General features: G+C 34.4%; 3 protein-coding genes, 1 non-coding gene and 1 pseudogene across 8 annotated transcripts; 2 read left to right on the forward strand and 3 right to left on the reverse strand.

Moving 5' to 3' along the window:
• Positions 1-5,079: 5,079 nt before the first annotated feature.
• On the reverse strand, positions 5,080-40,136 carry LOC129951898 (zinc transporter ZIP11). 4 transcript variants are annotated; one of them, XM_056064257.1, is made up of 9 exons: positions 39,812-40,136; positions 16,495-16,547; positions 15,193-15,406; positions 14,988-15,136; positions 6,674-6,899; positions 6,532-6,603; positions 6,188-6,467; positions 5,871-6,128; positions 5,082-5,796 (listed from the first exon to the last, which is right to left on the reverse strand). In XM_056064257.1, the coding sequence occupies exons 4-9, from the start codon at positions 15,093-15,095 to the stop codon at positions 5,718-5,720; spliced, it is 1,023 nt and encodes a 340-aa protein (XP_055920232.1). In that variant the 5' UTR covers positions 15,096-15,136; positions 15,193-15,406; positions 16,495-16,547; positions 39,812-40,136; the 3' UTR covers positions 5,082-5,717. The 4 variants fall into 4 exon arrangements, with proteins under 4 accessions (XP_055920231.1, XP_055920232.1, XP_055920229.1 ...); XM_056064256.1 differs by lacking the exon at positions 16,495-16,547 and having other exon boundaries at positions 5,080-5,796; positions 14,988-15,128; XM_056064254.1 differs by lacking the exon at positions 16,495-16,547.
• Positions 40,137-54,885: 14,749 nt separating this feature from the next.
• On the forward strand, positions 54,886-75,704 carry LOC129951682 (synaptic vesicle 2-related protein). Of its 2 annotated transcripts, none has more exons than XM_056063967.1 (9): positions 54,886-55,010; positions 73,287-73,447; positions 73,514-73,770; positions 73,835-73,959; positions 74,020-74,083; positions 74,150-74,275; positions 74,336-74,407; positions 74,473-74,882; positions 74,938-75,704. In XM_056063967.1, exons 2-9 carry the CDS (start codon positions 73,303-73,305, stop codon positions 75,221-75,223), a joined length of 1,485 nt encoding a protein of 494 aa, XP_055919942.1. In that variant the 5' UTR covers positions 54,886-55,010; positions 73,287-73,302; the 3' UTR covers positions 75,224-75,704. The 2 variants fall into 2 exon arrangements, with proteins under 2 accessions (XP_055919942.1, XP_055919941.1); XM_056063966.1 differs by having other exon boundaries at positions 54,902-55,725.
• On the reverse strand, positions 66,884-66,995 carry LOC129952989 (small nucleolar RNA U3; annotated as a pseudogene).
• Positions 75,705-81,983: 6,279 nt separating the features above from the next.
• LOC129952409 (protein MTO1 homolog, mitochondrial) lies at positions 81,984-89,211 on the reverse strand. Its single transcript, XM_056064970.1, has 8 exons — positions 89,102-89,211; positions 88,909-89,048; positions 88,737-88,855; positions 87,551-88,687; positions 87,328-87,491; positions 87,043-87,264; positions 82,193-82,253; positions 81,984-82,124 (listed from the first exon to the last, which is right to left on the reverse strand). Exons 1-8 carry the CDS (start codon positions 89,152-89,154, stop codon positions 82,023-82,025), a joined length of 1,998 nt encoding a protein of 665 aa, XP_055920945.1. The 5' UTR covers positions 89,155-89,211; the 3' UTR covers positions 81,984-82,022.
• Trnas-cga (transfer RNA serine (anticodon CGA)) lies at positions 86,847-86,928 on the forward strand. The gene has a single exon. It is a non-coding gene; the product is annotated as a tRNA-Ser (tRNA).
• Positions 89,212-104,204: the final 14,993 nt, after the last annotated feature.

Genomic DNA, 104,204 nt, shown 5'->3' on the forward strand with positions numbered 1-104,204 from the left:
CCTGCTGCTTTGAATAGTTCGGCAGCGATGCCGTCAGCTCCAGCAGCTTTGTTTGACTTAAGTTTAGATATATCTATCTTTACTTCGTCAAGGTCGGGTAGGCGGAATTGTTGATCTGCGTCGCCGAGGTTGAGTGGTTCTATCTCCCTTACAGCGGATTTCGGTTCGTCATCGCCGTTATATAATTTGGGGGAGTGATCTTTCCATATTCTCAGCATCGACTGCGGTTCTACTACGATGTTCCCCTGATCGTCTTTACAGGCTTCGGTTCGTGGCTGGTACCCTTGGGAGGTTTATTTTACGAACCTCATTCCTGTTGTGACATCCCTCTATCTCCTCGATCGCGCGCTTCTTATGCTCTCTTTTTTTTCCATCTAAGAAGCCGGTGTTCCTCTCTCCTCTTCTGCTCGTAGAGCTCGTGAGCAGCTCTAGTCCTTTTGTGCAGCGCCGTTTTGTATGCCTCTTGTTTCGCAGCGTGCGCTTGCCGGCATTCGTCGTCAAACCAGGGGTTTCGCTGTGGTGGCCGTGTACAACCTAGCACTTCAGAGGTGGCATCTCTGATGCTGCAAGGCAATGTTTCCACTGGTTTTCAATGCTTAATGCAGGAAGCATAGGACTCCTTAATAGATTATTAGAGACTCGATCGGAAAAGGACATGGCAGGCTCTTGCGATTGTAGCCGTCTAACGTCGAATCTTCTCACATTACTTCCTTCCTTTGGATTGGATCGGGATATCCGTAGCCGTACCTTGGCTACAACGAGGTAGTGGTCCGAGTCAATGTTGGCCTCTCGGAATGTTCGGATATCCTGGATACTGGAGAAGTGTCGTGTGTCGATCGCAATGTGGTCAATCTGGTTGACGGTTGATTGATCAGGAGATTTCCATGTCCCCTTGTGGATATTAAGATGCGTGAACTGCGTACTAGCTACCAGAACGTCTCGCCCGCAGCGAAATCGACCAGCCTGAATCCGTTGTCGGAGGTAGTATCGTGTAGGCTGTATCTCCGATTATGCCACCAAAGATGTCTTCTCTTCCTAGCTTGGCATTAAAATCTCCTAAGACAATTTTAATGTCAAAGCCAGGGCACTGCTATGTCTTGTCCAAGAGCTCGAAGAATATCTCTTTGGTGCCTTCATCTTTCTCCTCTGTTGGGGCATGCGCGCATATTAGGCTTATGTTGGCGAATTTAGCCTTGATGCGGATTGTCGTGATGCGCTCGCTCATACTGTTGAAACTCAAGACTTTTTGCCTGAGCCTAGTTCCAACAACAAATCCACACCCAAATAGACGCTGTCTTTGTTCTCGGTAGCAGTCGCCGTAGTAGATATCGCAGTCTTTTAGTTTGCGTTTGCCCGGTCCATCCCATCGCACTTCTTGGATGGCGGTAATATCTGCCTTGCAGCAGTTTAGGGCTTCCGCTAATTGTTCGGCTGCACGTGGTCTGTTAAGGGACCTAACATTCTACGTACATATCCGAAGTTCGTTGTCCTTATTTCGTTTGCGTGGGTTGTCAACAGTGAATCCGTCCGTATCCGAGGCTTGTTGTTGCTTCGAAACTATGATGTTTTTACGTGGCCAGGAAGTCACCCCGACGGCACAACTCCCAACCTGGAGGGCCAGATCTTTAGTATAACTCCAAGAAAGGAGCCGGATGAAACGCTCCTTATAGCTCCGCATATGTCGAAGAAGCCCTATAAGGTGTTCACTAAGTAGTTCGACCTTACTGGAACTGTAGACGCCACCGTTGATTCTATCTCGAGAATTCGTCCGCTGCCGCCTGGATAAGGAGAGGTGCCTTAGTGGAAACTCCTCTCCCCCCCCCTCTCTCGTTTGCTGCCCCCAACAACTTTCCACTGGGGTTGGAACCCAATCTCCAGTTGAGGTACTAGGCACCCGATGTTCACCGCGGGGAGGTGAGAGTAGGAGTTGATAGACAGAGGTGGGTTTTGAGAAAAACCTGTGGACGCTTGTGTCCTCTTGAATGCACATGTCTACCATTTGAACATAAAAAAAAACAACATACTATTTTACTTTATAAAACAAAACGATCAATTTTAATTTCTAGTGTTCGATCAATTGTCACATTTTAAAATGGTTAAAAATAAGGGCTTGAAATTTTGCAAATATGTGTTTTCTGAAGATTTACTAATTTTGTACAAGTATTCAATAAATAACATTCTGTACGTAGAAACAGGACGATAAAATCTGTAGCTCTGTCCGAAATAAAAACTTTCAATTTTCTTCTTTTTATATAAGAGGACCCACATAATGAGAAATATTAAAATAATGTCATCGGCTTTTACATGATACTATATAAAAAGAATAAATATATTAGATAAATATTAGATGTAAAAGTTAACCATCCCTAATTTTTAAGCAGCTTTATAACAATATCCGTCGGAGACGCTTTGTACTATTTTTGCCAACAAGCCGATGATGAAAGCGAATAGTTTCGTAATGATGGGTTAAGACATAACTATCCACATAATTCTGGCCCCGAATAAAACAGCACCAATAAACACGACAAAAAAATCGCTCAATAAAGTTACCACCCTTATTACGAGACCTCAATCAAACGTTCGACTGAAAGCGACCCATTTGAATGTCGAAATTCACCCATCTTAATTGTGCTCTATATTGGATTTCTTAAACGTTCGCTTTAAGTCGAACGTTCGATTCCTAATAAGGGCTTATATTTGTTTGTCGATAGCTGACTGCCTTATAAGAATTGAAAATCAATTATCAACTCAGCCGATTCCATCCCTGGCTATAGTTATAATAAATACCCTGGTACAAAGGCAATTATCTCAGATGTTAATAGGCATTCTATTATACCTACGGCACATCGTTTATTTTTTAGTAAAAAAAAAACAAATTGTTATTGAAAACTGGAATTTTTAAAGATAATACAACACTAGATTCTACTACCATAAGTTCAGGTTAGTTTTATATGACCAAAAAATAAGAATTTACTTTTAATACTTCTCATGATAAAATTATTATGAAAAATAAATTAACACGCAAATATGATTTGCATATTTGTTCACCTAATAAGATTACATAAATAATTTAATTCCAGTGCATATTCAGGGTCCGGCAAAAAGATCTCCCATATTTTAAAAATGAAAGCAGTGAAGTGTGTGCTGTGGCTCCATCTTGTTGGAACCACGGGTGGAATCGGCTAACGCGATTGTTAACTGTCGCGTTGTTGAGTTTATAGTCGTTTTTGATTTTCAACTCTGATTTGCTTTGTATGCATCATAAATAATTATTGTTATTTTATAAGGTCGCATGCAACAAAAACACAAATTTCTATCCTCTTCATGCATATGGAAGCACATCCAGAGCTGGCGAGATCGTACAATGCCCTCTCAGCCACTAGGCGAACCTCCCAAAAGCAGCAATGGGAAAAATTGGCAAGATCCTTAAATTTGAATGGACCACCAACAAAATCCGTAGCGGAATGGAAAAGGGTAGATATAAAATAAATTAAGGAGAAACATCATTAGTTCTAAAATAATCATATCTTTATTAGATTTGGTCGCTCCGTAAATATGCTACGAAAAAAAATTGAAGGAGAATAAAAATTCCATCAAGAAAACGGGTGGTGGTCCATTTGAGTCAAAAGAAATAGACGCAACTGATGACTGGAACAGTAGGCAACTGTCTTTAGTTTGAGTTCGAAAAATTCTTATTCCATGGTGTAGTTTTCCTAAAAACGGCAGGTGAAATAACTAATTTTAACTATGTATATTTTCTTTATAAATACGGGGGGTAGTATATTTATTATTATACCTCCAGGAATTCTATATATTTCAAAAAAAAATTCCTTTGTTGACTCCATGGGCACAAACTTTATCATGAGCGGGCAAAGTACTGACTGCATTCTTTTAATAACCTTAGAAGTAATTTTGGCAATTGTACTTTGTCCCATCGGAGCAGCTCAATCGGAACCATCACCAAGAATGTTCAAAGTTGCAGCTAGTTGAAGCATAGGTGGAATATATGTCGACCTTAATCCAGACGGCAAGTCGAGTAACCTCAAAACAATCATGAAGGCTTCTTTTGATAGACGAACAGTTTTTAAGAATCTAAACAATGTAATTTATAATAATATTTACATAGATGAAAAATTATTGCTTTTATGTATGTACATACATTGGGTCAGGAAGTTCCAGAATATTTGCTTTATTTCGTAAAGAAGTTCTGAGCAATCGAACAGGCTCATAATTGTGTCCTTCATTTCTCCTATACGCGTTATTAAATATTCTCATTGAAGTAAACATTCCGATTCTCTTTTTTATGTACTTGCTTTTATTTAACAATATTTTACACACAATTTATTTGCTTTAAAAATGGAATCGAAACCAACGATTTTACTCACAAAAAAATAATGAAAACGATACCTAAATAGCTGTCACTTGAAATACAAGGACCAAAACGATTGTCGATTTGATAATCAACTTACATGGAGCAAAAGTATCGTTTTTGATTATCAACAATCAACTATCAAGTTAGCCGATTCTTTGTGGTTCCTAGTAAACTAATTTAAGTTTGCTTGGAGGAAGGTCTCAATCATGTGACAGTAGCGATCCGCATTAACTGGAACTTTTTGCCCATTTTCTTAGAAAAAATACGGATATATTCCTCTACGACAAATGAGCGATGCTCACCGTGCCACACCCATTATGATTACTAAAAACGGCACGTAGACCTCTATCTATCTATACCCGGAATACCATTTTATCTATAAATAGCTTTAAATATAAACGTCTAAAAATACGGGAGGTTTTTTTGCCCGAACCCTGTATGTGTAACTGAATCGATTAATAATAGCAAATAAAATATAAATATTCTCGGGTTAGTTTTATTAACCTTTTATTTCCATTTCTTCTAAAACCAATCAACAGCGGCAACAAGGAATAAAACATCGATAGATATTTTAGTTAAAATATTACAAATTTCAAAGAATTTGTTTTTTTTTTGTTTATCTTTTTATTTTTATTGTGTACATATTTGTTTTTTGTATAATTTTTTTTTTACAAATACATATTTACATTTTGGTTCAACTTAAAGCATTATGCATAAATAAAACAGTGAATAAAATATAATATAATCTTTTCTTTTTGTTTTGTTTAAACTGCAATAAAATTTGAACACAATAAAAAATACTCTGTTTTTTTTATTGAGTAATAATAATAATTATTTATGATTTTTGTACAAGCGGCTAATGTATAATTATTATTATGCACGAGGACATCTAGTTCATTGTTTTATTTATAATAATAATAATATTAGTTGTTATACAAACTATTTACTTATTTAATAAAAAAATATATATATATATTCATTTATATACTTATAAAATTAAGTAATTTTAAGAATCACATTTGATAGACAATGAACTTGAATTTATATATGTATGTAGGTATATCTTTTTTGTTTTTGTTTTTAGCAAAAATGGGGAGAATGGTTTTTCATTTGTTTTTTGTTTAGTTTTTGTAAGAAAAGGGTTAAAATGGAGATTTAGTTTCATTTTCTTTTAAGTATTGATTGTTATAATTTTACTATTGTAATAGTATTTCTTTTTTAAATCATTTAAATAAAACATCTAGAAAAGTAAATTAACTAATGGCGTAGGTATGAGTCTCTCAATTAGAATATAGTTTTCATAGTTTCTCATCCGGACTCGTTCAGATTGTTTGGAGGATGAAAATCAAGATAATGCAACATCAAGACACATCATTATAATGAAACCGACTATCGTACCCCAAGTTGCCAGCAACCCATTTCCACTAGAAAAATTATTTAAAAAGTTTAATAAAACTCCAAATCGATTCAAAGCCGGCGACTTTGATAAAATACAAACCTTGCATGTGCTTCTGGTAAAATATCATCAGCAACAATATAAATCATAGCTCCCGCCGCAAAGGAAAGTGCATATGGCAAAATTAAATTTGCAAATGTTACAGCCACAGCTCCTAGGACTCCAAAAATTGGTTCAACCATACCCGATAGTTGACCATACCAAAATGCCCTTGGCACACTGAAACCAGCAGCATGCAAGGGCAAACTAACTGCAAGACCTTCGGGGAAATTCTGAATTCCAATACCGATGGCAAGATTTCTACAAAACATTTATTGTCATGAAGCTCTTAGAATTGTGCTAACCTGGGAAATATTTACCTCGCACTTTCAAATGTCGCCGAATCTGTTGTTCCAATGGCACCAAAACTCACTCCAACAGCTAATCCCTCGGGAATGTTGTGAACGGTGATGGCCACAACTAATAACATGATCCTCTTCCATTGGGAAACTGCATTCTCATGGTCAATACGTGCTTGGTCTGAATAAGTATTTTGCTCCAAATCGGCATTGACTTTATTTTTCCTTCTACGTGATTCTCCGCTGTGTTGGACACTGAGGCAATCTGAAAAACTTTGCATATTTTTCGTCGAAGAACGATCTAAAATTAAAGATTTAATTTTTTTTTCAAAATTATTTAAACGTAATTGAAAAAAAACACTTACCAACACTCTGGAGGGAGTGCTGCACGTCATCCAGAGCAATTTCAGCTTTATCTTTATTCGAGTGCGTCAGAGCTGGTAGTAAAAATATCATGCATATAAATTATGGATTTCTTTAAAAGTGCACTTTATTAATTTCACTTACAGATCATCATATGTGAGCTATTTATTCCCAAATACGAAATAAGTTTATCGGTGCCATAGACAAATATCGATCCTAGCAAGAAACCACCGGCAACTGGTAAGAAAGCATATTGCGCATATAGCCCGGAACCCTCAGCCAGTTCAATAGCTGGAGACAGAAGTGACCAGAATGAGGCTGCAATCATCACACCAGCGGCAAATCCTAAAGCTACATCTAGTGATTTTCTCTGTAAAGAATATTTAGAGGTTGGAGTTTTTTTTTGTTGCAAAATATGTTGAGGCTATAATTTCTGGATCATGCTCATGTTTTATCATAAAATTGAATTGTGATCATTTTTGCTAATTTATCTTATCATCAAAAACTTTCTTAATCGATATATCATTTTATCGTGTTTCTGCTTATCATACAAAAAATACATGAATAACTACACAAACATCAAATATATGTACCTTACATATAGAAACAAATAATTTGATATCGATACAAACAAAATAACACCCCCGCAACTAAGCTAAGGATATTAATTTTACTTTTATATATGAGTACCTAAAAACATATGTAGGTATTTCGTAATGATTTCATTTTACACATTTTAGTCACGTTTTTCAAATAAAATCGAAATAAAAAGAATTCCAAGACAATGCAAAAGAAATCATTTGATAACCATACCTAATGTACATATGTACATATATATGTAGATAGGTAGTATACTATAAAGTTATACATATGTATGTATAATACAAAACAAATGTGATACAATTGTTTAAATAACATTTAATCTAAAGTAAAGTACGTTTTTGTTCACGTGATTTTTTAACCCATGCACAGTACAAATATTTTGATTAAAAAATTAAAATGAAGACCACGATTCAAGAATAATTCTTTAAAATTCGAATTAAATGAATTTAATTCCCAAATAACTCTTGGTTCATGAATGATGTGTGTCTTGCCTCCAATAAGATTAAATGTATTCTTCAAATGCTGCGCCATAAAATAGGTGCAATTTTAATTCCGGACATTGTCTTTTTTTAAATTAGCGTTGACATTTAAAAACAAATTTCAAAGTAAGAATTGTATAACCAAGTTAAATTTGAGCTTATCTTTGAAAAAAATATTAAAACAATGTTTAGTTTTGGGGTTTGTTATTTTTATAAGATTAATAGTTATAAAAAAGAATTTCCTTTATCGCTTTCTTCAGAACAACTTCATTAAAAAATACAAATTGTATGAGCTTAAATAAGCTTATCTATGTAGTATTTGCCTGAACAAGGAACTTGAATTAATTATGAATAAGAAAAGACTTTTTAGGTACAACAGAAATTTAAACAAATTTTAAGCTGAAAAACTCAAAATCCAAAGAAGATTTGATGGTTAAGTAGTAAAAATCACGAAAATTACTAAATTGATTTGGAGACTTGGAATTCTCTTTAATTTGATGTATTTAGAAACTTAAGGTCGATATTAATGTAAAATTTAAAAATTTGATGGTTGAAAATGAGACCTAAAATATGTACATTCAAACAGATTTGTGTGTTCTTTTAAGTGAGGTAAGAATTTGCTTACAAGTCAAATCCTTTTTTTGTTTGGATAAGAGACATTATAAAAGCGTTTATTGTTTTGAATCAAACTGTCTTTATTTAAGCTCTGAGTTGAGCCAAGAGGACGTTCGTTTACATAAAATGTCGATGCTAATATAATTAACGCGAGTATTGAACAAGGGTCAAATTAGTTAAAATAAAATGTTTCAAAATTAACGGCTAACTGAATGGCTGCGATCAACCTCAGTTAGAAAGGGGATTCGGATACCTTTTTCTTAATGTTCAACGTATAAGAAAACAGCTGATCTAAAACAGATGGGATGTTAAAAAAGGAACCCAATGCTATCAAAGGATTTTTGGTGTATGTGGGTATCTGACAGAACAACTGATTCTACTTATGGTTGAGTTTGGAAGAACTTACAAACTGAGAACTGCTCTTTTTCTTATTATTTTCAACTATTGTTAGGTATTGTCGTTTCTTAACGTTAGGAATGTTAGGATTTGTAACAATATGACTTCATTACATGTTTTTTAAACTCATTGTTGAAGTGATTTGTGACAATTAGCAACTGAGCTCGGGATCTGAGCTGAAAGTGTTTTACTATTAAAGTTAATGATTTGTTCAGCAAGTGGCTTGAGAGAAAATAATGAATTTAAAAGCAGTATCGAAGACATGAACATGGACGAATCTGAAGACTCCCAAGACGAAAGTGTTCGCGAGGAATATCATCACAAACGAATGGCATAGATGGGAGCATTCGCAGACAAGGCTCTTTTCGGTTCAGTGTGGGAAATTTTCGGACAAGATTACGTCAACGAAGTGACCAAAGCTGGAGAAGGTATCTGGGTTGTGTTGCATTTGTACACAAATGTTGTGCCGCTCTGTTCGCTCATACACCACCATATGCAACAGTTCCTGCGGTCGATAGCCAAAACCTGCATCCCAAATTTAACAGAGAAGCATCTGCCAACAGTGTTTATCTATTTTGACAACGAAATGAGAAAGTAATTCATTGGTGCCTTGGAGCTTCGTGGTTAAAAATTGACCACCGATGAATTGGAATTCATGTTCGGTCAGTGTGGTTCAATTCCAACGGAAATCAAGGAAGATTCTAAGCAACAAACTCGTGACAAAATGCTCAGCGACCTGAAATCCGTTGATTTCTATTGATTTCGTAATTAGGAAGAAATATTGTTACATTTTACATATTTATTTTTGTGTTCGAATGGATTTTTATATATTCAAATAATAATAACAAAGAAAATGGAACCGAAAAATTAAAAGCCGAATGCAAATTTTAATAGTGTTTTATTAACTCCGAGTCAGCCGAAAAAAAAAATTAATGAAAAATTAAACATTTTTAATAGGAAAAAAAAAACATTGTAACTCACTTGGACGTATTCTTTTCAGTTGTTTTGTTTTTAACTAAAAAGTGTGAATGCAAAGTTCTTACTCACACTTCAAGGATTCCAGGAAGGTATAAACTATTCCTGTAGGTACACTATTGTTCCAAGGACACGACCAAATGAATTCCAATGTTTGCATTTTTAAACATTTTCGATAGGAAAATACGAACATTGGAACTCATTTCGTCGTGTCCTGTCTGAGGTCTGTTCTTTTTTTTTATTATTTTCAACTATTTTTAACTACTGTCGATTCTAAACATAAAGATTACGTGCGTTTTGTTCGCATTTCATATATAGTAATTTTTGTATTTAAAAATTGGTACCACTGAAAGAAGATCTGTCAAAATAATTATAAAAAAATTCAAAAAGGGAGGGCGGACTACTACATTAATATGTGGTGTTGAAGCGAGCTTGAAGCTCAGTTAGTCCATTTTCACTGACAAAACTAAATAATATCAACAGTAATGGATTCGTTTTTTCCGCAATGGAAAACACACATGATTCCAAATGCAGAACTACTCAACGAACACAGCCATCAAGATACAAATGCAATATCAATCGTACCAACATTTGAAATCACATAAGATCCATTCGAGGCTCGTATAAGTGTCAAAAACCTATCCATAGTGAGATTCTACTCTAACTTTTATCGGTGTTATTCTCACTATAGATATTGTTTTTGTTATTCGTATAAAATCCTACTTTACTATGGAAAGATTTCTCAACAAAACACGGGTATATGACTTAATTCAAACTCATTGTTAAAGTGTCAAATAGTAACGATTTGTGACAATTAGCAACTGAGCTCGGGATCTGAGCTGAAAGTGTTTTAATATCAAAGTGAATGATTTGTTCAGCAAGTGGCTTGGGAGAAAATAATGAATTTAAAAGCAGTTCGTAAATGTTTTTTTTGACTGCTCTTTTTGAGTAAGCAGAAATATTTGATTCATGATTCATATGTTTTAAAAACATACAATGTTTTTGTTATTAATTTTTGTTACATTTTTCAAGCAATTTAAAAGCTGCTTCAATTTTTCTTTAGTTATTTAATTTCCGATTTAAGGTTGTAAAAACATTTTTTGTTTTTATTTTTTGATATGGTATGAAAATGGTAGTTTGTTAGATCAATAATGTCTAAAAATCGTCGTTCTTAAATGATTCTATCAAATTTCAACAATTAGAAACAATGACTCTTGAACAATTTTAGTTTTATATAACGACAATTAAGATCTGGCGTAATGTGAAGGGCTACTCCACATTCCTTTTGTTCTTATAATATGCTTAAGGACTTTTTTAGGTAACATCTCTTCCTCCATCGCAATCACTTTTACCATGTAATTGAAATGCATTTTTAATGAGTTCAAAAACATAGGAGCCGTTTCCGTTTCTAAATGTAGCATGTAGTTGGGGGTACTACTTGGTAATCTAAATATTCGCTAAAGAAACTGTTTCAAATGAACAGTATCCCCACACATGGGCTCCATATAAAAGAATTGAGGATACTTCGATTGGAATAGCTATTGCTTAGCACTGTGACGTACATGTCTATTACTTATGCATTCGCCCCAAACTGAACAGATCGCGCGTTCAGCTTCAGATAACTTGCTTTTAAGATGTGATAAGAACTCCAAGGTACTTGCATTCTCGAACAATTTCAATAGGTTTATCTTGCAAAGCCCAATTTTCATTTCGACTGTATCTTCCGCCACCATTTCTAAATATCATCATTTTGGATTTTGTTAGGTTTACAGAGAGATTCCAAGTGTTGCAGTACCCATCAAGCCGGTTTATTATAAGCTGCATACATTCTACAGTATCTGCGAGAAAAACGATGTCATATGCAAACATAAGCGTAGGAATACTTGTTCGGTCTATCTCAATCCCACCTCTTACGATCTTCGTTATGTCGTTTACAATACACAGCCTTGCTTGACACCCATTGCATTCTCAAAACCTTCGAACAAGAAGTTTCCATCTCAAGCTCGCAAAACGTTTATTACTTTTGTCGATATTCCATATTCATATAGCTTATAGAAAAGCGCCTCTCTAGAAACAGAGTCGAATGATGCTCGAAAATCTATAAAAAATGCGTAAAGCTTTTTGTGTTTCCTCTTGTAGATTTCAACGATGTTAGTTAGCGCAAATATTTGGTCGATTGTGAAATAGTTCTTCCTGAAGCCTGCTTGAAATTCATGAATGATTTTCTCCTTATCTACCCATTGAATAAGTCTGTTAAAAAGCACTGCACCAAAAAACTTGGTTGAAGTTCGTCTATAGTTTGTCGGGTCATTACAATGACCTTTCTTGTGCAGTGGAAATATTACTGATTTCAAAAAACTCCCTGGTATATCAGCATTTTCAAAAATGCTATTGAATTCAGATACAATCGCTGAAAGGGATTCACGCATACAGTTATTATAAAATTCAAATGAAATGCTTTCGTCTCCTGGGGCTTTGTTATTTTTAGAGTTAAAGATTACATTTTGAATCTCAAATAGAGTTATCGGTGAATCTAGGAATTCATCAACAATCCAGGGTGCTGCATATTGAAAAGGCTGGGAGATTTTTGTTGTGTTGAGCAAGTTTTAAGTTTTTTTTTCTTTGTATATAGAACTGAAAGTTGTTTTTTTTTTTTGCCAGCTATCTCAATTTAGGTATTCAAGTCGTTCAATAAATTATTTAAAAATGTACATATCCAGGATAGACTATCAAACACGAGATTGAAGCTTTTGACAACCACATCAGAGGAACCGCATACGGCGGATTAGTTCAATCCAATGAATTAAAGGTACAGACAAAGCATGGAAGACAGGTACTTTATGCGAGCTACTGTCACACTTTTAGAGCTAAGATCTGTAAGGCTTTCCTGAGTTATCTACATTGCTGGAAAGGAATTGGTTGCGGATGAACCCTTAATGATCTGATCTTCTTAAAAACGTTGCTGGCATATCGGAGTATAAGGCTGACTATTCAAGGGCTACGCAAGATTATCTGTAATATCACTTAACAATGTCCGGTCATCAAAAACACGATAAGCTGCAGATAATGACCGACCTATATTCCATAATACAAACCCTTAGCACACTAGTTTTCCAAAGTAGTCTTGATTGAAAAAGATGTATACTGAAGTTATATTATTAAAGGACAGGGAGGTAACGGCAAAAAAAAGTCAAGTCATTTTCAAAAAAGGTCTCGGGGTGTAGAACAAAGAAAATCTATTCTGGATTTAAAGTTTTGACGAAATAGACCCTAGTCTAGTCATTTGCTAGTCATTTGTTTTAAGACCCTTTACATGTCCAAAAGCAAAATAATAAAGCCGTAATCCTTGAAGAACCCCTTGACAGACGCTCTTAAAATTTTAACTCAATGTACCAACAAATGACTTAAACAGTATTAAGTTTTTTTTTTTTTAAATAATCGACTAAAAAGAATGAATTGTTTTTTATATGTGTTGAAGTGTTGATACTTAGTGCAACTCAACGGCCCAAATCAGTCAATTCTATGGCGTATTCAAAAAGTTGGCATAGCTCAGACTATAACATTTTTTTGGCAAATATGGATTAAACCCATATTAGATCAAGATTGGTAAATGTTTGAATGCAATAAGAATAAATTTATTGTTTTTGGACCAAAGAAACACAATTCAAAATAATTTTGTCTTGACACTGGGCAGGTTCAGACAACATTAGGGACTTCATTTGCAGTCAACTGCATTCTCTGAACGTAAATTTTGAGCAAGGCAACTAGTTAGTTTTTCAACTGTCATAATCTTCAAACATGGAACTTTACTTCACTAACCCCTACCTTCAGTGTATTGTTCAAAAACTATCAAAGACATTATCGTCTACAAAACACTCCTCAGGCAAGCACAAATCTATCCCGATTTGTATTTTGTGTTGTAGAGAAATATTACTTAATTATCTTTCAATTTGACAAGGGACCCTTAACACAAAAGATTAAATAGAATTGTGCAGAGAATAAACAATTCATGGAGTAATAAAGTTCAGCTTTCAGTTGAATTAAAAAACATCATCAATTGTCATTGTGACATAAGTTCAATTGACTTGATAGTTAGGGAGATTTTTCTTGACTAACTTTCCAATAAAGTTGTCTTAATTTAAAGGCAATTTTTTGGCAGCTGGCCAATTAGAGAAACTTGCCTTTATTTCAATTCCTTTATGTCGCCTGAACCTACCTAATATAAAGGACTTCGTTTGCAGCCAACTGCGCTTTTTGAACGTAAATTTTGACAAAGATAACTGGTTAGTTTTTTTAAGTGTCATAAATTCAAACTTAGAACTTTACTCCACTAACCTCTAGCATCAGTTCATCGTACAAAAACTACCAACTACAAACTTCAGGCAAGCTAAAAGACCATTACGATTTGTATTTTGTATTGTAAAGTAATTTTTCTTATTTATCTTTCAAATTGATTTTCATTTTTTACAAACATTAAATGGAATTGTGCAGTAAATAAATATTTCATAGAGTAATAAGGTTCAGCTTTTAGTTGAATGAAAAAACAACTGTCATTTTGACATAAGTAAACTTGGCTTGATAGTTAGGGATATTTTTCATGACTAGTGAACTTTCCAATATAGTTGTCTTTATTAGAAGGTAATGAGCTTCTGAAGAAATAAGTGAACTATACAGTTCATTAAAAAATATGACATATCTGTCAAACTGACAGATGAAAAATGTATTTTAAAACTGCAATCTTGATTTTAAATAAATTTGATTTGACATAATTCAAATAAAAAATAAGTTGATTTATTTGTTACCAATAAAAAATCTCATAGGCAAGCTAAGAGTCAACGGTATCACCAATCTATTTGCATATTAATATTTATTTCATTGTATCATGTTAATTAGAATTATAAATGACATAACTTAACTCATGTTACTTCTTAAATCCATCACCCACTTTATCTCTTTATAAAAATATAATTTATTTTAATTCTAGTCCACGCGCTTTAAAAGATAAATTTAAATATTCATTATCAAAACAAACTAAGAATATGAACCTAGATTAGAAATGCATAGATTAGAATTTTAGTACGAACTAAAAAGGTACTTGCATTTAATAAAGACAAAACTTCTTTGTGTACTAAAAACCTGTTGGATTTAAAGGCAAACCTCTTTGGGTCATACAATGTTTTAGATACTAAGATACTGTATTTAAGATGTGTATATTAGTAAACAAAACAAACTTCATTTTGCATAGTGCTTGATTTTAGCTTCTATAAATCATTCTTAAAATTGTGTATATTTAAATTTATTCTTAACTAGAAAAAATAGCCAAAACAAAAGCACATGAGACAGAAATATAAGATAAAAAAAGCAAAACAAGATGAATAATAAAAACTTACTTGATTTCCTCGGACGAAAATCACCATAGCCGAACCAACAGCTGTGAGGCCCCAAGTCAGAAGCGTTCCAAGCAGCGCTTGCGTTACTGGTCCATATCCAGGAATCATTTTTTGATTCTTTACTTTTTTATTTATTTACTTCTTTAATTCTTCAATTGATATAAAATTAATAATGAATCTTTTTTTGTCAAAAAACAATTGGTACCTCTTTCGTATCGGTTTTATATGAGGTAACCTTTCAACACAATACAAGAAATTCCAAACAAATCACTTGAAAGTAAAAACAATCCGTTGCATCATCAACTTTGTCATAAGTTTTGTGTTTTTTGTTGTTGTTGTTTTGTTTTATATATTAGAATGTAAGTTATGGAGTATGCCGAGTGTCGTCTTCGTCGTCAACTCGTTGTCTTCTTTAGTGTCTGAAAGATAGAAGAAGAAGTACAACATTATTAATTGAAAACAAAATAATGACGTATAAAACTTGTGGTTTGATTAAAAAAGAGTAGTTTAATTGAATTGTAATTAAAATTAATTAATGATGATTTTATTGTATAACCTTCTTTTTCTTTGATGAAGCCACCACTTAATAATATAAAATATTTAATTATTTAAACTTCAAACACTTATTTATCGTTTACACACTTTTCTTCTTTTTTTTTAAAGATATTTGGCCAAATTATTATTATTGATCATTAAGAAGGAAGAGGAACTTTTATTCTTGGTGCCGCCGACAGACAACAACGACAATTGCTTTCCGATGACTGGGAGATCTAATTGGTTCGGCGTTCACTTAAATTGAGATTCCGAACGTCGTCGTTGTCGTCGTCGTAGTCATAGTCAAAGCTGAGTGCCGGCCGAATTCGCCATGCCATGCCATGACAAAATGGGTTTCGTCACATCATCATTGGATACGGGTACGGGTACGGGTACCAACCAACAGACTTCTGATTGTTTGATAATTTATAAATCACTGGTCTGGCGCAGTAGAATTTTATATAGGAGTATGTGGAAGCACACATTTGAGTGGCGTTAAGACAAGACGTGCTCAGTTAGAAGTAAACTGATAAGACTTTTTATTTGTTTCTTTTCAAAAGGTGTGCTGTTGATGAGCACATATTATACACTTGTTCTTTTTGTTTCGAGGTACATACTTAATATAAGTGATTTTTAAATTACTCGTAGGTTCATAAACAGTATTCAGATATTATGGACTTTGTTGCTAGCTAAAGATGGGATATGGTAACTAAGTTCAAGACATTTTTCTACTCCAAGTCAATCTATTTTGTTTGACAACTGGGTTTTGAAGCATCTCATAAGCTTTTTGGTAGATTTAAAATAAAAAAATGTAAAGCACCTTTGCAAAATATTTTTAAGTGATCATCGAACAGTTCATGAACTGAAAGTATGTTGGACTTAACGAAATTTGAAAGTCAAGTATTTGCTTATAAGCATTTTTATCATGTATTTATCATTCACATTATATTCGACCTTCAGTTAATTTTCTTACAACTTATTTTCAATTACTCATGTGCACACTATCATCCCAATATTGACTTTGACCTAGAAGAAGAAAAAGATACACTATTTAAATAATATTTAAGCATTAATATCATATTAATGAAACACACATCAGGTGTCAGCAGTATTGTATTAAAGACTACAAAAACCAAAGATAAATATACGTGAGGAATTCCCGAAAGACAATATTATTTTATAGAGTTGCCGAAATATTAAACTACGATAACTTTGATAGATTCATATAAATGTAGAAAATAAATAATGTGATTTTTTGTGAAGTGATATTTATAAGCTTTGACCTCACTTGTCGGAACTTAAGTGCAATTTATCATATTATGATTTGTGAAGCTCTCAATTGATCAGCTGCAGCTATGTGACCTTTATCCGTAAAGGGTGGTTGAAATTTAATTTTCTTTTTAAAATTGCTTTAGATTTAATTAAATTAAATGAATTGTATTCATTTCTTATGGTTTTATTATTAAGGTAAAACATTTTTATTAATTACGAAACACAGCATCGTCCAAATGGCATTCTGTCACTGCAATTTTTTAACACTTTGTTTATGGTTTTGAGCTTTAGCTCACGAATTGCTTGGATGAAAGTGGCCTTAGTGTTTGCAAAACATTAACGTAGCAGAAGTTCGTGTGCCTTGAATTTTTGAGTCAATTGAATCTTATAAGCGAACTATCGGCAGTATAGTGAAATTTTGGGGGGAATATTAACGTTGTCTACCAGCATCTCGAACTTTTTTCACAAACTTACGTATCCAGCAAGCGCGAAGAGTACTTCATTTCGGCCAACATTTCTTTTCAAAAAACTACTGTTTGACTATACAGCACTCAGTATTTAATCGGAAAATGAGTCATTTCGTTGCGTGGTGGTATAATATTCAAAATTTCGAGCGGAAACAGCTGAAAGTGTAAACATAACCTATGATTTGAAAGATAGCTACTAGAAACCACTTTTTTTTAATTGAACAAGAAATAATCGAAATAAAAACAAAACAATTCTTTCAGTGACAGCTTGAGTCGTAAAAGCTTAAATGGGCAGCTTGAGACAAATCCCCACTTTACGCCAATTCCTTAATCGATACCAAAGTAGCCTATGACAGTATCAACAGGAACGAGCTATAACGTGGTATGTCGAGCTTTGGTACTCCTGACAAGATAATATGCCTTATCAGAAAGACGTTGGAGAAAGTTTGCTGCTCCATCAAAATTGGTAGGACCTCAACAGATACATTCAAAACCACTAGAAGATTACGACAAGGCGACGCACAGTGCTTCGAGTAGTGGAAAAAAATAAAAAAAATAATGTATTTCTATGTTTTAAGCTATAAATCTGTTTTTAAACATGTACTTAAATTTTTTTTTTTTTTTTTTCTCTTCTTCGTTAACTAGCGGGACTTTTGTTAGCAGTTGAGGTAATTTAAGCTACAGCGCAATTAAAAGTTGTGAGAATAAGTTTAGCTCGTGTGGTAAAATTATTTTTGCTTAAATTTTGTTTGCTTTTGTGAATTTTGGTGATTTTTTAAGAAAATCCTTTTTTTGGGGCTTACAAATTAAATAAACTTAAGCCTTAAAAAAAATGTTAGCAAATGGCAGCACAATTGTGTATACCGTTCTGATCTGTTGTTGTTGTGCTCTAAGAAAAGGTTAACTTTTCTTGCTACTTCTTGCTAACCGTCAAATTATTTGGCTTTTTGTAGGACAAGGTCAAACATTTAAAAATGAAAAAAAAATCGAAAAATGGATTTCATTCGATAACAATTCAATGATTGAAAGTGTTATGCAATTCATTTTAAATGAACTGTAAATCAAAAACTGTCCTTCTCCTACGAAGAGCGATTTGCGTGAAAAAGTGAGACTTTTTGACAAAAATTTGAAACGTAGGTGGAAAGATTGTTCACGAAACCGTGCTCTTTTTGCGAGACGCCACGAAGTTTGGTTGAAAACATCTTTCAATCTGCCAAAAAGCATTGTAATTTTTTTAGAAAATGCAGAGTATGTTGAAAAGCCGTGAACCAGCCGTAGAAAACCGCTCAAACATTTTCTTATCTATCCCAGAAAACCAAAAAACGTTGAGTTTCTGAGCTTCTAAAGTCTCAGTCTACTGAAGAGCTAGATTTCGCGGCAAAAATTTCGAAGCGGTTATCAGGTGGTGAAGCTAATGAAAAAGAAAATAAGCGAGTATTGACACCAGAAGAGGCATTGGCATTATATTTAGATCTTGATCTTTCCGAAAAAAAAATATAATGTCCTGCCTTCGGTTATCAATTTTTTATTCTTCTTTACATACAAATTGCATTCCAAGCTTATATAAATTGAGAAAAGTCAAAAATTCAATGGTTGAAATGAAAAGAGAGGTTACTGAAAATTCGGCCACAGTTGATCTTCCAGACCATCTAAACAATACAGGTGAAAGTATTGCAGAAATATCAGGCATTCTTCACGACACAAAGCAACGCTTTTTTGCAAATGGGGTTTTGGTGGAAGTTCTGGCCATAGGCAGTATATGAATTTCTCTTTTTAGTAGCTCTATCGCCTTTGAAGCTCGGTGATAATAATACTGGCATGGAGTCGTGGAAAAGCCCTCGATCTTCTTCAACCATGTTTTGTCAACCGATCAAATTTATATTTATAAAAGAAAGCCCAGAACTTGTGAGAAATGAGAAGGTTAAAATGAAATCTTTCATAGGTAAGCATTATAGGCGTTTGTCTTTTTTCTTTGTACCTAGTTAGCTAAAGGTTGGTGTCCAATATTGTTTTTAAATATCAATTCAATCAAATTTGATTAAATCTATTCAGATCTGTTTTGTTTTTTTTAGTTAAAACCGTGGTGTCTACTCTTTCAACATGTTGCTTTCCTTGTACGAAAATACCTTTTTTCATTATAGACCAGCTAACTTCGACGTCTTTCACCAAAAAAGGTTGTAATTTCCAAATTTCGTTTAATTTGATGTTTACTGTGGTTGATGATGAAGTATTTGTAATATTTTGTCAAAAACAAATTTGTTGTGTCTGACAGATGTCGTGCAGCGAAGAAAGAAGATTTTCTCCATGTGTCAGCCATGACACCCTTTTCCGCTGCTGCCATCTGTCACCTTTACTTTTCCGCCGCATCATTCGGTCACTTGCATCCTGGATATCATCGCGACCACCTGTGCTCGCCACCAATCTTCTTCATTAATTGATTTATTAATTTTCGTGTATATTAGTATATTTCATTGTATTCGTATTAAAGTAATAAACCTTGAATTATATGAAACCCCGCGTTAAATTCTTCAAAATTCATCATCTAGATGATATATCTGTGGTGCAACCCCGAAAGAAATGAATTTCCTTTAAATTCAAGATAAACCAACAAGAGAAGAAAATGGATAAGATGTTTTGAATGTCTATTACATGTTGCCTTCAGGCTGCTTTCAAATCATGGCGAGTTCTGAAAGGTACTGAAAACAAAACAATGTTTGAAGAAAATGTCACATTCAAAACTTATTTAAAAGTAGATTGGGTCTCATAGTTGACAAACTCAAGCCTGGAATTGGGTCAACAAATAATTGTAACACCGCAAGAAGTTTTTTTCAAAATTCAAAAATAACTGCCGAAATAACAGAACTTGATGAAAGCTCATACATACATTTTCAATTATTTTAAGAGACTTGGCGTCAGGATTTTCCGTTGATATAAATAAATTTTCTGAATTGCTTTCCAAAGTTAAAGAAAAATATCTGGAGCTAAGTGTACATAAGCTACTGATACAAGGTCCATACATAATTTTATCTTTTGAAATACCTATAGGACGGCTTTCTGAAGAGGCTTTAGAAGCAAGTCATAAGGAGATCCGGAGAAATCGCCTTTTTCATACGATAAAATCATCCCGGGGGAATACAAAAGCATATGTTTTGACCACGTTACTTTTTAAGTCTGATCCTTTCATATCAAATATGAGAAAAGCAGATACAAGGCTTTCGAAAGCGGACCAGAGTGATATCGGGCCTTATATCAAAGCGGATGAAAACAATTTAAATGTATCATCTTCATCAACTTCTCTTGAAAACTCCTAAAGTGATCTTTCGTCGGAATAGTTCTTAATTTTCTTTAATAATAGACATTTTTTTATTATAAAATTATTATTTATAAATAATCCTAGAATTTGATATTTTTGGTTTATAGCTCATATATGGGTGTGGCAGTGGGCGGATTTGGCATTATATTTATATGTAGCTTTTTAATTTGCCTCCGTCTTAATACTTGTAATCGATTTTGTACGGAAAGTTTTTATCTAATTAACTTTTGGTAAAAGTGGGCGTGGCAGGGGGCGTTTAAAATGTCTTAAGTGAAATACGCTATTTATTTAATTATCAAACAATTTTTTTGCTTATATACATTACTTTCAGCAGTGTTACAATATTGTTTTTGAGTGTGTGTTGGGCAACTTCATGGCTAATACGAATTTCACGATTTTTAAGAAATCCACACAATATCTTGGATATGCAGATGACTTCCACATTGTGAAAAGAACCAAACGAGCAGTTACGATTACTTGTTTTGGTTTTCAGTCTGAAGCGTTAAAAATGGGTTTTGTTATTTATGACGACAAAACGAAGTATATGCTGTCTTCAAAGAGCGTCGTTTTTTATCGCATATTTGGCCAGAAGGTGGTTAAGGAATTCATCCACCAGGGCACTGTGGTTTACTTTGGAAATGACATCAGTGCCGAAATCAAGAGTAAAGCTCTTGCTAATCGCCTTTTCTCCCAACTAAGTAAGCAATTGAGAAATAAGGAACTATCTCGAAGCACCACTGAGACGTTGTGTCAAACTCTCAGCCACAGGCAGATGAAGGCTTTCTTGGTGTTTTCGAGAAGAAGGTTGGACCAATTTTTGTCCATTGGCAAAATAACACCAGACGGAGACGATAGCAGCAGGAACTGTACGAATTGTACAGCGATTTGCAACTGTTAACAAAAAAACTACGTGTTCAATGGTTAAGTTGGCTAAAGCGTGTCCAGCAAATGATTAGGTCGTAAAATATTTAACAAGAAGCAGAGGCAGACTTCATCTCCGCCAATCGTATACTAAACACCTGCCATACCTTTTAATCCCTTATGTTACTTGAACGTAGTAAATATTTGTTTAGAATTCAAACTTTTCATTCATTTCGGTTGTTTTATTTTTCAAATTAATGCATTGGCAACTCTGTCTGTTTATAATGAAAATAAGTTTTTACACTTTGGTGGGCAGAAAAACCATAAAGCAAAACCATCATAGTTTAAAGATGGTATTTTGTTTGTGTTTTTGTTGTTGTTGTCGTCGTCTTCTTTTGTTTACTCAAATGGTTTAAATTTCCTGACATTTTACTAATCCCACGCTTTCGCCAAATGAATCTCGTACAGATAATTTAAATAAACAACTATACTATATGCATATCAATATAGTATAAACAATATATAAATAATAATTAATTGTATTTTTTATCTGCGATCTGATAAGGTTTGGTGTTAAAAATGGCTATAAAAGTCAAAGAAACACACTCACTCATTAACAGTTGCTGATTAAAGCTCTGTTCGACTGGTTTTTGATTTCTGCCTCCACATTCCAAACTTAAGTTCGCGAAGAGTATAGTTATTATATTTATTGTTTTTTTTTTTAATCTTTCATTCATAAAATAACTTCAGGTAAACAAGTTTTGTGTGGGATAAATAATGCTGGGCGACTATGTGCAGCAAGGCTTTTATTTAAATGATAAAATAAAAAGATGAAACAAAAAACTACTTGCACCTGGCACTTGCTTTACTTGGTAACAATAAATATAAGTTAGTTAGAGCTATTAACCATGGTAATGAACGCAACGCAACGGCGGCGCAGTGGCGATGACGGTATTTTATTTTGTATATCTTTGGATTAAGTCAGTGACGTAGTTTTTATTGATATTAGCAATTGTAATTCATTTCTTTTTAATTTAATTTTAATGAAATGCAAGAAAAATAACTTAGTTCTTGTCTTTTGTGGTTAAAATAAAAATGAGTCATTAGAAAAAAAAAGAAAATTTAGATAAGATAAGAGTCACTTAAATATACGAGGATTTTTAAAAATGGTTCACATTTATATACCCTACTGGTTAAGGGTTTTATTTTTGGGTTATTACCATATTTCTTTTCCAAACCTTGACGATTTATTCTTAAAGTTTTATTTTAAATTACTGCAGAAACAGTTTTTAATTCGAAGAAATTTGCTGAAAATTCAGTTTTGACTTATTTTTGTATTCATGATGTCCTTAACCCTGTTGAACTCTTTTTGACTAACTTGATAAAAAAAAATTGTTTTTGAAGAATTAATTTATTTTTTTTTAAAAGTCAAATAAATTCAAAATTAGACCGCTGCCAAGGTTTTGTTCCTCGAGCCCAAAGTATACGTTTCCGAAGGAAGGTTGTGATTAAGGAAGATTTTTCGAATCCACTTTAAAAATCCCTCCATTACGTCAAGTTTTTGTATATGTATAACCTTTTTAAGTGTCGAAACAAAAATTATTAAGAAATAGTTTTGTATTATTACTTAGTATATGTGCATTATCCCCAATATTCAGTTTTAATATTTTCAGTGTTTTATAAAATTTTCGAAAAATCTTCACTAGTAATTAATTGTCACCTTAAGGAACGTGTCCATTTGAGAGTATTATTATTATTATTATTATTATTATAATTTTATTGAAATATAAATAAATTACATTATCAATAATTAAAAAGATAGAGCGATAGCTACCAGGACTTTTCGCTAATTTTATAATGGAAAAAGAGGCTGGGACCCACACTGATAACTTCCCATCCCGTCTGTCGATTTGTCTTGCTTAAAAGTTTGTCTATAAGGTACTCGTATCAATTTTTACCAAATTTTTGTAGATTTTATTTTGTATGTAAAAACGGACTGTTGGATTTTTATATAAAAATTACTAAATATCGAAAACAATATTTTCTGTGAAATAAAATAAGTTTGAAGCCAATATTTCAAATTTTTGAAAAGCTATTTGGGTCGAAATTACATTTTTACCAACTTTTAGAATTAATTTTTTTTTAAGAGTTTTATTTTTTGTAAAAAAATCGTCTATTCGATTTTTTTCAAAATTTTATCGAATGTTGAAAACAATATTTCTAATAAGATAAAATTAATTTGAAATCAATATTTCAAATTTTTGAAAAGATATTTGAGTCGAAAATCAATTTTTACCAACTATTGTTAATTTTTGTTCAGGTTTTTAATTTTTTGTACAAAAACTGTCAATTAAAATTTTTCTCAAAATTTTACTAAATGTTGACAATGATGTTTTTTGATAGATAAAAGTAGTTTGAAGCCAATATCTACAATTTTTGAAAAGATATTTGAGTCGAAAATCAATTTTTACCAACTTTTATACATTTTTTTTAGGTTTTTATTTTTTGTAAAAAAACTGTCAATTCGATTTTTCTCAAAACTTGTCCTAATGTTGATAACAATATTTCTTATAAGTAAAAATTAGTAAGAACCTATTATCTCATTTTTTTGAAAAGATATTTGAGTTGAAAATCATTTTAATTTAATTTTTGTACAAAAACTGTCAATTCGATTTTTCTCAAAATTTTATCAGATGTCAAAAACATTGTTCTCCGTTGCTCAAAATTGTTTTGGAGATGAAATTATATTTTAGTCGTTAAATTTTGGAGGTGACAAATTTTTTGATTTGACAGTGACAGTTTTTTTGATTTATAAAATACCGTTAGATAGATTGTTTTCAAAAATAGATTGTAACCAAAATGTTCACCTTTTTTTACGGACGTACGGACGTACGAACGTACGTACACACGCACGCACAGACATCTTTCTAAAAATCTTTTATTTCGACTCTAGGGACCTTGAAACGTCGAGAAATGTCAAAATTTGCAATTTGTCAAATCGGACCCATTACAATAACTTCCTATGGGAAGTTAATAATATGTATATATTTATATAGATAATTTTAACTTAAGAATAATTTCATTAACTGATCTAATATTAATGTCGGATATGTTTGTTAAAAGGTGATTGAGATCTTAATTAGAGATGGTTGCGTTTTCATTGCCAACGATACCTGCATGGACTGGTACCCCAACCAATCTGAGGCTTTTTTCTTTCGTAATAAGTTTGTCACGGATATCAGCAATAATGATAGAGTTGTAGTTGATGACAGGCTATCAGTGAAAATAACTGTTTTTTTCTTTTTTACAGCTTGAATTGCCTTTAGTATACCAAAGGCTTCTGCAGTAAAAATGGATGATGTAAAGTGTAGCAAGCCTTTTCTGATGGTAGAGCCGTTTTCATCCACTACAGCGAAAGAAGTTCCGTATTTTATTTTGAACGCGTCGGAAAACCAAAGTTGCCAACGCAATTTTGTATAGCTTTCTTTTATTTTAAGGAACATTGCTTTATATACTGCATTGTTTGTAGTTGCTTTTGGATATTCTGTAAGTTTAGAGACTATGGTGCAGTAAGGTAAATTCCATAGAGGAAGATTGGTTTTCGATTTACTTTCTTTGGTGATTGGGATGTTGAGTTCAGTAGCTGATTGAAGAGCTTTTTGGAGAGCTGAGGAATATTTCGGAATTTTTTTCTGCTTCAGCAATTTCTTGGTATCGTCATGAATAGGTGTGGGATATGGTGAGTTGATTTTTTGGATTATATGTCAGGTAAGAAACTGGATTCTGTTGGTAAGTGAAGGGCTCCGGCCTCGGTTAAAATATTTTGTATGGGAGTTGTGCGAAACGCTCCAAGACAAGTCCTTAAGGCAGTATGCATTGATGATTTAGAACATTTTTGATACATAGGTAGGCCTTAGTCCAGTTTCGAAAGGATTATAGACCGAGCAACATTAATAGTGGTATTAAAATGACAGTTAATTTTTTTTGAGAATAAATACTTTACTAAGTTAACCCTGGTAGTAAGGCTCTTTTTTATGTAAATACAATGATCCTTAAAGCTATACTTTGAATCAAATATAATACCTAATATTTTTGAATAATTTACATTTTTAATACAATTATTGTTTAGGCTTACGCCTTCAATATATTTTTGACAGTTGTATTTTTTGCATATATGTAAAATTTCACATTTTGAGACTGATACTTGGAGCCTGATGTGTCTCCCCATTCTGACAGGTTATTAATAATATGCGATAAAATTGTTGCTAATAGCGTTAAGTTTTTACATTTTGAGAACAGTATTAAGTCACCTGCATAAAGAACGTGGGATATTTGTGAGTGATTTTGAATGATTCTACTTATTTCATTAAAAGCAACTACAAACAAAGTGTCTGATAGCTGTGATCCTTGTGGGATGCCATTCTTTATATTATATATAGAGGAATAAATATTATTGGTTTTTACCCGAAATTTACGATTTGTTAGAAAAGCCTTAACGTAGCTAAATATTTACGGTCCAATTTTGAATTGCCTAAGTTGATTTAATATGACATGAGCACCAAGTCTGTCAAAAGCTTGTTCAAAATCGACTGTAAAAATAGAAACATGGGTCTTTTCTGAAAGAGCAGAGGAAATGAAGGTATCCAGATGTAGAAGTGAGCCTATAGTACTTCTTCCGTTTTTAAAAGCTAGTTGCCTTTTGTCTATTAAATTGTTTCTTTCAAGAAACCAAGAAAGGCGTTTAGAGATGATTTTTTCTAAAATTTTTGAAAAGCAAGAGAGAAGGGATATCGGTCGGTAGCCTAATACTGTAGAGTGGCCTTTGTTTGGTTTAGGTATAGGAACTTTCCATGTTTGAGGAATTATTCCTTTGTCGAAAATTTTGTTGTATAAATTCAATAACTTTGTTCTAAGACAAGGTGGAGAGTTTTTTAGCATAGAATAAGAAATTCTATCGAATCCTGGAGTTTTACCCTTCGTATTTATATGAGATTCTATTAATGTTGCTGAAGGTGACAAAGTAAGATGCGGCTCATCCCTGTTTAGTGATTCGTATATTTTTTTAAATAATTTGGATGAAAATTAAAATCTTCTTGAATTTTCTCCCAACATTCTGCGAAGTATTTGTTTATTTCTAATGGGCAAGTAGGATTTGATGTTTCGGTTTTAATAACTTTTATCATATGAGGAACATAATTGCCAGTCAAGCTTTTAATATCAGTCCACATTTTTTTGGGGGTTGAGTTTTGATTGATTTCCGCTTTACGGAACTGGGCATTTGCCTTACGGTAACGAATAAGGTTTGGTTCAGAAGGTGCCTTCCTGAAAGCCATAAACGCATATTGATTTTTTTTCCGTAGGTCACTAATATTTGGATTCCACGCAAGCGGCTTTTTAATTTATGTTGGGGGAAGTTGGTCTAAGTAATATTAGTCTCGTGACTTCGGTCTGGAATAAATCCCAATTGGCGAAGTCTGTCAGAAATTTGGATTGAGTTTTTGGAAGGTTAAGGCTGTTATCTATTGTAATTGAGGTAATAATAGAGAAATGGTCGCTGCCATATGAGTCGTCAGAGACCTTCCAAATGGATTTTGGGGTGAGATGTGGTGAGATGAGGGTAAGGTGGTATGTATAGAGAAACAATTGTAAATTTATATCTTAGCTCAATTTCAACTGAGTTAATGTTGATGAACTTATGTGGAATTGCTTTGTGTATAAAAAGACAAGTACCTTGTTTGGATCTATTATTGCAAGCAAAAATTGTGAAATACGAGTAAAGATGAATATGTTTTTGGTGGAAGGGGTTGTTGGTTATGTTTAATGTGCGTTTCTTAAAGCGATATTATGGATGGATTCTGTTCGCTTATAAGCAATTGGAGTGCATGATAGTTATTGAAATAACCATTCATGTTCCATTGCAAAATTTTAAGTACATTGTAGGCAGTGCAATCTGTCTTGTTATCTGCAGAGAGTACTTCTGCTTGTTAACTCTCAAGAGCAACTCTCGGGAGATTGAGAGACAAATTTTAGAAATTTTGGTATCGCGAGCTCTCTGCTATCTCTCATAATCCTGTTCACTTGATTCCTTCTGCTAGCATATTATCAGTTGGCCATGTATTCTTACAAGTGAAGGGTTGCAGTAGGCGAGCGCATACTGGTAGCACTAAGATTTTTAGTATCCGGTAAGCATATGAATCGCAAATCATTTTCGATTAGAATATAAAAAGGATTTATATACAACTCGATTCATTTATTGCAAGTAATCCTTAAAATTTTTACAAAAGCTTTTATGAATTTTAAGCATATTCTTTGCCGTCAGTTTAATTGGTAACTTTATAATATTTAAGTAAACAATGGAACAAGAACATATTCATGTATAAAGGTATGAAATTAAATAAATTAAAGAATGTTTTGATTTGATTGTATAAATATTTCCATTATATGATTTATGTATATTTCGTTATTATAAGCATTCTGCAGTGGTAGCTATCCCTGACAAATTTGCCAAGGTGCCTTTAATCTGATCCATTTAAAATTTCAACCGTTTCCTGTACTGATAGGAATGGTTTACCAAAGCATACTCTTCTTTGCTGGTTAAAAATTGGACAAACATTGATGAAATGAAAGCAATCTTCTTTAGATTTGAAGTTACATAGATTGTAAAATTGGTCAAAGCTTCCGTTGTATGATTTTCCATAAAAATGAATATCACCTGGTTTCTTTAGGTTTGAAGCTTTCTTTATATTTCGTCTTTAGAACATGAAAACTATTTCGCAAATTCGATTAATATTACGCTTTTTTTATTTCTATCGCGGAATGATTTATCCGTAGTTCTCCACAGTAATTCAACTGACTCATATTTTTAAATAAGTTAATTGGTTTTTGTAGTACCCGTAGCGTGAGGGTTAGTGCGTTGGACTGAGCTTGGAAGAAAATTAATTCATCTTGGCCGGTGATTTCAACGCAAAACATAAAGATTGGGGAAATCAACATAATAATCCCAGAGGTAATCATCTTTTTAATTTGATGAATCTTTACAGCGTTGAATTTGGCGTCGACCTGCTGGCTACCGAAAAGCCATCGTATCCAAGAAGCGGCTCCTTTCTGGATCTTTTGCTGTACGACACCAGACTGACAGTTATAGACAAAGTGGGTAATCACCCTCGAAACTGCTTACAGACAGTCGAGTACGACAGTGATCACTGCGGACTGGCTGCTGTAATGCAGATTCCGAACGAACGCGTGAAGTTGGAGGAATACGTTCCAACGCATTCTTACAATTACAGTAAGATGCGGTGGCCTCGTTTCACCAATGCCCTAGCGAGAGAACTTCGTTCGAGTGACATAGCCCCACCAAACAACAGAAACCTGACAAATACAGAAATTGACCAACATTTACAACAGATGGACGAAACAATAAAACGAACGATGGAACGGACAGTTCCAAAGTACAAAGAACGGGACCAAATGGACGCTTACAGAAACACGACAATTGACGAACTACGTAGGCACAAGAGTGGCTTACTGACAACACTCAAAAACTTGTACAGACGACTTACAGACCCACTCGACTTGGAGGTTAGGACATTGAATCGTCAATAAAAAATGTCAATCTTTTGATTAGGGAGAACTACAGGTTATCAATTAACTAATACTGGGACCGCAAGATTCGGTCAGTTAATTCCAGTGACCCTAGTATGTTCCCTAAAATCAACAAAATATTCAGGAAAAAGAACGACAATGACTCCAAACTCCAAATAACCGAAGAGAACAGAGACGTACTCAGGACAGCGCAAATAGATACAGAAGAAACCATCTTTGACGATGAATTTTGTATAATTGAAGATCCGAAGTAAAAAGTGGAGGCGGTGGGAGCCGCTTTCCAGCAAGTGTACAAGGTGAATGTTAGCATTCGCCCCAACCACGACCTGGAAAACAGAGCCCTACTTAATCACTTTTACCTACGTAATGATATCACACATTGGAGATCTGAGAAGAGCGGTTTCATGCGATTCCTTTGCAAATGCCATAATCGCCGAGCAAACGGGACCAAGTCCCTTGTTAGTGACGAAGGTTGAGCTTCAGCTCATCTTCAACTCAATAAAAAACAAAAAGTCAGCAGGTGTCGATGGTATATCCAACGTTGTACTAAGACATTTACCGATGGAAGCAATTTACACCACACTCTTCAATAATGCACTGAATAATTTATATTATCCAGTGCATTGGAAGACCGCTGTGGTTCATCCTCTCCCGAAAAAGGGAAAGGACAACTCCAACCCGTCAAATCTTCGGTCGATAAGTCTTGTTCCGAGCATCATCAAAGTTTTCGAAAAGATCATCAATAGTGCTCTGACTAAGTGGGCTGCGGATAACAAAATAATTCCGGATAAACAGTTCGGGTTCAAGGCGGGTCATGACACAATTTATGCTGCGTCTAAACTCGTTTTTGATATCCAATGAAATTAATCAAAACAACAATGCACAGGTGCTGTTCTGGAAAAGGCCTTTGACACCGTATGGTTTGAAGGTCTTTACCTAAAACTGAGTAGGCTTGGCATAAGCAAGCCATTGTTGTTTATACTTTATGATATGCTTAACGGTAGAAAGTTTGTTGTCAAAAGTGTCAATGTAACTTCTACCACACAATTCTCAATTAAAAATGGTCTTCAACAGGGAGCAGTGAATTCGCCGATTCTCTTCAGCATTTACACCAGCGATCTGATAGGTAGTCTTACAAAGCAATTGCGTACGCCGACGATCTAATTGCGTACAGAACGGCCCGAAAGGTTGAGGTTATTAGAATTCTCTTGCAGCGTGATTTCGACAAGATTCAGCGATATTGCGACGACTGGAAACTGAAAATAAATGTCCAGAAGTCGGAGACAATTCTGTTCCGGACCCCGTTGGCTGGAGCCACGAGGGATACATGTAAGAATTGGCGCAAGATGGTCATCGTTGATCTTCACGGGCAGCCATTAGCGAGCAAAAGTGTAGTGAAGTACCTCGGTATCTGGTTAGATCAGTATTTATATTTCGACAGACATATAAATGCTGCTCTGACCAGGGCCAGAGGAGCCTTCGCTCTGACGAAACGGCTGTTTTTTAGCAGTCGGCTTGACCCCAGAGTGAAGGTAATTTGCTACATGGCCCTCATACGGCCAATGATTGTTTATGGTTGTCCTGTGTGGTTCAACGTTGCCCCTTCTCACATGGAGAAGTTTCGGGTGTTCGAGCGGCAGTGTTTACGACGCTGTACCGGCTTATTTCGAACAGCCGAGTCTTCTTATGTGCATTACTATTCTAACGAGGTCCTACACAACGGGGCTCGAATCATCAGAATTGACAATTTCGTGATAAAACTCGTTCGAGGTCACATTGCAAGAGCTATGTCTTCGACCAACAATTTAATTTTCGGGGCGTTCTATCCGAACGACGAGTATTTTGAAAGTGCACGCTTGAGCGGCTTCATTCCACCAGAGGCATTCCTCTTTTTAGACAAATGCGGTCTGATACAGGATAGATTGACAGTTCCGTTAATCTACCACGTCAGACGAAGAACCGTGGATAGGCGACTCCAGTACAATCGGGATGTCATGCACAAGGCTCCTTCGTTTCAGTAGGGCTGTGTCCGAACGGGACCGAAATGATAGGGTGAGGCAGGAGAACCAGTTTTGGTGGCTTCAATCGGCACTTGATATTGAGTAGTCGGGATGGGGTTTTAAGCCTTGGCCGGCTTACATACTTGTTTTATAGTTTTAGGGTTTAGTTTTAAGTAGAATAGGCATGGTGGCACAAAAAAAAATAGAAAAAAAAATACAAAACAGAAAACCTGTACCACCTAACTTTTTTTACGGGTACTACCTCTCGCGAGGAATTGAAAAATCCTTCAAGAGTAATTCTTGTCATGAAAAGTGCTATCTAAAGCCGTTCTGATTCTGCATATTAACTGTAGGTCCCTACCATCCCTGACACCAGTACTCGCACACAGGAATGGTTGAGAGTTGTACGCTACTAGGCCCTGGTTCTTCATGGACTGTTGCGCCACCTAATTTATTTATTTTATGATTGGTTTTCTCCAACGTTCACTGCTTTGCCATGTTTACTATCGACAGCTACTCGTAAAATACGAACTGTGTTGGTTTTCCGCGAGCTTATCTCGGATAGTGGTAAACACCATGTGTCCCCTTGTGAGTGACTTTCAAAAACATCGAATGTCGAGAGTAATTAGTCAACTTTTCGCGAGCTACTTTCCAGACTATGTCCACTTGCGAGATCTATCTATGTCCACTTGAGAGCGACTCGCAGCACGTTTACTCTCAAAAGGACACCCACCTTTTAAAAAAATGCTGCACCATGTATGATTAAACATTCCGTGAAGTCATCTTTTAGTTTTAGCAATGAATCCGTACTCTTAAAGAGATTATCCTTTTAAATTTTTCATCAAATATGAAAAAAGTGTCAAGAACTAAAGTTTGTTAGTTTGAGCAGTCATAAGTAATACGAACTTCCTAAAACTGAACTTCCGAACTAGGTGCCGTGAAATAAAATAAAGTGAAACAAGGCCACATTCAATTTATTGGGCTTTTATAAAGTTTAATAAAGCAAATTTCTAGCAGTTTGTCTAATTACAATTAAACAAAGTGAAATAAGGTCAAATTGGTTTAATTTAACTTTCATACTTCGCTGTTAAAATAAGTTGGTCTTATTTTCAAACTTTTTGAAAGGCAACTGCTGAAATTTGTCTTGGTATACTTTGGTTAAGCGCAATGAGGCTAATTTTTTAATGTTGGTTTTATTTCACAACACCGATTTTCTTTAATATTCACATCTAGGATATAAAGATTTGTAAAAAGATTATAAATAAAAAGGCTGATAAAAAATACTTGATTATTCAGACCAGTGTTGTCAATATAAATAATTAGCAAATACGATTTTCAAATAAAGGTATTGGTAGAAGCCTGACATTACCTAAACACTGAAACCGTAATAACAGAGCGACTGCCTTTGACATCCTTTACTTTCCTTAGGCGATGTAGGATAAAGTAACTTATCAATAATTGTCAATGTAATTCTGCAAGACATAATTGGCTAACTTATGAGAAATCGAAAACTTTTTCCAGTATATCAGAAACAATCGGACGAAAATTCTTTACGCTAATTTTCCACGCAGTTTTTTCCGTGAAGGTAATCGGAATTGTCACTCCAAGTCTCAGGAGGTAATTGCAAGAAAGAGCCCTTGATATCTAGAACTGAAAGTGTTTTAAGCATTCTTTGTGATACAAAAGCTTCCAATGTAGCCTCCAAAATAAGTTTAGTGGAATCACCTCGTACTAAACGTTTACCACCATCAACTTTTTTTTTTTTTTATTATGGCCGTTTTGTCACTATTAGTGAGATTGTTAGAAAATAGGGCTAAGGCGACCAATTCGTCAGACAAATACCATAAGTGACGCTCTAAGACACCCCTAGTTACTACACTTATTTCAGCATCAATGGCTTCGTAGAATTTTAAGTTTTTCCAAAGAAGCAAGTCATTATCTGGTGCATCTGCTGCCAATGGCGCTTCCATCCAAATTTTGGTGTAGATTAGTGTACCAAAATTAGGTTAGGTTAGGTTAAGTTATATTGGCTGTCCAAGATGGAAACGGACACACTTAGGCCAGTTTAATGGCCCATTGTGATATCACATGAATCTTGAGGCTTCCTCCTAAGCTCAATGGAACCAGCCTGCCCTACTCACAGCGTCTCGCATTAGCAGCAGTTTACAAGTAGCGATTGGTATGCCAGTACTTGCCAAACGTGGTAGGATGGGATGGGCTGTACTGTACCGTTCCTGGCGAGTTCATCTGCCTTACAGTTACCTGGAATGTCTCTATGGCCCGGCACCCAGCAAAGGTGAATATTAAACTGTTGCGCCATCTCCATTAGAGATAATCGACAGTTATGGACTGTTATAGAGTTTGTAGAGACAGAGTTCAGAGATTTGATAGCGGCCTGGCTGTCAGAGAAAATACGGATATCAGATGTTGATATCACGTTTTCTTTGATCCAAGACAAGACTTCCTTAATCGCTAAAAGTTCCACCTGGAACACGCTACAATGATTGGGAAGGCGGAATGAGAGACTTAATTTCAGTCGTTCAGAGTACACACCTCCACCAACCCCATCTTTGGTTTTTGACCCATCTGTGTAAAAATGAATTGACTCATCCTCCAATCTGGAAATCTGGAAGTTTTTGTCGAATTGTAGTTGGGGGATGGTGTATTTTGTGTGCTTTGGAATTGATTCTAAGTACCTTAGAATTATGGAGTGGCCAATGTTGTTGTTAGTCCACTGCGACGAAGCATTGAGGCGAATAGCAGAGCATGCAGCTATTTGTTTACTAAATATGTCAAGAGGTGTAAGGTAGAGCAAGGTGTCCAGTGCCGCAGACGGGGTCGTGCGAAGCAATCCGCTTATACATAGGCAGGCTGAACGTTGGACTTTATTTAACTTATCCCTGTTTATACCTTTCTCTAAAGCAGTCCACCATACTGCCACACCGTACGTTAAAATCGGTCTGATTACCGATGTGTATAGCCAATGCGTGATTCTGGGCTGTAAATCCCATTCATTACCAATAGCTTTTTTGCAAGAAAAGACAGCTACAGTAGCTTTTTTGACTCTTTCCTGTACTTTGCGTTTCCAATTTAGTTTTTTGTCTAAGACAAGACCCTGGTATTTAGCCTCGTCTGAGAATTTTAATTGGATTCCTTTGATATAAGGAGGGTTGACAAATGGAATTTTGTATCTCCTCGAAAATAAGACCAGATCGGTTTTGTGTGGGTTAACACCCAGTCCACGCCGATCAGCCCAAAGTATTAGTCTGTCCAAGGCATTTTGTAAGAGTTCTTTTAGGATATTAAGATGCTTTCCTGAAACTGCTATAGCAACGTCGTCCGCATAGGCTATCACTCTGAAACCCTTCGCTCCAGACTAGTTAGGATTTCATTCACCACTAGGTTCCAGAGGAGACGGGATAAAACACCACCTTGCGGTGTCCCTCTACTAACGAATCGTCTGCTAGAAGAGTTGCCTAGTTTTGAGTTAATTATTCTGCTAGTAAGCATTAAATGAATTAACTCCCGAAGCAAACTCTCTACAGAGATGTGAGTGCAGATGTGATTGCAGATGTGTCCACGTTGTTAAAGGCACCTTCGATGTCAAGGAAAGCAACCATAGTGAACTCTTTATGATGGAAGGAATATTCGATGGTGCGTACTAAAGTGTGTAACGCTGTTTCCACCGATTTACCTTTACAATAGGCATGTTGAGACGAAGACAGAAGTCTTGTATCGATACGTGCCCTTAAATGGATATCAATCAATCTTTCCAGGGTCTTAAGAAGGAATGCTGATAGACTTATAGGTTGTAGATCTTTAGGATTGACTTGGGAGCATTTACCTGCTTTAGGTATAAAAACAACTTTAACTTCTCTCCATGCCAAGGGCACATGGACCAGGTAAAGACAGCTGGTAAAAATTGCCTCAAGGATTGGTGCAACTATATCAGAAGTCTTTTGTAATTCGGCACAGCATCAATAAAACTAGTAGCTTTACTGGTCTGTTTTGGTAAAACCACTTTAAACTCATCATCAGACTTACCCTTTAATGTGCTTGCACCAGAAGTACTGGTGAAGCTGCAACCAAAGTCTAGTTTTTGACTTAACATCATGGAAGATGAACCGTTATTTTTATAACCAATTTCTCGGAGTACCTTTTTGTCAATTGATGTCATTATCATCTTGCGTTCTCCTCTTTGATCAATGAGAAATGCTTTCTCTTCCACAATTTTCTTCAAATTCATGGCTCTTGAATGAGAAATGTCAAAGAGTTTGTCTTTCTTTATTTTTCTTCAAAATAAGTCACTTTTTATGCAATTTTATCAACTTTTCAATGCAGTGATTTTGTTGTTGGAATATCGGATCTGGCCCATAATTCTAAAAGTTCTTGCACAATTACATTCGCCGAATATTTCACGTTTTTTAATTTATTTAATATATGGTGGTAACGAAGTACGACTTGTCGAAGAATAGGGAGTTGGTTTAGCCTTATCAACGGTCCAATATCTCGGCACTAAAGTACAGACATTTCGTTTTTTTTCCGAGTAGATAAATACATTTTGCAACACTTATTCACTCCACGTCTATTGTTTAAATAATTTATAAAACTGTTAACAATATTTAATATAACTTCCTTATAGTTTATTTTAATAACGATGTTTTTGAGAGAACAAAAGTCGATTGAGCACCCCCTTCCAGTTCAGTTGTATTGTTGAAACTTTACTATGTTGTAATTAAAAACACGTGTAGCAAATTTTTGGGGTGGTCAAGCTGAAAATTACTTACTTACTTAAGGTGGCGCTACAGTCCGGGGCGGACCTGGGCCTCAACCAATAAGCGTCTCCAGCCAGCTCGGTCCCTAGCTAGCTGTCTCCAGTTTCGCACGCCAAGTTGGTTGAGGTCCTCTCCCACCTGGGTGCGCCATCTGAGTCGCGGTCTGCCTCTACTGCGCCGTCCCTCGGGATTGGATTCGAAGACCTTCCGGGCTGGAGCGTTGATGTCCATCCGCTCTACATGACCTAGCCATCTAAGCCGTTGGACTTTGATTCTGCTAACTAGGTCAGTGTCGCTGTACAGCCCGTACAGCTCGTCGTTATATCTTCTCCTCCATTCTCCATCGATGCATACGGGACCAAAAATCACCCGAAGAATTTTGCTCTCGAAGCATCCTAAGACGCTTTCATCTTTCTTTGATAGGGTCCAGGTCTCAGCGGCATAGATGAGAACTGGGATGATGAGTGTCTTATAGATGGTGATTTTAGATGCTCGAGAGAGAACTTTAATTCTCAATTGCCTTCTAAGTCCAAAGAAGCAGCGATTTGCAAGAGTTATTCTTCGTTTGATTTCAGCGCTGGTTTCGTTGTCGGTGTTTATAGCGGTGCCTAGGTAGCCAAAGTCCTTAACTACCTCAAAGTTATAGCTGTCCATGGTGACGTTTTGTCCAAGACGTCGTCGTTCAGTGTCCTTTTTTGATGACAGCATATACTTGTTCTTGCCCTCATTGACCACTAAACCCATCTTCTTCGCTTCCGTCGCAATGCTCAAAAACGCTCCACTGACATCACGCTTTGATCTTCCAATTATGTCAATATCATCTGCGTATCCGAGTAATTGGATGGATCTTTGGAAGATTGTGCCTCTAGTGTTGACGGTTGAGTTTTGCACAATTCTTTCCAGAACGATGTTGAAGAAGTAGCATGACAGTGCATCGCCTTGTCTAAAACCTTTTTTGACATCAAATGCATCGGTAAGATCTTTTCCGACCTTGATAGAGCAGCGTGCATTCTCCATCATCATTCTGCACAAACGGATAAGATTGACGGGGATGCCAAAACTAGACATTGCTCGGTAGAGCTCTTCCCTATAGATGCTGCCATACGCGGCTTTAAAATCGATAAAGAGATGGTGGGTATCGATTTGAAGCTCCTGGGTTTTTTCCAAGATCTGCCGTAGTGTGAATATTTGGTCGATAGTGGACTTTCCTGGTCTGAAGCCACACTGATAAGGACCAATCAGGTTGTTGACGAATGGCTTCAGACGTTCACATAATACGGCAGAGAGGATCTTATACGCAAGAGACTAATGCCTCTGTAGTTGGCGCAGTTTAGAGGGTCTCCTATCTTATGTATCGGGCACACTATGCTGAGATTCCACTCATCGGGCATGCTTTCTTCCGACCAAATTTTGCAGATGAGTTGGTGCATGCTCCCTACCAAGTCATCGCCTCCTGCTTTGAATAGTTCGGCGGTGATGCCGTCAGCTCCAGCAGCTTTGTTTGACTTAAGTTTAGATATAGCTATCTTCACTTCGTCAAGGTCGGGTAGGCGGAATTGTTGATCTGCGTCGCCGAGGTTGAGTGGTTCTATCTCCCTTACAGCGGAATTCGGTTCGTCGTCGCCGTTATATAACTTGGAGAAGTGATCTTTCCATATTCTCAGCATCGACTGTGGTTCTACTACGATGTTCCCTTGATCGTCTTTACAGGCTTCGGTTCGTGGCTGGTACCCTTGGGAGGTTTTTTGTACCTTTTGGTAAAATTTACGAACCTCATTCCTGTTGTGACATCCCTCTATCTCCTCGATCGCGCGCTTCTCATGCTCTCTTTTTTTCCGTCTAAGAAGCCGGTGTTCCTCTCTCCTCTTCTGCTCGTAGAGCTCGCGAGCAGCTCTAGTCCTTTTGTGCAGCGCCGTTTTGTATGCCTCTTGTTTCGCTGCGTGAGCTTGCCGGCATTCGTCGTCAAACCAGTGGTTTCGCTGTGGTGGCCGTGTGAAACCTAGCACTTCAGAGGCGGCATCTCTGATGGCTGCAAGGCAATGTTGCCACTGGTTTTCAATGCTTAATGCAGGACTCCTTAGGAGGTTATTAGAGACTCGATCGGAAAAGGGCATGGCAGTCTCTTGCGATTGTAGCCGTCTAACGTCGAATCTTCTCACAGTACTTCCTTGTTTTGGCTTGGATTGGGATATCCGTAGCCGTACCTTGGCTACAACGAGGTAGTGGTCCGAGTCAATGTTGGCCTTTCGGATTGTTCGGATATCCTGGATACTGAAGAAGTGTCGTGCGTCGATCTGAAAATTAGAGAACAAAAAAATGGACAACCCTAACATACACATGCTAAAAGTTTTGAATTTTAATATTAAACTACAAAAAGGCCAGAACGCATCAATCTATAAACTTCGTTTTTACCCGGCTAAATTCGTAGTCCTACGGTGTTCTGGCGCTTAATAGCTATGTACACATATCATTAACTTTGTTCTTATTTGTATTATATATCACTATTTTTATCATAGCCTTCAAATAAGTTATGCACAAAAATAGAGCTTACATTATTAGCCTCAATTTAAAATCATATGTACAAGATTTTTAATTTGTATTGTACACACACTTTCAATTATTATAATAAAGGTAAACACGAATGTAGGAAATAAATTGAAAAGTAAACACAAATGTGTCATAAAACAAGGCAAAATGAAATTAACTTAAATTTAACATTTGTACCTATTGTTTCTGAACTTTGAGTAGAAAGAAACTATTCGTAGATTATTTTTTCCATTTTAATACCCTTCCTTGTACTCTTAAAAATTCATCTAACATTGGCTTTGATGCCCTAAAAATCTAATTTTACTTTCAAATTTGTACCAATAAAAGCAATCAACAACAAACTATCAAATAATATTTATTAGTTTTGTATTCAAAACGTTGGTTATTGATCGAATAAGCACCAACAAAAAAAAAACTAAACAAGCTGTCGATCGTAGATCGTTTCACTTGTGTTTGCATTGCTAATGTCTGTCAACCTGACAATGCCAATAACGTCGAGTTACATTATCAACTTCTCTTTATGTAAATTATTAATGACTTGCTAATTCTTATAGAAATTATATTTTAGTTCTTTTTTTTGAGTTAGAATTATCTCAAATAAGAAACAAAGAATTCTCTCTGAAAAAAAAAATTGATAATGCTCATTCGAAGTCAGAATAACTTTGAAAGCCAAAACCTTTATAGAAGTTGAGATCTATTTCTGGCGCTGCTAACTATCTATAACAAGATCTGAGAGTTCTCTAGCAGCATCAAGAATAAATAAACACCGATTTTACACATTAATTATTCATGCTCGCTCGGAATACTTAAAACAAATCTACTAATTTAAATTATGTTTTATTTGTAAGTCTATTCAAAATAAGAAGATTAAGACAAATGGAAAGATGGTGCAAAACTAATTTCCTTAACAGATGCAAACTCGTAGCATCATAGTTCATAGATCATTGACATTTCTCCACAACCTAAAATCCCGAATTGAATTTATTTAAACAATAAATCAATGTTTATTATGCAAATATTTGTTAGCAGACAAAATAGAGTAAATATTAATTCAATATGATAATATAACTCGTTGTTTAATTTTGTAGGGCTTCGCGCCTTGAGATTCTGCTGATTCGGATTTTACTTTTGATTGCATAGCATAGGCAAGAATCGGGTCAAAGCACTTTAACGAGTTCGTAAGCAAAGACGCCGTTCAACCTTTGTTTTCAACCACATACGAATGTTTTAAGAATGAAAAATGCAAGTTAAGTGTTGTTGACAACAGAGCAATAACAATAGGAAGTGCCTAATGATTTCTTATCAAAAATCACAGAGTAATTATAAAAAAAAAGGAAGGTATCAGATAAGAGAGGGCGTAGAATAAAATAGAATTATAATAAAATTTATAACATCATCACAGTCAAATTATTTTTATAAACTTAAGATAACAAAACAAGATAGAGGTACTCACTGTAGTTACTAGTGGATAGTTTTTTATTTGTTTAACAAAACAAAAGAATATAAAACTAATGCCAAGGACGCGGCGATTAATGAATTACTCTCCCACGCACAAAATTTTGCAGCACAAATGTTTGATTTTGATAATTTTACAATTTAGTCACATGTATAAATGTTTCCATTGTTTTAACCGGCACTTTTACAAATTTATCGACTGTCAAGGGATTTGGCATTTGTTTAAATATTAAGTTTATTTTATAACTTTTTAAAATAAAATATTACAAAAAAATTCAAGCCAACGTAACACAAAACGAAAATACACGACACAAACAGTTGAAGAATTTATGTTCGAATGACATTTGAGAAGAAATGTCAAAAGTGACAAGTATTTCCCGCAAAGCAGAGATGGTTTAGAGGGATGTTGTGCAAGTTGATTCTACTAGACGATTACAGCGCTTGGTGTACAATAATATTAACTGGATTATTATGAAGAATGATTTTTGCTGGTATTTCATATTTTATGTATCGAAACTCGAAAGTTTCACCTAGGAATATAGTGTTAGTTAGTTGGGCATGTCTTGATAATTCAATTATTTATTTAAATAAATATTATTTTTTTTAAATATTTATTTCTTTTTATAATTAGGTAGTAAAAACATATAATTGTGTAATTTTGCATGTCTCCCCTTTTTTGATGTAGTGATTTTTTGTATTAAACCAAAATTTGTGAAGCTATGTCTTAATTGGAAGTTTAAGCGCCTTGTGTCTAAACATCTCCCTGACAGGCGGTAGCCAAACAAATGAATGTAAGACCAAAAACCAAACGCTTCGAAAAAGTACAAGGCATTAAAATACTAGATATGGGCTGCAAGCCGATTCATATTCCCGTAGAAAATCTATGCTTCCCCCAGGCTCGTAGCCAGGATTTCGGTTCGGGAGGGGGGTTTTCTTGTTCAATATCGAAGAAGTAATTTTATATACAAAAATTTAAAAAAAAAACTACATAATGTAAATGTTGCCTTGTCTTTTTTTTGACATAATGTCGATCACTTCTTCTGGATCCACATCAATACCTGAGTGAACAGACAGCATTGCAAGTGCGCTTAGTCTTGGATGGCCCATAACGCTTCGGGATACTGTTTTGATCCGTTTCATCGTTGAAAAGGTTTTGTATAAGAGAATCTAGACAGGGAATAAGTATAGAAACTCTAAAATAGTGTTCGGGACATGATGTTTCTGGATTAGAGCGCGTTGTTTGTTTCAAAGAAAGCCTTGGAATTGTTATGCTGACTTCAAATAAATCCCTGGCAAGTTGTGATGCGGATTGAAAAGCGTCTCTGAAAAAGTCTCTGGAAGTTTCTCTTTTGTTCTTAAGACTTGTTTCGTGTGATTTATTGCAGAAACGAAATTTAAAGATTCATTTTGAAGGAAAATTGGTAAGGGTAGTGTTAAACTAAAAAGTTTTAATATCTGGCATTTGGATACTGTTGCATTATCCTACTATGTACTACACTTAAGTCGCCTGACATATTTGCTGCTCCGTCATAACCTTGGTCAACACACTTGTTCATAGATGTAGTTCCTTACATCGCTGCAATATGGTTTTAATCAGGTTTTCAGAAGTTTGGTCATCAACAGGAATAAAAGCTACAAAATCTTCCCGAAGCATACTTTTCGTGGGATCTGTACAGCAGTCAACATATCGGACACATATTGAAAGTTGCTCAGTGCCAGAAACATCCATTGTTTAATCAGCCAGAATGCTAAAACAACTCGATCTTACAACCCGGTTAGATATTTTTCTGGTGACAATATTAGAGCATATATCCAAGATTTCGTTTTGGATTTCTGGGCTTATATAGGTTGCATTTTTGGAACTGGTTACCATGTGGTGTTTTAAATTCGTATCCCCAGACTTTGTCTTTTCATTTTCGTTTATTTTCTTTTTTCTTTAAACACTTTTTTTGCATAAAATAAACCAGGTTCACTCAAACTCACTTTTAACACTTATTTAAAACACTTAAGACACTGAAAAAACACTTTATTCGCACAAAATAAATAAACCAGGTTGATGCAAATTCAAACAAATTGAAATCTTAAATATATTAAACTATACCTATAAAGTCTCCTTAACATCACACCTTTTAATTATATTATGTATAATGACTAGATAGTCTCTTAACATTAATGCGTATTTGTCTTTTTTAAATAATAGCACCTAAATAGTCTCCTTTTGATGAAAAAAAAGAGTATGTTGCAACCAGATTGCTAAGAGTTATTTTTAAACACAATTCGAACTTAAATAGTATGTACTATTATTTATACCTACTTGCGTATATAAAAAAATGCATTTATGCATATAGAAAAAGCATGAAATCTACCGGATAGTAGCTGTAATGCACCGCCGTTTTCGACGGGTTTCCAGCTAGTTTATAATATTTGTGGGATAAACATTTATTAAAGCAACATGATTTCAGAACAATATACATAAGTAGTGAGGAACTAATAAGAGAATATACAAAATTTTGTTCAAATATTTTTTTTAAATCATTTGGGGGGTGCTTAAGCCCCTCTAGCCCCCCCCCTCCTGGCTACGTACTTGGTTTCCCCTTCTGTAGGTTTGTGGGAAAATAATTATTAATTTTAAAACGCTAACTGTTATTTCTTGGTCTCAACAACCTTTTTTTTTTAAAAAAAAGAAACTTAGAACATCTATTATTGTCAAGTTCGAAAAAATAATCAAAAATCGAATTCGAAAAGTTTCTCTAAGACTAGACTTGACTAGCGTATTCAAAGTGAGGTCTAAAAAAGCTGTTGTGTAGGGATTTACAGACACAGGTGTTCAAGAATTCTTTAGACCAATGTTTGACAAAACCATGCCATCAGCATTAGTAGAGACACTTAAATTATCCATGACATTAATAACTTCGTTGATCGTTAAGACATATAACAAAGGCCCAAAGTTGCTCTCCCGGAGTTTGCATAGATGGGATTGGGTTGGTGAGAACCTGAAAACAACTCTATATTGGCAGTGGTGATTAAATGGTGGAAAATCTAGGGCTTTAAGTAAAGATAAATAATTTCAAGGCTGATTTTATCAAAAGCTTTACTAAAGTCTGTGGGTAATAACACCCACTTTATTTTCTCTTCTTTAGTAAGGTAAGGTTATAGGTCGAATTCTACGTATTGCATTTTGTACGTGAGTTATTTTTAAAGTTATGATTAGATATGTAGATATAAGAAACAATTATTTATGGTATAAAATGTTTGAGAACTAGGGCCTAGTGACTGACAACTCTCAACCATTCCTGTGTGCGAGTACTGTTGTCAGGATGGAAGGGACCTACAATCTTAAGCCAAATCCGAACGGCAAATTTGAGAAAGAACTTTTCATGACAAGAATTACTCTTGGAGAATTTGTCAATTCCTCGCACCCGTGAAAAAAACGTTAGGTGGCATAGTCAGGGATCGAACCCAAGACCTCTCGCATGACAGTCCATCGTAACTTACGCATTGTTTTTCTATTTATTAGCAATGAATGTTTAATATTTCGTTAAAAACCCTTTATTTGTCAACACTACATCCATTCGATTTGGCATAGAGTCTACCAACTGCTTGCACTTTTCTTGTGGAATCCAATACCTCACTTCTTAGACAATTCTCCATAGATCCGCTTTGTTGGTAGGTTTATGCTTACTAACCTCAATCTTCAGTTCATTCCAGAGGTTCGCAATAGGATTTAGATCCGGTGATTGAGAATGCTTAGGGTCGTTGTCTTGCTGGAAACGCCATACGACTCCTTTGTCAGTATGGCATCTATAACGAATATTGGACCAACGCCACACCAAGAAAAACAACCCCATAACATTATGGTGCCACCTCCATGCTTCACGGTTGATTTTGTGTACCGCGGATTGTATTCCTCGCACTTAAGGCGACGAACAAACTGTTTTCCATCCATTCCGAATACATTTATTTTCGTTTCGTTGCTCCAAAGCATATTCCTCCATTGCTTCTTGGCCTGAAGTTAGTCGTCTTTCATCTGATGCCTTTTTGCAAAATAGATCCGCTTTTGTTACTGGAATTCATAAAAATATTACAAATAACTTTTCTTTACTCACAAGATCAAACGTTGAGCAGATTGGCAATATAAAAACCGTTACAATAACACAGCTACATATTCGTTCACATGTTCGCCTTATTGAAGTGCAACATACAGTATTACCTAAAAGTAAGGAGCGTTGTTATTATCTTGGCCATGGCTGTATATGTATTTACTGGATTACGGTAAAAATTGTGATTTGAGGATAATTGAAGATTTTGTATTAAAAATGCTTTAATTTTTAAGCGACAGTAATTATACTTTTTATAAGGAAGTCATTTCGAAAAATGTTGATATTTTTTGAAAATCTTAAGAAAATAGAGTTCCAATTCAAACGTAAATTTTTTGTGTGTTTCAGCAACTCCATCTTCTGGAAACAGACAATGAAGTTTCAACACCTTAATATATGCTTATTGAAATGCAACAACAAATGTTAAAATATATTTCACCGTAACAAAAATAAATAATTCTGAATTCTAACAATTTAAAAAAATAAAATACAAAGTATTAATTTGAGATATTTTTATAGACAAATTTATAAGTTTTCCCGTCGTTTGCAAATATGTGTAAATTCCGGGCTTTAGATACACGTGAACAGGCTACATAAAGTTGACCACTACCTGTAATGTTTGTCCTTGTGCCTTGTTTATAGTAACAGAAAAGCTAAGCTTGACGGGAAACTGAACCCTTTTTAATTGGAATGGAAGGTCAGTGGGAATAATTGGTATTCGAGGTATTATAACACTATTTCCCTTACCGACACCTTTTAAAATAGTAGCACCAAGTATGTTCTGTCCCAATTTTGTTATCCGAAGCTTTGTCCCATTACATACCCGAGGAGCATCTAGATTTCGCATAAGCATTACTGGAACATTTAGTTTCAATTGAAGTTTATGTGACGGTACAACCGATAGTTCAAGTGAATTTAAAAACTCCACAGGATATGAAGTGCTTACATAGTTCCGTATCCATAATTGTATTCATTGACAAATATTCGTTCATTTCTCCTTGAACCTCGTTTAAAATGTCAGTGTTGATCCTATTTACAATTTCATGTTTTGCTGCTAATATTGCTCTTGCACACAACCACTCATCACTACACAAATTTTGTTGCAATTCCGGAAAAACATTAGCCATGAGATCCACATCACTTTCTACTAAATTACAAAATTCTCTTGGCAGCGATATGTAGCCTTCAGCATCAACGTCTAAACAACCATCACCAATTTTCAACAATATTTCTGCGTAAAGTCCTGAAACCACGTCATTATGAAGATGCACTTTCATATTCGTTTTCAGGCGGATTTTTTCAACTGTCGGCCATAAGCTTGATGATTTAATGCACGCTTGAATTTCATCCGCTGGTCTCCCCCTTTGAATCACTGGGAGGGTTTGACGGAAATCAACGGCCAATAAAACTACCATGCCTCCCAATATATCTGTACTATCTCGCAAGTCCTGGAGGGTCCGGTTTAAAGCTTCTATAGCCTTCTTGTGAGACATTGTACTTTCATCCCACACTAAAAGCTTGCATTCTCGCAGCATCCTACCTCGTGAACTATTTTTACTAAAATGACAGATGGGCGAATCTTCCCGTGCCAAATTAAATGGTAATTTTAAAACGGAATGTGCCGTACGACCGCCCTTTAATAGCGTCGCGGCAATACCTGACGAAGCTACAGCAACTGCTATTTTTTGGTCTTTTCTGACGGACATCTATACTAATATTATAAATAAGAATTAACATCAGCGAGTAAGATCTAAAATAATAAAGTAAGTAATACTGCATGTAACGACAGAAGAAAATAACAATAAATATAGAAAAAATTAGAAACAGTTGAAACTATATTCAATTGAATTAGATATTGTCGTCACCGTCGGTAATACAGTGGGTAGGTATTTCGGTATTCATGGTTGAAACTTCATTACTATGATGCTAGATGATGCTAGATGGCGTTGAAGTAGCTAAATTTGACGATATTTTGACAAAAACAATTTTCTCATTTTTCGTAATTTTTTAAATTTTTTTTTAATAAAAAGTATCCTATGTTACTTCTAATACCTTCAAGAGTGTATGTGCAAAGTTTCATGATGATCGGTTAAGTAGTTTTTGCGTGAAAGCGTAACAAACAAACTTACATTCGCATTTATAATATTAGTATGATATGATATGATAAAAGTAATAAGTATAAGTATAGATATAGAAGTATAGATATAGATATAGATTTAAAACAGATAAGTAGTTGAAAAAAATTCAATAACAAAATTTAAAAGTTTAACAACATTTTAATTTTTATTGAAAAGTTTAAATCAGGGCTGATAATACCCTCTGGGTATCTGAGTATGTAATTCGGGTAGTATCCAACAACCGATTTACCTGATACCCAAGTGCAGCAAAGACAAATTAAAGCCAAAATGGGTACTGGGTTTGAACCCCAGCCATATTTGTAAAGTAAGTAATTTTGAACTAATTAACTTTATGTCTCATTAAGATGTGCTAGGCATTGTTCAAATATTAAATAAAATATATCAATACCGCCCATCGTCCATTAAATGGTTTACATGGAAAGATTTAGCAAAAACCTCTCGATTCTCTGATTAGAGTCCCAAAACAACGGTTAGGCTTAGATATGTATTAGAAACTTAACACTTGCACTTATTTTCATAATGCTTTAAAAGAACTAAGAGATTTCTTAAAGGTCGCCGAATGGATTAACTCAAGAAGAGAGAATACAAATAGCTCTAGTATTTTACCGTTAAGTCACGGCACGGTGAGTGAAGACCTCAACCAACTTGGCGTGCGAAACTTTAGACAGCTAGCTAGGGACCGAGCTGGCGGGAGACGCATGTTGGTTGAGGCCCAGATCCGCCCCGGAATGTAGCGCCACCTTAAGGAAGTAAGTAAGTATCATTCTAAGACCCAAGATACAAAACTGATAGTTGTGAAGTAGCTGACAAAACTTGATGAAAAAAAAATTCTGCCAATGTGCTCTGACGAAGCAATAAGAACCTTGTGATGACCAATATTTGGATTTCCTCTTAGTAACTAAAGTAACTAGACAAAATATTAATTTAGTTTTTCACTTAGCAAATTTTCTATTTCAAGAATTTATGAAATTTTAAAAATTATGTTACTATAATTATGTAGAATTAGTTAAGTATTGTTTCTGTTTTTGGACTACCTACTAATAAATTGCTTAGTTTTGTGGAATTTTGTCGCTATATCATTTATGTAATTTTTTGCAGGATTTCTAAACGTTTTTGAAAAAGCGGAAACACTTTTATACTCGATAAGCGGTTACCCGCGTAATACCTACTAGACCCGAACACCCTCTAATTTACTACCCGGGTACAAAACTTTCGGTTTTAAAATAAAGTGTTTTAATCAGTGAACACACAGCTGCCGAAAGGCAATTAATCTTGAATGAAAAAGCAAAGAGAGATATCGGAATTAAAAAAAAATATTTAAAATAATTTTAGCCATGAACCCTGAAAATTTCAATATTAAAATAAATCAAATGGAAATTAGTTGCATTCATAAGTCAAAAACATAGAATGAACTTCTTTAAATTTAAAAAACAAATTTAATAAAATTTAAAAAATGCTGTGTAAAATATTTTTTTTTAGTGTTTAGTTTATTTTATACATTGAAATAAAAAATGTATCTCTTAAAAGTTATTACTTAAATTTTTAACTAATACCTGCTTATATGTATCTACATAAATTCCAATGTATAATTTGTGTTTATTTCTCTTAAGTGAAATCTATCTCTAAGCTATCAGCCGAGTCACAACAAACACAACTTATGGGTTAAGCGTCTCTATTGCACCTGCATTCCTCGCACTCTCTTAAGTATTTTATAAGTATTGAGTTTAACTTTACCTTAACCGCACTCCAATGGTATACTCCGCTGGAATACCACTGTACTATTTATCGGTCGGGAAGGAAAACCAGTCTGTGCATCCAAGTGGAAAAACAGGCTTTTCTCTCATCCCAAACCCTAACCCAATCCCAGTTCCCAGCACCCAGCAGTCCAGCACCCATTTCCAAATTAACTTTTTTCTTGCATCTTCTTTCTTATAATATTTCGTTCGTTTTAAAACAATTCAATTTCTATAACGTCTAGCGATACAAAACCTATACGAATAGTGCAATGAATGAACGAATTATAACATGGGGACCTACCGATAGCAACCATGGTTACCAAACTGATTAAAAATGGTAAAAGTGATATTAAATTAATAAAGCTAGAATTCGTATTTCAATTCGATTTGGTCATCGTCAAAACTGAACAAATTTTTGCGATGTTAAGGAAATAAATAGAAATTGTTGTGTCATTTTTCAAAAGAAAAGGATAAACCACAAAATTTATAATAAAAAGATGCATTTTCCGAAGAAAAAGTTAAACACTATAATAGAAGTCATATGATCTAACACTTTGTATTCTGTATGACTTACCAAATGAGCAGTAATTTCAAGTCAAGTCAAAGGTATGCCGTTTTAATTAAAAATTAATACATTTTGTGTCAATGATTGTATAAGCATGGATTTTTCTTCCACAACTCGATGATCCTTGAATTTCTTACCTTAGACTATTCCACACCCTAAAATGTGACAGTATAAAATTTTGAAATTTTTAATATTAAGAAAAAAAATTTAGTCCAATATTTCTCATAAAAACAACAAATATCTCATCTGACTTCTCAAGTGGAATCAGCTAAAGTCCTCATGTGAAAAAGCCCTATTCTTTTTCGTTCAAAAAGTGATATGAGTTTAATGAGGACATTCAAACGTTTTGATAAGCTTTCTTGAAAAATTAACAATTTATTCACACACATATTTATTCACACACAAAAATTAACAACAAAAATCAAAACAAAAACCATTTTCTTTGGAACTAAAAATTAACAAAAAAAAACAAAATTCATTTAAAGCGCAGTTTTTTAATTACAAAATTATTGGACCAAAATATAAAGTGAATACTTTTGGTTGTATTTATAGTGCATTTTTTGATTTTTTATTCGTGTCCAGTACTAAGTTGGGTATCCCTTCTGTTCGATAGCCCCTTTAATACGCCTTCTCATAGATTCGACTAACTTTTGGGTGGTTGAAGCACTGATTTTTTTCCATTCTTCCAAAAGTACCTACTTTATTGAGATGGGTTTTGCTTGATATGGTGTGCTTCCTGACCCCACGATCCAGAATTTCCCATACATTTTCTATGGGGTTTAAGGTTTTCTTTTTTTAGCTCCGTACATTCGTTGCACCATACCTTATCTCGGCCGTCCGATCCGAATACATTGTATTTGCTCTCATCAGCAAATATGACTGTTTTCCGGAAATCCAATAGTTTGTTTTTAATGGTTTTAGTAAATTCTAACCTTTTTTCTATTTTTTCATTACCGAATGATTTTTTTCTAGCCACTCTACCGTTAAAACCATTTTATCTAAGAACACGGCGCGTATGGTGTCCGGATCAACAGTTTTTCCGCAGTAGTTATCCACTTCAGTAGCCATTTTTGGGGTGCTAATACGGGGGTTTTTGCTGAGGTTTTGCAGAATCCACCTTTGGTCATGTTCATTTCAGATTCTTGGACGTCCAGGATTGGGTTCAAAATCTATCCTATTTTCATTTTTTGAGCTCCGGATGATATTTTCAACAGTGCTCTTTGGAGTTTTTAACAAATCAGCGATTTCTCTTTGCGTCTTACCTTTGGCATCATGAAAAATAACAAGTTGCCTTTTTGCCTTTTCGTCCCATACTGCAGAAAATGCGTGTTACAAAATTCAAACAAATCCTGAGTTACTGCACAGTTGTGTTTTTTACTGCGCTCAATTTCTTTTCTCACTTGATGCTGTCAAATACACGAATGAATACGTGTCCCAATAATTGTGTGATGTGGTTTTTCTTATAGTGAAGTTTCTTTGAGTAAGGTAACGCTAAATAAAAGAATAAGAAGAACTAATTTCAGCACAATTTAAATCACAATAGTGCAAGCAATAAAATGAAATGCAAACCGGTTATACTTAATTCTGTGTATATTTTGTATGGACTATTGTTTTAAAATATAAGTTTTGACCCAATAATTTTGTGAGTAACTGTATACCTGAAACAACAATTTTTGGTTAAAGCAAAAATAAGAAAATACATTAGCCTAAAACCAAAAAAGTTTACGTTTAAGGCTTCATAGTCATAGAGCAAAAAATGTACATCCAATTGGCAAATTTATAATCTCAAAACCTAGTTTATCAAAAAAAATACATTTCAAAACTGTGAGAAGAGAATTCTTTGATTCGTTTTCTATGCCATAATTTAAATATGTAGACAAGAAATATAAAGCATATTTGACTTCTAGAACTTTTTTTTGGAGTTTGGTCACTTTCAAACAAATTTTAATAAGATTTCTGGTGTAGCTACGTTTACACTGCCTATTTTGTTACATTCGGCCCTATCGAGGTAATCGTCTTCGTCAGAGCGCAGTTTTCTCCGCAACGCACCCTTTGTCGGAAACTTAAGTTCGTTTGGAGGAAGCTTTTATCGGAACATTTTTTGATGAATTTCGATGAAGCATTCTGATGGATGTACATATACAGCTAATTAGAAACGAAATCCCAATGAATGAAAATGCACCTGTAAAATCTAACTGTTTTGTTTTTTCTTTAAATTATTTCAATGTTAGTTTCTTGTATACTTAGCTGTTGACTTCTAGAGTGGTAGGTTTTGTGATATTGGTGCTTATACGAAAGAAAACAACAAAATTGTAATTTTTTTCCTAAATTGCAGAGAGTAGCTAATTAGAAACATCTTGCAGCAAAGTTTTATTCACAGAAATTGGTATTTGTTTTAATATATAAACATCAAATTTTGGTAGGTATCAATTAATAAATAGTATGTAATCGAAAATAGAATTTTAAATTCACCGTTAGAAATGGGAAAAACGGCGACATGTACTGCAGCCACTCGAGAAGCTATTTTGGAGCTAAGAAAGTTAAATTTGTCATACAAACAAATTTCTGATAGATTGAACTGTTCCAAAAAGAAAGTTTTTAATGCCTTGAAACATTTTGAAATGCATAACACCTGTGAAAATGTGCTACGAAAGACAAGACCACGAAAAACTTCAGTTCGTGATGATAGAAAAATCATCAGACTTTCAAAAGCTGACCCCAAAAAAAGTGCAAGAGTTATCCAGCGCGAAGTTTGTGATGAAATAGATTCACCAGTTTCAGTCTGACCATAAGAAGGCGATTAGTCGAAGCTGGCTTGCATGGTCGAGTGGCACGCAAGAAACCAATGGTTATCAAAAGGCAAAGGCAAAAGCGGCTTGAGTTTGCTCGACATCACTTATCGTATTCAAAAGAACAATGGAAATTCAGCCTCTGGTCCGACGAAACCAAAATAAATATAATCGGTCCCGATGGCAGAAGATTTGTACGGCGCCGGCGGCCAAAACGAAGAGAATTCGATCCGAAGTACACATCCGCGGTTGTGAAACATGGTGGAGGATCTATCAACGTATGGGGATACTTCTCATGGAATGGCGTTGGGCCAATCCATCGAATTGATGGCATCCTCACAAAAGAAAAATACGGGGACATATTGCGGGATGTGATGTTAGCATGGCCAGAGGAAAATTTACCTGTGATTTGGAAGTTTCAGCAGGATAATGATCCAAAACACACTGCCAAGTATAGCAAGAAGTTCTTTGAAGATAATTCCATCAATGTTCTAGACTGGACATCCTCCAGTGCTGACCTTAATCCCATATAACACCTATTGGGGGATGTCAAGAACTCAATAAGTGCACTTAAAATTTCAAATATGGATGCGTTATTTGAAGAAGTAAAAAAATCATGGTTTTCTATACCAGTTGAAAGGTGTAGGGCATTAATATCGTCCATGCCAAATCGCTGCAAGGCAGTTTTAATGCAAAAAGGTTTTCCAACAAAGTACTAACCAAACTCCTTTTTTTTTAAGAATTTTAAGTTTTGTTTTTTTTTTTTATTATTATTATTTGTTTACTTTCATTATCGTTTCTTATTTGTTGCTCTCCTGAAATTGTGTCTTTAATTTAAAAATAAAATTATAACTTCGATTTTTTTTTTTTTTGATTTCGACCTTAAATATTTGTAAAGAATAATAGTCAACATAAAAAAATAAATATGTAAATACAAATTGTTAAAGTGAATAAAAAATTACGAAAAATACAAAAATTGTAGAGGATTACTATCGTTTCTAATTAGTTGCTCGTAGCTGTAAGTTATAAAATAAACAACATTTGAAAGTCGCTAAAATAATGTTATTTATTGTTTATGAGAAGTTAATTTTTCAATTATACTGCGCTAGCGTTTGTAGAAATGTAATAAGATGCACCGATTTTAAATTTAAAACTGTCGAATTAAATCTTCTCCCTTCATCCAAACATGTGTTTTATGTTTTCATTTGAAGTGTCAAAAAAGAACAAATGGAGAGCAAAATTTAAACACAGTACATTTTTTTTTGACCAACTTAATAGTATACCATCAATATTAATTAAAAATTGAAAGTGTAACATTATTCTTGGACCTCGAATTCAACGATCTAAGGACACGAAATGAAAAAGAGGAGATAATTGAGAAACGAAAGTAACACACTTGAACTATCTGAGTAAGTAAGTGTGTAAGTAAACTTATCTTCTAATTTAGTTCTTACATCGCTTTTCCGAAAAAAAACTAATTTGTTTAATTGAGCAGAAGTAATTTTCTGCAATTTCTCTTCAAGCCTTTTTCACAAATGTAATTTTTTTGGATCTTCCATTGCATATCCTTCCATCCGTGTTTAATGAAATTTAAGTTCAAGCTTTAAAGCGTGGTATAAAAGCCAATCTTTGGTCATGTGTGCCCTTCGTTTTGGATCCTTATCTTGCTGAAAAATGCAACTCGGACTAAGATTTAAATCATTATTATTAACTTCCCATAGGAAGTTATTGTAATGGGTCCGATTTGTCAAATTGAAAATTTTGACATTTCTTGACGTCGAAATAAAAGATTTTTAGAAAGATGTCTGTGCGTGCGTGTGAACGTCCGTTCGCGACGTTTTTTCGTTGTAGATAGCTGAAGAACCAGAAGAGATATCAACTTCAAATAAATATTGTTATATAGATAATAAGGCAGAAAGGGCTCTCAAGAAAATTGAGTGGGCGGTTTTTTTTACCATAGCAGTTTAAAAAAAAAGATGAACATTTTGTTTAACCTTTAATATCTTACGAACCAAAAACGCTAATAACTTAAATTAAATTTTATATAATATATTGTAACGTGATACCAAACAAATATACTTTTTGAAAAAAATCCAATCAACGGGTTTTTTTATATTTACGAATAAAAAATGATTTTATCTCCAAAACAATTTTGTGCAAGGAAAAAAAAGTTTTTAACATCTGGTAAAATTTTGAGACTGTTTTTTTTTTTAATAATAAATAAAAATCTTAAAAAAATATTACTTAAAGTTGATAAAATTTGATTTTCGACTGAAATATCTTTTCAAAAATTTGAGATATTGGCTTGTAGCTACTTTTTTCTTTTAATAAATATTGTTTTCAACATTCTGAAAAATTTTGAGTAAAATCGAACTGTTAGTATTTTGACAAAAAATATAATCCTAAACAAAAAAAAATAATAAAAGTTGGTAGAAATTGATTTTCGACTCAAATATCTTTTCAAAACTTTAAGATCATGACTTGCAGTTAATTTTAACTTCAAGAAATATTGTTTTCAACATTCTGAAAAATTTTGAGAAAAATCGAATTGTTAGTTTTTTGATTAAAAATTAAATCCTAAACAAAAAAAATTAATAAAAGTTGGTAGAAAATGATTTTCGACTCAAATATCTTTTCGAATCTTTGGGATATTGGCTTCAAACTCTCTTTATTTCACAGAAAATATTTTTTTCAATATTAAGTAGTGTTTTTTATAAAAATCCAACAGTCCGTTTTTTTTTTATAAAAAAATAAAATCTACAAAAAATTTTACGCAAAGTTGGTAAAAATTGTATTCGGTTTTTGATATCTTTTTATTTTATTCATTGAATTTGTAAAAATTTAAGAAATGCTACTGTAATTGGTTACATTTTTTTTCGACTAAAAATCTTTTTAACAAAACTGGATTTTAAAATTAAACAATTTCTTTATATGAAAAAATTGTTGGTAATTTAAAAATTTGTAAAAATAATTCAACTGACAACTTTTTTTACCCAACACGAAAACCTACAAACTTTTAAGCAAGAAAAATCGACAAATGGGATGGAAAGTAATCAGTGTGAGTCACATCCCAGCCTCTTTTTATTTACATTAGTTTGAAAGTGAGACAACTGCGAACAAAAGTAATAGTATGTAAACTTTTGTCGACTTCTGTATATTATGCTCAGAATTCTTATAAACTTTATTACTGGCTGCTAGTGTATATACATATTTAAGTCTTGAACCACTGAGCAAAAGAAATTCATAAGAGACCATAAACTTTTTGCTCAAAGTGATTTCAACGAATGCTAATCTGCAAATCGGAATCACATAAACGATTGCATTCACGAATTAAATCACTCTTTTAAATGATTCTATTCTTGACTATCGAACCACATCAAGTTCGTACGATTCATTTGTTTTTTTTTTTTAATTGTAGGTAATATTCAATTAAATCAATGGTGAAAGGTACATGGAATTGAATAAAAATCAAATAATTCCTACTCAATCTCTGCAAACATATTCTTTCAAGAATGAATGAAGAATTGGTAATGAACAAATTCTTTCACCTAAACCAAGCTTAAAAACGCCAATCAAAACCAATAATGGCAACCATACTCAACTCATATGTACATTGTACAATACAAAAAGTGGTGCTCATTTAATGTTCAAAATATAAGATACAAAAAAAAGATACACTTTACTATCTTCTACCTTCTCTTCAGTCTTCGGTCTTCGAAATAGTAATTTTTGTCAGTTAACTTTGAGCTGTTCATATGATCGGTTGTGTGGTCAATCATTACGTCTTCACATCGCATCGTCGTCGGTTGATGGTTTGGTTGGCGGTTTTCTGGTTTGATGGTTACCTGATCTGATAGAGTTAATTGATACTCGTGTGTATTTTCTTTTTCCAATTTAAAAACAAAAAAAAACAACAACAAAAAGCAAGAAATAATATTTACCTTAACACATATCTAGTGCATGTTTGTCTTACGACGTTGTGTACCTGTAGATACTCGTACTTTATACCGTAATCGCATATCAACCGCTATTTGCTAATAAATTTTTGTATTTTTATTTTTAATTTAATTTCATTTGTTTTTTTTTTTGTGAAATCGTACGAATAAAATGCATGAAGAGAAATGCGTTCGTATGATTTTGATGATGATGATGAATCTCAAAGTTTTACTAATAAACTGCAGAATAATTCATTAATAATTGACTGCACTGCAATACCGTCATCGTCGTCGTGCGTCGTCATCCGGTGGTGGTCCAAATCATCATTTTTTTTTGACGTATCTATAAAAGATCTCGTTAGTGAAAGATACAAAAATTGTATATAAAAGTACGAAGTGATACGCGAAGAGATTCGTGGCACGCGTCGTGTCTTAAGTATTTTTGCCCAGAAAAAAAAGATAGTACCTTACCTACGTACAAATCGAAGAAAATATAAAAAAAGAAATAAAAGTTAAGGAGAAACTTGAAATTCGATCCAAAAAAAGAAGAAGACGTTGACGTTGAAATTGAAATTGTAACCACATCACAATAATATCAACATAGCACAGCACATATCACATATCTCACATCACCTCACATCGTAGTACACAGGTGGGTCACAATTTTATGGTCTATAGGTACAATGTCCAATCCATCAGACTCATATAAGACCGATATGAAGCGATGATGGTCAATATCTATCTATCTTTCTATAGATACTTTACCTATTCCCGCCCCATTAGTCTTTCTCTTATTGGTAGTCTAGGCAGAAAGACCCCCTTTACGAATAGGTATACCCAGTCCCAGTTAACCTAGGTTTTCAATATTGAGCTATAGATGACCAGGTGAGTTGGTTATCGACTTAGGCTTATGGGACAAGGGACAAACGCTGGCGACGACGACGACGCACGGCGGCGTTGAAAGGTAAGAAGGAAAGTTATTTGCTTATACGATACGCGAAGCGAACGCGATTGATGGGAGAATGCTTCGCTAAGCAGTTTAAGTTTTCAATCTTTAACTTCACGTTCACATTGTTGTGGGTATTCGTTCATCCTCACTTCACCACCTTCTTTCCTTCTTTCCAGTGACATCATTTTGTTTGTCTTTTTTTTAAATTTTATTTGTTACTTTTTATTGTTGTTGTTTTATTGTATATTTAAATATTTTGTGGAATTTTGCATTGTTACTTATTTGGCGATACAGAGAAATTAGCTATGTACAAAAAGAGCAAATATTTCAAAAAATGAGAGGCTTTCGTTTTTGTATAGTCTCTCTCTCAAGACATTTAAAAGGCTGGGTGGAGAGGTGTGTTTGGGTTGTTTTTTGTAAAAACATAGGTATAGGTAATTACAATCTAAGAATGAGAGAATTAGGAATGATAAATAAATAATTTGTTTACGAATTAGAGAAGCAACATGACGATGATGATAATGATAATTATTATGCTTTGGCTCATCTCTTTAAACCTATATCTAAACTATTTCTAAACCTCCCTCGTAGTAAATTTAATGTTTAAATAAGGTTTGGCTTGGAAAGGAAAGATAGATAGATAGATAGATAGATAGATAGATAGATAGATAGATAGATAGATAGATAGATAGATAGATAGATAGATAGATAGATAGATAGATAGCTATAGAAAGACTATAAAGATACACACATAAAATCGAATGAATGGAATTTTGTGTTTAGTTTTACTTTATGAGAAAGTCGTTAAGTCTAGATATTTCAGAGTCTCAATGGCAAAAACATTTTGTGAGATCAGAACTTAATGAGGTTCGGCGGTCAAAGTTATTACTCTACTAATCGACCGGCTTGGCTATGGGCTCTGGCCGTTGGTTTTTTTTTAATGTTGTTGCTGTTTTTTTTGTGTATATAATGTTTGGACTATTAAGCAATTAAATTGTAGTTATATTTTAATTGAATTGCAGGTGCAATTGAATTTTGTCACACCGTAAACTCAGTTGTTGTTAGTTGGAAGTTGGTTGAGTTTTTTTGTTGTTATAATTGTTGCTTTATTTTGAAAAAAAAAAAAATATTTCTCAATATGCAGGTTTCTTGGAGTTTAACTATGACTTAGCCTTGATAAACCTTTGAAAAGAAAAAATAAATGCATGGCTGGAGTGCAGGTATGTTACTGTATAATTTGAGACAAGTAAAATATGTGACATGCATACAGGGTGTCCCAAAAAGTATGGTCCAAACTGATCTTGGCGATAGGCCATTTCAGAATTTGGTAACTCCTGAATCATAACGTTTTTCAAACAAGTTCTTTTTTGACGATATTTCGGGTTTTACTCATCTTGTCTACAAATGAGTTTTAAAATAATTTAATATCTGATTCAGTACGAAAAAGGGTATAACGTTTATTTCTAGAATAGGTGTGGTTCCATCGATTCGACAAGGATTTTATTTGAAAGTCATGTTCAAATCGATCGAGTTGCAGTAGAGAAGTGGAATTTAAATACTTATTGACTACAAATATTAATTATTGAACAAAATTTTACTGTCTTTCAAGTTTTTGGACTTTAAGTATCGAAATATTTCTTTCAGAACTTTAAAAGAGACCATTTAAAATTGTAGCCCTATGTTTATGCAAATAATGGGAAGTACCATTAAATACAAAATTAGAAAAATTAAGCCACATCTTTTTAGGGAAAATGTTTATTGAGCTTATGTTGTTTTGTAAAATTCATACTTTTTTAAAAAGTTTAAGAACAAAGAAAATATTTGATATAAACAACATTGGGGCGTGTGGAAATGCTGTATTTTAAAATACTGTATTGTCAAAATTCTGTATGGAACTATATGGTCATAATATGCTGTATGGCTAATATTCTGTGTGTGTTTCAAAATACATTGTCAAAATACTGTACTGTATCTCAAATATATGTATAATATCTCAAAATGCTGCATAAGCAAAAGACCAAAATTTGCAAAAGCTTTTAAACATCAACGAAAGTCGGAACACTCTGTTGTTAAATTAACTAAAACGAAAACGAATTTATTAACTTGCCATAGGAAGTTATTGTAATGGGTCCGATTTGTCAAATTGAAATTTTGAAATATCTCGACGTTTCAAGGTCCCTAGAGTCGAAATAAAAGATTTTTAGAAAGATGTCTGTGCGTGCGTGTGTACGTACGTTCGTACGTCCGTACGTTCGCGACGTTTTTTTCGTTGTCCATAGCTCAAGAACCAGAAGAGATATCAACTTCAAATAAATGTTGTTATGCAGATAATAAGGCAGAAAGATGCAGAAAGGGCTCTCAAGAAAATTGCGGGGTGGTTTTTTTTACCATAGCAGTTTGAAAAAAAGGTGAACATTTTGGTTTACCCTAAATATCTTACGAACCAAAAACGCTAAGGACTTGAATTAAATTTTGTGTAATATATTGTAACGTGATATCAAAGAAGTACATTTTTTGAAAAAAAATCCATCTAACGGTTTTTTCTATAAATCAAAAAAACTGAAAAAAAAATTTGTCACCTCCAAAATTTTACGATTAAAATACGATTTCATCTCCAAAACAATTTTGTGCAACGGAGAATAATGTTTTTGACACCTGATAAAATTTTGAGAAAAATCGAATTGACAGTTTTTTTTTATAAAAAATAAAAATCTAAAAAAACATTACTCAAAGTTGGTAAAAATTGATTTTCGACTCAAATATCTTCTCACAACTTTGAGATATTGGCTTTAATTTACTTTCATCTTTCAAAAAATATTGTTGTCAACATTCAGTGAATTTTTGAAAAAAATCGAATCAACAGTTTTTTACAACAAATTAAAAACCGAAAAAAATTAACAAAAGTTGGTAAAAAATGATTTTCGACTCAAATATCTTTTCAGAAATTAGCTTCTTACTAATTTTTTCTTATAAAAAATATTGTTTTCAACATTAGGAACAATTTTGAGAAAAATCGAATTGACAGTTTTTTTTACAAAAAATTAAACTCTAAAAAAAAAACAATACTAAAACTTGCTAATAAAATTTACTTTCGTCTCAAGTAGCTTTTCGAAAATTAAAAATATTGACTTCAAACTTATTTTATTTCACAGAAAATATTGTTTTCGATGTTGAGTAATTTTTATATAAAAATCAAACAGTCCGTTTTTTCATAAAAAATAAAATCTAGACAAACTTTTAAGCAAGACAAATCGACAGACGGGATGGGAAGTTATCAGTGTGGGTCGCATCCCAGCCAATTTTTAAATTATGATATAGGTTGGCGGAACAATGATCCGCAAATTCAACAAAACACGAAAACAATACGAAAACGAAATGATATTCAATAATACTCGATAGGTAGCCGGCACGAGCGGATACCTACTTCTTATTGTAAACAATTATAAATGGCAAATTTTACCTCCGACAGCAAAAACAGTGGTGTCACCCAGTAACTCAGTTAGGGGTGGATTTGGGTGGTAGGGCGAAAGCCCAGAATGTTTTTTTTGAAACAAATATTTGTACAATTTAAATTGACACAAAGAAAATAGAATGTAAGAAAACAATTGGCTGTGCAACAAAGGATACAAAGAAAGGTCACCTTGGGAAAGTTCCCGAAGAACAAAACGATTTTACGGTTGCTGGTCCCGAAATTTTGCGAAACAAAGGAATCGACCGAAACTCTATGGGTTAAATTTTGGCTCTTTATAGCCAACCATAAATTACAAGAAAATACAAAATGCACAAAACTCACTCGAAAGGAAAAACAATACTTAGCTTCTTTTGGTTACAAAAGTTGATCCTGCCTCTTCGTTATCCTCTTTTTTCAACAACGCCTTTCTCACGATTTTCAATCCAATTATCACCCAACAAAAACTAACACTATTTGTCTTCTTTTTTTTTATTTTCTCAAAAATTTGTCACTACTTTTTTTTGTCGACCTCACTCTCCTTAGCTTCTCTAAACAGTGCCATATTCATAGCGAACTTTCCTCATCCAAGAGCCACAATCATTATGCCATCCTACTCTGACCTTTTGTTATGATCTGGTTTTCTCTTTCGGTCTAACTGCGACACCCGGCTTTTTCGCTGGGGTGTATGACTATTTCAAAAACCAGCCAAATCTTTGTGGTCTCCTTCACCTTGGTGATTTGAACACCAACCTTGGCTTAATGGACGAGTTCAGTTCTTATCCGTCGTATCTGATTGGTCTAAAAAGTAAACGAAACATTTTTGAGAGTTCACGCATAAAATCCCCCAGCCCAAAACGGCCCTGTTTAATAACCTGAGAAAAGCGTTCTTGTAATTAGGAACCTTGGCAGGATTAAGAGGCAGGATTCGATAGTTCGTAATTTAGACTCTAAACCCTTAGACATCAATGCAGATCATTTTAGGAGAAGGGAAAACACATCGCAAAGTGATCTTCCTTAGTATCCTGACACTTTAAGGTGGGCATTAAGCCATACTAATTTTAGGGTTGTGTGCAAATTAGAGAAAGGATGCACACTTATCGTTGAACATGGGTAAACTCTTCACGTTTTTCTTCTTGTGTGTGCCACCTGTGACTCATCCGTCACACAATTGTGCATTTTGTGACCGCCCGTCACCTTCTGTCACACAACTCCGCATTACCATTGAGGTCTATTTTGTTTGATTTTCCAAAAAACAATAAATGCAGGACACTGACTGTTGGAAAACAGGATTCTACTGAACTCTTAAAATATTTTAGAGCCGCAACGACGACAGGAAGGTTAAAAAAGGAAAAAGGATATGAGAGAGGCTAGTGAAACTTGTTGTGGTAAATTTTGCCGCAACCACTTAATTTTTTGACAGATCAATCAAAAAATGTTATGATAAAAACAATTCATGTAAAATGTGAGAGAAATTCAAACCATTAAGAAAAAGAAAATGAGAAAGTGAAAATAAGAAAAAGATTACACTTATTTTTAATTATCACTAATAAAAATGTTATTGTTCAAGGGAATCATATTTGAACATTATACTGGTGAAAAATTATGACATGTTCTTTAGTAAAGTGTTCTCCTTACAAAATTATGTTTTCAAAACGCTTTAAATAGGCTGCAAAAATAAAAAAACCGCTTTATGGGTTTATGCTCACTTTTTTACATTATCAATGTTTTGTTATTCAGCCTACTTACAGCATTTTAAAATACAGAATGTTGATTACAGTATAGAATGTTGATTATATATAGTAACAGTTTTTTGAGATACAGTATTTTAAATACAGTATTATGATCAATACAGTATAAATGTCAAGGAATTTCAATGCCAAAAACACTAAAAAAGTAGGCTGGGATGCGACCCACACTGATAACTTCCCATCTTGTCAGTCGATTTGTTTTGCTTAAAAGTTTGCAGGTCTTCGTGTTGAGTTTAAAAAGTTTTCAGTTGAATTATTCTTTCAAATTTAAAAATAACCAACAATATTTTTCATATCAAGAAACAGCTACATAAGTTTGAAAATTTAGTTTTGTTAAATTGATTTTTAGTCGAAAACAAATTATTAAAAATTTTAGTAGCATTTTTTAAATTTTAATTTTTTTTTTAAATTGGATGAATGAAATTAATTTGATTGATATCAAGTACCGAACATGAATTTTTACCAAATTTACGTACTATTTTTTGTAAATCTTATTTTTTATGAAAAAACGGACTGTTGGACGTAAGCAAAAAACTACTGAATATCCAAAAAGTATTTTCTGTGAAATAAAAAAAGTTGAAAGACAATATTTTTAATTTTTGAAAAGATATTTGAGACAAAAGTAAATTTTTACAAAGTTTTACTATTCTTTTTTTTATGTTTTTATTTATTGTAAAAAAAACTGTATATTAGATTTTCCTCAAAATTATACCAAATGTTGAAAAAAATATTTTGTATACGTTAAAATTAGTTGGAAGGTTGGAAGCCATAATCCCAATTTTTTTAAAAGACATTTGAGTCGAAATTCAATTTTTACCAACTTTGAGTAATGTTTTTTTTAAGTTTTTATTTTTTATAAAAAAAAAAACTGTAAATTCGATTTTTCTCAAAATGTTACCAGATGTTATAAACGTTATTTTGCGTTGCACACAATTGTTTTGAAGATAAGATAATTTTGTATTCGTAAAATTTTCGAGATGTCATTTTTTTTTTCAGTTTTTTTGATTAAACCAAAATGTTCAACTTTTTCTAAACTGCTACGGTAAAAAAACAACCCAAGCAATTTTCTTGAAAGCCCTTTCCAAAATTAATTTGATGTCGATATCTCTTCTTGTTCTTGAGCTTTGGACGACGAAAAAACGTCGCAAACGTATGGACGTACGGAAGTACGACTCATGTTTCATTCTAAAAATAGATTAAGATACTTTGGTACTTAAAAAATTAATTTTTAAAACCCTTAAGTAAATATTTTGGGGCCAAAAATCCTTTTTGGATTGGGCCATCATTTTTTCGATACTTAAAACTTGGTTTTTAAAATAAAATCTATACAAAAAAAAGCGAGATGCAAACAAATTTAAAAAGATATTATGTTTTACGTTAAAACTAGATTTAACATATTGATAACACTGGTCAGTTTTATTTCTTATCACATAAACCAAACTTTATCTGTCCTGAATTAAAATAATGTGCGTTATAATTTTTCCATTAAAAATATTTAAAATAAAACATAACGGCGTTTTTGACATTAAACTTAACATAAATCTTAACTAAAAATTGTATGATTGTTTTGAAAATCCTTCATTTCTACATACAGCGTTAAACCTTTATCCTCATTAGTTTTCAGGAATTCTCATTAAAATAGCTTCGGAGTTTTCATTTGAAGTGTTAGCATTGAAAACTATATTTTTGCTAGGCAATTTTAAGCGCTAATTTCGAAACATATTTTAGCTATCTGATCTAATCTATTATCTTTTCAATACCCCTGTTTTGTTGGAAAATCTATCAATAGTATAGAAGTATTTTACACGAATAATAAAAATAATATCCGCAGTATGGATACTACCGATAAAATTTGAAGTAAAATCTTACTGCGGATGGGTTTTTGACATTTATACGAGGAGTCTTGAATGGATCTTATGTGATTTCGTTCTCAAATGTTGGTACGATTGATATTGCATTTATATCTCGATGGCTGTGTTCGTTGAGTAGTTGTGCATTTGGAACCATGTGTTTTCCATTGGAGAACAAATCAATCTGTTACTGTTAAGTCTTATATTATTTAGTTTTGTTAATGAAAATGGACTTACTGTGCTTATTTTGCAAGAGAAAACATTAGAAAAGATAATTAAGTTTGGTATGTTTCCACCAAAGGTTTATATCAGTTTAATTTAAATAAATCTGTTTGGTGGTTCCACCGCACAAGAAGATTTAAAAATGATTAAGTTTGAAAGCACTTTCTAAAATGCAAATGGTTTTTCAATGTTTCTTATGAAGTGCAAGTGAGCTAGTTCGATTCGTGTTAAACAATGAAGAACTGAATAGTTCAGCATCATATAAGAATATGCTACCTACTCCATGTGCAATTTTTTTTTAATTTGTTTAAAACAAAACTATATTTTTTGTACACAAAAATGCAAATAAACAAGCCATAATGCATTATGTGGAAAACCATCTCCTCCACACATTTCAACTCGATTTAAGTGTATCATGAATTTAGGTGAGCTTTAAGCTCGCTTCAACACCACATGTTAATGTAATAGTATACGAAGAAACCCTCTTCTTAATGTTTTTATTTTATGTCAAATTTTGGTTTTGTTTGGTTAAAGCTCAGAAATCGAAAACTAATGTCGATTTTCAAAAACTGTATTTCATACAAAAAATATTTTAATCAAATATGATAAAAAGGAATTATTTAGAAAATTATCACGAATTTTATTGAAAAAATTGTGTTTTCTCAAAAACATGCTGTGTGATAGTGTGATTTTAATGTTAGATTTAAAAAAGGCCATCAAAACCGTTAAAAAAGTATATTTTGATTTTCAGTGTCAAAAACTTCTTACACCATTATTTATTTTCTCAAGAACTTGGTACACTTTTAAATCCATTTTAGTGTTTTGTGGTATTCTGCCACTTTAAGCAGTTTTTAAGTTGATAATCGCAACGTACTCTGAGTTGAGAGTATTTAGTTTTATCCTTTTTATAAGTAGATACATTTAATATCTACAGTTCAGACAAAGTTGATTGTTCTGCAAGAATTAAAGTTCTCATTTAAACTGACACTAATGTAAGTAAGTGAGTAAATACGACGTCTCCCAAAATGGAACACAGACGATTTTCAATTTTGTATTTGATAACTTCCATGTTCTTGAATAGTTTAGGAAAATCTTATTAAGATCTGAAGTAGCGTCCGATCAAAAATGAGCTTAGTATGTTATGTTTAAAGTTTGTTGTGCCTTTAACTAAAGTGACACTATAGTATCCTATTAAATATACTCGTTTGTCTCCTAAAAAAAACTATTGTTTGTTTAAAAGATATTAAATATTTAAAGTTAATTTGCAATGTTTGCTAATTTTTTATCTGACTAAATTTACAAAAATTAGAAGTCTCATCGGTACTTGAATTTAAGATGAGCAATATCAATGTTCAAATAAAATTCTACCTTCAAAATATTGAAACCTTAAGGGCTTAATCGCGGTACCAAACCTAATCTATAATGCGATTTCCATGAAACCATTCAATCAAAGGAAAAAATAAGCTAAGCCTACACTTCTTCAATTAAAACCAAAAATAGAATCTCTAAGCATAATTTAATTATAATCAACCATGCATCACATCAGTTCAACGGTTCTGAACATTCTATGTTGATTTTTTTCACTCCTCTTTGCACATTAATTGTTTTGTACTTTTAAACGATTTTTCATGATGTTATTTTTTTTATTTCAATTGTTTGTTATAAAACAATAATAATAATAAAAAAAAATATTTGTGCAACAAAGATCAATGCACTTCAAATGTTTGCTTACAAAATAGTATTCGCTTTTTTAATTGCTAACAAAATCTATTAATTAGAAATTTTGTGGAGGTTTATGGTTTTGAGAATTATTTATGACTCAAAAGATATTAATTATGATTCTCTGTTCTACTGGAATAAATTATAAATATACATACTTACCTTTGAAGAAGAGTTAAATTTCACAATGTAGGTGGAAAAGATTTAAAATTTTATTTTGATGACGCCATAGTAAATAATGAGTCGTAATGTTCACTGCTAAAAACACGAAACAGTCAAGTGACTTATAAGGTTAACAAAAGGAATACAACAACAAGAATTATGACATCAACTTTTAAATTATGTATAAATTAAATAAAAATTAGCTGTAATTTATCTTCTTAAAAAAAATTTGAAGTAAATAAATTAAATAGTTTACTATTTCAAATAGGTACATACGTACCTCTGCCCTTCTAAAATAAAACCAAACGTCTTACTTTTTATTTGGACGCGATTTACATATGATCCAAAAAGTCTCGCTACAGCAGTTTTTTTATTGAAATATAATTATTGTTAAACAAGTACATATTTTAAAAATCACATTTTTTTTATTTGCAAAAATGTAAAGGTGGAAACTAAGTTTTTTTTCAATGTTACCACTTAAGTTTGTACATTTATTCCTAGTACTTTTTTCAAAAAAAACTAAAATTAGGCTGCTGTACAGAGACTTATTGGACTATGAGTATAAGAACAATGTTTTGGCATTATCAAATCTTATTTTCTTTAAATGTTTGATTCGATAATATTGTTGACAGTGCAAAATTATTGTTCAAAATTGCAACAACTACAAATTGCATATGTTGCCTTCTTTCATTTTCAAAAACAAATTTATAATAAAGTAAAATCAATATGTAAAGGGTGATTTTTTAAAAGCTATTGTAAAGTTTTTTCAAAAACAAAACACATACAATTCAGAAAAATGCATGAAATCTTTATTTGAATCTATAGTACGGTCCATATGATTTGACTGCGCCTCAAATGGTCCATCCGCTTAGACCAATCTCACGAATAAATGCTTCAATGTTGTCTTCTGTATAGCTTTAATATAGCCCCACAAAAAATAGTTAATCGCACGATCTAAGCGGCCAATTGACCGGTCCTGAAAGTAAAATAAAATGTTTACCGAATTAGCATCTCAATAAGTCCATTGTTGCGCGTGATGTGTGGTATTTAGCACCGTCTTGTTGAAATCACATGTCATGCAAGTCAAGCTCTAGCATTTTGGGCAAACAAAGTTGGATATCATCTCACGGTAGCGCTCAACATTTACAGTTTACGATTCGCATCATTTTTGAAAAAGTACGGTCCAATGATGCCACCAGCCCATAAACCGCTCCAAATTATGACTTTTTCTGGATGCATTGGTAGCTCTTGGAATGTTTCTATCTGATATTCACTCCAAAATCGACAATTCTGGTTATTTACGTACTTATCGTAAGGGTACGTAAAGGCTTCAGCTTCGACGCTGAACACAATTAAATGGAAGAAGTACCCGATGAACTTTCTTAACAGAGCACGCATTTTGATAACAAAATGCAATAACTTTCAATCGTTGATCGTTTGTAAGACGATTCAGTGTTGACAAAAAGATAATAGCTAAGAAATCACCCTTTATATACCATATAAAATAAAAGGTGGACCGTATTTGCTTTTTGAACAAAACACACTAAACTAGAAATAGTTTCCTGTCTTCTAGTTCTCTAATGCAGAATAATTTTTGAATATCACCATAAAAGTGGAGGTTATTTTATGCGGTAGTGTCTTAATAAAAATTTCATAGAAAGTGGTTTTAGTAATTTTCAATTTCTTAACATGTTCGGTTTTTGTATTCGATTCAGAATTAATATAAGAACTGTTCGCCAATATTTGTCGAAAGCGACTTCATACTTTCTTCAAAAGTAAGAGAAGACTGACTACAGAAATGACCCTGTAAAGTATATTCTTAAATGAAAAAAGAGGCTTTGATATCGAGGTATCGAAAACCGAAACTTTTCCAATTTTGCGTACTATTTTTTGTAGATTTTAATTTTTGTTTACAAACTGACGGTTGGATTTTTATAAAAAAAATTACTAAATGTCGAAAACAGTATTTTCTGTGAGATAAAAATAGTTTTCAATCAATTTTTCAAAAAATTTTACCGCATGTTGAAAACAATATTTCCTAAAAACTAAAATTAATATGAAGCTATAAGCTCAAATTTTTGAAAAGATATTTGAGTCGAAATTACTTAAGCCTCAAATTTTATATTACTAACTTTTAGTAAAGTTTTGTTTAAGTCCTTTTTTTTAAACTGTTTAACAGATTTTTTTTAACAATTTAATTGTTCTCAAAGTTTAACTGACTGTTGAAAATATTATTTTTTATAAGATAAAACTAATTTAAAGCAAATATATCAAATTTTTGAAAATATGTTTGGTTCGAAAATCAATGTTAACCAACTTTTATTAATTTGTTTGTTTATGTTTTTATTTTTTGTAAGAAAACTGTCAATTCGATTTTTCTCAAATTTTTTCAGAATGTAGAAAACAATATTTTTTACAAGTAAAAATTAGTTGGAAGCCATAATCTCAAATTTTTGAAAAGATATTGGAGTCGAAAATCAATTTTTACCAACGTTAAGACTTCTTAGGTTTTTATTTTTTATAAAAAAAATGTGAACTCGATTTTTCTCAAAATTTGACCAGATATCAAAAACTTTATCCTTGGTTGCACAAAATTACTTTGGAGATAAAATCATTTTTTCTTTGTAAAATTTTCGAAGTGACAAATATTTTTTTTAACTATTTTTGATTCATAAAAAATCCTTTAATTAATATTTTTCCAAAAATATATTTGTAGGTATCACGGTATAATATATAGTATAAAATTTAATTTTAGTCCTTGGCATTATTTTTACGTAAAGTTCCTTTGTGAAGTAGGTTAGGTTAGGTTGGAGTGGCTGTCCAGATGTCATTGACGCACGTAGACCTCAAGGGTCCGTTGTGATACCACTAATGAGGTTACTCATGGGAGAGTAATGAATTTAAACAAACCATTTTGTACTTTTAATAAAGTTAGAGAGACGTTTTGTGTCAATCGTTGCCAGTTCACTGGTATTATCGAAGAAGGGATTACCGAGAAAGTTATTCCTTCTAATGGAGAGTGCTGGACATGTACATAGAAGGTGTTGGACTGTTTCCTCTTCCTCCTCGTCCATGCAGCTTCTACAGAAGTCATTTGTGTAGACCCCTAGCCTCAGAGCATGTCTTCCTATGAGGCAGTGTCAAGATATTACTCCAATTGTAGAGCTTATACTTTGTCTGCTCAGTGATATCAAGCCTTTTGACCGTTTTAAGTCAATACTTGGCCATATTTGCTTGGTTGCTAGGCAGGTGGTACTTTGTGATCATCTATTGTTGTTTCTAGAGCATATTGCTTGAGAGGATATTTGCATGTAGCAAGTGGTGTTCCTATGTTATGTTTTTGTCTAACATGAGGCAGAAGTGATCCGTTTTTGGCGAGCTCATCGGCTTTACAATTTCCCGGAATGTCTCTGTGGCCCGGCACCCAAATGAGGTGAATATTAAACTGTTCCGTCATCTCATTCAGAGATGATCGACAATCGTGGACTGTTTGAGAGTTTGTGGAGACAGATGCGAGAGATTTAAGAGCGGCTTGGCTGTCTGAGAAGATTCGTATATCCTTACAAGATATAACGTTTTCTTTGAGCCAGGATAGTGCTTCTTTAATCGCCATTACTTCGGCCTGGAATACACTACATTGATTGGGAAGTCTATGGGATAGACTGAAATTCAGTTGTTCTGAAAAGATACCACTTCCAACTCCGTGATCGGTCTTTGAACCGTCAGTATAGAAGCGTACCGCATCGTCTTCCAGAGGTCTCTCTTCTTCCCAGAAAGATCTTGAAGGGAAGGACACATGGAAGCTTTTACCAAATACCATTTTTGGGGTCGTATAGTCTAAGCGATCTGGGATAGATCTGAAATTGTCTAGAATAGTACAATGTCCAGTGTTGTTACTGGTCCATTGAGAGGTGTCTCTAAGCCTTACACATGAGTTGGCAGCCACCTTTTTGGAGAAGATGTCAGGTGGTGTTAGGTTTAAAAGCACGTCCAGTGCTGCGGTTGGTGTTGAACATCCTGTGATGCACATACCTGCTGACCGCTGGACTTTGATGAGCTTATTTAGATTTACCATCTATCGGTCTGATTACCGAAGCGTATACCCAGTGGGTTATTTTTGGGGAGAAGCCCCATTTTGATCCTATGGCCTTTTTACAAGTAAAAAGCGCTACAGTAGCTTTTTTTACTCTTTCATCAATATTTGCTTTCCAATTTAGTTTTTTGTCTAAAATGAGGCCCAAATATTTAACTTGATCGGAAAAGCTTAATGGTATTCCTCTAATCTTGGGTGGACTAAGGAATTTTATATCTTCTCGAAAAGAGTATTAATTCTGTTTTGTGTATGAGAAGTAAATAAATGCAAACTAAAAATTTGCTCTAATTTTTTTTTTTGAAAACGCAATAAATTTTTTAAAATTTGGTAATCGTTATTTCACTTCATCTTTACACTCAGGAATATTATTTTTTGAACTCCAACCGAATTGCTTGCTTTGTTTTTAGCTTTTTAAAAACTGTTCCTTTGTTGCTGTCTTGTGAATTCCTTCAAAAATACTAACATGGTTTATGACCTTTGAAATGAATTCACCAGATTTATGAAGGAAAAAAAACTCTTAAAACACAAACAACCATTGCTAATTTTATAAGTAAATTTAATCAAAAACTTTGACAAAGAATTGTTCGCTCTTGCTGTATGAACAAAACATTATTCCTTTAACACCTAATATTTATGCTATACAGAAAGTATGTACATAGGTATATATAAAAACAAAACAATGACAACCCTTGTGCTTAAAAAGAATTGTTTGGCTAACTTACCAAATCTGTTAACAACTCAAAGAAGCCATACAAATGAATGGACTCGTTAAAAAGCCATTGACCAGGAACAAAATAACAATACAAAAGCTACCAATTCAAATTAATCGAACTAAAAGAAGTAAGAAAACCTTTTCCATTGTAATAATATTGTGAAATTCATTAAGGACACTATGGCGTATACGCAATATTTTCTTTAGAGTTTTCATAAATGGGTATATTCACAAAAAAATTGCAATTCAATGCATTTTCTCAGATAACAAATTGATTTTTTTTATTAAATGGTTCTGAAAAGAACGGAAAACACATTATTTATGGTGTCTTTTAATTTACAAAGGACTACAAATTTATAATATTTAAACTTTAAAACCTGAAGAATTTTCCCCAATTATTCTGGTTCTATAGTGAAGAGCGTTCAATGAGTATTCATAAAGAAGGTCCCACCCTAGTTCTCAATTCAAGATGTTGACCGTTTCTTCTAAACCGAGTATATCTATCCCAACATAGCGCTTTCGGAACTCCTTGAGTATTGGACAAACTCCCACGAAATGAAATGCATCTTCACGTTCTTTGCGATTGCATAAATCGCACAATATTGGCAATTCCTGCCGTTGAAAAATGTAGTTCAAATTGATGAGTTCACCTCTTACTTTAAAAAACAAGCTAATTTCTTGTGACCTGTTTTTGGCCAAGAAGTAGGTGTTGTGATTCAAGAAATGGTTAACTTTACTGTAGTAAGATCTGTAAATAGATGCTTTAGCTTTACTCATCAACTTATCGTACATCATGTTGCCGACTTTTTTCGGTAAATCATCAAAATTCAACTTAAGCACCTTGATACTTTCGTCTGCTGATATTGAAAAAGTAGATGAGCATTCGATTGCCAGTTTCTTCCACTCATTAACACACAAAACTTCAGAATTAATAACTTATGTGAGTACAATTTGCGGAATTCTTTCGTCACCCGTCGCCAAAACTCTTGACAAGTAGTTGAAATGTATTTTAAGTGTGTCTAAAAGGGCCCTATTCCTGTTTCAAGATGTAACACATAGTTGGGCGTCGTACATGGTAACTTGAAAGTAATTTTAACAAAAAAACGGAGGAACTTATCCACCTTCATACTTGCGCTCCGTAAAACAGTATTGCAATTGCTGTAGTTTAAAATGCCTTATGTTTAGCTATGTGCGAAACACTATTTCATAGAATGTAACTTCTTAACACAGAACGCATAGCATTTGGATTGTAAATGTTTTTCTAGATTCAAGCTAGATGCAATCAAAACTCCCATTACTTTACTATTTCTATCGGTTCCTCGTCCAACGTCCTCTTCTCCCTCCTGAAACATATCCCACCACCATTTCTAAATATCATCATTTTTGATTTAAAAAAGATTTACCTCCACATTCCATGTTTTTCAATAAAGTTGAAGCCTATTTATTATTAGCTGCAGAACTTTTTATAGTTTCAGCTAGGAAAACTATATCGTCCGTCCGCGAACATCAGTCCTGAAATATTCTTTCCTCTAATATCAATACCACCTTTCACCGAATCAGTTATGTCATTTCTGTATATAAAAAATATCAGCAATATTTATTAATGAACAAATTTGGTCAATTGACGAGTAGTTTTTCCTAAAGCCAGCTTGAAAATCGTTTAATATTTGTTCAGATTCGAGCCACTCGTTGAGTCTTTCATATAATACCGAAGATCTTTACTGCGGTATTTAAAAATGAGTTGCCTCTGTAATTTGATGGATCTTCGAAATTACCTTTAGCGAAAAAATGATTGCCTTTCGAAAACTCTCGGGGACGTTAACGGTGTCGAAAATTCTGTTGTACTCCAAAGTTAGAAGCCGTAAGAAATATGGTGTAATATTTAAATTATTCATACGGTATTCTATCTTGCCCTGGTGCTTTATCTTTTTTTCTTTTTCAATAATTATTTTTACCTCATTTTCGGATATAGGCGTATCTAGAAACTCATCAATTATTAAAGGTGTTGCATATTGTAAAATGGATTTTCAATTGTTCAATGTGCAGTACTGTAGCCGTTGGAATCTTTTTTCCACTCACAAGCCTAATTGCTTTTCAGAACTCAATTGAGTTTTTTGCGCTGTTTACCATTTCGATGTTTTTTTCATCAAAATTTCGCCTTTTTGCATTAAAGAGATTTTTTTGTTAGTTGTCGCATAGAGGATTCTTAAATTGATGTTGTCTAGATTAGCTAGAACATTCAAAGTTATTTTAGTTTCGAGCTGTCTGTTTTAGTTTCTTTGTAACAGCTCTCTGTAGCTGTCTTTGAATTCAAGCTTTAAAAGAAGAATAAGGGCATTTGTATTATAAGATTAATTTTAAAAGTTGTTAAGAGCCCTGCAAACAAAGTTATGCGTAGTAACAAACAAAATATTTGAAAAAGGTTGAAAAAAGCCTGAGGTAACCTTCCACAATTTTGACTAAAGAATTAAGTTTGGGCTTCTGGAAAAATTTACCTACCAATAACCTTTTTTTTCAAAAACAAACCTATATGTAGTTTTGAGTAATTATTACAAAAATGTAATTCGTCGCCTTTATCACCTCTAAAATGTTTTACTCCGTTTCAAAATGATATTCCTTTAAAGAGGATGTAGAAAACATATAAATGAAGCCTTTTCCGATCTTTTTCGGGATAGTAGGAATTATTTTTTAGTAATTGAAATATATTTCTTATTCATATACAAAATGTTAAAAGCTCTTAGAAGTCGTAAGATATTTAATCAAAAGATCTCAATAGACAATTGTGACCAATTTTCCTAGAAATAACATTTTTAGGAAAACTTAAATAACATGTTTCAAGACTGTGAATTAAGATTGTAAAATTTTCAGCCTTTTTTAGAGTAAATTTTAACTATTTTCATTATTATTATAGTATTATCCAATTTTAAGTAAATTACATTGGTTTTACTTGTCAAATGTTGAAAGATGACAGCTTCTTGAGTTTAAGCTGCCCAAATAGTTGGTTATTAATTTTGAAACCTCTTATTGAAAAATCCTATATTAAATGGACTTTTTGTTAATTCATGATTTTATAAATTTGCATTTAAATGTCTTTGTTTTTTTAAAACAAAATTATACTAACATCTGTTTTAAACTTGAAATAGCGAATTTATTTGAAGGATACGTTTCGAAAAACCCATAAATGGTTCAATAGCTTCTTTAAAATCACTTTTCTATTGATTTCGTATACTTTAACCAATTTTTTTTTAATTACAGTTGATTAAAAATGTAGTTTTTAACACATTTTACCTGTATTCCTTTTTTTCAGCACACATATAAGCATCATGGGTGTTCGAAGGCCAGGTTTCAATCGGGGTTATGAGGAAATGAATGGGACTAATATTCCTCCAATTAATGGCTCTACATTGATGGCTGAACCATCTTTGGGACCAGAATTTGAACTGTCATCAATAACTGTTGTACCTGATGGTAAGCCCTGTGACGTCTTAATATATTGAAAAACTTTAGTTAATATTTTATTTATTTTTCTCTCAGATACTTTCACTGTTCAACAAGCTGTCAATGCTCTCGGCTTCGGTTGGTTTCATGTTAAGCTATCACTTTGTGTGGGTCTCTGTTGGATGGCTGATTCTATGGAAATGACAATATTGAGTGTCTTAGGCCCTGCATTACACTGTGATTGGGGTATTTCAAGATATCAACAAGCCTTAACAACAACGGTTGTATTTTTGGGAATGATGTTGAGTTCAAGTTTTTGGACACAACTTAGTGACCGATATGGAAGGAAGCCTGTAAGTATTTTCTATTATTATAACCCACGTAAAAAACATATAAAATATTATCTTTTTTTTTAAGGCCTTGACGTTATGCGGAATTCTATTATTTTTGTATGGCCTTTTGAGCGCAGTAGCTCCCAGTTTTGGTTGGTTATTGCTGCTGAGAGGACTGGTGGGTTTTGCAATTGGATGTGTTCCACAATCGTGAGTTATTTTGATTTATACAGAATTTTCAACTTGATGGAATCCTTATTTTTCTTACAGTGTAACTCTTTATGCGGAATTTTTGCCGTCAAAACAACGCGCCAAATGCGTAGTTCTCTTAGATGTAAGTTTCTCTTAAGAATGGAAAAATCGAAATCATTCCTAAAATCTCCTGTTTTTCTATTTCAAGTGCTTTTGGGCTCTTGGAGCATGTTTTGAAGTCGCATTGGCTCTTGCAGTTGCACCAAATTTCGGATGGAGATGGTTACTTGGATTATCAGCTTTACCGTTATTTGTTTTTGCTGTTATTACACCAGTAGGTTTCAAAGCAATTCCAAAAAATTGTACTAGAATAATCAATTTCTTTGTTTTACAGTGGTTGCCAGAGTCAGCACGATATCATGTATCCAACGGAAACACCGAGAAGGCTCTACAGACTCTCGAAGATGTAAGTTCCTTTTTAAAGCTACCTCTCTTTAAATGCAAATTCTCTAAGTGATGTTTTTTTATTAGATTGCTCGCGATAATAAACGTCCGATGTTGTTGGGTCGCTTAGTCGTTGATGGCTGCCCCAACTCCAAAGGAAGCATTAAAGCTCTTCTTTGTCCTGGTCTAAGACGAACAACCCTGTTGCTTTGGTTTATCTGGATGTCATGTGCCTTTTGCTACTACGGACTTGTCCTAATGTCCACGGAACTTTTCGCCAATAATCCTTCTGGTTCCAAGGAACTTTCAGATAACATTGATGATTGTAGACCTTTAGAGACTACAGATTACATGGATTTGCTTTGGACAACTCTGGCAGAATTCCCAGGAATTTTCGCAACTATTGCTATTATTGAACGTTGTGGTAGGAAGATTACAATGGCGTTGCAGTTCCTTCTCTATGCAGCTTGTGTAGTTCTGCTAACTTATGCCACAGAGTATGTTCAGATTTTGATAACTCTTTCAGATCTTTTTGACATTTTCTTATTTTAGACGAATTTACCTAACAATTGTACTTTTCATCGCTCGAGGAGTCATCGCTGGACTCTTTCAAGCTGCCTATGTTTACACACCTGAGGTGTATCCTGTGGCATTGAGGTCTGTAGGAGTTGGAGGATGTTCAGCTCTGGCTCGGTTGGGGGCAATGGCAACACCGTATGTTGCACAAGTTCTTCTGCAAACATCAGTTTGGAGTGCCGTTTCGGTATATGGATTCTTTGCAGTTTTTGCAGCTGTCGCATGTCTATTGTTACCTTATGAAACGCAGAATTTAACCTAAAATATGAAGAAATCAAGAAAATTGTAATAACTGAATGAACACAATAGACCCACGGAATGGCCCTTAAAACAGTGCACTAAAATGTATACAAAGCCCATTTAAGATATAAGTTAGGTTCAAAATATCAGGATGCACAACTCGCCACGTGTCTATTCTGTTCAATCAGTAAAACTAGGATTTACTTTAAACATTCACAAAACGACTCAACAAAAGTTACCATAAACAATAAAATTTAAATTTTTTAAGGGCCAATACAAATCATCAAAAATCAGGAATATACTAAAGGTTTATCCAAAATAGTGCTAAAATGAAATTCATAAATATTTGATGAGTTAAAAATGTGAATCTAAACACTAAAAAATCCAGTTTCTTTGACTGATATTGTTTTGATATAAATATACATGTTAACAGTTTTGTAAATAATTATAAATATTAAGCTACATATTTTTAACAAAAAAGAAAATATTTTTTTTTATAAGCAATTATTTATATTTTATTTGGTGCTTAATTTATTAGTTTTATGAAGATTTATAAGAATCTCTTTGTAATTGAATATCATAAAGTTATGTATTAATGTACCTATTTATATTTAAATTTTTATTGTGTGTTTTTTAAATTATTATTTGAGTCCGATTTACTAATTTTATATACATATACAACACATTATCATTAATAATAATTTTAAGTTATAAGATAAATTAAATAAAGTATTGGAAAAATTTAAAAACGAAACTGATTACTGTCTGTCTGGATATCAGAAATAGGTAGGTCCATGTAGGGCCTTTTATAATTGTTTACTCTAGGCTTTTCTCATACGTACAAAATTGGTAAGTTTAAATTTTTAAGAATTATTTCCGCATTTTTCATACAAATTTCTAAATTTCTCATAGCAATCCGATAAGGAAAGTTGTATGATACGATTTTTCCTAATACAGGACAGGTTCAGATAACATAAGAAACTTTATTTAAAATTAACTTCATTCTTTAAAGGAAAAATGTTTAGCAAGGCAACTATTTAGTTTTCAGACCCATACATTTCAAACTCAGAATTTAAATTCACTATTCTCTAAATTTGGTTCAACATTCAAAAACTACCAATAACAATTTCATCACGACTTGTATTTTCAATTGTAAGAAAATATTACTTATTCCATTTCGAATTTGACAAAAAAAAATTAGGGAGATTTTTTATCACCTTATTCAAAACTAATTTAATTAGCAGACAATTTTTTGACAGTTGACCAATAAGATTCTAGAAATTTTGTTATGCGTGGTTTAATAAAAAGGCGAAGTTCTTTTCTTTGCGTCTGAATTAAGACTACTCATTTATTCTTATGAAATTTTATTTACAGTATCGATGAATCGGCCTCGACAGATACTTAATACTGTATGATAAAAAGAAGATAAGGCACCCAGAGAAAAGTATCTCATTACGGGTTGCAGTTGATATTTATTTCATAAACATAAACAAATGCATATCCGGAAGGGATATCCGCAGTTAATTAGAAGATATTATGCATGGTAATCACAATAATAGTGACGGGCACAACAATTTGCCTTACCTTACCTGCCTGAAACACAAACACGCTTCAACTTCGTCTGCGTTACGCTGGGCCTTCTTCGAGGTTCCTTTGAATGACACTTCCAAAATGACATTTCTAAAATGGCACATCTGTCATTGGCAGCTGTTATTTTTTCTCAAGTAGCTGTTATTTTATCGCGGAAGTATCTTACACAGCCGATAATAACTTTTTTACAGCTTTTGAGCTGTCAGACAAAGCAAATGTTTAGCAAGTTGAACTAGAGCTTCCGTTTGGAGTCGCATTACGTAAAATTACGTTCTTTTCCTTATGATTATCAAACGAAACGTGAGGTCGAAGTTTCATTGTAGTAGCATGAAGAATTTCTAGGGCTGAACTCGTAAACGACAGGCGAAGCCATAGCTGAAGCGTATTTGTGTTTCAGGCATAAGGGACTTGAAAGTAAGGCAAGTTTCTAACATCTGATTGGCTAGCTGTCGAAAAATGCATTCAAATTAAGGCAAATTTAATGAAAAGTCGACTAGAAAGTTAGTCAAGAAAAATATATCTATCAAGTCAAATACATTAATGTAGAAACGACAGCTGATCATATTGATTGAAAGCTGAACCACATATATTACTCTGTTAATTATTAATCGTGATGGACTTGTAGCTTGTCCACTGCATTCTTTGAACGTAAATTTTGACTAAAGCAGCTAGTTAGTTTTTCAATTGTCATAAATTTATAACTTGGAACCTTACTTCAATAACTACCTTACTTCACTACTACTACCTTCAGTTAAACGTACAAAAATTATCAAAAACATTAATGTCTACAAAATGCTCCTCAGGGAAGCTACAAGTCCATCATGATTTGCCTTTGAAATGTTAATAAATATGATTTATTTCTTTTCGAATTGTACAAGGAGCCTTTACAAAAAAGTTAAATGGAACTGCGTAGAAAATAAATAAATCATAGAGGAATAAAGTTCAGCTTTTAGTTAAATGAACAAAAAAAACATGATCAATTGTCATTTTGACATAAATTGACTTGACTACATAGTTAGGGACATTTTTCTTGACTAACTTTTTAACATCGTGCTTTAAAGAATAGTGCAGAGCTCACACGTCAACACTAGAGGCACTATCTTTCAAAAGTATGTGCAATTACTGGCATATGCTGATGACATTGACATAATCGGAAGAACTCAGCGTGATGTCAATGGGGCTTTTGAGAGTATTGAGGCAGAGGCGGCAAAAATTTGTTTAAAGGATGATGAGGGCAAAACAAAGTACATGCTGTCGTCAAGAAAGGACATACAACACCGACGATTTGGTCAAAACGTCACCATCGACACACGTAACTTTGAGGTAGTCCAGGACTTGGTCTACCTAGGCTCCGCTGTAAACGCAGGAAACAACACCAGCGCTGAGATCAAACGTAGAATAACTCTTGCTAACCGCTGTTTCCTAGGACTAAGAAAGCAATTGAGTGGTAAAGTCCTCTCTCGAGGGACCAAAGTGTTGCTATATAAGACCGTTATCATCCCCGTCCTGCTATACGGTGCAGAAGCATGTACCATGACAAAAGCGGATGAAAGCACCTTGGGTCGCTTCGAGAGAAAAGTTCTTCGTGTGATCTACGGTCCCGTATGCATCGAAGGGGAGTGGAGGAGAAGATGGAACGACGAACTGTACGGGCTGTACAGCGACGTAGACTTAGCCAGAAGAGTAAAAGTCCAACGACTAAGATGGCTGGGTCACGTAGAGCGCATGGAAACCAATGCTCCGGCCCGGAAAGTCTTCGAATCCGCACCCACAGGACAGCGCAGTAGAGGAAGACCGCGGATCAGGTGGCGCGCACAAGTGGAAGGTGACCTCACCGCACTTGGAGCGCGAAACTGGAGACATCTAGCTAGGGACCGAGCTAGATGGAGAAGTTTGTTGGGTGAGGCCCTAGTTCACACAGGACTGTAGCGCCACCTTAAGTAAGTAAGTAACGTAAAAAGGACACATGTAAGCGCTCCATTAATATTCGCTATTTTGTTTTCTTTGCTGAGTTTGACATTTGCCCCGATTAACAGTTTGTCTATTCAAGAGTACCGTTAAAATAAAGTGTTCAGTAGAAATTTGCATACATTTTTAAAACAATTTACACTAAAGTAGTATTCACATGAGCGCGACTAACGAACGACGAATGAATTACAAAATGTGAGTTTATATACGTTTGAAGACATATTTCCACACAAATTCTTAACAAAACAATGGCAATAAAGTTTCTATTTGATTTACGATACATACTTTTACTTTTCAATATAATATATTAATAAATTTAAGAAAACAAATTTATTCGTCGCGAAAAAAATTATGGTTGATACAAACTGTCAAACTTTATTCGCGTTCCACATCATCCACACCCGCAACGAATAAAATAATCGCGCGTACTTAACCTAAAAAATCGTTCTTGTTTTGGTTTCGGTGGTGAATGGTGTTCGGCTGTGGCATTTTTCGCGACGAATTAAAAAAACTCTCATGTGAAAGAAACGTCAAAATCGACGAATATTCGTTTATTCGTTGGTCGTTGGTCGTGCTCATGTGAATAGTGCTTAAGATCGTTTGGTTTTAATTAAAAAGTTAATCATGGAGCGCAAAGGAAAAAATGCAAGCCTTAAAAAAGAAACCTTGTTATTTTTCACCATAAAAAAGGTAAAACATACAAAAAAATGCTGATATTTTAAACATGAAGCCACACACTGTCGGTGATATTATTCAGAGGTATAAAAGAGAAGGAAGGATCGAACCAAATAAGCAGATGGGTCAACCAAAAAAGTTAACAACGAAAGAAGAACGGCTTATAGTAATAAAAGCAAATCCTCATTTAAGTGCACCAAAAATTGTGAAAGATTTGTTAATGGAATGCAAAACGAAAATATCTTTTTCAATAGTACGCCGAGCCATAAAGAAAATGGTCGTGTTGCCCGAAAAAAGCCATTTATCAATATGCGCAATAGGCAAATTCGGATCAAATCTGCGAAGCAACACAAAAATAAGGATGCAGCTTGGTTGGATGATGTAATATTTGCTGACGAGAGTAAGTACAACCTCTTTGGATCGGATGGAAGAGTTTCGGTGTGGTGCAAGCCAAATGAAGATTTAAAGCAGGAACACAAAGCCAACAGTGAAGCAGGGAGGCGGGCACATTATTGTTTGGGGGTGCATTTCGGCAAGAATCCTGGAAAGTTTAGTATTAATCGACGGTATATTGAATAAGGAATACATTTGAGGATCCTAAAAGACAATTTAAGGCAAAGTGCTGAGAAAATGGGCATTTTAAGGAATTTCAAATTTTACCAGGACAACGACCCGAAGCAGAAAAGGAGCATGTTTTTAAAGTTTAAAGTGAAAAGTAAAGTGTTTTTATTTAAAGAAACGAAAAAAAACTAATATTAAGGGTACTCACGTACGTCTTCTGAACCTGTCCAGTCCATAGTTTCTACATTAAAAGTAGACTGGTCGACGGTATTTAACATCCAAAATTTACAATAATTACAGATAGGGTAGGGTATTTTTTTTTTTAAAATGCGTAGGTTTTTTTTTTCAAAGCTTGAATAATTGTGCTTAAGAAAACTTTACTTTAAAAAAACTTCTAAAAACTTACAAATGTTGAAACTGAATTACGCTGTATTTAAATACAATTGAAATGTGTTTTAATAAAGGATATTTTAATAAGGGCTGGTAGATGCTGAAATAGACTAAAACAAGCTGTGTGTGAGGTATTAACAAAATTATTTTTTATTTGAAAGGCGCATATTTGCCATTAAGTGTGGAATATTATATCATTCCAGCCTCGGCTTTTTACGGTGGCATGGATGCGAGTGGTCCAATTTTCAATGATCCGGCTGAATTTGAGCGATGGCCTGTGTTATGTTCACATTTAAGACATCGGTCGATTGTGGTTTATTTTCATAGACCTATGACTTAAAGAAACCCCACAGGAAAAATTTTAGCGGGATCAAATCGCATGACCTTGGTGGTTAATTCACATCACCCCTGCAAGTTCATGTGTAAAACGCCAATCTTGGCGTTTGCTGTGTGGCACATAGCGCCGCACCGTCCTGCTGGAACCACATGTCGTCTAGGTCCATATGGTTCAATTTGAAACATAAGAAATTAGTTATCATTGTTATGTAGCGTTCGCTGTTGACGGTGACCACCTCACTAACGTCGTTTTTAAAAAAGTACGGAAAAATTACGCCACCGCCTCTGGCCCAAAATCCATACCAAACGGTAACTTTTTGAGGATGCATTATCACCTGGTAAACCTCGTGTGGATTGGCGTCGTCCCATGTACGGAAATTTTGCTTGTTAACACAGCCATTTATCAAAAAATGCTCCTCGTCACTAAAGTTGATTTTTCGGTTAAAATTGGGGTCCTCTTCCATACGATTCGAGCCCAGTCAGCGAACAAACAAACGTCTATGGTAATGAACTTTGAGCTCCTGTGTCAGCTGAATCTTGTATGGGTGTAGGCTCAAGGCCTGACGCAATATCCGCCAAGTTAAAGTCTGCCGCCACGTGGGCGCCAACAACTCACCGCGCCGATTGAAAAACCTTTTATTATAACAATGACTTAAAGAAAATATTTTAAAAAAAGTCCTGTAGTAATAATAAACAACAACATGATTTGGACATCCATGAAATTCCGTTACAAAATATAGCATAGGATAAGTTAATTAATCTAAAAATACAACAGTAATGCAAGATTCGCATTCATAAATGGGCAGACAACATTAGGGACTTCATTTGCAGTCAATTGCATTCCCTGAACGTACATTTTCACCTAGGCAACTAGTTTTTCAACTTTCATAATCTTCAAACTTGGAACTTTACTTCACTAACCTCTACCTTCAGTTCATTGTACAAAAACTATCAAAAACAGTATTGTCTACAAAACCCTCCTCAGACAAGCTACGAATCCATCACGATTTGCATTTTGCATTGTAGAGAAGTATTACTTATTTCCAATTTGACAAGAAACCCTTGTCCTTGGAACGGAATTGTGCAGCTTTCAGTTGAATTAAAAAACATCATCAATTGTCATTGTGACATAAGTTACTTGATTGATTTTGCAATTGTAAAAGACGAATGCGCTTCACTGCCTAATCTAAAACTTTAAATTAAATTAAAATTTACAACTGTTTTATTAAAAGTACCTACATACATATGTACATTTTCATAAACTTATTTAAAATTATTTGTCTATTTTCAAATTTGTTTTATTAAATTGAAATTTGTTTTGTATGGGGTCGTTGTTTTATAAATTTAAGAAGTCGAACAACAGTTGAAGGAGTTACACCTTGAATTCTACTAGCTGCAGCAATCTGTACGATATAAAAAAAAAACAATTTAATACGAAATATTTATCGATATCTTTTAGAGCTTGACTTACAGTTTGAGGTTGGATCATGGTAAGCTTTTGTCGTTCTTCATTTGAAAGGCTAAGTGATTTTCTAAAACAAAAAAAAAAACAACATTAATTCAATTTTTAGGTAGGTACACAAAAATTTAAATTCTTATAATTTTGTGAATACATTGAAGACAATTTTATTTATTTTAACAAAAAAAAAGGAATTTATAATCTATAAAAAGGTAACCACACCAAATCAAAATTTAAATGAAAAAGTACATATGAATGAGAAAATTGAGAATTCAAATAAAACATACACTTTGGCAAATCACGGTATTATTCATGAGCTTACAGACGCTCTCTGACTTCTCCTGCCCTAAGCATTTTCTTTTTTCATTTATCATTTAGAAAGTCAATATTGGTTTTTTGAGATTTCACTATATAAGGCTCATTCTTTTAATACATAGAATATCCATACCACTCAATAAAATAGGTTAAAATCGAAGCTGCTGAATGCAAATTCAGTTGATATTTGATCTTCATTCTCTAAATATCCCCTGTTTCGGAATCTGAATGTTGGTCAGGATATCTCTCCAACATCGCTGTCCGGATATAAGCAGATACTTGATATTGGTGATCTTGAGCCTACATATGGTCTTAATACTTTGCAGTGCTGTTCAGAATCCATTTTGTATGATGTTGTCAAGATATGGAAGTGTGTGCTGGTATAATTTTGAGTACAAAAATACCCCTTTATTGAGTTTATTGATTACATTTTTCAAAGTTTCAAGGTCGATAGAATCAAAGTTTATGATCTTAATAGGGAATTCAGTAGGTTCGAGATACCTTTTTGCGTCATGTCACTCTCGAAGAACAAGACGACTTCTACAGTAATTTTTAAAAAAGTGAAAAATTTGGTTGTCCCAAATCCTTTTTGACATCAAACTTATTGCATTTTATTGTTGTAAATATTTTGTAATATTTAAAAGAAGTAACTATACAAATTTAACAATTTGTCAAAATCCAAAAATAATTATTTTAAATAGCGCAAATGGGAAATGGTATGGACCGAATCCCAGTCTGTTTTTTAAAATTAAATAAAATCGCCAAAAAAGCTTAAGTTTGTTGGTTTTCTCAGTCAATAGGAGAAGTTTTTTTTACCATGTCTCTTATTCGGCTAATTTATAAAATCTTTATTCTTCCGAAACTCGAGTAAAGAGATCTTTGAAAATGATACATGAAATATTTGTATCCTTAGAGCTGCGTCGCAAAGTTTCATGTACATAATAAATATATCATTATTTAATAGCTAAATATTTTAATAAACAATACTCTATCGAAATAGAGTTGCTCGTAATTCTATAGAGAGGCTCATCAGTTAAAACTTGAAACCTATTTCGGACGTACTGTTGAGTACAAAGATTCTTTTTAGCCACACTTTACGAATGTGGAATTCTTTCTTTCAGTCATTAAAAGATTTCTATACTTATAAATTGAATTTAAAAAAACAGTACAATCATTTCCAATTTACACTTTTAAATAATTCTATTGTTTCTTGTATTGTAAAACTGTTTTTTCTGGAAAAATCTTAGTCTTTGGAGTCTTAACACTGGGCAAATGCTTATTAAATGAGAGCAGTCTTCTTTTGTTTTCATGTTGCATAGGGTACAGAATTGCTGAAAATTTCCATTGTATGGACTGTCATTTAAGGTTAGGAGCTCATATCTGGATTTGAATATGAACGATATTTCTTTATAGCTGAATGTGTTTTCAAAATAATTATTGTTTAAAAAGATTATGATTTAGTTGTGAGTATATTATTTTGCTATTTATATTTCTCGAACAAAGTCTTCGTGTTTTTGAATTATCTTGTAAAGCTGCTCCTTTAGTTGTGCCAAGTTATTCAAATCTCCACAGCTATCGCCAATATTTTGTCATTTTGCAAACCACCAATTCTCATTCCGCATTTTCTTTGACAAACGAGCATCTGAATGTGAAGCAACTTTATAGATGTAGTCGGCCTGCATCTTAAGGATGTTGGTAAACAGGGTTCGAAGACTTTCCGGGCCGTAGCATTGGTTTCCATGCGTTCTACGTGACCCAGCCATCTTTGTCGTTAGACTTTTACTCTCCCGGCTAAGTCTGCGTTGCTGTACAATACGTAAAGCTTGTCGTTCTATCTTCTCCTCCACTCCCCTTCAATACATACGCAACGACCCAAGGTGCTTTCAACCGCTTTTGTCATAGTCCAGGGACGGGGATGATAAGAGTCTTATAAAGCGACACTTGGGTTCTTCGAGAGAGGACTTTTATACTCAATTGCTTTCTTAGCCCAAAGAAACGGCGGTTAGCAAGAGTTATTTTTAGTTTGATCTCAGAGCTGGTGTTGTTTTCTGCATTCACAGCGGAGCCTAGGTAGACGAAGTCCTTGACTACCTCAAAGTTATGTCTGTCGATGGTGACGTTTTGACCAAGACGTCGGTGTTGTAGGTTCTTTCTTGACGACAGCATGTACATACTTTGTTTTGCCCTCATTAACCTTTAAACCCATTTTTGCCGCCTCTGCCTCATCAGCATATGCCAGTATATGGAGAGACTTTTTGAAAGATCTGCACTATTTTTTCAAGTATACGATGTTAAGATGTTAAAAAAATCACATGTTAAGTTGTTTAAAACCTTTATGGAGCAGCATGAATTCTCCATGGTCATCCTGCATAAACGGACGAGTTTGGCAGGGATGGCGAAACTAGACATGGCTCTATATAGCTCGTCCCTGTAGATGCTGTCATATGCGGCCTTGAAATCGACGAAAAAAGGGTGGGTGTCGATTTGATGTTCTTGGGTTTCTTCCAGGATCTGCCGTAATGTGAATATTTTATCACCTATGGACTTTCCTGGTCTAAAACAACACTGATAAGGACCTATCAGGTTATTGACGATGGGCTTTAGACGTTCACATATTACGGCAGAGAAGATTTTATAAACGATGTTAAGTAGACTTATTCCTCTATAGTTGGTGCAGTTTAGAGGGTCTCCTTTTTTCAGGATAAAGCAAACAACACTGAATTTCCATTCATCAGGCACGTTTTCTTCCGACCATATCTTACAGATAAGTTGGTGCATGCTCCTAACCAAGTATTCTCCAGCTGCTTTAAAGAGCTCGGCATTCAAGCTATCCGCTTCAGCGGCTTTATGGCAATCGTCTATGTCGGGAGGACGGAATTTTTGGCTTTCGTCGTCTATGTTGAATGGATCATCCTGCCTGACAACGGAATTCGGCTCGTCGTCGCAGTTATACAGGTTGCAGAAGTGGTCCTTCCATATCCTCGGCATTGACTGCGGTTCCACTATGATGTTTCCACTTTCGTCTTTGCAGCCTTCGGTTCTAGGTTTATGTACCTGTAAATTTCGTTTTACTTTCGAACTTCATTCCTGTTTTTTCCGCTAATTCTTCGGCCGCACGTGGTCCGTGAAGGGACATAACATTCCACGTGCATATCCGAAGTTCGGTGCCCTTAATTCGTTTGCGTAGGTTGTTAACAGTAAATCCGTCCGTGCCGAGCCTTGTTCGTGTTTCGCAACTATGAGCTTTTCTACTGCTTCAAATAATAAAGAGATGTTCTAACAACAAATGCCAATAATTTGTATTTAGCTGACAGCAATACATTTTGGTTTGAGAAAATATTCCTCCATATCATATTCAGCAAGCTTTGCGAAGATTTAGCCTTTTCAATTAGATGATTTTTGAAATCCATCGTTTTGTAATCTTTAGTGATTTCAAGACGATGGCCATTGAAGAACCAACCTTCTCTAATCAAACTGTGAGAAAATCTTGTGAATACTATGATTTTGGATTTTCCAATATTTATTGTAAGTCCCCATGTGTTGCAGTAGGTATGCCTACAACCAAATTATCATAAGCTGCAAATTTCCTGGTGAGCCTGAAAGGATCACTAGAACATCTAGGTACATACAGTAGAACATTGATTATAGAGCCAGCTATCCGAATCCCACCAGGAAGATATTTGCCAATATTGTTAATGAACAACGCAAACAGCAAAGCACTCAGAGGGCATCCTTTTTTACCAGCATTAGTATTAAATCATTGTGAGAATGTAGATCCATCCCAAACCGCTGCTTCTGTACCAATATACATATTCCTTAATACATTTAAAAGTTTTGAGGAAACTCCGAGTTGAGAGAGTTTAAAAAAAGTGCATTTCTGTTCACAAGGCCGAAACCTGCCTTAAAATCAACAAAAAAGCGTAAATCTTCTTATTTCGGGATTGAAAAGCTTTGACAATTATTGACGTTAAAACAAATATCTGATCCACAGTACAATAGTTTTTCCGGAAACCCGCTTGGAGGTCAGTTAAAATGCTGTTATAATTAACCCACTTTTCTATTCTGTTCACTAAAACACCGCAAAATATTATTGGCTATAAGGATATTCCTAACCCCTTGAATAGGTGCATACTATAATAAGAAAAATTACACAAAGCACAGTTTGTGATGAATCTACGAAACCCCGAATACTTTTGTTGTATTTGATGATTACAGTTAAACTCTTGCAAATATACCACTAGGCTTTTCATTATCTTACCTTATCACCCATGAACGATGACGCATACACACTACACCCACTTGTAATTGTTGTGATAGTCAAATAGAAAGTCTGACATTCGATTTTTACTTAGCAGTCGTGGCCGAGTGGTTAAGGCGTCTGACTCGAAATCAGATTCCCTCTGGGAGCGTAGGTTCGAATCCTACCGGCTGCGTTTCTTTTTTCTATTTCGATCTCATTTTTACTATTTTGAATTCAAGTTTAAACTTTCTTTCGATAGAATTGTAACCTTTTGAAGTTTAATAAGGAAATGCTTCTCAATACTTACGCAAAATAATCAATATTTGCTGGAATCATAAGCTGTTCCTCTTGTCTCACAGCTTCCACATCTTTAGCCTGTTCAACTACAAAATAATCGTAGAGGGCTTCGATCTTTATTCTTTCGGAAATTTGTTCATCTTCCGCAAGCCATCCAAGATGTTCGGGTTCTAGACTAGCGATTTGTTTGCAGGATATATTATCTGCGGGGATGGCTAACATTTCAAAGGCACTAAATTGGTCAAACGTGGTTAAGAAGACATGAAAAAATGAAACAGGTGTTATAAGAACAAACCTCTTTGGAACAGAAGTTTTCGACTCTGGGAGATTGAAAAGAGACCTCCATTGATTGGAAGAGCGTTTGAGATCCTTGAGAATGGTAATGGCTTCATCGAGTTTAGCTTTTGTTCGGCACATATGATTATAACGTTCTTTGGAGACCAATCCAAACTTGTAACCCTGAAGAATAAACTTTATTGGAGGGTTTCAAATTAATGAAAGTGGGACGATGGATTCACCTTCTCAGTCAAGCGGAGATCGGCATTATCTGGCCGCAGTAATAATCGGAACTCAGCTCGACTTGTAAACATCCTGTATGGCTCATTCGTTCCCAGTGAAGTTAAATCATCAACGAGTACTCCAATGTACGCTTCGGTTCTACTGATAGTCATCTGTTCTTTATTCAAACTCTTTGCAGCGGCATTTGCTCCGGCAAGTAGTCCCTGACCAGCTGCCTCTTCGTATCCCGTGGTTCCATTGATTTGTCCCGCTAAGAACAACCCCGCAACTCTTTTGGTCTCCAGCGTTACGAAGAGCTCCCGTGGATCAATATAGTCGTACTCAACCCCGTAACCTGGCACAACAACTTCGGCCTCCTCCAGACCAACAATTGAATGAATTAGTTCCACTTGTTGTTCTTCAGGAAGAGTACACGACAAACCTTGAGGATAGACCAAGTCACTGTTGAAGCCTTCAGGCTCCAGCCAAACTTGATGAGTTTTCTGTCCAAATCGTAAAATCTTCGACTCAATCGATGGACAATACCTTGGACCGGTGATTTCTTCAGTCACATGTCGATTCTGGTGCATATTTTCCTTGACGATCTCGTTAACTCTGAACGTCGTGTTGGTAAGATGGCAGGGAAGTTGATCTTTGGCGTTGATCCAGACTTTGTCGTTTAAAAATGAGAACGGAGTGGGAGGATCGTCTCCCAGTTGGACGTCTAAATTGGAATAGTTTATCGAACTTTTTCGAATTCGAGGGGGAGTTCCAGTTTTCAGACGTCCCATTCGAAAATTGAGATTCTCAAGGCTATTGGCGAGACCAATGGCCGGTGCATCACCCATCCGACCAGCTGGGCGAACATCCATTCCGATATTGATGTGCGCACGAAGAAAAGTTCCAGTTGTGATGACTACTCCATGGGAATGGATTTTTTCACCAGTTTTAAGAATTACTCCTGAGCACTTCACTACTGCGGTCTCTGAATTGTCAGCTGGGGTGCATTCGTCTATAATGAGATCCTCAACAGGTGTGCAAAGTATGTCTAGGTTGGGAATGTTAAAGAGTTCCTTTTGCACGGCAGCTTTGTACAGTTGACGGTCGATTTGAGCTCTAGGTCCCCAGACAGCTGGACCACGACGACGATTAAGCACCTAAATTAAATAGTTTCTCATTTCAATTCACATCGAGGTAAATTCTTACCTTGTATTGAACTCCAGAAACATCACAACATCGACCACAAATCCCATCGAGAGCATCTACTTCTCGAATAAGATGTCCTTTCCCAATTCCGCCAAACGACGGATTGCAGGACATTTCCCCTGAACAAAGGAATATTTAATAAGTGGAAAGAAAGTCATTCAAGAATGTTTACCAATTGTTTCTTTTTTGTGGGTGACCAATAAGGTTTTGGCTCCCATTCGCGAGGCAGCAGCACAGGCTTCAGTTCCGGCATGACCACCACCAATAACAATTACATCGTAGAACTTTCCACTAGTTTTTTCACTGAAAAATCTATTGACAGTGGGAAATTTAGTATTGGATTAATAGAAGAGTTTTCTAGGTACCTTTTGGAATTCAAAACTAAAGCTTTTCTCAGGAAATTATTGGACAGAAACATGTTTTATTTACTTCACTATTTTCGTTTACAATAAAATGTGAAATCGCCGTTTGTTATGACATAAGGCAATCAGCTGATGAACTTTTGACAATTTGCTTTATAAGAAATTCTCGCACTGAGAGAACTTGGCGCTAGTGAAGTAAAGAAGACAATTGACTGCGTTCGTTTGGTATGTCAAATGAATAAGTTGATGGACGAAGGCATCCGTTTCAAATTTGAATACTTCTGAGATACTAGATAGGGACTGCCAGTCAATTCATTTTACAATAGAATACCACTTAAAAATGGTTCCAAAGAAACTAAGGATATCCTTAATAATAAAGGTAGACAAAATATATAAAGCATGTTCTAAATGTTTCTTGCAATAAACCTACAGAAGGGCTAATATCGTTCAGGAATACATTAAATCAACGTGAAGTTGGCTACAAGCAGTCGGTGTCGGTCGTGTGTAGGCCAATGCTTCTGACTCTTAACAACGCAACGTCTACTACATGTACTTAATCCTGTGAATTGCACAAACTTCTATTGGGCAAATGACATATGGCAAATTATTATTATTATCAATTTATATTTTGACAGCAGTATCAATCATTCATTATACCATCCCAAAATCATCTTTGAATTTGCATTTTTGGGTAAATGGCCTCACCAACAAGTCCATCGCGTATTGATCGTTTTCATATACAAGATAAGACAGTTTAAGGCTCATAAACGTTATAAAAGATTTGTTGGTTTACCTTTGCCTAATGAATTATTTTGAACACAAACATCTTAAAAACAACTGTGTTTCACGTTCCAAAAACTTCTAGGGGGAAAGCAGTCATAGGTTAGACGAATAGTTACTTACTTTACTTTAGTTGGCGTTACAGCGCATTGTGCTCCTGGGTCTCAAGCAATAACTTTCTCCAGCTTACTCGATCTCTAGCTTGCTGCCTCCAGTTTCAAATACCAAGTTGACCTGCGTCGCGTTGGCCTCAACTTGATCACTCCACCAGAGATGAGGCCTGCCTCTGCTTCTTGTTCTCTCAGGCTTGGCTCAGAATACCTTACGGGCTGGAGCTTCGCTGTCCATTCGCTCGACATGCCCTAGCATTCTTAAGCGTTGTACACGCAGTTTTTGACCAGTAGCAAGTCGCTGTACAGCTCGTATAACTCCTGGTTAAATCTTCTCCGCCAGATTTTACTTTTCCTGTCGACACAAACCGGACCATAAATTGTACGCAGAACCTTCCTCTGGAAGATACCAAGAGATTCTTCATCCGCCTGGGAGAGGTTCCATACAGCAAGACTGGGATGATTAAAGTTATGTACAGTGTCTCTTTGGTGATTCTTTCAAGAACAATTAGAAACAGCTACATGACAGCGCATTGCCTTGTCGAAGTCCTCTGGTGGTTTCGAAAGTTTCGGTCGAGTCTCTTCCAATTTTGATAAGTCGCATCAGTTTGGTAGGGATACCAAAACTTAACACTGTCATAAGCTGCTTTCAAATCGATGAAAAGATGGTGTGTTTCGATGTTATGTTCTCTTGGGTCTTTTCAAATTTTAGTAACTAGCTGGTTCATGCTCCTTACCAGATCTGCTCCAGCGTACTTAAAAAGCTCCGCCTGCAAACCGTTATCACTGGCCGCTTTGTTCGACTTCAGCTTGGTGATGGCTAGTTTGATCTCACTCTGGTCGGCTGGGTGGAATTCTAGATCGGTAACCAAATGGATTTGACGTGGCTGCTCGCTGGCAGAATCGTTGACTTCATCACCATTAAGCAGCTGGTTGAAATGATCCCTCCAGATTTTTAGCATTGACTGCGTCTCGACTACGGTATTTCCCTCCTTATCTTTGCAGGCTTCAGGGCAACTAGTGAATCCCGTTGTTTCCTTTTTGGCTCTTCTATAAAAGCTCCGCATCTGTTTCCTTTTAAAATATCCCTGGATCTCCTCGACTTTACGCTGCTCCTGGGCTTTTTTCTTTCTTCTGAGCAAGCGGTTCTCATCCCTTCTCTTGTCGACGTAGAGCTGGCGGAAAGATCGTGTCCTCCTTTGCTGCCACAATCTGTATACCTCCGTTTTAGCTTTGTTTGCCTAAGCACATTCAGAGTCAAACCAGGAGTTCCTTGGTGGTGGCAGTGAGAAACCTAGCACCTCTTCTGCAGCATTCCTCATGGATTGCTTGCAAAGCTGTCAGTGGGTCTCTGGGCACATCTCATCCGTTGTAGGGTTTCTCGCAAGCTCTAGGGATACTCGGTCGGCAAAGGCATTGGTGGTATCCTCCTGCTGCAGTCATCCAACGTTGAAACTTCTTCTCGAGGTTATTGTTGGCCTAAGAGCTTCCATGGATATTCGTAATCGGAGTTTAGCACCAACTAGCTAGTGGACGGAATCTATGTTGGCTGATCTGTAAGTACGAACGCCAAGTAAGCTAGAGGAGTATCTTCCGTCAATAGCAACATGATCGATTTGGTTGCATGTTCGATCATCGGGGGACCGACAAGTACCTTTATGTATATCTGGATGAGGGAATCTGGTGCTGCTCAACACCATGTTTTTCTCGACTAGGAAGCCTGAGTCCGTTTCCAGGTGTGATGTCGTGTAGGCTACGTCTTCCGATTGACCTACCAAAGATGCTTTCTTGACCAATTTTGGCGACACCGTTTTTGTGACATTGCTTATATGTTTTGACAAGGAGCTCATAGAATTCTTCTTTGGTATTGTCAACTTTCTCTTCCGCCGGGGCATGTGCGCTAATAAGGCTCAGGTGTTGGAATTTGGCCTTAATTCGGATTGTCGTCACTCTTTCGCTTACTTTTCGAAAGCTTAAAACCCTTTGCAACAAAATGTTAATAAATTTGTTTTGAGAGCTATGAAATTTTTTATTTGGGTGAAATGGTTTCAGGCGAAAAGACCTAATGCCAGCTGTCACTTTTGAAGGTGTCATATTTTAAATTTGATCATTAAAAACAACACCATCATTAAAATTGTAACGATAACGCTTCAAAATGTTGAATTGAGTTGAAATTTCACTTAAAAAATACTCCAGAATAGTTTCAAGACCTTAAAAATAAAATTCGTGAAATTGTTAGGACATAAAACATCTATTTAATTTGCTTTACAAAAACCCCTTTTTCTAATATAAAAATTATACCTTTTATTAAAAAACCGTAAATTAAAGAATGAAATATGTATAAAAATATAAACAATAATTGGATGTTTATTTCAAACAGAAGTTTGACATTTTGTTTGACAGTTCGTTTGACCTGGTAAAATAATTGGAAATTGGTATTTTACTATGTTTATGGTGAAGAAGGCTCATACTCAAATTGTTTTGTAAAAGTAAATTGTTTTCCTAATTAAGCGATTTAAACTTTAGTTTTTCAATAGTTTTTTTTGACATATAAAACATATGTAAGTGGTCACATAATCACGCATTATTTGAGTTTTTTTGACAAATCATAACGAAAAGATAACATCAACACCATTTCAGAAAACAATGGTTTGGCTCTCGTGAGGCTAGAATATGGGAAGCCTCATAAGGACCGAGCAAAAAAATGGCTTTATTGGAAAATTACTATTATTATTTAGGAACGCATGCACCAACTCATCTGCAAAATATGGTCGGAAGAAAGCATGCCCGATGAGTGGAATCTCAGCATAGTGTGCCCGATACATTAGAAAGGAGACCCTCTCAACTGCCCCAACTACAGAGGCATCAGTCTTCTTAACATTGCGTATAAGATCCTCTCTGCCGTATTATGTGAACGTCTGAAGCCATTCGTCAACAACCTGATTGGTCGTTATCAGTGTGGCTTCAGACCAGGAAAGTCCACTTTCGAATAAATATTCACACTACGGCAGATCTTGGAAAAACCCAGGAGCTTCAAATCGATACCCACCATCTCTTTATCGATTTCAAAGCCGCGTATGACAGCATCTATAGGGAAGAGCTCTACCGAGCAATGTCTAGTTTTGGCATCCCTGTCAAACTTATCCGTTTGTGCAGAATGACGATGGAGAATGCACGCTGCTCTATCAAGGTCGGAGAAGACCTTACCGATTCATTTGATGTCGAAAAAGGTTTTAGACAAGGCGATGCACTGTCATGCGACTTCTTCAACATCGTTCTGGAAAGAATTGTGCAAAACTCAACCGTCAACACTAGAGGCACAATCTTCCAAAGATCCATCCAATTACTCGGATACGCAGATGATATTGACATAATTGGAAGATCAAAGCGTGATGTCAGTGGAGCGTTTTTGAGCATTGCGACGGAAGCGAAGAAGATGGGTTTAGTGGTCAATGAGGGCAAGACCAAGTATATGCTGTCATCAAAAAAGGACACTGAACGACGACGTCTTGGACAAAACGTCACCATGGACAGCTATAACTTTGAGGTAGTTAGGGACTTTGTCTACCTAGGCACCGCTATTAATGCAGACAACGACATCAGCGCTGAAATCAAACGAAGAATAACTCTTGCAAATCGCTGCTTCTTTGGACTTAGAAGGCAATTGAGAAGTAAAGTCCTTTCTCGAGCATGTAAAATCACCATCTATAAGACACTCATCATCCCGGTTCTCATTTATGGCGCTGAGGCCTGGACCCTGTTCAAGAAAGATGAGAGCGTCTTAGGATGCTTCGAGAGAAAAATTCTTCGGGTGATTTTTGGTCCCGTACGCATAGATGGAGAATGGAGGAGAAGATATAACGTCGAACTGTACGCGCTGTACAGCGACACTGACCTGGTTAGCAGAATTAAATTCCAACGGCTTAGATGGCTAGGTCATGTAGAGCGTATGGACATCAACGCTCCAGCCCGGAAGGTCTTCGAATCCAATCCCGAGTAACGGCGCAGTACATGAAGACCGCGACTCAGGTGGCGCACTCAGGTGGGAGAGGACATCAACCAACTTGGCGTGCGAAACTGGAGACAACTAGCTAGGGACCGAGCTGGCTGAAGACGCTTGTTGGTTGAGGCCCAGGTCCGCCCGGACTGTAGCGCCACCTTGAGTAAGTAAGTAAGTATTTTGGAACATTCAACTGTCAACTTTTAGGGCTGTAGAATGTTCGGATTTGTTGTCAAACCAGCGCTATTTAAAGTTTCCTTGGGCTACACTAAAAATCGATTTGGCGATGTACATATTTTGATAATGTCAATATTTTTCGAGATGGGCTATTTTTATTATTCTTTTTTAAACCTGGCAACCTTGGCTACATCAAACAATATCTCAATTTAAGACTTTTTTCTTTAAGATTATAAAGTATGAAGTCTTTACTACTAACCAAGCCATGACTTATAACCTGGAAGTTATCATTATTAAATAATATTATTGGACAAATGCTGGTCCCTTAGAGATAAATTGGACCTTCAAAAACGTAGTAGCAGGTGACATTTACATGAAACTATGTATATTAAATTTTCAAATCTTATTTTTACAGAAATCGATTTAATTGTTTTAAAATATGTTTAATTAAACATTTAAACAAGTTTGATATCAATAAATCAGACTTAAAACAAATTTAATAGTAGCCTATCATTGTTCTTGATTTTTTTCATAAATAAAAGTTGACTTAATTCTCATGGCTTAACTCTTTAAAGAATAAAAGTCTGGTGAAATATTGTCAACCTTCAATTATTCCTACATGTTTTCAATAGCATAAGAACATAAAGACCTGTCGCAAAACTGTAACAACTCTTATACACTTAATTTATCTCACAATCTCAAGGCACAACCCAAAAATAAAATTTAAATAACTGAATTTGTATGTGGATGTTTCTCTGATGCAGGCAAAACACAAAAATATGCAACAAATCCATTCCAACTTATGTTAGGAACCTAGGAGTATCTCATTGCAGCAAAAATTCCTAGCTCGTTAAGTTTTTCTATGGAAAACAAGCCGTTAGGCCAATTTAGAACAACAAATCGTTTCAAAATTACATAAACAGAACACTCACCACATCCACAACAAGGAAGCCACTACATTCTAATTTGATTCTTCCGGGAGTCGGTAGGTTGAAGTTCTAACCGACTACCGAGATCCAAAGAGTTCTCTGACTTGACGGACGTTGAACGATTTCAACCTCTCAAACAAGCATCAGCAGTTGGTGTACCTAAACGCAAGATCAAGAACCATCAAACAACAAAGACAAAAATAAACAACCATCACTATACCCAATCCAACAACTCTACATTCCTCACTCAAAACTATTTCAAAAAAAAAAGGTGCTCCTCAAAACATTTAACATTACCATAAAAAGCAAGTTACAAACCAAAGAAAAAACACATGGCTGCCCAACAAGTATCTCGGTGACCAAAAATGAAGAAAAAACAAAAACAAACCAACAGCATAAGTTTTTTCGTTCTTTTACTTTTGGTCAAAACAGGCTTAGCTTAGAGAGGCACAAGCCATTACAAAATGCCTAAGACTTTAACCGCATTTGACCGAGAAACGGTCATGGCCAAGGATATCATACCATGCCACCAACACAGCATTTCATGAAGTTTTTGATCTCCGTTGCCCCACCAATGCCCCGGCGTTCAACCACAATTGCCCCACCGTTGTTGCAGCAATGAATGTCCAGAAGTCCACCATCATGGCTGATTTGTGTAGCTGAATATGCACACCAAACATAAGCTTCTTTGGTGTGCCTTCGCCTTTGAAAAAACAAGAAAAAATAGGAATGCTTAAGAAGTGCTAGAGTTGATCTTGCACTTGGTCTTGCGCCATTAAGAGTCATGGAGCTGGAAAAAAGGGGTCTTGAGCCTGTATCTGTATAATCTCTCTGCCTGCAGTATCTTAGAATAAACTACCCTCTACTCGACTCGATTCGACTCGCAGTTGAATTGGTCAGTTTAATGTTGGTAAAAACTTGTTTTTTAGGATGACTTGGCTCGAACTCTCTGACTCTCTGACTTTATACGAGGTTACGACAAGTAGGTATAAATATATAAGATTGCTAACGAACGATAAGTTGATAGTTGTTCAAAAAAAAAAAAAAAACATTAAAAAACTTGAAACTTATGCTGAAGCTGATGAAGCTGAAGCTGGAACTCAGAGCGACACTCTTAGAGCTCTTGGTTGTTGGTTAGGTTTGGTTTGGTAGATCGTAAAGAATTTGTTCCACTCCGGGTTGCTGGGAAAATAAAACAATCGAACCAAATGTATGTAGAAAATATAAACATCACGGAATGCTATAGTTCTCACTGCGCAGTAGCTTTTGTTGTGGAATGTGGAATTAATTATGAAGAATAAAAACATATCACGGCGGCAGCGGCAGCGGACAATTTAAATTTATAAATTAACCTTGTTTTTCCTCATATTATAATAATGTATAGAATCAGAGATTAGAATTTTTAATAGATTTTGATCGAGGTCCAAAAGTTATTATAGTAAATGGAAGCCATCAGCTTTAGGTTCTATGAGAAATAATGAAAACTATTGGACTAAACATTAAAAAGGGTGGTGATTTTTAAAATTAGATCAGTAGTGTCAGATTTTGAATGTAAAATAATATCGTAGCATTATTGAAAGTTCAGTAAAATAATTTTGAACCCATTTAGTTGACAAGCAGTTCAGTGGGAATTGAGAGCATGATGGGTAGTAGCTGATGTTTGACACTTCTCAAACTTAGATGTCACTTGAAGTTTCATAATTTTAATAACACTGGTCGAACAGTTTTTACGTTTTTTTTATGTTGGACAAACAAAATAATACTTTTTTTTTAAAGTATGTCCTGCATTCGAATCCTGCCTTTAAATTTTTCTATTAAATTAAGCTTTTTTAATTATGCCCCTTTAAAAATGCAAAATCGTTAATAAGTTAAAACTCAAAATAGCTCTTAACAATAAATTGTATGATGATTGTGAAAAGTACTAATCTTACTCTTTTAGATATAATTTAAAGCATTTTAGTATTGTACTTGGTTTCTGGAAATTCTCATTAATTATGTTATTATTTGAATCTGATTGAAGTCTTGAGAAAAACTTGAATTTGATACCTTCATAGTTTTGGAAGAAAACGTTAAGGATTTAATTTAAGTGCTGATTTCGAATCAAAACTCTAATTTTTACTATCTGCTCAAGTTTAAAAAATACCCGTTTTCGTTACCGTTATGTTTTTTAACATATTTATATTATAATAAAACTGTTCTGACAACAAATTCGTAACAAGAATAAAACTTACTTTCAAACAGTTTTGGCTTTTTCTGATGAAAACCTTTTTAAGCAAAAATGATTTAGCTTTTTTTAGATTTTTGTAAGACAAGTGAAATCTAACAACTTTTGAAGTTTTAATATTATATAAAATAATATACATAAATATTTCCACTGAATATTGAAGAAAATGATTATAGATTTAAAAACCCATCACGATTTTTTTTTTTTTTTGAATTTTAAAAAGTGATATCTTAAAAACCTGACTTTTGACGACCAGTGTAATCGAACAAAGCGATGAAATTAATTTAAACTTTCTACAAAGGTAATGATCCCAACGAAGCCACTTTATGTGCAATGAGCGATGATTAAAGTCGTCAAATGAACCAATTACTTAAACAATCGCAAAAATAGTGAAAACATTTGAAGAAATTGGAAGCCTTACTTACTTCGCCATTTTTGTGAATCATCGTATTGAAAACACTGCAACTGCGAGTGCAAGCGTTGCTGAAGTTCTCAATTTATCGATCTCACTGAGTTCGCAACAATTGAATGTATCGTAAACCTCCCTTTTGGAATTATAAACGATTTGGACGATATTTGCTTCTAACAAGGCAGGCAAACAAGACCTTTATTTTACGTTTTGGTCACGTCTATTGGCCACAAAAATGATGCAATTTGTTACCGTAACATTTCTTTCTATGGATCTAGGCAAAAGACTACGTCTCTGACCATACTTACGATAGCAATTTTTCATTCTAGGAGCAATTCAAAACAATGTTACACTCGTTATATTCAAGATATTCCCCGAAATGTGCAAACATGTGACACAAATTCTCATCCTTTGACTCTTCCCGAACCTGTGATTTGACTGATATTGTGTTTTACACTTAATAGTAAAATCCAAATTTTAGTATGAAATTAAATATTCATCAAATATATAAAATATGTAATTTATTAAACTTAACTTTCGAAAAATGATTCATTTATTTTTTATTACTGTATCTCTCTTTATATTTTGACATTTGATCTAGATTGTCTATTTTCCGGACAAGGGCTGTGATCCAATTACAATTAAAACTCTTATTTTAAAATTGAGCAAGAAAATTCTGCGTAATGGTAATAAAAATATATGTAGTTGACTCTATTGTAAAAATAAATGTTATTCAGCTAATGTCACTTTGACAGTTCATTAAAGTGAAACTATAAGTTAAAAGAAAATAAAGTTAGTCTGCTTACCAAAGGCAGGTCATAGTTTTCGTCAAAAGCTTTCAAGCAACACCACAATAAGTCAGGGTCAGGGCTCTACGAGTCAACCCCGTTGTTTAAGATTGATCTTTAACTTTACTCCGTTAAACACAAAAGAAATGAATTAAGCTATAAATAAGTTTAAATTTGTATTTCAATTCAAAACGAGCATCCAAACATGTCTAAAAAGTAACAGTTCGTGAAAATAAACAAATCAACACGCTTAAACGGACCTATTAATTGGAATTCTCAACTCTTGACTGGATGTTGCCATTAACTGGTCCTATAAGAACAATTGAACAGGTGTCATGTGGATTTAGCAAACTTATCAAAGTTAAAGAAGCCATTCCATTATCTTTAGTAAGTTGTTAAGATAATAAGATTTTAAAATCGATTAAAAAATTAGTAAATCGTTATTTTAGCTAAGTAAAAACGGAGTTATCTTTTTAATAAATCGTTTAAAATTTTGCGGTGTTGTTTTTAATTAATATTTCAACGTTTAAAAATTTGGGCCTTATCTCTCAAGTGACGTCAAATAAATAAGTCTAAAACAGTTAGATCACATTATTTTCGTGTCCAATTTGTATCACTTCTTCGAAAATAAAAAACAAAGGAAACATTTCTTGCAAAACTGCAAACACCAAATTGTGACTGCAAAATTGTCAACCCTTTTGTTTACAAACCCAAAGCATTTTTTAAACGCGTAACTTTCTATTTTTAGAAATGGCGATCTTATTTGTCAAACATGACAGATTTAAAAGTGACAGCTGCCCAACCTTTAATTGGAAAAACGTACATATATTTATTAATTGAAGGGAAATATGATTTTGAAAGCGATTTGAAAGAATTTTATTTGCTTTATTAAACAAATTAACAAAAAGATGTTTTGGATATCCAAGAATTCAATTAGCATGGTAATAGTATAAACACACAATTCAAATAATTTACTATGTGATAAATGATTGATTTCAACTAATAATATATTTTTTATTTGTCTGTAGTTTTAATCTTAGATTATAAAAATATTTCTTCGTTATGGTAGAACAAAATTTAAGAAATGTTAATGCACGAAAATGTTTTTTTTTTTAAATTTTAATTTCGAGACTCACTTCAAAAATTCCTAAAGAAATTGAAGTCCCTGTGTAGATTAAGAACGCAACAATATCAAACAAAGCATCAACTGTCATCCATAAGGTTTTTTTTTTGTTAAATGACCTTTCAAATTGATTTTGTTTTTTTCATAGATTTATTTCAATTTTCTTACTTCGAAATATCGTTAAATTATTCTTTTGTCTTTTTAAGTGGGTATATCCGACAATTTGGTCATTAAAAATCGTTTCGTCAAAAAAAAAACAACTCTATGGTCCCTCAATCCATCATTTAAAATCTAAAACCTGTCAACGAACCAATTTGATTAATAGTTCTGAATTTGTTCAGCTTTAAAGGTTTATATTTATGTATATATATTCCACAACAAAAAAAAAACACTTTTGAAATTGCATATCGATCAAAAATAAAAATTTGTATTGCATGTGTAAAATATTAAATTCTAACATGCAAAAGGCAAACTGGGAGAGATACATTATGTATAACAGACAAAACAAAACCTAATTTAAATATTTCTTTCGTTTAAAACAACTTCAAAAATTTCATGGTTTATGGATGCAAAATCGATGAAAATAATGAAATACATATTCTGTTGGGCGGTATTTAAACTACATACTCGTATGTATATAATTACACACAATGTATTTCAAAATACGATAGACGAACGAACTTGTCCATATAAAGTGTCTGCAATCAACTCCTACTCCTACCCAGAAAACCAAATCGGTATTGTATCATAGCTCACACCTATCGATCAGGGGAAGATTTAAAAGTTTCTCTAAAGGGCAAGTATTGTGGTCATAAATAGACTAGAAAAGTCAAGGCTATCATTGATTTCCTATAAAGCTGTCAGATTCAAAATCGTAAGTTATGTCACATTTAAACAAACGTCAAACTGCCATACATTTTCTCAGAAAATTTATAACGTGGTAAATATATTTGCTTATTTGGGTTAATGAGTGCTCTTATGGTATTTTTAATTGTCACAACAACTCGTCAATTTTTCTTTGGGCAACATGATGCTGAATGAACGTTTTACGATAAATCCAATAAACAAATAACAAACTAAAAACAAATGCATTTTATTCTATTGACACCGGGAAATACCAATTTAAATCCACAAATTCAGCTATTCACTGGTTTCTTTATAAATCAAAGGTTATTTTGACACTGACAGCTGTTTTTCTTTCGAAACCTAAAGGGAAAGTCAGCATTACGTATATAATCTTCACTAAACGAAATGAGGTGCCTACGCTTAGAAATATTGAAAACTGATTTCCATATTCGGTGTTGTGCAGTCCAAACACTGAGTTTTTGAAAAGAAGTGCTATCATTCGCTCGAGAGATTCATAGGTCAAAGATCAGCTGGAATTGCATAATTTAAAGCTGTGAAATTATAAACTATTGATGAATTATTGGAATCAGTGTGTTAAAATTGATGTGTTATACACTTAAATAAAATGAGTACTTTACTTATACTTACTTACTTACTTAAGGTGGCGCTACAGCCCGGGGCGGACCTAGTTCCAACCAACAATCGTCTCCAGCCAGCTCGGTCCCTAGCTAGCTGTCTCCAGTTTCGCACGCCAAGTTGGTTGAGGTCCTCTCCCACCTGGGTGCGCCACCTGAGTCGCGGTCTTCCTCTACTGCGCCGTCCTTCGGGATTGGATTCGAAGACCTTTCAGGCTGGAGCGTTGGTGTCCATCCGCTCTACATGACCTAGCCATCTAAGCCGTTGGACTTTAATTCTGCTAACTAGGCAAAGTGTCGCTGTACAGCCCGTAAAGTTCGTCGTTATATCTTCTCCTCCATTCTCCGTCGATGCATACGGGACCAAAAATCACCCGAAGAATTTTTCTCTCGAAGCATCCTAAAACGCTCTCATATTTCTTTGACAGGGTCCAGGTCTCAGCGGCATAGATGAGAACTGGGATGATGAGTGTCTTATAGATGGTGATTTTAGATGCTCGAGAGAAAACTTTACTTCTCAATTGCCTTCTAAGTCCAAAGAAGCAGCGATTTGCAAGAGTTATTCTTCGTTTGATTTCAGCGCTGGTGTTGTTGTCGGTGTTTATAGCGGTCCTTAGATAGGCAAAGTCCTTAACTACCTCGAAGCTATAGCTGTCCATGGTGACGTTTTGTCCAAGACATCGTTGTTCAGTGTACTTTTTTGATGATAGCATATACTTGGTCTTCTACGCTGCCGTCGCAATGCTCAAAAACGCTCCACCGACATCACGCTTTGATCTTCCAATTATGTCTATATCATCTGCGTATCCGAGTAATTGGATAGACCTTTGGAAGATTGCGCCTCTAGTGTTGACGGTTGAGTTTTGCACAATTCTTTCCAGAACGATGTTGAAGAAGTCGCATGACAGTGCATCGCCTTGTCTAAAACCTTTTTTGACATCAAATGCATCGGTAAGATCTTTTCCGATCTTGATAGAGCAGCGTGCATTCTCCATTGTCATTCTGCATAAACGGACAAGTTTGACAGGGATGCCAAAACTAGACATTGCTCGGTAGAGCTCTTCCCTATAGATGCTGTCATACGCGGCTTTAAAATCTCTAAAAAAGAGAAGTTGGGTATCAATTTGAAGCTCCTGAGTTTTTTTCAAGATCTGCCGTAGTGTGAATGTTTGATCGATCATGGACTTTCCTGGTCTGAAGCCACACTGATAAGGACCTATTAGGTTGTTGACGAACGGCTTCACATAATACAGCACAGAGGATCTTATATGTAATGTTAAGGAGACTAATGCCTCTGTAGTTGGCGCAATTTAGAGGGTTTCCTTTCTTATGTATTGGGCAAACTATGTTAAGATTCCACTCATCGGGCATGCTTTCTTTCGACCATATTTTGCAGATGAGTTGGTGCATGCTCCTTACCAAGTCCTCGCCTGCTGCTTTGAATAGTTCGGCAGCGATGCCGTCACCTTTGTTTGACTTAAGTTTAGATATAGCTATCTTGACTTCGTCAAGGTCGTGTAGGCGGAATTGTTGATCTGCGTCGCCGAGGTTGAGTGGTTTTATCTCCTTTACAGCGGAATTCAGTTCGTCATCGCCGTTATATAATTTTGAGAAGTAACCTGCCAAAAACTGTTGACAGTTGAATCTCTGATTCAATGAGGACATACATTTACGCCAGCAGCGGAAGGTGGAGTACAAAAATATTTACCTTAGTCAACTAACGCCGATCTCTTGACTGGTATCTTACTTACTAAAGCCTCTTTGACATTATTCAAAGAAGACCTTATGAAATGTTTATTGACATTAACATCATCAATTCGATTATGTCACTCAAACATCGTCGTAAAGTTTCTTGTATGACTCTTTTTACCGTTATTTTAAAGAAGTATGCGATTATGCTCTAGTGAAATAGCCTTCCTTTTAAGCTATTTAAATGTAATACTCGCGCTTCTAGGAATGCCCATCAGTTTAACATTTATCCCAACTTTGGTCGTACTGTGAAGTACAGAGATTAATTTCTTTGCGGTACTACACGAATGTGGAATTCCTTACCACACTCTACCTTCCCTGTTATTGGAATGTTCAAGAATTCAAAATCAACCTGCAGCGACACCTCTTATCCAAACCTTTTCTTTTTTCCTAATGCTAGTAATGTGTCTTTGGCATATATGTATAAGGATAATAATTTTGTTAAATATTTTACCCCTGGTTAAGTTATTTAACTCACCAACTTCAATTATCTGAGCCAAGCTTAACCGTTGCGACGCGTACGTTATAAATTGTATTTTGCAACAAATCTGTAAGAACTTAAACCGTGATTAGACCTCTGTTTATCTGGGGAAACAAGAGAGTTGAAATTTCTGAACAACGTGCCATATTACTATTTGAATTTTTGTCATTTACGATATTTGGCCAGTTTATGTTTCTAAGATATCAGAGATTCCCCTATTCTCAGAAATATAAACAAAATTTCTCACTTTTGCTGTTAGAAATTTGAGAATAGAAAATATCAAGATCGCACAGTTCAAAAAGGAAGAAATGAAAAGCTAGTTTGACTTCTAGGTGAGAATAAATAGTGAATTGTGTTTATATTCTGCGCTGTCAATTCGTCAAAAAATCTCTCTCAGAAATCTTAGAAATATAAACTAGCCAAATGGATTACAAGTCTTAGCCGAGATACCGTTCGAACAGATCGAAAGTAAAAAGAACGAGATGTTGCGACTCGTATATTGACTTTGATTCAAAAAACACATAAAATTAGTCAACTCCATTCATGCATTCCAAACACACCTCATGTCAAAATCGTTCTTATGCCCATAATGCTTATTGTCATCGTTTCGACTTTGTGAACTGACGATGATGATGATGACGATTATTATGATGATGATGAAGTGACAGTGAGTGGGGCTCCCTCTGTCTGTAACATCGGTACCACAAGCCGTCAAAGTCCATCATACAGCATAACCAAACAAACAGACATTGCTCGTCTTTCGTCTTGGGATTATGATTGGGACGTGTTGAAAAAAAAGCAACAAAGCAAAGAAAAACACAAGCCACAAAACGTAAACTAACAATATTATCGGAT

The sequence above is a fragment of the Eupeodes corollae genome, chromosome 3 (assembly GCF_945859685.1).
Source record: "Eupeodes corollae chromosome 3, idEupCoro1.1, whole genome shotgun sequence".
Lineage (NCBI taxonomy): Eukaryota > Metazoa > Arthropoda > Insecta > Diptera > Syrphidae > Eupeodes > Eupeodes corollae.

What these genes read in the sequence shown, in the direction of transcription:
- LOC129951898 (XM_056064256.1), bottom strand. Translation starts at nt 15,095, where the DNA reads ATGATTCCTGGATATGGACCAGTAACGCAAGCGCTGCTTGGAACGCTT. An exon ending in TTTTCGTCCGAGGAAATCAA is followed by an intron (nt 6,900 to 14,987) that starts GTAAGTTTTTAT and finishes TATTCTTTACAG; the next exon opens with AGAAAATCACTAGATGTAGC. An exon ending in GCGACATTTGAAAGTGCGAG is followed by an intron (nt 6,129 to 6,187) that starts GTAAATATTTCC and finishes AATGTTTTGTAG; the next exon opens with AAATCTTGCCATCGGTATTG.
- LOC129951682 (XM_056063967.1), top strand. Translation starts at nt 73,303, where the DNA reads ATGGGTGTTCGAAGGCCAGGTTTCAATCGGGGTTATGAGGAAATGAAT. An exon ending in ACCGATATGGAAGGAAGCCT is followed by an intron (nt 73,771 to 73,834) that starts GTAAGTATTTTC and finishes TTTTTTTTTAAG; the next exon opens with GCCTTGACGTTATGCGGAAT. An exon ending in TTTTTGCTGTTATTACACCA is followed by an intron (nt 74,276 to 74,335) that starts GTAGGTTTCAAA and finishes TTTGTTTTACAG; the next exon opens with TGGTTGCCAGAGTCAGCACG.
- LOC129952409 (XM_056064970.1), bottom strand. Translation starts at nt 89,154, where the DNA reads ATGTTTCTGTCCAATAATTTCCTGAGAAAAGCTTTAGTTTTGAATTCC. An exon ending in TTTCTGGAGTTCAATACAAG is followed by an intron (nt 88,688 to 88,736) that starts GTAAGAATTTAC and finishes TATTTAATTTAG; the next exon opens with GTGCTTAATCGTCGTCGTGG. An exon ending in GCAAATATTGATTATTTTGC is followed by an intron (nt 82,254 to 87,042) that starts GTAAGTATTGAG and finishes TTTTTGTTTTAG; the next exon opens with AAAATCACTTAGCCTTTCAA.